Source organism: Hoplias malabaricus, chromosome 11, assembly GCF_029633855.1.
Source record: "Hoplias malabaricus isolate fHopMal1 chromosome 11, fHopMal1.hap1, whole genome shotgun sequence".
Taxonomy (NCBI): Eukaryota; Metazoa; Chordata; class Actinopteri; order Characiformes; family Erythrinidae; genus Hoplias; species Hoplias malabaricus.
In genome coordinates this window covers 23,043,418-23,185,357 of record NC_089810.1, presented here as the reverse complement: position 1 = coordinate 23,185,357, position 141,940 = coordinate 23,043,418, and the positions used below count along the sequence as shown (strand labels likewise).

Below are 141,940 nucleotides of genomic sequence, written 5' to 3'. Positions count from 1 at the left end.
AAGCTCCCTTTGTCTAGGTTTTTCTCTGTCTGTCTAGTTCCCTCAGTTTAGGTTTAGTCAGTATTTGTCTCTTTAGTCTAGGTCTCTGTTTAAGTCTTTCTGTCCAAGTCTGCCTGTCTTTGTTTTGTTTTCTTTGGTTTAAAATAAAGTATTCTGTGTTTTAGCAAATGCGTCCACCTCCGTCAGTCCGCCCAGCTAATCGTGACACTGTGATTGTTTATATCCACATGACAACACACCTGAGGCTCTTGAGATTCTCTAGGCAGGGCAGAACTGCAGAAAGAAACTCTGCCCCATGTGTACCCATTGTCATCTGAGAAAAACTTAACATGAGATAAAGAGAGAAGTATTTACTTATCAAATACAGTACATTTGAAGTTAGTGTGAAGTTGAGAAACACATATGAATACACATACTGCAGCTCCAGCAAGGAGGAGCACTTCTGGACTGTGGTCTGTAGTGAGGATAAGTTTTGCCCTTCCACTTCACAGTCATCAAATCTGGAAGTGAAAGAAAATCAATGTGCTAACAATACATCAATATAACAATAAAAAAAGAGCCTCCAGTAAAGTACTGAGAGAACAAGGGCCCATAAAAAACATCATAAAACCATAAAAAATACAACACTAATATAAAGATATAAAGATATAAAATATAAAAAGATATAAAAACTTACGTTATTGCGTGGACAGAGGACAGACAAAAATCTCCATTTTCACACAGAGCTCTGTGGAAAGCATTAGTATTTAGTAATTATAAGTATGTATTATTTGACATTAGTATATTTGTATAATTGTTTTTTGCCATACATGGACTATAGAACATTTTAAATTTACATAGTAAATTTCAGGTCTACTGCAAATATTCTACTTGTTTAGAATATGTTTTTGGACTTGCCTTGAGGAAGGGAGGCTTTCAACAGTAAAGGTAAAACTGTTTTTTTCAACTCTACAAAAAGACAGTTTATGTCATAAGAGGGCCTTGTGTAAGAGTGCACAGAATGCATGAAAGAAACATCATGGCAGTAAGGGTTTAGAAACATGAGCACGTCTGAAAACAAACACAAAGTGGTTTTATTTTCTGCCTAATTTCTGATGTGGTACTGTGTGCTATTTCATGTAACCTAAATGTAACCTGTTTGAGAGCTACCCATCTCTCTCAGATGTACAGATAAGTGCATCTAAATGTGTAACCCATTTATGTTTAACACACTTATAACTTTGGATGTCACATACATTGCGTATGTGAAATATGGTTGTGTTAAATATGGTAAGTATATTGCTACACTGCAAATATTACTTTGAAATGTGACCACATAAAATAAGAACTTTAAATAAAACTATTCTTATGATAGTTCCAGGTTATAGAAATTCCCTCAAATAATATTTAACAGCGAAATCAATCTGTATGTGAGGCACAGTCTGCTTTTAAATTTTAAATAGCTAATAATTAATATGTCTGAACATATTAATGATCCAGAACGTAAACAGAACATGTTTTATAACATAGTTATGATCACTTTATTTGTGCATTCTGCTCGAATTCACACTGATCAAAACATAATACATTTTTATTGTTACCAATTTAATCTGTAACAATACCTGATCTCCTTTGTCTGTGGGTTGAGGTCCAAACAGCAGGAAACAAGGCATACAGCAGCTTCTGCTTTTATCCAAGGCTCCTCAACCCTGACATGGGAAAAAAACAAGACCAAGGATGGTTCATGTTGGATAACTGAAGTGTGCGTATAAAGCTTTTAAAATATACTTATACCTTCCAGTGCTCACCGGATGGTTTTGTAGTCACAGGCAATACTCATCTGTTTAACCAAATGCTTAATCACCTCAACATTCAAACCATTGTTTCGTAGCCTAAAATAAAAATATGTCTCAATTAACATGACCTTTGCCAATAAAATACAGACATCAACATCCCTTATGTATGTATTATCTTACTCTAATGTTTGTATAGAAGAGGGCATGACCAAGGTACTCAGGAGGCTGCAGGGGTTTTGTGTGTGAAGGGCATTTGATGACAACCTAGAGAAAAAGAGTGCAAAACAAATACCACTGATATTTCTCTGTATTAATTCCCAATAAGCTCATGAGCTCATGAGCATTTTTCATGGATGTAGTAAATTTTACACTCACTCTAGCTTAAGTTGACTGGGGCATCCGTTGAGTATTTCCACCAGCTTCAGCCAGTGGCTTGTCTCAAAACCACATTCTCTTAGACTGCAGAATGATGTGTGAGATGTGTGTGAGAGGATGGGGAGAAACAGAAGACTGTCAGAAATACTGAGAAAATATCTGCCATGAAGTCAAAGAGACATTAAAGAAAAGAGGTTATAGAGTAGATATAGTTTAGCACTGTATATCTGTATCAACATGCCCCAAACGAATTTCACTTTCACTTTGAGACATGAATACACGCATTGTGTCGGGCAGATGGCACATCCATGTGACCAGAACTAAACACTGAAACTGGGCAACAGATAGGGTAAAGCCGACATTTTGAGAGAGCGCTCACCTGAGTGTTTTTCTCAAAACATTCTCATGCTCAAAGCGAATCAAGATCTGTTCCTCTGCCCCAAGACTAAGACAAAACACAGTAATAGACCATAAAATTATGTTGATACAACCATTTACAACTAGATACAGAAATAACTTCACAACAATAGACTCATTGTTTTGCATTAGACAACAACAGACCTGTTAACTTTAAGGTTTTACCTGATTTCCACAGCAGCCACCTTCTTACAGGTGTTCAAAGAGTTCACTAGGTCAAGCACTCCAAGCTGGGTAAGTTTGTTATTATTGAGACTGTAGAGTAGATAAATAACAGAAATAAAATATTAAAACACAAGATATTAAGTGGTCAAAAATCTGTAAAAAGGGTATTGACCATTTATACATGATTAATTGTAAATTGATACCCTATAATTTAATTCCTATTTTTAATGGAAACTTGTCTTGTCTAGTACCCAGCAAATGTGAACCCTAACCATGAGGCTCACATTATCACAGGTGAGACATTCTGCACTTAGAAAGAATAAAGGATAAATTAATATTATATATTATATATTATATTTCCTAAATGGTGCTAGGGAGGAACGGAGGCACAGTAGGTGCTCCAGTTTCCCCCCACAGTCCAAAAGCACATGTTGGTAGGTGGATTGGCAACTCAAAAGTGTCCATACTTGTGAGTGTATGAGTGAATGGGTGTGTGTGTGTCTTATACTGTATATATATTGTAACAGTGCAATGTGATCAGAACAACAGTTTATAGCTTATACAATGTCCATTGTAAAACTGCAGTTTAGCTCTGTTTTTAAAAACACCAGTAGGAACGATATTGCTTTTACCTCAAAGAGTTGGAGATCTGCAGTCTTGGCAGAAGGCCCAGAAGCTTCGTAATGCCCTCATCCCTGAGCAAGTTACTGGACAAACTTTAAGAAGGAAAAAAATGGGTTAGATATTTAGATATATCAACCATCACTTGTGATCAGTATACATAAACAGACAAAGGCAAAACCACATTCAAAATAAATAAAGGCTGGGAACGTATTTGCAACAGACAGACACTTACTCTAGATCAGCTAAATGCTGACAGTGCATCAGTATCCCTGAGAGTTTCTCCATATTTTCACAGTTCAGCTTATACTGAGTAAACCTGTTGGCCATCAATGGGAAGCATTTATTAGTTAAACCAAAGCAAGCCAAAAAAAGAGCACCTAAATATTACTATTTGAACTTTATCATAAAGGCACTGTATACAATTTAGATTCATAACAATCCGGTAAAAAAAAAAAAAGGTCAGTGAATGCAGCCACAGCTCTGCAAATGTGAAACAAAGGGATTTGGCCAAAGTAACAGAACAGAAAATAAGGCTTCTGAAGGAGCAATGAAGGGAGGGGAATGTCTGCCCCACTGTCAAGTTCAAACATCAACAGTCATTCTTTAGAATCATATACAGCATCTTTAAAAAACATTGTTATACTTTACCCAAATTAACTCACTTGCAAGTTGCTGCCTCTGCCCTAACTTCAAGAAACTTAATGAATGCTTCTCCCTGTGGTCTGAAAACCAGAAGATCTTAAGTAATGTTTAACAGCAGCATCACTCTGAAACAATTAACAGGTTGTAAAGTAACCCCTGAAGGTATTTAGATTCTTAAAACTTTGATAAACTTCAATGAAGTCTTGAATATTTGTTCAGAAAAACACTTCCAGTTTTATTTCAGATGTATGTCTCTTTGTGTGGAGAGGGCATGGAGAAGAATTTCTAGCAAATGTTCTATATTGAAAGGTACTATTCTAATAATTCTAAAAATGTTTGAAATAAACCTGGAGAAGTCTGGAATGAACTTGCTCACATGTTAAAGTCCCATTGTTTACCATTTTGATTCCTAACACAATAAACTTCGTACATATTCAACTATGTCATGAATGTCCAAATAATTCTGGGGGCACAGTATAGGCAATGTTATAACATCAGCTACCTCAGATCCACAGCTGTGGCGCGCTGGCAAACATTAAGCACCTTCACCAATAACAGAGAACCATCTGTGGACATCTGGACATGGCATAAACTGGAACAGATAACAGGAGCACAGTTAAACAGCAATAGAGTGACTGTAAAGCTTTGTCTATGGGAAAACTAAGTTTCAGGTCTTACTTTAGTAACACTAGACACTTGATGTCTGGAAGAAAAATCAGGAGCTCCTCAATAGATTCATCTTTTAAGGATCCATGCGAGAAACTATAACACGAAGCAGTAAAATGATTTATGTTCACATAATAATTTTAAAAAAGCTGGAAAAATTAAAAGCTAACATTAAGGGGCCAACTATTTCTGTAGACCAAGAAAATAATTGTTAACTCACTCCAGTTCCAGCAGATGCTGGCACTTGGCCAGATTCTTGCACAGCCTTTTCATGACAGTAGGCTGGACATCACTATGGGTTAAACTATAGCAACACGAAAACCACTTATGAACAATATTTTCTGTAAATTGCTTAAAATATTTTAAATATCTTTTTACTAGTAATACTATTACAACAAAAATGATTATTACTACTATTAAAAATACATTACATAATTATATGGTGATAGTTCTGTTTTACCTGAATTTCTTGTGCAGGTGTAAATCAGACCCATCCGTGCTTAACTGTCTTAATGAATCTCTGTAGACAAAACATAAAGACTTAAAACCTTATGCCTCACTGCAATATTTCAGATATATCTTCAAGCCAAAAAAATTTTAAAAAAACCTTGCGCTGCTGGTAAACTTCAAGATCAGTTTCTGCTCCCCATTGTGGCTGGTGAAAACAAGAATGTTGTCACTCGAAACACTGCAGATGAATTATGCATAAACATACAACATATTTGAAATACAAGCAGTTGCATTAGAATTACCTCGCTTCGATTTCCCTGAGGTTTTTCTGGGTGCAGAGAGAAGCTGATAGAAGCACAAGTCCTTCCATATCCACTCCATTGTAACTGACACTAAATAAAGGACAGAAATTCAGAGTCACAGACATAAAATCAAAGCACAGTGCAATAATGTGAAATCAAACATAAAGTATAATAAATATCTGAGAATAGTAAAACACACTCGATTTCCTGAATGGTCCCAATCTTAGACAGCTGAAGCAGCTTCTTCAGACTTGTGTTACCCAGGGAATTGTGGGACAAACTGAAAAAAGGCAAATAAAATATTAGAGCTTAAGGAAGTAAATTGTCAGTATTAATGTTAAATAAAGCAGATTCCTGGCTTTCTACTAGTTCCAAGAATTCAGAAGGCTTCAGTTGGGAGAAGAGCTAATTCGTACACCACCCCTTACTTTGGAATAATTTTCCAGTTAATGTCTCAGAGACAGTCTTTCTCTGAGCCTAGGCTAAAATCATACTTCCCACCGTTCACATTCAGATTGGATGCCGAAGCAAGGGGACGTTTTGGAGTGCTCTTATGTCTGTGACACGTACTAGTTCAATTCTTTCACTTAGTTAGACCTGCCAGAGTCGTTAGCCATTCTTGACAATGTTCCTCTATATACACCATTCAAAATGAATGCCATCTCTCGAATTTTTTCAGAGTTAATGACTGCCTTCTTGTTCAGCCCAACTCTGATGGAAGACTGACCTACTTTGAGATCACTTACCTCCTCTCTATATTTCTATGAAAATATGACTGAACTAATTGAGCACAAACCTTTGCTAAAGACCTTCAGTTCCTATCCAGACACTGAAGCTGCTCATGTACAGTTTTAAACTAAAGGCCTGATGAGTATGGGCCCTCCCTTGTGGGTTCTCCCAAGGTTTTGTCCTCCAGCTTCAAGTGAGTATTTCCCTAGCTACAGTCACCTCTGACTTGCTCACATATGATTATTAATTTGGTTTTTAGTTTAAATATGGATGTCTGTAAAGCTGCTTTTGTGAAAACAGATTGTAAAAAGCTCAGAATAAATCAATTTAACTCGACTGAATTTAAGAAACTTACAGATAAAACATTAAAATTAGCTCAGAGATAAAATTCTCTTTCAATACACAAACATGATCAAACCTAAAACCATCTCATTTCATGTATTCATTCAGTCATTCATTGTCTGTAACCACTTATCCAGTTGAGGGACATGGTGGGTCAGGAGCCTCCCCAAAATCACAGGGCACAAGATAGTAACACACCCTGGAGAGGGCGACACACACTCACATACTGACACCTATGGACACTTTGCATATCCAATCCACTTAACAATGTGTTTTCTTGGACCGTGGGAGGAAACTGAAGTACCCGTAGGAAACTCACACAGACACAGGGAGAACACACCAAACTCCCCACAGGGCCTTGTGAGGAGTTTGGTGTGTATTGCATCATATTTTAGCAGACAATCTTATAAAACTCTAACAAAATCTTAACAAGCCAATAACAGCCTTTAAATAAGTAATATGATGCTACAGGAGCTTATCTACAAACTTTATATCCAACTAAAATAAAGCATGGGTACTCTTAAAAATATACATTCTGCAATTCTGCATTTTATTTTCCAGTAATAACTGTCCCCAGACACCAACACATAACCTGGTGGCAACGTAACCCAAAACAAAACCTAAAACAGAAGATCTTACTTTAGAATGGTCAAGGACGAGCAGCTTCTAAGTTTACTGTGTAGACTGGTCAAGTGAGTCAGTTTGAGATCATAGCTGTTCAAGCTAAACACACACACAAACACACACACACACACACACACACACACACACACACATACACACAAAATAATTAAATAAAATAACGAAGAGTTAGATATTACATATTTTTATATTTCCATCATTCAAAGGGACACCAGGTAAGATTTTGTATTTTTGCTCATGGGCTCTCCCTATAGTTGCAGAGTGTCATTCATTTTTACAGCACTGTACTGAAATCAGGGGAGGAGGTGGGGTGAGTGGTTTTCTAACCTCATCCAAAAGTTACATAGTGCCATTTCTGCAGTGTAAAAAGACTGCCTAACCTTAATTTAATAAGGGAACATATATATTTTTAAAAAATCGCTAAATGACACTTTATTTAAAATAAACGTACAACATCCCCATTGCTAACCATTTTCATTCATGTAGCCAAAACGAAGAACTAATTGCAAATTAAAATTGTTTTATTTTACTGAAATTTCTTACATTTTGACATGATTTTCTGAAAATTCAATGCCAATGTCTTCTGTTGAGCCTTATTTTAACTGACATTATAAACAAAATAAGGTGTTTCTGGCACATTTCTGCCAAAAGTGCATAAAGAAAAGCATTCAATAACAGTATGGTGCTGAGGAATATTTCACATACATTAGCTCCTTCGAGGTATCAGTTTCACTCAGCACGTCTGTGCTCATGCTGTCAATAAACAGAAAGAAGCAGAGGATTTTACACTTGTAAATAGTTATGAAAAGAATTTTACAAATACATAAAGAAATAAAAAATATTGTAGCAGAAATGCGTAATTCATGTTATGTAAAATTTCTGTTTTATTCTTCTATTCCATTTCTATCAAAAGATGTTCATGCATGTTTTATTTCTGGCAAAATCCTCTCACTGTAACTGAAAGCAAACAGCAAACCAAGCACTAAACTAAGACTAAATCGACATATCTGACACTAAATGAGAAGTAACAGCACAGCAAGTCTTTATTTTATGGTTAAACAGTGGCTAATTTGCACAGGTCAACTACATTGTATTTTAAATCTAATGCAATAAAAGACTTCTTCTCAAAAATGTTTCATAAAAAAGGGTATTGCTTCATGAATAAAACATGATGGGCATGCATAAACATAAGACAAAAAGAAGAAAATGATAATAAAAGAAAACAAATTAATAATTTTCTTTTAGCAGTTTTTAATTGTGTAATTACATATGTTTTCATTTTATGGCATTTTTCCTTGTGTGATAGTTTATTGAAAAGAACTAGAATCAGAGTCACAAAAAATACACAGAGGTCCCAAAAAAAAAAAAATTTACACATAGGGCCCAACTTATAATCTTCATAAATTTTTACAGTGGTCATAAGGTAGACAACACTTCCTTCATCTAAATTAATTCCACCACACCACCGGAGGGCTCAACAGTGGGGTCTGGTGTCCTAGACCTGCCAACCCCCCTCCAAGCTCAGTTTAAAGGCCTATCATTTGATCAGCCTCTAATGTAGATCCACATTGGTATCCCTGCTGCAAAATGCTGTACCTAGCCCCACTGGTACTATTAATAATGCATGTGGAGTGCCACAAGTTCCATGTGTACATTTACATCCGCATATGTTAAATGTTCCCTGTATTTACACACCTGCGCAATCAATCACTTACTGCATTTTCCCAAAAAACCTGCACCCTTCTTATTGATTGTTTTTAGCTATAAAATCAATATATATTATTACACTGTTTAATTAAGAACAAATTATGAAAAATGCAAACCTAGAAGTATAATCTGTTTCTTTGTTATGTGACAATAATACAGTCTGGACATTTTAGTGGTGGGGATCACATTGAGTCAGGGTGTGAAAGGTACACACTTTAGTGTTCATTTATCACTATATTAAGATAAAAAAATTTTTGTTTCTTAAATATATAGATCTCAATCTTATTAAACTCACCTTGGTGTATGGGAATTTGAAGAGAAGAAAATAGAGATTTCCTTTTTTCCCCTGTAATAGAGGGTTCATTTGGTCAGGATCACTTCAAGAATCATGCTCTTGTTCCAAAGTATAGACAGATTCTTTAACATTTATTTTACAGATATTTAAGTGGGTAATAATAAGGTAAGATTAAGGTAATTATATTGTTCCAGTGCTGCAAAATACTCATTTATTGTTTCTAAGATTGTTTGTTTCTGAGCATTTTTGTCAGGTACAGTGTGATGTACAGAGTTACTGCATCAAACATTAACTGATCGCATCCGTTATCTCTGCTTATCTAAATTAGGAACTAAGTTCCCCATCAATCAAACTTCAGATCTCTGCTTTATCAGAGCATGGAATCAAACCTAGTCAACAGCTCTTAAATATTTGTGCTTAGGCAGAGTAAGAAATCAATTCTTAGTAATCAGTTTTTACATACTGTTTATGTACTTTTCCCAAGCAGTGAATCATACCCAAGCCATTCTAGACTTCTGCATAGAAGGAAGCAACTTTACGTGCTAACACTTACCACAAAGTAACCCAGCTACAGACATTATTTATAGAACTCGTTTTATTGCTGAATGTGAGGTGCACTACTCTAACTGTACTACTCTATTACTCTAATACTAACTGGGAAATAATATAAGTAATGTATTTTCCAGCTCTAATACCATGTAATTTTACTGTAATTTCAGCATGTAATTGTATCTTTACATTACACTGTACCTCACCATTTAAAGACATGACAGGTCAGAAACTAATAGAAAACAGAACTAACAGAACTAATTAGAAAATACTGAGAGCACTTACATGACATGAATTTTCTTAATATTGATACTGGACATTTTTTCGACCAGTATGAAGATTCCATCTCTGGAAATGTTGTTTTTCCCCAACCTGAGAAAAAAACAAGGGCTAAATATATCACTGCCACAAAGCACAATAACACCCACTTGTGGATTAAGCCTTATGTGAGTGAGTATGTGATAAATAGCATGCCTTGATGTGCAGTTCCTAACTGTTTGTGAATGTTTATGCATGTATTTATTATTAATACATACAGTGACTTAAAATGTTAATTTTTTTTTTGTTCATGGTTTATCTTATTTAATGTGATAAGGACATGTAAAATTACATTACTTACATGACAGATGTGATGCTTTCCAGTTTTGGGAATAACGAGGTAATCATCCTTACACCTTCATCTGTTAAAGAGTTATCACTCATGCTGTGAAGAAGAGCATTTTAAAGAATGAAATGATTTAGTACTTGGAACTAATTCCAATTGTCACGTCATAGATTTGTAATACCACATTGTATGTAGTACGACCATAATTGTACAGTATCTTACTTGAGATGTGTGATTTGTGCACATTGCTGTAAAGCCTGGAAAACTTTCTCAGCTCCTATATCAGTGAGGCCTCCACTGATAAAGCTGTTGAGACAGTTGCAAAATATATAAGCCATAGTAGACAATGAGCTGAGTCACTTTATGAAAAAAATTGCTGGTTCAAAATGTACACTCACTGTAACTGCTTTAAATTCTGAAGTTTTGGCAGAATACTGGATAAAGCTTCTGCAAATTTGTCATCATACTTCCGACTACGAAAACTGAAATGAAAAAGAATATCAAAAATAATTTGATAAATAACATTTAATTTTTAATGCTAACAAACACACAGTATTATATAGGTAAATAAAGAAACATGTGCATGCATAAAACCATTGATGTTGTTCAGTTGGATGCAGACTGGGCAATAGTAAGATTGTCTTTATCTCAAAGGATCAAATCCCATATTTAAAAGAAAATTTCTATCAAAGGCTCTCAATTTCTCTACATACTCTTCAATATATTTATCTAAGGATTCTTCATTTTAGCCCATTTGTTTTCCAAATATCATAGTTGAAATCCCTTCTTTTTGTGTACTGGAACAAAGCACTGAGTACTGAGCAGCTTCTAACAAAAGCTTTTGATCAGAAATGGCTTGGATTCACTCCTAAAATAAATACATTTATTCAGTGCAAATTCAATGCAGCCAGTGTACAATAGGAATAACAAAGTTTCTCATTAATTCAGACCTGCACTCATTTATGTTCAACAGCTTTGCAAGGTTTGGTGTGGGTGTGGTTCCTTGAAGTGGTTTCAGGTCTGCAGTGACTGTCGATCAGATGCTATATGCTATTTTTTTTTTTTTACCTACTAACTTGCTTAGTAGGTTTCAGTTTGGGAAACACTTACCAAAATGTTTCTATACTAAGAATCCGGTCAATGACAAAACAAAAATTTCTTATGTTATGAAGAGTGAGGTCAAAAATATTTTTAACATCTTTTTAAGTTTTAAATATTATTGTCTAACAAAATTTAAATAATGCAAGAACATTAATATACATTTTAGGTGTGCAGCTGGTAGTAGTGGCTGTTCCAGTCACACCCCCTCTAGTGATCAAAACTGTATCTAGTAAATAAAATATCTTTTAATTAGAACTCAGATGTGTTCTTTTCTGCATGCAGTATCTTGTTTGTTGTTAAAATGAAACAAAATAAATAAATAAATAAGCACATTTCTACAGCCATGCATATTTACAAGAGAATCAGCTTCACTTAACCCAATAGTTCACTTCTGCCTTTAGGAGTTCTGTGGTGCTGCCCAATCCCACCTCCCCAACCTAATTTCACTTCCACTGCTTTTGAGCTTCCTTGGGGGGTGAAATCAGAATGGGGAGGTGAGATTGAGCACTGGGCAACACACCTTGGCTCTGTCACTGTATCGTGTTTTTCCTGACACAACACAAAAACCATGTTGCCCTGAATGGCATGGCATGGCACTGTGGCTGATGGGAGACTGTTCCTGACTTTATTTGACTCTGTAACTTACGCGGGTTACAGTAGCCTGAAATGGGCAAAAAAATGTGTACTTGTTTTTGTTTTCTGTCATAATTTTTAGGAATTTTTATGCCATTATCTATAGCTTTCCTTTAAAAGCAACTGATACTTTTATTTGTAGTTCTATTTATATGGTGACCCAGGTGTGGTAAACAAACACACCTGTTAGCTCCAATCTAAAGTGAATGGGTTTATAAGAAATGTTTTATATAATCTGTCTTTGCATTTGTATGACTCTCTATATTGCAGTGTTGGAATCTTTAAACCCATGCATAAATATCTCTTTGATATATATAGACATATACACACACACACACATATACATGCACCTGGAATTGCAATCATATTTTAAGGCAACTTTTCACTGCATTTTAATTAAATAAAGTTTCATAGAGATATTTTCCGTTGCTTCTAATAATGCAAAGTGAACTTTAAACTCACATGAGATGTTCCAGGTTCTTGCAGTCTGGAATGATGCTCAGACATTCTAATTCAATGGAACAGCCCCCAAAGTCCAGGCAGACCATCTGATCTGCAGCTGAAGTTACAAAGGCCAGGGCATCCATGTCTACAGTACTGAGCCTGATATTCCGCATCTCAAACCGGGTTCTTGACCCAACAGCCTTGGCCAAACTGATGTCTTGTGTTTCGTGAGCACAACGGCACAGCTCAATAATCTTAGGGCCTGTTTGGGCTGCAGTGCCTACAAAGCTCCTCAAAATTTTAAGGATTGTTGACTGCCGCTTTTTCACCACAGCCCAAGCATCCTCACTGCCTTCCAGCAGGGCAAGGCTTGATGTGCAGGCTTTTGCAGCAAGTCCACACATAAAAAGGTGAAGTGAATCTGTGAACACAGTTTTGGGATCTGACTTGGCAGTCCAACGACTTTTCAGGTTGAGTTTCCTCTTGAGCTGTGCCTCAGTGATGTCAGGGCTTGACATAAGGTGCAAAGCACTCAGAAACTCTTGCATGGTGAGGTGCATGAAGGCACAGCCCAGACTTCGGAATCCATTTGCAAATATGAGATCCACACGGGACAGAATTCCAGCATTGGCACCAAAATTCATGAGCTCTGTAGACAGGTCTTCTGTAAGGAACACTATGCGACTCTTCTCCAGACCATTCATTGCATGTCTGCTCAGCTCAGCAATCTGACATCTGTACTTCCTCAGTAAAGGAATGGTATTTTCAGAGCCCACTTTATCTTGGCTGCGACTAAGGTAGGCAGAGAGGATTTGGAGGTAGATTTGTGTTAATGTCACAGGAAGCTCCACAGGTGACTTAGATGTGTCTTTGGAGAGAATGTGATCCAAGCAGACACAACAGACATGGCATAAAGCTGGAATGTGAGACATGGAAAGCAGATGACGATTGCCTGTAAGCAGACTGACTGCCTTTTCTTTCAGTTCACTTCCCTTTTCATGAAAGTACTCTTCGGTGTACTCCTTCAGGCGTTGCTGACTGAATCCAAGCAATTCTGCAACAAAGTAACCAAAAGTCCCAAAAGTATCAATCACATCCCGTGGCCTGCATGTGACGAGGACAGTGCACTTGGGCAGAATCTTATAGCTACAGATCCCAGAGAGGAGATCAGCCACTGGCAGCTGTTGGCGAGGGCCTAAATGATTGGGAAGTTTCTCTGGATCTGTAAACTTTGCCCCAAACTCATCATATCCATCAAATATGAAACAGATCTTCTCTGGGTTGGAGAGGATGTAATTGAAAATTGCCTCACTTTGCTCATCCCCTCCTTCGGGCTGAAGAAAAAAGCGAAACAACAGTTCCATTAGGGACAATGGCTGCAACACGAGGTTGAGCTGGCGGAACTCCAGCAGGAAAAGTAGTTTAATGGAAGGGTAGGAGCCTTGGGCCCAATTGTGAGCCAAGCAGTGCATCAGCAGAGTTTTGCCAGAACCAGCCTGACCCAACAATACTACCAACCGGCCAGTAGTTTTCAAGAGAGACTCAACTGACTCTTTATGCTCTGAAAGTTCTTCCCTATCCTGAACTGGTGCAGATTTGTCTCTCATACGAGAGGAATTTCTTTGCTTCAAACACAGCCATGTCTTGTCCAGGGAAACTTTCTTCACTATATCCTTTGTCACCTTCTCAAATTTCTGCTGCAGTAGAAGCTTAACAGAATTTGTGTAACTCTCCACATGGTCTGAATAAAAAAAATATATATATGTATATATATATTAATATTAGTGTCTTGTACGTAATGAATTATATTAGCTGTGGCAGATGATGTAGTATGGAGGACTAGAACAAATAAAAGTCAGAATACCTATGCATGCCCGTTTTGCATTGCGTGGTCGAGGAGAGTTTTCAACATCTGGGACATAGCTTTTGTTTAATACTGCACCTTCACAACACATGAAAAACCACAAAGCATATTTTAGGTGAATTCCAGCCAAATACAATGAACAACACCCAAAATATCACTATTATTCTTTTACAACAATTCTTTCACTTTCTCTTCCTTTCCCCTTGTATGACCTGTAGTAGATCAGAGAAAGCGTTTTTTTATAGCTACATTATTAGGCTACATTTCATATCATATAACAAAACAAAATTAATATAATTCAATCTAACACAAATATATGTAGGCCTATAACTTTATTAGCTCGTGTCTCTCACAATAAGAGTACCACTGGTTATATTCTGTTATGGGTATACATGATACGGCAGTGCTACATGCTAACACGTATTTTATACACTAAATGGCTGTGTTTAATTATATTATATCAACTAAAACATTTACCAGTCACGTGAATTACTTAATTTACTAAAGTTTAAACAAGATTAATCCTAGTTGAGGTTTTATTACACTATACTATCCTTAAAAAGTGACAACGTCATTTGAAACTCACCATTTGAAGCTCCTACTACTGACAACACCTTTGTTTCTAGGTCCATGGGAATATTCTGACAAAACATCCACATAGTGTAAAGAAATTGGCCACATTTTTGAGAACCTAAGTCCTTGAAGTATTCCACAATACCCACAGCCCTTTCCTTAGGGCAGGGGAGGCTCTGAAGCTTGTCCCGGGTTCTTTGTTCCACCAGGCCATAGATCTGCTCCAGAACATTATTCCTCTCTCTGGACAGAACGTCCACTATTACCAGTGCCTCCTCAGCCACAACATTCACAATATCCTCCTCCAAGTTTAGATCCCCCATCTTCATCCATTTGCTGTAAACAAACCTGAAATCAAATTCACAGTGAGATTATGAATTGATTTCGAATTGAAGATGTGATCACAGCAGACAACCAAAACAGGCTTTTAATACAAAACTGAAAATGTCCTTATTTCAGTGTCACATTCAAGTATATATATTATCATTTAAAAAACAAAGCATGTTCAATTATGCCTACATATAATTTACCATCATTTACAATGAAGTGTCAGTGAAAATAATAATAATAATAATAATAATAAGAAGAAGAAGAAGAAGAAGAAGAACCAACAACTTGATCAGTTCACTGAGATCTAAAACATAGATATAAAATATAAATGCAGACAATATAGGCGCCAAATAATAGCCCGCGAATTTCTTTGTTGTTTGATCATAACTCGTGCTGTGGTGGGAAGGAATGGGGGTGAGCCCCATGCGCACAACGCACCACATCTCAGGATTAAAATCAGCCCTCGGATGATGGCAAACTACAAAATACAAATTAAACCCAATAAATGGTCCCTCTGAGGGGATTTCTGGAGAATACAGGGTATAAGGTGTATGAAATTTCTCACCGCCGTTTCCATCAGGTCTCATCTCTCTCGCTCCCTGTCTCTGCTGCGTGGATCAGAAAACGAAAGTAAATCAGCAGTTTGGTTTCGATTTATTCAATTTGGAGTTAATAAAAAACTCCTTGCTGCGCCACTGAGCTCCAACTCGCAGCTCCTTAAAGTGAAACACCGCGGTGCTGACACTACTACTGATACTATTTAAGCTTAATTCCTTGCGTCATTTAAAAAGTTTGGGCGTGGTTTTACACTTAAACAAACTTACGGAATATTTTTAACCACATAAAACGCATTATTGTGGGCACTCCAGCTTCATCCATTAGAAGCTGTTTCGGGCTTTATTTCTACACAGAGACATAAGATATAGATATTGAAAGACTGGGTACTTTTTTAAATTAGACTATTTCTGAATGCTACTATGTAATTTCAGCATCCGCAGAATCGCGCTATTACCAAGCAGGAGGTCATTTCAGGACGTGTTTACATTTTCTCATGCAGTACACACTACAGCACCACCGTGCGGACAGATATCGCTATCCATGGAGCAAATACTGATCAGTGGAACAGCACGCAGTCGTTTTTTCCACCAACTGTAGAAATTAGTATTTTTGAAAGAGGTTATTTAACGTATTTATTACTCTGAAGCATTTCTGTGAATAAAAAAACACTTTAAATTTTATCCCGCTGATAAATGAGTAAATACAGAGACATCATTAGAAAAATGAGCTAAAATTATGACGAGTTTATGCAAGTGACTTACTCTCATTTTTTTATAAACAAGGAATGCGTGCAGCTACAATTTTGAATTCACTGTAGTTCTGAATGTAATTATAAATCCTTTAAAATTATTCACAGTTCACATACAGGAAAGGACATGGTCGGCTACTTTCATTACAGGCACTAACTTTGTTTCAAGGTGCTTTGTACTCATTAGGTTCAGGACGTAATTTACTACAATAATCATCATCACATACTTCAGAATTTTTTTACACTTCTTTGCCTATATGTATTGAGCTATGAATATGTACATAGCTGACTAATGATTAATTCACTGCGTTCAGATGCATTATTTATAACATAATAAATGAGAGTTATAATCAATTGCATGAACTGTCATACTTTTAATTCAGTTTTGTAATCTATAATTATGCTTAGACGTCCAGAACGTAGTTACGTGCCTTATTTGTAAAATGTTTGTAAGATTACCCAGTAATAACCAAATTTTACTAGTAACATACTCTTTACTTATACAGTACTTGTTTTATCTTATGGCTTACTTAAGCATGTGGATGTGGGCCACGTTATCAAAGATGCAGTAATTCTGGCCAATTTTCAGTATGTCAGACTGCATGTGAACCAAAAGTAGACCATATTAAAAACACTAATTTAGCCCATGTGCCACAGAACAGATATGACTGAGGTATATTTATCAGACGGCCTCATAAGACAGTATTAAGAAATGTTCAGTGTGTTTTTATGCTCAGCCATATGAACATAAGTATGTGCGTTACAGAGAGGGATGTTTAGGATAAGCTGTCAGTGAGGCAGGACACTATTAATTTTACACCCTCCCTTAAGTGCATGCAAATGTAAACTATTCTCTATGTTTGCCTTATTTGGAAAGGAGAGAACAATATAGGCGAAAGGATCCGAGCCAGCGGGAGAGAGATGATCGGAGCGCTCAATTGAACACTACTCTCTCACGGGACCCTTAAGAACCCGTAAGACACTGTTTTGGTAAATAAAGATGTATTTACACTTTTAACCGTGTCTGCGGAGATTCTTTTCCATCACCTGTCTTCACAACACAGCAAAAGTTAACAACAAAGTTTGGCGACGAGGATGGGATATGAGCTGTGACCTGTTTGCTTCAGATGACCCCTGCATCCGAACTACCGCTTAAAAGCCGGCAAATAGAAGGTGAGATTTTCACAAATTTGAGCGCTGGTTGGGTGTTTGGGCTGTCTGATGCAGAAAGGGTTGCACTCATAAATAGACTCAATAGTGTATGTAGTGTTGTGTTGATGGTGTTGGATAAAGTTCTCCGTTCTAAATTTTTAACTATAGTCATTGTAATAAAGAAAGGAAATAAAAGGAATAATTAATAAGAGTAAAAAGGAAAAATAAAAGGAAAGGAAATGTTGAAGTATAAGTGTAGAATAGCTTAATTAGTAACGATAAGGTGAGCTGATGATGACATGCACGTTTGGGTAAACAGGGCCCTATTTTTGCTTGAAACTGTAAGACATGAATCACAGTCATTGCGTGAAAGTAAGCTTTGAGTTATTGTGGAATTGGATTATATTGAAATAGTGAGAAGCCCTGGGCCCAGTGGCATTTGGTTAAAATTTATTTAAGGTTAAATGGTATTTAAGGTTTTAAGGATAACGAGAAGGAATAAAAGAGAAATATATGGAAAATAGAGGAAAAGAGACTTAAATAAAGAAAGGAAGCCGCTGATTTGAATAAGCCCTCTTTTTAGAGGCGGGAATAGCCCGGCCGCAAATCCTGAAAAATTCACTAGGCGATTTTTTGGGTCAGTTTGATGAGAAACTGGAGGTGTGATGCAGAGATTTAATTAGGGGTGCCCACTCGAAACACTGTTGACGAACACTGTATTGATGCTGCCTCTTTTTGAATTATTACACCTCATAAGGTAGCATAAATTAAAAATAAGGAATAAAGGAATAAGGAAATAAGGTAAGGGCGGCAATAAAAAGCATGCTGTTAATGTGTGAATGGGTCGACTATGAGAAATTGTGTTGAAAATGATGAGTGTGTGTAAGCGCTGTTTGGAGGATGTTGGAGTATGTGTGTGTGCCTAGTGAGTTAAGAAAAAAAGAGTGTCTTGCTGTGCATGTGTGTGTGTGCCTCACCCCCTCCCTTTTCCCTTTTCAACGTTGTCCCTTATAAGTAACTATGTGTGTGTGTGTGTCAGCTGAAATAATTTTTTGGGAGAAAAAGGGGGAGTGATCAACCCCCTCCCTTCTGTGGTTGCATATTGAGTGTGTGAGGGGGAGAACTGGTTTCTCCCTTGCGCTGTAAAAAAAAAAAAGCCATGAATTTTCTGTGGGAGTGTTTTTAGAAAAAGGGGGAATGTGATAAAGAACGAGAGATTTAGAAATTAATAGGGAAGAAAATTTGTAATGGTAAAAATTATGAGCTTCGTTCAAGGACAGTTATTTAAATGAATATGAACCTCAATAAAATGAGGGGTTTGTTTATTTATGACAATGAGCCTGAACGGAAGACGTTTTTAAAGTAAAAATATATAAAGTAAAAATAAATGAGCTTTCTGGGAGACAGTAAATTAAAGAAAACAGTAGAAAATGAGCTCCAGAAAGACGTTTTTAGATGCTGAGAATAGGAGAAAGGAGAGCAAGGTGTAAAGCTGAGTAATTAATAGAGTACATTGGAGAAACTGTAAGGTTTAATCATGGGAATTAAAGGGAAAATTGTTATTGGGGAAAGGAGAAAAAATTTTTTTGAAATCTCCATATGATGGCTTTTTATTGAGAAAAAAAAAAAAAAAAGGGATCATGGGTCTAGTTCCTCTCATTTTATTGAATTTTATTGAAATCTTATGCTTTGCAAGGGGGGTCTCTTTCTGCAAGTGTGTAAGGCCTAAAATTCACTCTTGAAAAAGGAGAGAAATGTCAGGACTTTGATTTGTGACATACTGATAAAAGCCACGTTGATTTGATTTAAATAGAAACTAATATTTATTGGGCAAATCAGAAAATATTGATGTATAGTGCTGTGCAGGGGTTTGGAGCTCCTGAGATTGGGTGCGTTTGAATTGAATTTTTTCTATGGGTGTGGTGCTTGTGTTGTGCTTATGATCTAAAATAAAAGGGAATAGAGGATTAATTTAACATAGTGGGTGAGAGTGAATTGGGGGAGCAGTAATTTGTTTGTGTTCTCTTTGAATGCAATAGTTTGATGAAATTGAAATACATTGAATGGGGTAATTGTTTTAGGCCAGTGGAACTGAGGAATGGCCTTATATGGAGAGAGCTGCTACAAGATGGAAATTAGAATTGAATTAATAAAGTGTGTTGGAATGGTGTTATTTCAGTTGCTCAGAAAAAGGGGGTGAATTTTATAGTCTATGGTGTTGAGATCTCTGTGAAGCACTGTTACTTTATATGAGAAAAATAATAATTTTTAGCTGCCAACTGATAATTGAAAAATACTGCCAATGTGTGAATATTGGAAAACTCTGAGTGTTTGACATTGGTGCTTTCTGGGGTTTAAACATACCACTGCAATGTTTATATGTGAAGAGTACAACATAGTACATTAATCTTATCTTAGTATATAAGTTTGAAGAACCAAGATGCAGGGTTGGAAATTTACTATCATGTGGTCATAGAATAGTATGTGAAATGTTTATGTTAAACTGGTTAAGCCGAACCAGATGTTAAAGGGAGCTGCATTAAGGATGAACTTATTGCCATCAATCACTTTAGACCCTTTTTAGGGGGGTTGAGATTAAGGTCGTTTGGGCTTCAAGCCAATGAAGAGATTTGTTGGAGGTGTTTACAATATTGAATGAAGGGTAAAAATGTTATGAATGAACTAAATGTTGGTAAATAAAATACAAATAAGCATATTGAATGTTTAATTACTAAGAAGTAAGCTGAATGTATTAAATTTCTATTTGTCTTTTTATCCTGTGGGGTGTGTGTGTGTGAGTTCTCAAATTTTAAAGGAGACGGTGAGAAGAGGACCGAGAGGAAAAAAGGGGGGTCAAATTTGCCCAGAGCAGAGCAGACTGCACAAAGGCTAGTCGTTTTATCCACAAACTTCTTTCACAAACACCTGCATTGATACATTTAGATTAAATCATTAATAAGTCTCATTATTAAAAAGTAATAATTGGAAATTCATTGATTTGTTTATCTATTTGCATTTAGTTCATTAGAGGTGCTATAGTACATGACATAGACTTCTTCAAAGAAAGCTTGGCAACAGGTTGTTCACTTTTAAGGTAATAATTGGATTATAAAGAATTAACAACGTGGTTTATGAAGAAAAATTATTATTTGAAAAGAGATTTCTGATCTAAGCTTTGCTATAAGTGTATGGGGTTGCAAATATTTAGTGGTAATCATATTTAGAAGTGCTTGTTGAGTCTTATATAAGTTTTATTCTTTAATTACAAGGTAGTTACTGAATGTTTAATAAATCTAGGTTTATGGTGCACTTAGTAGTTATATCACTTAGTAAAGGGGATTTAGTGGTGTGAATTGTATTGCATATTAAGGTTTGATTTCTCTGAAGTTGGCAAATTCAATTGGGGATTGATTTTTATTAATTGTGGTAATATAGTGGCATATAAACAGAAAAAAAAAAAAAAAAAAAGTGTAAGTTGGGAACATATTTAGTCATTATTATGCCAAAAATGGGCACTAATGTTTCAAAAGGGGTTACTCCTGTTGATATAGTTAAGAAAAATAATCCTCTAATAAAAGGCATTGCAAGAATATCAGAAAAATTTTATAAGCGATGGCCTGACATAGACCAACCATGGCCGGTAGAGGGGACACTTAACCCAGATGTAATTAAAACAATAGAGGTACTTGTAGCAACATATAAAGCAGGACAGAAGAAAGGGCGTCAAGGAGAAAAGCGAAAGGAAAAAAGAGAAATAGAGCTTGGCATTCTCCAGTTATTTGAACAAGAGAGTCAGAAACTGATGAAGGCAGCGAAGGACAAGAGGGAGAAGAGTGTAGACGCGATTAACCAACTTACGAAAAAAAACCGAAAGACAAATGGCCGAAGTTAATGTGTCTTTTTCACATGTGGACTCAGTTAAGACACCACCACCTTATGAGAAGGAAGTGAAAAGTGAAAAAGCCTATCCTCAGCTTCCAGTGATTAGTCAAGGAGGAAATTATCATATTGAAGATGAAGATGAATGCATCATTGAAACAGGACAAGCAGAGACAACGATAAAGCTGTATCCGAGTTCCAAAAGCAAGAAGAAAACTCGACGTCTGCAGACTAGAGGTGAACTGAGAATGAGAAGGAGGACCATTGGAGATGAGGATCTGAGTGACCAGGAGGAGGCCATGGGTGGATACGACCCAGCCATCAGACGAATGCTGGCTAAAGCAGAAAAAAGAGGAGATGTGAGTAGAAGGAAAGAGGACTCAAGAGATGGAAGTTCTGATGAAACAGAGAATGAAGAAAGTGATGATGGATGGAAGAGTAAGGGATCTTTCTCTGAAAGAGGACTATTTCCTGAAACATCCAGCACAAAAGGAGAAGACAGACGAAGAACTTTGAGAGAAGTAGAAAAAAGTATAGACCAATGTTTATTGAACTTAGATAATGCTTCTAGCTCACTGGAGACACAACTGAAAGAGTTGCAGACATATGAGGAGGATCTGAAAAATGAAGACACTAAAAAATCTGAAAGACAATACACTTTACGTCCAAGGAAAGGGAAATCACTTGAAAAGATATGTCCAGTGATAGTCCGAGGACGGAATTTGGAATACAAGCCTTGGCAAAATACAGATATGTCAGATATCATGGAAAAGTTGCCTACTTTGCAAGAAGGAGCACATCCTTGGATTTCAAAATTGGAAGAGCTTCTGGTGGGAACGCAGCCAGCAATAGGTGACATAAAGAGGCTTTTGGCAAATCTCCTGGGAGTTCCAGCCATGGAAGAAATTCTACAGAAAGCGGGCCTAGAACGATATGTAAGAACCGCTGTTAATGATCCAGAGCTGTTTGCTGCAATCAGAGGTCGAATGTGGAGAGCATTGAAAGATTCATTTCCAACCAATGTGCATCCTGACAATATCCTGATTGAGCCTTTGGGAGAAGATGAGAACCCGAGAGCCTATGTGTCAAGAGTCCATCAGGTATGGAGAAATGTCACAGGAAATGATCCAGATTTAAATCAGATGGAGCAGTCAATTTTGCGAGCCAAATTACAGAAGGGACTACCCTTACCAGTGAGAAGTAAACTGGCAGAAGTAGTGGGTCTTGGAAGCATGGCAAAGAGTGTCTATACAGATCATATAGCCCATCAAGTGGAGCTATATAGAAAGAAGGAACATGATCAGAAAATACAAGATGAGGAGACCCTCAGAAAGCTGAACCAAATACAACTGGTGGACAACAAGAAAAAAGAAAAGAAACAAGCTGTAGTCATACAAAGTCAGCCTCCTAATCAGCCAGGACCGCATCTGGATCAGACTCAACCTCAAGTGAGCCAGTCAGCATCAGTTGCTCCAGTGACTCCCTGGCCACAGCCAGTGTTTGGTCAGGTGCAGACATGGAGAGGAAGAAGTCAGGGAAATCTAGGAAGAGGAAGACCAGGAAGATTCAGTCTGAACTTTCAACAGCCTCCTGAAGTGTGCTATAATTGTGGACAGTTTGGTCATTTTGCTCGTGAATGCAACCGGCCAGGAGGAAACTTCAGGGGATACTTTAGAGGAGGATTCAGAGGAGGATTCAGAGGACAACCAAGGTCAATCAAGGGACCTGTGAACCCTTATAGGGGCCCGGAACCAGGATTCTAGGGATGCCCGGAGAACTCGTGTGGGAGGTGTCAGCTGGTAGCAATAGGGCCGGAGAGAGATCCAACAATAGAGGTGAAAATAAATAATCGACCATTGATAATGATGGCAGATAGTGGAGCTGCTTTCACCTGTATTCGGCCTGAAGATGCTATACACCTCCCCAGGTCTGGTCAGATGATTCGGACAATCGGGTTTGAGGGAGTAAAACAGCTGATTCCTCTCACAGAACCAATTGAGCTCTGCTATAAACATCTGAAGACTACAATACCCATACTGGTATCAGAACATACACCTATTGCACTTTTGGGAAGAGATGCTTTGTGCAGACTGAACTGTACAATAAAATGCACACCGGACGGCTGCCTGGTGGAAGTGCCGAGTGAAATGATTGATCAACTGATGATGAAAACAGAGACTGATGCTTCTTCAGTATTTTGGATTGGAAATCTTAGCGAAGAATTCTTGGAACCAGCCAAGATGTGGGAGAAGTTTATTGTAGCAAACATGCCTGATGCAAAGACTCCAGAGTATCCATTTCATTGTACACTGAAATACTTTAAGGATGCTGAACAATCAGATGGAGAACAATGGCTGAATCATCAACCAAAGCAAGTTGAATTACGTTCATGTTGCATAATTTTAGGACCACAAGGAGCTGCTATGAAGATAGACAAAAATGATTACTTGCATAAAGAGTTTGAGATGGGAAAAAGTGTACCACATGTGACTTTACTGGTGTCTGAAGATTGTGAGCAGAAACAAATAGGTGAAATGATGGCAGAAGCAGAAGAAGTTGTCTTTAAACCGCTTAAAGAGAATCTTTCCATCTGGAGGAGTGAAGATCAGCGATTTATTAAGATTATGATTACTGCTCAAGGACAAGGACAGCCACAAGTCATCAGGATGACACATGAATCACTTTACAATGAGAAGATGGATTCAAACTCTTTGAAAGAGGAAATGCTGCGATGTGTTCCAAAATGTTTATGGTCACAACATAGCACTGACATTGGATTTGTGAAGTCAGCTCAACCAGTGAAAGTTGAACTCCGACCAGGAACAAAACCTCCGTGGAAGCCTCAGTATCCTTTGAATGAAGAAGCAATCAAAGGGATCGAACCACAAATTGAAGGTCTTGTGAAGGCAGATGTTCTGAAGATAACACAGAATCCGCAGAGTAATACACCTTTGTTGCCTGTGAAGAAGCCAGATAACTCTTATCGTTTAGTACATGATTTGAGAGCAGTAAATGAAGTAGTAGCAGACTTTCCAGCAGAGGTGCCAGATCCACATGTTTTGTTGGCCCAAATTCCTCCGGATGCAAAGTATTTCACAGTATTAGATTTATGTGGTGCATTTTTTAGCGTTCCACTAAGTGTAGAAAGTCAGGGTTTATTTGGGTTTACTTACAAGGGACAATTCTATGAGTATAAGAGATTACCACAGGGATATAAACATAGTCCTCACATTTTCAATAAAGTATTGAAAGATGATTTAGTTGGGGTAGATCAGAAGTTAAAAAGTACTGTCATTCAATACATGGATGATATTCTTCTTAGTGCATCAGGTGAGGAAATAGGTCATAAACTAAGTGTAAGGATGCACAAACGATTGCCAAGTTTTTGTGTAGAGAAGTCATAAGCAGGTGGGGACTTCCAGATCGAATATCCTCAGATAATGGGAAAGAGTTTGTGGATAAAACGGTGAATATAAATTTTGCAAAGAGGTTGAAAATAACATGCAAGAAACAAATCAGAGTAGATCTCCTGAAGAGGAGATTGTCCCTGGTTTGGATGATGCTGATGACTCTGTGTATATTTCTGATGATGCCAGACATGACACAGCAGATTGTAAACAAGACAAAAAGTTTGGAGAAATTGAATTTCAATATGTCCCAGAAACAGCAGGTCCCATTCCAGAAAGCAGTAATTCCATTTCAAAACAGTTCAGAGACTTGGATCAAGAGAAGAGTCCAAGACCAGTTCGGAAAAAGGTTAGACCTAAACGGTATGAGAACTAAAGAGAATGAAACTTTAAAGAATTTTACTTTTTCAGTGTCGAAAGTTAGTGAGGGGGTAAATGGATCACATCTAACTACACTAATGCCTTTGATAATTTCAACAACATCATCACCTTTCAAGACAGTGGTTAAAGCTAAATTAGGTAAAGCAGTTCATCTTCCCTGTAAATGTGGAAGATTTAATACAGGGGGTAATAGTCCTCCTGAGTGGAAAAATAGTCGTGGTGAAAAAGTGGTGTTAACAGGACCTGAAGTTGATCATTTGCCTCATGACCAGAGAAAGTATCTTTTGTTTAATGCCTTTAGGTGGTTCAGAGTTAGAGATGATTGTTCAATTCTTTTACGTAATGTTACATGGGAAGATCAAGGGGAATACACTTGTACTTATTTGGAACCAGAGCTTAAGTTTGTGCCATTTCAAAATGTGTGGAGAGAAGGGTACATAACTCGTACAGTGATAGTGATGATAAAGGACCAGAGTCCTATTGAAGTTTTTACATCTATTAAAAGAGTTCAGGACCAAACCACTATGGCAATGACTTTGAAGGTTACTAAAGAACAAATTAAGCCAATTACTTTAGCTCCAGAAATAAGTAAAGGAAATAATGTAACTAATCGGTATACTACTTTAGATATGCCATTAAAGAAGATGAATAGCACTACACTGCCAATGATGACTTCTGCTTCGGGTACATCTGAATCTAGCACAACTGTTGAAAATGGAAAAATAACAAGATCACATAATGTTGTAAAAGTAACCCAGACTCCAGAACTAATGTCCTTTCCATTGCAGAAGGAAGTAAACATAACACAGGGTCCAGAGTTAAATATGGAGCATGAAGTGAATATCAGTCAAGTGACTTTTGAAGCTAGAAACCCAATGGAAGACATGGATTCAAAGGGTTTAGTAACCACTGAGAAAATCATTTTAGAAGGGCAGAGAGAGTTTTTTGATTCTGACTGGACATCTGAAGAAATGACTGACCATTACCATGCATTACAGAAAAGAGAAGCAAAATGGAAAGCATATGGATTTGATTCTTCAGTGTTACAAATCACAGACCCATGGGCATCTAGAAATTTATGGTTTCAGCAAATAACCCATTCCGTAAGAATGAGTACGATGTTGACTGGTCCATGTGTGGTGAAAGTTCCATCACCAAGCACATGGCCATCAATTTTAGAGACAATACCAGAACCACTGCATGCTATGTGTCAATCTTATGCTTTATCGTGGTTAATATATCAGCAAAACTCTGAAGAAGATATAATAATGGCTTTATCAGTGCATTTGTTTAGACCTAGATTAAATTGTACTTGGTTGATGAAGTTACCATATGTGAATTTCCTTAATCAGCATGAAAATATACTGACAGCACGGCCTGATGCGATGGAAGTAAAATCTGTGAAGACTAAAGACTGTTTTTGTTCCAATGATACTCACAATGGACAGGGGATGTTTATGGGAATATCTGATTGTGCTCGTTATAAGATGAATTTTAAAGAGCCTAAACCTAAGGACGTTTTGTTTAAAGTGAATTTTCATACACCAGATAGCAAACAGAGTAGAACATTAATGGTGCAGTATGACATTTTGCCTGTAAATGTGACTATAGGAAATTTTAAGGATATTTGGTGGGTTTGTGGAGATAAAGCATACATATTTCTACCATATGGATGGACAGGCTGTTGTTATATGGCAACATTAAAGCTTCCTTATGAGGTTTATACTCTCCAAAAAAAGTTGAAGCAACTGATGAAGGGAATTCTGAAGGTAATTCTGTGAGAAGAAACAAAAGGGAAATGGCTCAGTTTCATAACTTGGAAGCATATCATTGGAGAATCAGTATAGGAGAAAAATGGGGTATAGGATTATTCCCATGGTATGGTGTGACATTTTTAGCAGATCATATAGATAATATTACGTACACTTTACAAGGGTTTGCTAATGAAACAATAAGAGGGTTTCAGTTTTTGTCAAATACTCAAAAAAGTCACAGATTAACATTGTTGAAACATGACATGGCTCTGGATTACATTTTAGCTAAACAAGGAGGTTTATGTGTAGCTTTGAATCTAACAGGGGATGCCTGTTATACTTTGATTCCAGATAATTCTGATAATATGACTAGTGTTATAGAAGCATTGAAGCATATAAGGGAGGCGTTTGGTCCATCAAAAGGAGCTGGATGGTCTGTGAATGCTTGGTTATTGGAGAAATTAGGACCACTAGGAGCAATGTTGGCTCAAGTTTTTGGAGCAGCTCTTTTAGCAGTGTGTATAATGTTTTGTTTTTGTACACTGTTGTTAACTTGTGCAAAAGCTATGATTTTGAAATGGGTTGGAGTTGTAATGCCTGGAAATCAAGTACAGATGCCATTATTAAGTAGAACCGACTCAGACAAACATGAGGAGGAAATGTTGGAAAACAACCTGGTAGAAAGATATCCATTTTGAATATCCACTATTATATATTTTTCATTCACTTATGATATTATCTTTTATTTTGTTAGGTTTATTATTTAGTAATCAATTATAAAGATTGTAGGATGAAGTATACACTGTAGCTTATAAAACGTATTAATCCATTAATGTTACTATTATTAAAGTTTAATTTGATGTTTATTTGCATATGTCATTTTTGCAAAAGATACTGGCTGTTGTTTCTTTCTTCCAGAAAGAAAAAGGGGGGAAGATCACTGTAAGGGAGGATGGTTGTTCGAGATTCCTGAAATGCTACAGGGATCCAAAAACTCAAAAGAGGACAATAAAACAGAAGGACTTTGAAAAAGAATTGTGAAGACTTGCTGAAGCTCAATATGTCATCAACATCACATCAGAAGACAAAAGTTGCTGAAAAGACAATATTATGTCATATGTTTCTATTGAATTGTTTATTATTAGTAATCTTTGATAGTGATAAACCATTATATGAGTGATATTAAAAATTGTAACAACTGTTTATTATGAAGATTTATAGACTGATGAAATGTAATCTGTGTAAGTGTATTGAAATCTCAGAGTTTTTGTTTGTTTTATCGATGTTAGGGCCAAAGGGGTGTGTCAGGTAGGGAAAGGTCCACTGGAAGGTCCGATGGGTCGACCAGCCTGAATTTGGACATTGGTTTGATTTTATTTTCTGAGATTTTTATATACATTTACTTAAGTCAACTCCCTACACATATAGAATAAATTTAATTGGATTGAAGTACAATTTTATGATCGCCTAGGAGAGGGATCGTTGAGGGAATTTTTCCTGTCTAAAATGTTTGAAGGATTTTCAAGAAAGATTGCTGCCGGGCAGGTTTTTTCGCCCTCACACTCCATGAAATTTTGTTACATCATAATGCAAGTGATGTTAAAATTGTGTGTAGGAAGGTATCACTTATTTGTTATGACATTTACATGTATGGGTTGCTTAAATTTTTACGAGACTTTAACAGTCTCGAAGGGAGGAAATTATGAGGTATATTTATCAGACGGCCTCATAAGACAGTATTAAGAAATGTTCAGTGTGTTTTTATGCTCAGCCATATGAACATAAGTATGTGCGTTACAGAGAGGGATGTTTAGGATAAGCTGTCAGTGAGGCAGGACACTATTAATTTTACACCCTCCCTTAAGTGCATGCAAATGTAAACTATTCTCTATGTTTGCCTTATTTGGAAAGGAGAGAACAATATAGGCGAAAGGATCCGAGCCAGCGGGAGAGAGATGATCGGAGCGCTCAATTGAACACTACTCTCTCACGGGACCCTTAAGAACCCGTAAGACACTGTTTTGGTAAATAAAGATGTATTTACACTTTTAACCGTGTCTGCGGAGATTCTTTTCCATCACCTGTCTTCACAACACAGCAAAAGTTAACAACATGACCAACTTCTAGCACCACTCACACATAATACAGAGAGCATGATTAATTCCATCCACCTCCGAGGTGCACATATATGCAAAGAATATTAACAAAATAACCTCAAATGGTGCATGGGCAAGCCTTGAGGCAATGAGGCAATGGTGCTCCCACCACAGCTCCAGCATGTCCAGGCCTGTCCCCACTTCGCGGCTGATGCCACAATATAGAGTGCTATGTTAATGTTTTAAACACATGAGAATTTAGATTTTAATGCTGGTTATCCAGGCAGTAAGCATTTATGTATTTATAAACTGACTAGTTTTTTATTATTGTTAAACGGTTAAATACAGAGAGCACTAAAAATATGTTTGTTTCCAGACCATTTCCAACCTCTCTTCAAAAAGCACCTGTATTAAATGTAATGTCTTTTCTGCCCCCACTTTATATATATATATATATATATATATATGATCCCAGAAGGTCAGGGCTGGAGTTCGAGGTGGCTTGGAAGCGTGCACGTGGATTGTCTGTTGTCGCAACATCCAGCTGAACACTGCTAGTTGGGGTCTTATATTTGGAGTTGTAGAGAAGCACTGTGGAAATATAACTATCCTTTATTCATATTCCCCTTTGATTTGGTCTGTTCCTCATGAGTTGTAGTTGAGTGGTTCTAGAGGAGGGACAAACTGCTCCTGTTTTGTAAATTGTGCCACTGACATGAACTGAGTGGTTCCAGCAGTTTGTTATCTCACACTGTGATAACATTATGAAGTGTGGTTTTGGGTGCAGACCCAAGCAGAGGAGATGAGTAGGTCTCTGTGGTTAAAACCTGCAAATGCAGGCAAACCAACTACTTGGTTTAGCTTCCACAAATAACTTTGTCATGAAAACAAAATCAACTTAAATAAATAAAGTTATTACTAGATACATTTGTGTCTGGATCAGCCAAAGCATGTGTTTACTGTGTGTCAATATAAACTGAGCAGACACAGATATTCCTTGTAATTATTTAGCAGATTTTGTGACCTTCCCCTTATTCAACTCCATGCCATTGCTGAAGGCATACAGGAAACCAAGGCCCAAACTGTGCTTTTCTATTCAACTCATAGGAACAACTTGATTTACTACACGAACAAAATAAAAAATTAATACATCATTGTTAGTTTTTTACTAATGTTTTAATATTTCTTAGTATTTTACAAGCAAAATCACTTCAAATGTATATCATAAATAGTGTTAAGAAAAATCTATATACTATGCACTTTTCTATTAAAGTAAAGTAAAGCAGCATGGCACTTTATACTCAAAATATATGCAGAACTGCCATTATATTAAAATAAACCTGTTTTACACTCATTGTCCATTCCATTGTATCAACTCTGGTGCACTTTATAGTTATACAATTACAGATTGTTGTCCACCTGTTGCTCTGCATATGCCTTTCATCCTGTTCTTCAATGATCAGGATCCCCATAACACCACCGTAAAGTAGGTATTATTATATTTGGGTTCTGGATAATCCTGAAACACAGCTCCAGGGTCCCAGAGTTGTGGGTTTGAGCCCCACTCCAGGTGACTGTGAGGAGTTTGGTGTGTTCTCCCCATGTCGGTGTGGGTTTCCTCTGGGTGCTCCAATGTCCTCCCACAATCCAAAAACACACATTAGAAAGTGGACAGGCTGCTTCAGAGTGTCAATAGGTGGGAGTGAATGTGCGAGTTCTTAACCTGCGCCCCTGGGTAGGCTCTGGACCCACAGTGTCCCTGAATTGTATAAGTGGTTACAGCCAATGAATGAATGAGCAGTGAACCTGGAGTTTTATGCACTTCAGTGTCACTGCTGGACCCACCAAATATATGCAGCCAACAGTGTTCTGTCTTCACGGATGAAGGACGGATGAGCTATTGTCTCTACACGTGCATCAAAACAAAGTGTTTCTAATAAAGTGTACAGTGAGTGGGCAGAGTGTGTACAGACATGCCACCATCACCTCAATATCACTCAAGTGCTGAGAATGATCCATCATCCAAATAATACCTGCTCTGTTGTGGTCTTTTACTAGTGAAGATCATGGTGAAAGGAAACTATCATTGCATGCAGAGCTACAGTCAATGATTCTAGAACTATAAAATGCATCTATATGATCAGTGAAGCTGAGGAAAAATAGACAATGAGTGTACATGATATACAATGTAAATAAGGACATATAGACATTGTGTAGGTCATTCCAAAGTCTTCCTGAGGAACTCCACCAGCAAATGTTGAGGAAAGCCAAAGTCCATTTGTATTATAACATAACCCTGCACCGGCAGAATATTTTAAATTAGAATAAAATGCATTTCTTATCTATTAATAATACATTTTCATTCCATTTTAATTATTTAATGATACAATAATTATTTATTATAAAATTAATATTATATCATACATTATACATCTGCAAGGAATCACACTGATTTATCACCTTGTGTTTAATGTGCCAATATTAATGTGGAAATATTAAAGTAATAGATTTTTATTCTCACATTTTGAGGTATTACTTCAGGGTTAATGAGGTCAAAGAGATGGAGCCCTTGCCGGTTCATCAAAGTAGTTAATCCTGGCTCCAGGTCTGTGGAGCAGATACATCAAATATGTTAAAAAAAAAGAAGAAAAAAAATCATACAACACATACATATAGACACAAACTCACACATGAAACACTCACAGGATGTGACTGTGGGGATGCCAATCCTTTTGACAGCCCCAATAAGGTAAGATGTTAAGCTCTTAAAGAACCAGAAAACATTCATAGTATCAGTTGAAGCAAAGGAAAAAAGACACATCATATTAATGATTAATTTTTACATCCAGTCCTTACTTCAGAAACGGTTTGTGTGGGAGATACATCTGATATGGAAACACTGTAACACACAGAATGAAATATATTAGCAGTATATAAATAAGACAGTTAAGTATGGAGAGGTATTCACACTCACTGCACTGATGTGGTATTCAGGATGAGATTCTTATCAATGTATGACACTCTCACAAGGACCTCCACCTCCTAAAAGGATACAAGTCAATGGAAAGTATATACCAGAGGAAGATTAAACAATGGATGTTAGTTTTCTGGAAACCCTCTGAACATAATGTAATCACTTCAATAGAAATTCTAAGTTCATTAGTTACATGAATATTCTCTTTAGTTTAGTCTTGGGTAAATTCACTATATAATTTAGACTCCCCTAATCAATCACGCCATCAAACTGAAACTGCCATCAAACAGAGTTTCATCATAAAAAAAAAAACCCTTCTCGATCTGACACTAACACAGTCACTGAGCAGTTCAGAAAGGGCTAAAACATTGGCACAGTAATATCTGGGAGAAATTGGTTAGTTGGAAGTGTTGTACTCACTGACCGCCACAAAGTGAAGTGTAGGAGTGTCCTGATTGGCTGAGTAGAGCTCTACAACAGCCATTCCTTTAACTGAGGTTCCCTGAGTGGTTGTCCAAAGAGTGGGTAATGATGCACTCCATGTTTTCAACAGCGGGTCCTTGGAGGACAGCCACTGAAAACATCACAAACATACCCATGTCCAAATCAGTCATTCTCCAATGTTTCTTCTTCACATTATTAAATATCAGTTACACTGGCACCCAATGACCTGGATATATCAGAGATTTTACACAACCCAATTTAAACTTCTCCAACTGGGTCACCTGACTGAGTACTGAGCATCGGTTGGTTCAGTCAGGGACTATAAAACAATTCAATTCTTCATCTCATGTCAGTTGCATTACTGCTTTCTGTTGTAAATATGACATACTGATCCTTTACAAATTAAACATGGAAAACACCAAACAGTTGCTAAACCAGGCTGACTGGTTACATGCATAAACTGATGTTATCAGCAGCTTAGCTTGTGGATGGACTGCTGCAAACAACAGCTACGTTAATAGCAGGGTTTCATATTTCCATGGACACAACCACAAGCTATGAGTCATATTTTTTTTCATAATCAATGAGACCACAGTACCTCATTGAATAACTTAGGCCTGGTTGTGGCTTGCTCTTCTGGAAACAGGTCCTGAAAACAAAGACAATACAGATTTCTCAGTTATGAATGCAGATGATATTTTAGTTGTAAATAAAATGTGTAACATTTTAATGAAGAATGGCCCAATAGGATTACTTCAAAATAAATTGGAATATAACCCATTTGCCTGAACTTACATAAAAAGTGAACAAAGGTTTTGCTTTCTCTTTCAAAGCTGCCAGTTACAACTGTTAATACAGTCATGCTTGTTATGTCCCAAAATAGGGCTTTGTTAAATATGAGGTGTCCACAAACTTTTGCCTATATACTCTGAGACTTTGTGAAGTATGACATGTAAACAATATGCTCACAAAACTATTTGGCAGTTTCAGAACAGCAGAGTTCAACAATCAGTTCATCCCTTGGGAACATCTCTTTGCAGTTCCATCTCAGTTTTTAAATGTGATTTACAACACTTTGAAGTCGAGGACATTTATTATGTTTAATTTCCATACACTGGTGTAAATGGCTTCACATACCATAAGCTCTTTTCCAGAAATATTCCGGAACAGACGTCCATCGTTGTGGGCCGCGGTCATTAAAGGGCTCATTACGTCATCAGAGATCCAAAAGTAAAGGCTGCGGTTCTGTGTGAGCTGACTTGGGTTGAACACAGATGCAAGGATCACTGAGGTTGACTCCTTATAGACGACTAGGCCCTTTCAATCACAAACATATTGTAGGGCAGTGATTATACAACAAACTAAAAAACACATTATGTTCCACAGGCTGTTTGTGTGAGAATAGTGCAAATTTCACTAATTATATGAAGTAAGCATAATCAGCCTTGACCTTGAAATAATATACTTTATACACTAATACACTACATCAGTGTCATTGCAGTACTGAGATATAATACCTGCTCCTCGCTTCCAAACTCCTGTGCTCTCACACTGAACTCATACTCATTTGAAGTGAACTGTTTAGGCAGGGGGAAGATGCTGTTTGATCCTTGTAGTATTTTGACCAAAGCAAATCAAAAATTTTGTTTGATAAAGACCCCAGAACCGTGTTCTCTTCTGAAAAATGGTAAATAATTCCTCAAGTAATGTACCCAAATATATTAGTCTACTTTTTACTGGGTTGCATTTTAGGCATTGCCAACATCCTCTGTGCTGGCTCATCTGATCTGACTGATCAGAGCACAGACTTTGGAAGCCATTTTATTTTAAAACCAGAGCGAATCAAAAAAAGAAGAACAGGGCGGCACTCTCGTCAGTTCCTGTGCTGATAGATGAACATAAGTTCTTTAGTCATTGTTTGAGCAACTACTTTTGTACTTCTACTCACACTGCTTATAGCTCGTCACTTTCTGGTTTTTGTCTGGCATTTTGGTCAAGTAACAATAATTTTTAGGAGTATTTAGGCTACTCTATTCATTTCTATGCTAGAAGTCTGTAGTTGTAGTTAATAACTGTAACATGATGACAGCTCTGTGAAGCTGGAGACTGTGGTTTACCTTATGATATGACTCTACATAATTGGAGGTGATGATTGGGGCAGAGTTCACACCAACGTCCATATGAATGTCTCCATCGCTCAGAAACTGCCCTGCTCATTCAAAAGGAAATAAAAAAGATATATTATGGGTGTGTGTGTCTCTGTGTCCCACACAAATAAACACACACCTACACAACCAGCAGTCAAATTCCATGCAAATATCTTTGAAGGTCTACCTGCTGTTTCTTGTATAAAGTCTGCCAGTATGTTTGCCACTTTGTTGATTTCCTTACAAATCTGTAATTAACACAGAGAGAATTCAGTAACATAGAGTGAAGAGCAGGTTAGTCAGCAATGGAGGTAAATAACTGATTGCATGTGCATTGGAGGGTAGCAGCAAATGGTTAAATATTACTTTATGAAATTCTACAATGAATAAAAGATAATAGGGGATGGCTGAGGTTCACTATATATTTACTCAAAGAGACAAAATTTTATTACATACTCATTTATTCGTTCATTGTCTGTAACCACTTCAGACAACTGTAACCATTGTCCAGTCCAGTTCAGGGTCACGGTAGGTCCGGAGCCTACCCGGAATCAGTGAACGCAAGGCAGGACACACCCTGGAGGGATCGCCTGTCCCACAGGGCAACACACACTCACTCATTCACTCACACATTGACACCTATGGACACTTTTGAGTAGCACATCCACCTATCAATGTGTGTTTTTGGACCATGGGAGCGCTCGGAGGAAACCCACATGTACACAGGGAGAAAACATCAAACGCCTCACAGACAGTTGCTCAGAGCAGGACTCTAACCCACAACCCCAGGACCCCTGGACCCCTGAAGCTGTGTGAGGGTGACACCACCTGTTGGGCCACCATGCTGCCCATTCAATAAATTAATGATGTAATGCATGTATGGAGAGGCACTGAAAGAAGTTTCGCTGTCACATAGTTCCAGGGTCCTTCGGTTGTGGGTTCAAGTCCTGCTCCGGGTGATTGTCTGTGAGGAGTTTGGTGTGTTCTCCCCATGTCTGCGTGGGTTTACTCCGGGTGCTCCTGTTTCCTTCCATGGTTCAAAAACACACTTTGGTAGGTGGATTGTCTACTCTAAAGTGTCCATAGGTTTGAGTGTGTTGCCCAGTGAAGGACTCTAGCTGCTGCTCTAAAAGACCACCAGAAGCCAGCAAAAGAAACTGTAATGCAGCTCACTTACTTGTCCTTTCACAACCAGCTTCATTGTGAAGGTGATGAAATTTGTTAACACATTCTTTATGAAGCCTGGCCTAGAAACAACCAGAAAGGGGAGTGGTTTAAAAATAACATGGTCTACTTTTGGTTTCATTTCACCATAGGCCAAAATGATGAAGGAAATAATTAAGAATTTCTAAACACTCAAAACCAAGAAACAGGAACATCTTGCCAGTATTTTGTCACATCTAATAGACATCTACTTTCAGACCATAAACTGTCTATGTTACATATGCAAAGATACACTGATCAGTCTTTACAATACTGCCACTTCGACTCATTGTCCATATTATCATCTCCACTGACCATAGAGTTGCATGTTGTAGTTCTACAGTTACAGACTATAGTTCACATGGTGCTCTGCATAATCTGTTAGCCCCTTTCACCCTCTTAAATAGTCAGGACCACCACAAATCAGGTATTTTTTTTTAGAACTGAAGTGACACTGGTGTTGTGTTTGCGTATTCGTGTGCATTGCTGTGGTATGAGTGATTCAGAGAGTGTAGAACAAGGATGTAGTTTTAATTTAGTGGCTGATTGGTGTAGGCCAAACACTGATGTAGTCCATCTGTTGCAGAGCAACTTTTGTTCAGCACCACAGCACCACTACAGAGCAGGTATGATCTGAATGGTGGATCATTCTCAGTGCTGCAGTGACAATGATGTGGTGGTGACATGTTAATTACTGTTGAGCTGGTATGACTGGATGGGCTAGCTAGCATTTTTAATGAACAGGAATTAAATATATTAAATAAAACAACAGAGATGTTAAACTTTAGCCCACTGCAATATAATCATTGGCCACGTAATACTTCATGGGGTTGTTTCCCAGACAGGGATTAATCCTAGTCATTAACTATAGCCTCCTTTCAATTAAAAAAATTCAATTCAGAATGTTGTGTAGTCCAGGATCTGGCTACATCCCTGTCTGGGAAACCACCCACATGTCGCTAACCGATAATCACTTGTGGAGTTACAGTGCCACCCACTGGATAAAGAGGTCAGAACCAGAGCTCAAAAACAGTCATATTCTACTAAACAGCCGTGGATTGTGTCTAAGCTTTGTATTTTAGACTCACTCTCGGTCACCCTGCAGTAGAAGCTTTAGCTTGTGGAAGGTGAGGGAACAATCTGAAGTGTCGGCAGCCACTCGGCCATTTCCACAATCTAAAATATATAAATAAATGAATAAAATATAAAGTGAGAATACACTTACATCGAATTCACATTTTATAAATAACTAATTTAAGTAGTATTTTGACTTTGTGATTTTAATCATAGACCTGTGAATATTAATATTTTACATTTGCACACATCAAACAGAGTAAAAAAACAAAAAGGGCAGTGAAAACTTACACAGTTTGGAATTGATGACCAAATCAATCTGGGACTCAATTTCGAAATCAAGAGACTGGCTCGTTGAGAAGCTGGACATCAGAGAACACAGTGTTAAAGCCTTGCTTTGACTTAAAGCAGGTCTCCATAATCCTAAGTTTCAGGTAAATGTGTAAGTATTTATTTGTGTGGTTGATGTTTATGCAGACTACAACAAAGCTTTTCAATGGTACAGGGAAGCAATTCTTGTTTTGCTACTGTAATATTGGCCTCCAAGGGTATAATTTGAGCAAGAACCACTGATCAATGCTTTACCATACACTTCTAAAATTGAGGAATAACTCAATTACTTAGGCCTGTTTGTATTACAATTTGTATGAATGTCTGAGATGTAGGTCTACAGGCAGCTGAAATGATGACTGGTCTGTGGTAGAGCGATGGAATGAGGAAGGTGTGGAAACATTCATAGCATACCACCTTATCATAAACTTTTAAAGTGGTGGCATGGACATGTATGCCTACCTGTGGAACCTGCTGGCTTATTTTTACTGATTTTAGAAGCTTCAAGCACATGCAGGAACTACAAGTAAATGAATTATAGACAGCAGGGTTGATCATTCACACTTAGTAGGTATACATACCCTCTTATTAAAGATTACATTATGTATTTCAATACAAGTTCATTGCAAAACATTGTGCTAATGTAAAACAATAAAAAAAAATTGCTAATAAGCCCATTTAAGGCCTTTTTTATGATATGATAGATTTAGGTTATGACAGATTACCCACAGAGCACTTCCATAGGTGTACTGGAGGGTTCCCTTGAAAACTGCTGAAACATTGGAGATGTCAATTTTTATGCCTTCGTTCTCCAGCATCTCAACTTCACTCTTGCTAATCGACAGGTTGTGGATTTCTAAACTAGAAATCAGAAGACTGGCATGAAAACACATTACAAAGCACTCATATCAAGCATCAACTAATATCACTGGTTCATTCATTGTCTTTAACCACTTATCCAATTCAGGGTTGCGGTGGGCCCAGAGCCTACACAGAATCACTGGGCACAAGACAGGGCACCAGTCTTTCGCAGTGACACACACACACACACACACACATTCAACACCTATGGACAATTTTGAGTAGTCCTCTGGAGTGCCTGGAGGAAACACACACCACACTCCTCAATCACCCGGAACAGGGCTCTAACTCACAACCCCAGGTTCCTGGAGCTATGTGACAGCTACACTACCTGTTGCGCCACCATGCCACCCGATTTAAATGTGAAAGAAAACACTAATAATAATAATAATAATAATAATAATAATATTTTTTAATACAGTACAGTATAAAAATACATCATGAGAATATTTCATTTAAAACAAAATGTGTCATGGTTTTAAAGATGAAACATATATGCAGGTAAATTAAGATTAAGAAATGTAAGATAGAAGTATGCACAACAAACCTGATGTGTACAGAGACAATGTGTACCCGCAGAGTTGTTTCACTTACTTGTGCAACCCGTACTGCAGTTTGCCTATGAAGGACATGGACTTCTCACCCACAATACTGGGATATTTGGCATGCTGGAAAGCAGCTTTGATTACTTCTGTAGTCTTCTCATTCACTGTACAGTTGAAACGTGTTATTAGGCAATAGTTCTTAGTAACTAGTTAAACGACACTATTGGGACTCTAACAGAAGTACACAGAGGTCATAAAAGTGTGGTGTAAGTCAGTCTGGAATATAATATGAAGTGAACATGGCTGTCAGGAGAATTGAGGGAGAGTGGAGGGGTTACTTTTTCAGTGCTAATATTTTACTGCACAGTTAGGTTTTTATTGCTGCTGTTTTGGCTTGTTCCCCAGTAGAGCTGTAAAAATATATGGATTGAAATGTTTAGTTGATTTGCAATTTCATGCATGACAATGGGAAATTTCTTGATTCTACAGAGCTCTTATAACACATTTCATGGATTACTCATTTTTATATATTCTCTCTCTCTTTATATATATATATATATATATATATATATATATATATATATATATATATATATATATACAGCTTAAAGCACTACTATCACTTCATTGGTCCATCTGACCTGTTCTTAACGGCTATCCGCAGTTAAAATAAAAGTCCCAAACTCTAGACGTCACTAGGTGCTGTATTGTGCGGCTCTCCGCAGTTAAAAGGTCTAGGGGTGTTGAGACTTTTATTTTAACTGCGAAGAGCCGTCTAAGAGTTTGGGACATGTATTTTAACTGCGGATAACCGCTAAAGAATAGATCATCGCTGAGACGGACCAATGAAGTGAAAGTGGTGCTTTAAGCCCGCCCGCACTTCCCAATCAAAATAATGAACCGTATATTCGATTTGGAGACAGAAAAGACGTCTTCGTGTGTTCAAATGGAAGACGTTTTTTCGTTTTTCTCTCATTCTACATTCAGTTTAAGAACTAATAAAATGTACACGGACCATCAGCGTTCATTATGGTCCGTGTACATTACAATATACGGTACATTATTATTTTATATATATATATAATTATTATTTATTTATTTTTAATTGATCAAGTTTTTCGAACTAGCTATCAGCTAAGATTTCCATGAAATGAAAGAATTAAGTGATGAACATTAGTCACCAAACTGAGTTTTCCATTTTCAGATTTTTGGTTTTAAAATACAATACTAAATTATTTCCTTTACAGTTTTATCATAAGTTATGATTTTATCACAGAGCACATAACTAATATACCTGAAAAAAAAAAGATCTATTAAAAGCTGATAAAAGAACTGAAGCTTTGTTATTACATTGGCCTACCATAGCCTACTCCACAGACCCTGAATATTTAGTCTAGAATTAATTGACAAGTAGAAATAAAGGAAGATCTGAATGCCAGATAATATATTAACAACGCTACTCACAGGTAATGGCAGCAGGGTAAGTAAGTCTACACACAGCTCCGGTGAACCTGTAAGCTAAAGCTGGGTCCACACAGGATTGCCCCACTCCAGCCAGAGTGAAGAGCAGGAGCAGACTTAAGCCATGTGTTGCCATGTTCTTATCCGTCTCAACAATGCTCAAGAATACAGTCCCTGCACTGTTTTTCTGCTGTAACTGATACTGGCTTTCTGTCTAACCCCCCGCCCAAACCATTGAAAACCTCTGTTTTGAGAGAATCAAATGGAGGAGAAGGGATTAGGGCATACCCACAAAGAGAAGGGGTGGTTGAGGTCTTTAGGGGCTGATTTTAACACAATGTTCTCCTGCAGGCTTCAAAACAAGTTGAAGTACAAGGGTGAACTGACATTTCGACCAGAGTCCACCAAAAGCAAAAAAGGCAGGGCTTACTGGGTATAAAGAGGCCATTCGCCTCTACAACACAAATACAAACCCTCATCGACCTAAAGAATGAACCAAGGTATGGCAAGCAGAGGCACGTCACTGCTAAAGGGTGTGGGGGGAGGGGGTTCACACTGTTACAACCAATTCAAGCCAGTATATTTTGTGATGATTTATCAGCCATTGCTTTGGCTGAAATTAAAGAACAAATACAAAAAATAAATAAATAAATACTGTGTGCATTTAGTCATCTTTATCACAAAGAAGCCACAACGTTTGTTTTTTTTTAAAAGACGTTTATTACTTTACGTCTTTGTACAAAGTTAAATAGCATATCTTTATAGCATTAGCCAAGCTGATTCTTTCTGAAAGGAAATGAAATGAGAAGGGAACATACTAATACCAGACCAAAACCTTCATTATTATTTGTTGTCCTGAAATCACTTGTCACTGAACCTCATTTGTTTTCAAGTCCCTGCTGAATTCTTTTACATGGCAGCATGGAGTAGCTTTTTGTAAATAAGCTGCAGGATTCAAATTTTTCCTACTTTGTTTGATCCAGAGTTCAACATTAGCTCCTCTCTGCTCGGTAAACCACTTATTGTGCTACTAATATATTGATCCTTATTTATACAGCTTCTGCTCCTTATATTCATACATCACTTTTAGTTCAAAGATAGAGAATACAGGACAATAACATTACTTAATATAATTAATTCCAAAAAAGGAAAATAAAGCAAGCATAATCCTCTGAAACTTATACTGCCAAAGTGCCAGACATGGACATTCACAGTCACAAAAGGAATTTGTACGCATAGAAGTGATGAATGGCCTTCATTGTCAATCATGCTTGGGTGAAGATGAGATAAGCCATGGTCCAATCACAGGTTTAATCCCTGGATCACTCGTCTTAGAGCACTCCAGGAAAATTAAGCCCTGATGACATGAGTCCTGCATGTGTGTCCAACAGAGGGACCAATGCTGCCATAGTGAGAATATAAAGTGCTGTGCAAAACTGTACACAGAAATATATACATCTGTATCCAGCACTCATTTACATTATGTACACAACTGTTTGGCAAAGGAAAGAAATTCGTTTTTTGGTCACAGCGCCAAACTGTTTGAAAGTGCTGAATGAGTGACTCTGGAGCTTCAGCAAGAAGAGTGAAGCCTTAACCAGTTATCACAATATGTTTACAATGTTCCATCGAAATCGTGACCATGCTCGGACAGTCTATATCCATCAAGACATAAGAAAATGCAGGGTGGGTGTCCTCTGTTTGGGTGTAACTCTTGTCGTATCTGTCCATCTACTTCAGTTTGCCAAACCCTGAGGAATCTCTGGGACGAGAGAGGCAAAGAAGGCTTTAAAGAAGATCCAAGCTGTCCAAAGAATGGGTGGCCTGACTGGAGCCACAGGAACAGCTGTCACGGAAGGTGGAACAGTCTCTCCACCCGCCTCATTGACTGCAGCTTCAGCAGGGGCTGCCACCTGCAGAAGAGACAAATGTATTGTATGATGTATGCAAACACATACACATTTAAACAACTAAAACCATGCTGCTAGAGTTGCATTAGGATAAACAGGACACATTAATACTGGCATCACTTCACCAAGGACATATATCCTGTATTTGTTGCTTATTCAGTTACCTTCAAATTAGTTTGATCTAAACGTTAACCTTGAAATGTCAGGCACATGACGGTGATTCCCCTTTTTCAGGGCCACATCACAGAACCCTATGCTATAACTTTAACCTCACACAAGGCAGTGCACGTCCAGGATTTAACATCATAAAAAGTTCTTGGACTTTTTATGATGTTAAATCATAAAAAGTTAACTGGGGCTATAATAAAATTAATTAACTATATATATAATAAAGTTAATTTTCTCCCCATGTCTATGGCATCAATCAAATGGATAGTATAGGAATATATTTTATTCATTCATTCATTCATTCATTATCTGTAACCGCTTATCCAGTTCAGGGTCGCGATGGGTTCAGAGCACATTCACTCACACCTATGGACACTTTTGAGTCACCAATCCACCTACTAATGTGTGTTTTTGGACTGTGGGAGGAAACTGGAGCACCCGGAGGAAACCGGAGCACCCGGAGGAAACCCCCTCACAGACAGTCACCTGGAGCGGGACTTGAACCCACAACCTCCAGGTCCCTGGAGCTGTGTGACTGCGACTCTACCTGCTGCACCACCGTGCCGCCCTATAGAAATCTAATTTTATTATTAAAATAAGCAGTTAGGAGAGTGCCTGCTTTAATTTTTCTCCATACATATATCTACACAGATATATTTTCCCTACATTAAAACAGTCCTCCTCAACGCCTTGTGCTTATGATGTTATTAACCACCTACGTAATTTGCCAGGCTTTGTGAAGCTGAAATGTGAAGCTGAGCTTGCTTTGTGAGACCAACCCCAAGAACTGCAATTTACAGTTAACTTGTAAGCTCTAAACCAAATGACAACATTTCTACTATGTGCCATAATCATTGACAATTGCTCATTCACCCCAAATGAGATTTTGATTGATTAAAGCAGGCATATTAACTAAAGGACAAATCATTTTGATCAAAACACATAATGGCCGTTCTTTAATTAAGTTCTTTAAGCTTACTGAGACACAAATGTAGAATCCCTCACCAGCTCTGGTTGCCCATCCTGGTCCTGATTCAGCTGATTCTGAACGACCTCTGGTGCCGGCAGATTTGGAGCCCGAACCTGAGCTCTATGTCTGAATGGGAACCAGCCTGCAGTGTGCCTAAAAATGAGAGTAAAGGGAAACCATCAGGCTGCTATCTGAAAAAATAAAAATAAAAAATAGTACACATAGGCATGCACAGTGAACTCAGTGCCTGTGATAAGACACTGATGTTGCTAAAATAGTTCCAGACTCTGTGTTTAGCCTGATGCTACTTTTCACAGCTAGACTATGTATCTTCTAACTTGGCTAACTTGCTTCTACAGCAACACGTCTCTAAATAGCCACAGAGACAGTTTATGCCACAAGGTCAGGTTTACAGACAGTATGAGAAGGTCAGCTTTACTTTGTGCACTTTCAGAACAGGCTAATCATTGCCTGAAAGCAAGGGCTATGGAAAAGCCTGCAATCCGCAGTGCCACGTCTACATAGATAGGGTTTATCTGAAGCTGCCGCAGTGGGTCCTTGAGCTGACACACAGTCCTAATCTGCCTGGTACAGCTGGAGAATGAAGGAGCAATCCCAGCCTGTGCATTCCTGCTCACACTGCAGTTACTGGGAAAGCCACTGTTGAACAATTGCATGCAGACAAAGCACAGTGACCATAATGACTAGACGAGAGGCTCTGGGTGTGCTGTTTTGACAATGGATTCCTCATTCTCTTTGTTTTCAACTCCCCTCATGAGATGGGAGAATGCTGAGTCGGCATCCATAGGTATACAGAACTTTGGTGAATGACAGAAGGCACAGAAGACATCTCATTCTGTATTATAAACACAAGCTCGTGGCGTCATTTGTCTCTGTATAGCTTGATAAACTTAACATAACACTGTGCTTGGCAGGTGAGGTGTCATTGTTCTGGCGACCAGGAATAATGAATGGCTGTGTCCCAACTGTGCACTTAAGGGCTAATTCTAACTAGTGTTTGAGTATGTAGCATAGTTACAAGTGTTCATTATTTCCTGTTAGTAAGAAATTGTGTAGTTTGTTAATTCGCTGTGTACTAGCCTGCCAAACTCACACTATGAAGAATAGTTCATAGTATATTCTCTATAGTATTAGTGTGTAATACACCTTTGCCAATGACAGGACTGCAAAAATTAGGTTGTCACCCTGACACCTGCATGTACAACCTTCATTTACACCAGAAGCCAGACAGTACACACTTTTCTGTGACACTCACAGGTACATGAGGAGCAGGCTGCTCATCACCAGGATGAATCGACTCAAGTTGGAATAGAAGTAAACAATACTCAGGAACACAGCGAAACGGGAAGCAGTGTACACCCAATCAAGCCAATCACGTTCCATATCCTCCTCATCCTCCATTACAGGTCCACCCTGAGCATTCATCCGCAGATTCTGATTGGCCCCTTCTGGGTTGATGAAAGCAGGGTCTGGGGCATTCTGATTGGCTGGCAGGTTGTTGATTGGGTCCTGATTAGGCAGAGCAGCCTGTGGAGCAACCGGAAGTGAAGAAGCTGCAGCTGGGGTTATGGGTGTCGAGGTTGCAGCAGCCATTGCAGCGTGGCTGGAAAGTAAAATAACAGTAATCTTTTTATGGCAAGGATGCAAAACAATATACACAAAATAAATAAATAAATAAATATTAAGAAAAAAAAAAACTACATGACTAGGCGAGGGGTATCAAAACTACAGGTTTGATGAACATAATGGTTTTATGGGATGAGGACTAAGAAATAAAACAATATATAAATGAAGAAGGCCAAGGAGTTACAAATATGAGGTTTTAAGTTCATTACACAACATTCAACTATATTGTGATGTTTTTTTAATTTATATGTAGTATTAATACGTTTGCTATTGAAGAAAAAAAAGAAGCACAAAAGAAGCAGTTGCTCACTGTATATTTCTGCATCAAAAATTACAAATTTGGCCTTGGAGCAAACTATCATTTAACTATACATTTACCCTGTTCTAGTAAAATGTTCATAATCATCCCACGTAGATAATCCCTATATCTTGCACTAATTATTCATCCAAATGGCCCCCTTTAGGGAAAGAAAAGAAAAACTACTCACTACTGCATGTAGTACTGACGGGCATACATGTGCTGCAACCACAGGAGCTGCTGTGGACTGTAGAGGGAGTAAGTAGGGAAAGCTGGATTATTCATCTCTCCTGGTCTTGGCCTGGAAACAGAAAGCAAATATTTAAAATACTCATCTGAAAGGGTTCATGCAGATGTCCTGAGTGAATGCTGAGTTGAGGCTGCTATTTATTAAACTGAAAGTGAAAAACATCCCTGTTTTTTGCAGGCAGAGGCAGAGAGTTGATATTTAATTTAAGATGTATTAAATAGCTGTCTAAAAACAGTCATTCCAGTGACCTGAGTGAAAACGGGTTTAGACTGTTATTTTGTAAATACTAAACTAGAGCAGACTAAAAAGTTTTCTGCTCCATATATTGTAGCACATTTCAACCCCAGAGCTTATACCAACCACTGTTTGCCATTATCCTGATTCTAATGGGTAGACAGACAAACGGCAGGAACTCACATGGATGTGCTTGTGCCAGTGCTTGTGGCAGGCCATGCAGCATTTGGCACAGCAGTAGTGTGACCCCGCTGTCTGGGGCTGCTGGTGGAGGGCACAGTAGGCACAGATGGCGCTAGATCAGCAGCGCTTGTGCTCTGTCGAGCCGGATCCGGAGAAGGCTGCTGCTCTGCTGTTTTGACCTGCACCAAAAGTGAGGGACAAAGTTTAGTTCAATGCAGCAAATGAAAGGTACAAAAGATTGACACTAAACTCATACTGAAACTTTGAAAGCTGAAAATAACTGGTGGTTCTAGGCTGATGCAAAATCGTGTTCTCCAGGGGATTATAATGAGTGCAGCTGTGTGTTCGCTGCCACCCACTGAGCTAGTATTGCTTTCCCCAGACAAGCTCTAGCTCTTACTGATGCACAGCACGCTGCGAGGCTTAGAGGAACCACGCTGATTCTGTCAATGAGACAGAAGCTTCTGAGAATGTGAGAAATGCCCGTTTCTTTGTGGACTCAAAAACTTCAGTTCCCTATTTTGACTATACATTACAGTCCAAAGACTCTGTTAATAGACTTCTGTCTGGGTTATATGTTTTAGACATTTACATGGGCTTTGATCTGTTCATTTACAGAGAGGCATACCTTGGGTCTGGCCCCTTGCTGAAAACCAGGCTGGGGTTTGGAAGCACACACAAGGTGAATAACAGGGACGGTGTCTGTCTGTATACAAAAACAAAAATGTAAAACATTTTAAAGCTTGTGACTTTAAGATGGCAAAATTCTGCTGAGATTATTACAGCAAGCACTATTCAAACAGGCAAAAATAAACCTCATTAATTTGCAAGTGCATAATGTGTCACAAAAATTAGAGCTGATGTAACTGATATGAAGTGGGCAGGATAATGTTCAAGGCAGGAAAAAATACCATTATCTACCTATTATTTAACTATTTAGTTTAAAAGACAATAAAAATATTTGTACAGAAGTGCCTTTATCAGTAGACAGAGTTCTGATCTCTGAAACCATGTGTTTACCACATCAAAGCATAAGAATTTTTCACACGTGTGTTTTGCCTGAGGGCCCACAGAGAGGAAATTTAGTGTCTCTGTGCAACAGCTAGAAAAGCCAGGGTTTATGTTCATCTTGGGCCTCTGAACATAAAAGAGGAAGTGGTTGTTGTCAGGACACACACAATACTGATTCAGAGATGCTTCCTTTATCATTTTAACGCACATGTTCTCTGGCCTGTTACGAGTATTTAGTAATACAACTCAGGGATAAGCTGCTTATGCCAGTGTGAAGAATCTTAATTACATGTCATTTCCTCCTTAATTATTGTACTTTGTTACTGTTAATATTTCAAAATATTTTATTTTACCAATAGAACCACCATAGTTAAGGAAAACTGCAGCAGCCAAGTTCATTTAAACACCTGACCAGTCATAGATGATAAAAAATACATAAAGAATATGTGAGCAAATACACAAAAAAAAAATCTCTACATCCATTTGTAACAATATAGGACACAAAAATCCTGTAGGAAAATAATTATATGTGTCTATAAAAATAGCTATAATACCTAAGAAAAAGTTGTTTTATTATTGTTTTTTTTTTTCTTAAAATCAGTCTTAAATGTAGTCTGCTTAACTTCTAAACTACGCAAACTATATACATGACTTAAATCATGAATTATGATAAAAGTGGAGCACAAGATTAAAACCTTAAACAGATGGTGAAGACCCCTTACCTTCCTGAAAATATCTCTGATATACAGGTGGTCTGGAAGCAGCTTGCCTGAATAGATGAGTCTCTGCTCTGTCTCAGCCTAAAACAAACAAACTGGAAATGTCAGTAAAAAGCTGAGAAAGTCCCACGAATTCCGCCAAAGAAACACAGGCTCAGTAGAGACACTATTGCGTAAGACAGTCTTTGTGTTTCTGGGTTGTTATAACTTGACCTGTGGCTGCTGAGGGATGTTCACGGAAGGTATTTTTTAAATGTTTCCGAGTGAAAACATATGAAGTCGGGCGCGACTAGCTGAAGAAATTAGTTAAAAGTTATTTAGCTAAAAGGCTGCTGCGGCTAACGGAGATCAGCTGATTACAACGAAAAACCCACACAGGTCTCTGCGCGGAGTGCGGAGGAATGCGAGGCCGAATCAGCACAAGATTTTAGCTCGGTATTATCTACAAAAAATAATTCCGGATCAAACCTGGTGGCAAAAACACAGTTAGCGTTTAAGATAAATAACGAATTATTCCGGTTGGTAAAATTAAACCGCAACGTTATCAACAGCCATATCAAACTCAATAGCAGAAAGCTAGAGTCCATAACATTTTGTTCCACCTTAAATGGGTAGCAGTCCTACTCTGTCGCTGAAACAGTTGTATTTGCAGTTATCAAACGCAGCTCGATTTAAGGTGGAATGGACAATTTAAAGTAAGAAGAAAATAGGAAGTAACTTCAACCTCTTGACAGCTAGCTGACGTTAAGAAGCGGCTACTGACATTAGCTTCGGTTTTAAAGAATACAACAATAAACCAGTAACTCACCGGTTTGGATGGATAAACCTTCGACAAGTGACTTTTTAGATCCTTCACAGTCCAGTCAATGTTTATTCCCTCTATCACCTGATCGCCAAGAATTTGATTGGGCGTCTTTACTACAAGAGAAATCGACCTTTTCTCCTGCACGTTAGAGTCTTCCATTTTTTCACTCAGATAGTAGTAAAGTACACAACAGACGTTAACGTACAAAAAAGCAGGCGTTAATCAATAAGGCCCCAGCCAGAGTTAAACAGCAGCTCTTAAGGCAGCAGAGATCCGTCGTGTCGGCCCCGGTTGGTCGCTCTGCTGAAGGTGGAGATGTAAAGGGTGAAATCCACGGGCGTGTTGTTTCCAAAACACAGAGAACAGTGTGGCCGCCCCTGATTGGTCGAAAGCAGCTCCTGTTCCGACGTGGAACCAGTGTGAACAGCAGAGCACTGCGCATGCTCAGTATTACTAACTAACTAACTAACTAACTAACACATACACACGGAAACTTCTCGGGCAGGAAAGTTCTACCGAGCTTAACTCAGCAGGCGGAGGATGATGAAAGAATGTGATTACAGCTCTAAGACCTTGACAGCGTGTTCAGTTGTAATATTCAATATGAAACAACAAATATCCATTAATAAAATAAATTTGAACAGCCCTCGGATACTCAGAGCTCTTCACAGGAGCCCTCTGTCCTTTTGTGTTTTGTCAAATAAGTAAATATCTTTAATGTTAAGCTGATTTTTCTATTTAAACTCAGCAATTCTTGTAGTAACACTCTCACTTCAAAAATCACTTGGAAGCAAAACAGTTAAAAAAAAAAAAATCAGGGTAAGATATGCTCAGTCCTGATAAAATACTTGGGACAGAAGTATGTTTTCCTTCTTATTTCACCTTGATTGTAACTATTAATTATTCAGGGACTGGGGAAAATTCATATAACTTTAAAGCAGAACTGTCATTTTTGCATAAATGCATGGGGTTTGCTGTAATTTTATAGAAGTGTTTTGGACATTATTGGTATGTGGACATTAACGATGCTAAGCATATTAAGCATTTCAGGCATACAGCAACAAAGTGTGGATAATATGAACATTTTTCCCCACTTAAGATATATTTTTGAAAAATGTACAGTGCTCTTATTCTTACACTGCCCATGTCTCAATTGTTTTTTGCAATGGGTTGGGAGCATTAAGCATTAAGAACAAGCTAATAAGATACACATAAAATATATTGATTTTGAATTACTTCTATACATACATATCAAAGTGGACTAAGAAATCACAGGATTTTATTTTCTTCTTGTTTTGAATTCCATTTCACTGTTCAAATTGTTTTCTTTTTTTGGGGGAGGGGGTTGTGTTTATACATCTTTTATTTATTTATTATATACATGTATGTCATTTAGGGCGGCACGGTGGCGCAGCAGGTAGTGTCGCAGTCACACAGCTCCAGGGGCCTGGAGGTTGAGGGTTCGATTCCCGCTCCGGGTGACTGTCTGTGAGGAGTTGGTGTGTTCTCCCCGTGTCCGCGTGGGTTTCCTCCAGGTACTCCGGTTTCCTCCCACAGTCCAAAAACACACGTTGCAGGTGGATTGGCGACTCGAAAGTGTCCGTAGGTGTGAATGTGTCTGTGTTGCCCTGTGAAGGACTGGCGTCCCCTCCAGGGTGTATTCCCACCTTGTGCACGATGATTCCAGGTAGGCTCTGGACCCCCCGCGACCCTAAATTGGATAAGTGGTTACAGATAATGGATGGATGTATGTCATTTTCTTTTATTTATAAAATACAAGGAAAAATGTGCATAATATATGTCATAAATATACAGATTTAGGCATTGGCAGACTGGTTAAAGCCTAAGTTGTTACTTGATTAATTAAATCACTTCAATTATGGAACAACAACAAAAAAAATGCTTAATTTATTGTTTCCACAGATAGTGAACAATCAGCAGCTGATACAGGAGATAGGCTAACTCAAACTGAGAATGAATATTCACTATCCACTTTATTAGTAGCAGCCCCCCAGTACTATATATTTTGGCAATTGGTCAAAAGCACACTAGATATTCTATAGTTTTCAGGAGAGGTGATGACAAAAATGTCCATCATTTTAACAGTTCTTTCCAATTTTTTTGTTCACCCTTTAAACTGTTTTTTCTATTGTCTATTTTAACAAAGCTGTGACACGAGGGTTATGTTAGTGTGTGTGTGTGTGACATTGGTACAAGTGTTTTATTGGCAAAGGCTGTTATTTGTTGTTGTGGTTGCTGTCCAGTTAAAACATGTATCTGCCAAAATCTGCCGATTTACCTTCTTAACTTTCAATGGAAGTCAATGTAAAAATATTTTTTTCAAGGTAATTTTGAAGCATTTCTGTTGGTCCATTCATCATTGCATTTTCACAAAGTGTTCCAATGGTGTAAACTAAAAATCCACACAAATGGAGATACATGTTTTTATTGGACAGCAACTAGATTGAGAATTAAAATGTCCCACCAAAAGTTGCTCTGTGTTCAGAAATAAGCCACTGATAAACGTCTACAAAGGGGAAAACACAAATTGTTCTTTGTAACAAATGAGCTATAGAGTTTAACTGTTCACCAATGAAGTGTAGCCCTAATGTAAGAGTTTCTAATAATGTGGTTTGTGAGGGTGTATTATAATATTGATTTTTCAAAAATACAAAATAAACAAGTATTAGTCAAACAAAACAATTCACTCAACAAAATGGGGTTATATCCTAGGTCTTATAAAGGTTATGAACAAAATCATAGCGCTCAAATAAAATTACATGGAATGGATCAGTCAGAGAATGACTTCAGCATTTCAGTATTGGAGGTGCAGTGTTTTAAAATCGAAAAATTCAAGTGCTAATGTATGAACCCAGGCTTATTTTACAGCATTCTAGTACAGATGACCTCCAGTGTCCTACATCTCACTACTGTGACTGATGAAATTTGTGTGCTCATATAGTATTGATTACTGGCAGTAGAATGTGAGCACGCTTTCTTGGTTTCCCCTGACCAGTAAGATTGGAGGTCGAAGGTCACGGCCAAGAGTCTCCAACCAAGCCATGTAAAGAGAACTGGGACACGTTCCTCTCCGGCCTATGGGCATGGTCCTGTAGAGCATAAAACCAAGATTCTCCTCAGAAGACAGTCCATAAGACTGTATGTTAACATGTCATTCGTTTACTTATTGTACTAAGAAAATAGAACGACAATCTGATAGAGACTTACACAATAATCAAAGCAGCATCCCTTGAGTAGTCTTTTAAAATTTCATTCATGCGGATCTGTCTAAAGGACTACACAAACATTGGACAAAGAGAGATGTTGGAATTCATATAAACATCAGTAATCAATGGGAAAAATGATATAAAGCTAGATTCCTGTACAAGGATTAATCCTAGCCCTGGGTTACATATTCCTTTCAAAGAAGAATCTCCTTTCAGGATGCTTTGTAGTCCAGGTTAAGGCTTAGTCCCTCTCCAAGAAACTTATACTATTTTATTTGCACATTTGGTTTATACTAATTATAGTAAGATATTCCTGTACAGCATCTCAGCCAGTGGTACTTCTCTGTATTTATTCACATGTTTACCTTTGCCAAATTCTTTTCAAGCTCTTCATCAGACACCATCCATGGACAGTCATTAATGGTCCGAGCACCTCTTTCCCCATTCTTTTGGAGAGCATGTACCCTATAAGGCCCTAGCATGTCTTCAAACTTCTTAACACTGTAAAATGTAAGAAAAGCAAGCAGCTGTTACCCTATGCAAATTCCCTCAGATTAAATAAACAGGGTGTGTCAAAAGTTGCAGGAAACCCTTTTAAATGAATACCCCAGCAAGTAATGGGTGAGGAGGCCTATCTTTGTCCAGAATATGGCCGCCATTTTGAAAGCTGGCATATTGGAGCAAAGGCAAGTTTTTCCAGTGGGAAAGTGGTCATATAGCATATCAAACAAATAAAAGGGTGTCCTGTGACATTTGACACTCTCTCTCTCTCTCTCTCTCTATACACACACACACACAAACAAAATATAAGCATTACCAAATATATATTTATGTTACTAATTATGTAGGAATATGAACAGAGTGAATTAAAAAATATAAATAAAAAGGTGCTTCACTGTTCAGGCTGAGGTTTCTCGTTGATGTCAGGAAGGATCTGTATCTCATGGAAGCCGAGACGAAACTTGCTGATGAGAGCTGTGAGGCTGGAGGGAAAGCAGTCAGAGGGTTCTATTAAAGGTTCTACTACTCTAAGATCTGCAGGAAGAGATCTGAGTAAAAACTGGTGTATTGCTATGATTTAAGGATTGGTCATCAGGCAACGAGTAGTGAAGTCCAAACAAGTGTTATTGAGCTTCATCTGTCTGGTATATATCTGATTGATTTGATATCCTTTTTTTACACTTCTGTGTTGTCAGGAATCATGGGAACTATATTAGAATCAATGTTTGAGTGACTAAACATTGCATGTCTCATTTCCTGTAAATGAACAAAGCTGTAAACAGTAAGTTATGGTTTTAGCTGAACTCACTCTTGTTTTTGTTCCTCAGCGTGCTGTATATCTCCTCCCACAAATACTCTCACTTTACACCTGCCCCAGCGCTTCTTACGCTTCAGCAGATATGGCAGCAACAGCGTCAGACCTGACAGCACACAGCATCAGCCACTATTGCATCAGATATTGGAGCACATAGACTACTGTAACAATCAGATTCCAGTAGTCTGCAGGCTTCAGTAACTGTTGCAATATTCATTTAAAATGAATGCATTTAATCCCATATATCTAACATGTTTAATACCAAATGTATTGCATTATATTAATTTGACACATCTGTCCCTGAACATGCCATAATAAAACTCAATTTGCTAACAAATGAATTTATTCCAAAACTGTCTACTTTTAATCACTATTTAAATTTCTACATTTGAAGAGATTTTACATTTATTGCAGTAAGTGATACAATTTGTCTACACTCACCTCCATCATCAGACAGCCAATACACATCAATAGTTTTCTTCTCCTGCTTGGTTTGAAATATCGTGGTGGGCTGTGGAAGGTTCGTGAGTGAGTCAGGGTCCACTGCAATAGAGACACTTTTAATGTTTGATCATTTTCTGAATAGTCCAAAACAAGCTATTTAATTTGTAAAGGACTGCTGGTAATATTGTAACAGGAAAACCAATGGCCCTCAGTTTAACTGAATGCAGCCTGCAAGACATTTCCTAGATTTTTATTGGTGATATTTTTTTGTTTTATCCAATAGCCATTGGTTATTACTCAAATAAAATGAGCACTTTTCAAATGATCCAACAGACAAGAGTACCTTACTCAATGAATGGATTATAAAACAATGACCACTGGTGTGTGCACAAATTGCTAATTGTTCTCACCATTATTAAAGTGTTTTTATATATATATATATATGTTATATCCTTTTGTGTCTTTCTGTATGGATGATGTGCATGGCCTCCTATTGGGCAAAATATGTCACTAAAATATCTTTCCAGCTGTATCCAGCTTTATTCTCAACACTGACAATGTCGGGTTTGGATGCATACTTGATATGCTGATATTTCTGCCATCAAGCCCTGGCTCAGTGGCTGACTCAAAGCCTGGGTTTACTGCAGTGAAATAGAATTCAGATTAGGATACGTTTTTACATAGGGGTAAAATCATTTTTTTCACATTTTTTTACTTAAGAAATCTGTTTTTAAAATTTTTATTTTTTTATTTATTGTTCGCTGTTACCATGTGCTTGCATCTGATGAGACAAATCAAGACCTTCCTTCATCCGCAGGATGCACACACCATATTGCAGGTCAAAAGCATCACTACAAAATATAGAGAAATGTATGAGGTATTGTTCCTTCACACTCATAATATATAAGACCTCTTTAAGTGGCGGGATTAAATAATAATAGATAAGACCCACTGTAAAATGCCTATGTAGTTTTCTATGCTAGTTGGTGGACATTTGTTCCAGTTCTTCTTAAATCCCAACACCAAGATGTTTGGACGGATCCGACCTAAGCCTGCTCCCTATAGGGACACACAGAATCAGCTATAGAAGAATGGCACTGTCAGATGTCAAAGCTGAAAAACTTTGAACGGATTTATGTTTCTCCTTATGCTGAATGTGTTGAAATATATTGATGACCTGAAGCAATATCTGTACTCCAGTGCGCAGGTCATCAGCCACCACTCCTTGATAGAAGGATTTAATGCGTCGCTTGTTGAGCCATGTTATGTGACTGCTATTGTTAGCTGCATCCACAGCCTCAGGTGATGGTCCTCCCTTTAAAAAAATACACCACATACACTTAACATCGGAAACTTTTGGCAACCCTCCTTATGCAACATTTCTTCCGAAATGTTGCCTTATCCATTGCTGCAGTAAAGCACTGTTTTTTCATTGGTATTTCATTGTATACTGGTACAGACACATACCATCATTGCCTATAATAGCGGGGCATTAAGGCACGTAACCCCCAACTGCATGCGCTAAGGGCACTGTGAAGGTTGGGTGTGCTTACTGCACCTAGTACACTGATGTTTGTGAGTGTTTACTGCCATGGTTTGAGTTAAATGCTGAGGTACAATTTCGCTGTTGTGCAATGGCAATATAAGCACCTTTATATTTATATACAGTGGTTATTACTGTTAAAAGCTGCTTTTATCATGAAACCTTTAATACCTCTTTGAAACCTCTCATACAGTGTTATTTTCTGTGGTGTAACTGCCAGCAATGCACCATGGCCTATCGAATAGAGCAAGCTGGAGCCTATGGTGACCAAGTCGCACTAATGTCTTCACTGAACCCATTATACAGCTCCTAATGCAAATTAACACCCATAAAGCATGGGTAGCTACAATGGCATTATAAAGTGTTTCAAACCATTAGCTTACTTAGAGCACAATTTACATTTAAGATCCTAGTTCTGCAACTTCTTGTGTGATCACTTACAATGATGATATTTCCACACATCATCAGACTCTGGTTTTTGGTGAAGGTCCCAACAAAATCCACCAGAGCTGGTCGCAAACTGGGTGGGCCAGTGAGAACCAGACACTGAGGTCTAACAGAGGGGGAAAGCAAGTATAAACATGAGTCAAAGGGAGCTTTACTAAGGAAAATATAGATAAGCAGAAGAAATAGAAAGACACTGTGGGTAGGAGTATATATTGTGGGTAGGAGTAAACATTGTAGGTAGTAGTAAATATGTGGCAATATGAAAAGACCTGTAAAAATGTATATTAATGTGGAATTGTATACTATTTATATGCATTACCTATAATTCTTTATGTGGTCTTCTACCTGGTTGAGACCCACACATTGGGACAGTGCCATGCTATACGAACTTGCTTGCACTGAGGAGCCCCAGTTTACAGCTAAAAGAAAAAGGTGAAGAGTTTCACACTCTGAACATTCCACAATGGATGGACCAACAGCAAAATTCCAATTTGCTTGGAATACTGTCTTTATATATTAACTTTAATTTAAAGCTATTAAACTAATTTAATTTCTTGGGTACCATCACCATTTTGAATAACAATTAACATTTTTGTCCAATAGTGACAATAGGCCATGCTTTTTATTGTGTATATAAGATTGTGTGTGGTGGTCTTACAGGGCTTCTTGTAGAGTACATATCCCAGCAGAAATAGCACTATCCCAATGGCTATGAGAGCAGCCCACCAAGTGAGCAGGAACATGATGATCACAGAAACCACAGCACCCACCAGAGATGCCCACTTACTATAGAAACGGAATGAGGGACGCCAGCCTGCGTGTACATGGATTGGACAAACAGTTGGTTCATGACATGGTTGCATCTATTTATAATCTGTGGTAATAGAATCTAGTATGTTATTCATTCTAAAACCAACACGTGGGGTGTGATTTTGAACACATTTCTATGCACACAGTGTCCCCTTATGCATGCTGATATGTTGCAGTGAAACTGCAATGAAGTCACACTTTGCTAGATAATCACACCAGTATCCAATTTTCTTCCCTGATATTTTGTTTTCCTGAAACAGTTTTGAGGTTAGAAAAGTGCTTATGCTGATCAGTCATAGTATTGAAATGACTTTCCTGATATAATTGCCATCCATTTTATTATCTTCACTGACCATATAAGTACAATTTGTAATTGCATGATTACACACTGGGCGGCACGGTGGCGCAGCCACACAGCTCCAGGGGCCTGGAGGTTGTGGGTTCGATTCCTGCTCCGGGTGACTGTCTGTGAGGAGTTGGTGTGTTCTCCCAGTGTCCGCGTGGGTTTCCTCCCACAGTCCAAAAACACACGTTGGATTGGCGACTCGAAAGTGTCCGTAGGTGTGAATGTGTGTGTGTCTGTGTTGCCCTGTGAAGGACTGGTGCCCCCTCCAGGGTGTATTCCCGCCTTGCGCCCAATGATTCCAGGTAGGCTCTGGACCCCCCGCGACCCTAAATTGGATAAGCGGTTACAGATAATGGATGGATGATTACACACTGTAGTCCATTTGTCTCTTTGCATACTTTGATAGCACTATTTCCATAATGTTTTTCAATGATCAGGACTGCCACAAAACCACCACTGGGTATTATTTGAATAGTGGATCATTCTCAGTGCTGCGGTGACAGTGATGTGTGGTGTGTTAGTGTGTATTGTGCTTGTCTGAGTCGATCAAACACAGCAGTGTTATTAGAGTTTCCAAAAACTGTCCACTCATTTACACACATCCACGTTGCATGTCCATCTTGTAGATGTAATGTCAGAAACAGTGGTTCATCTGTGGATTATTCTCACTGACAGGTGTTTTAAAGTGTTAAGTCAGTGTCACCGCAGAGCTGAAAAGTATCCACCAGGTAAATAATACCTGCTTTGTTCTTGAACCAATGAATTTGGTTCTTTTAAATGTCTACTCATCTTCTAAAGTAGGCCTACTTATAGTATGTTAAGAATGCTTTACATGTTTACTGGTTCATACAATTTTATAATCATATTTTCTGGTACTGGTGTGGAGCTCACCAGGAGAATTGGTGATGGAGGCATGAAAACAGCTAAAGTTGATGAGAGCATAGGAGCACAGGAAGAAGTTGGAGATGATGGGAGCAATGGTGTTCAGTTCAGCTGAAATGCAACAAGGCAAATGTTTCTATTAAGAGTCCTGCAGTGTCATTCATTTTTTTAAAATATTTGAATATGTACGCGCATATAAACTAACATTCTTTTTCAAAGGTTTGAGTATTTTGCCTACCAATGAGAATGAAGCAAACAGCAATGATGTAGGTTAATAGGTAAGCCCTGTATGGCTCATCATTCTTGCCATAGCCCTTCCCAAAAAAGCCAATTACTGGATACAGCATGTCTTTGCAAAGGCACTGTGGGAAAGGTCAGATAAAACAGTAGTGAATTATTTCCAGTCTGTTTTAGTTTGAGAGTAGAGCATTTATATTTTGCTAAACATCTGTAGCCATTTTGAGCATTATGCTAAACTGAAGATGTCTGGTGACGCATCTATTACCTGAAAGACTTTAGGTGCTGAAACCAGGCAGGCCAGTGCAGAGGAAAGAGTAGCTCCAAATATACCAGCTGCAATCAGAGGTGCAAATCCAGATACCATGCTCATAGTCTAAAGAAAGGGATGTAAGAAATGAAGATGTATAACAAATCACTTTCCTGTCACTCCACTGATCCCATGAACCAACAGCAACAAAGTGATGGCAGAAGGCTTTTCTGAAATAGTGTGTGCTCAGGGAGTGCATGGTACCTGGTAATTATTACTAAGGCCATAAAGGCAGGTTTTGTTAGCGATGCATTCACTGAAGTTCCAGCCATAGCCGCAGGCTGACCCCAGGCAGTCTCCAGCAGCAGATCCAGTCATTATTGTGTCATTAAGATTACCAGAGGCATCACGCAACACACATGAACCTAATACACAAAGTCTATTAGAGCCATAAACAAAGAAATCACACATTTACAACCAAAAACCAATAAACAACTTTTATAAGATGTGTTGTCATTATTTTTTCTTTTGTAATAATGTGAACATATGGGACACATACGCACACCGATACGTTTTAACATTAAGTGCATTTTTATGGTGTAGAAGCCATAATTGAGACACATGCTGTGTCTTAAATTGTGCCCTATTCACAATATTTGAGGGTCCTGCCATTTTGTAGTTGTGTCCAGCAATGTAATGAGCAATTTTTAGTGCACTCAAGCAATCCCACAATGCACTACAATTAGTAGTGTACAAACAATGTACCCTTGCAGGTAGCTGATACTCATGTGTTGTTTTGTGAAAACCCACATGAAGTAGTGTCCAAAATCATCGACTACCCTCCTAAATTCAGTGAACTATAAAATGAGAAATAAAAGGAATAGTGAGTAGGGAGCCATTTTGAACACATCGACTGCCTGCATGTCACAGCCAGTGCTGGTAGGAGATGATAGCTGTAAGCACATCTCTATAGGCAAAAAATTATGCATGAAATCTGGGCTGACTGTTCACATTAAAGTTCATTGTGCTTGAATCCGACATATATCCAGTCTATGTCCTGAATTGAAAAGTTTGAATTTGACATGTCCACACAGCCCTGAAAAAAATCTGTGTCACATTAATGCAAAAAATTAGGGGCATTTCATCCAGGTAATGTGAACATAGCCTTAATGACAGTTTCATAAGTAGAATCACTAAAGTCAGATTCAATTTGTATTACAAACACTCACCAATAGTAGCAGATATGATGAGATATGAAATGGTGGTCCAGAAAATGGCGAGCATTGTGCCCCGGGGTATAGCCACATTGGGATCCTGTGAGCATATGTGCAATTATTAAGTTACTTGGAAAGGACTTCTACAGAGTAGAGAAGCCTAAATCTGTCCTCAATTTCCTGTAGGTCACTATTCATAAGGCTATCTGGTACCTACAGAAGACTTTTTTTTTTACAACTGACTTAAACCTACACTAATATTTATAAACGCTCAGTACAACAAGTGTTAGTTTTCATGAAGGTTTTTTCAGTCAGTATAATTGACTCAAAGAAGTCAAGAAAAAAAAAGCACAATGGCTCCCCTTTGTGGAAGGGTATTAATCAAGCATGTCAAAAAACTTTCAGAGATTTGATTGCATTCCACCTCAAGAGCATTCATGAGGTAAAGTACTGATTTGGGATAATGAGTACTGGATCACAAATACACTCCAAGAGGAATCTAATGGAACTCCTTTACTCCTGAGAACACAGTGCTTGTGGGCTTTTTAGCCCAAGCTTGGCATTGGGCACAGGGACCCTAGTCTTATGTGCAGCTGCTTTTTATGTAGGCATGCACAATTGTATATAACTGTCCACAATGAATTCACCTTAAAATAGCTGATCAGGGCATATCTCCAAATTGATTCCATAAAAGTTTTCCAGATGTTGCATGGAATGCTAAACCAAGCATTTGCAAATTCAAACAAATTGATGTGAAATGTAAGAGAGACAGGAGGAAAGCTAAACTAAACTTGCCTTCAGGTCTCCAGAGATATTGGCTCCTGCAAGAATGCCGGTGGCTGAGGGGAAGAAGATGGAGAACATGCCAAAGAAGCTGCCCCCTGGCCCACGCCAGTTGGGCACAAAGTTCTCTGCAAAAATGTCCGCTGTTGGGCACAAAAAAGAATCACATTGTGTAGCCAGGAGCTTATGTAAAGTGATGAGAGAAAACATATGGTACTCAGTTCTGCTTAGAAACCCAAAGCATTACAGTGAAACTGAAAGATAATGAACATTTTCTGGAACTGTAAATATTCTGGGAAACATTGGACAGCACAGATTTCTGACCTCTATAGCTGAAGAAGCCCTTTGATTGTTTTTGTGGAGAGGCAGGGATGATGGTACCCACAATGTAGTTTGCAAAGGAGACCATGATAACCATGAAGAACAACACCTGGGCCTGATGGATACATAAAAACACAAACCTCATAATTTCAGAGCATGTTTTTAAATTATTTGGAAAAAAAAGGCATTATAAATAGTTAACCACCAAAGCTCTTTTTTTTTTGCATTTACATCTAACAGCTGATTACTCAGAAATGGTATAAACATAAATGCAATGTGACTTATTATTAATATATTATACATTTTTAAATGTCCTCTGGTGAGTATTTTGTCTTGTATCATCCTGTATGTAACAATGCACAAGGAATCAATTACAAATATGTTTAAGGCTTAAATTTGTTCTAAAAGCTAACATAAAACAATATTTAAAGCATTACACTATATATTCATAATTATGCCATGTAGTAGCTTAATGAAATCAATGTGGGATTAATCTGAGGTCTAGTTCCTATCACCCCTACTGTGAACAATTCAGAATCAACAGGTTTCTCTGTAAAGAGGCATTTCCCATTAAACAACTTGGTGGAATTTTTTACATCCTAAGCAATTAAATTTGCAGAATACACTTCCCCTTTAATATGTTACAACACATACCTTTGACTCCCACTCCATACCAGCAAGTGAGATAGCCAGCAGACAGGTCACAGTGATTACACCAATGATTCGAATGTCATTGATGGGGTCAACCATTTTTGTGCCGCTCTCCTATTATTGAATAAAGAAAAAAAAGAGTTAAAAAAATGGAAATACACAAATATTAATTCAGTAAAAACACCTAAATGTGAAGGTACCATATTTTTGTTGACATACATTAATTATAATTATTCATTCATTCATTGTCTGTAACCACATATCAGTCAGGGTCACAGTGGGTCCGGAAACTACCCAGAATCACTGGGCTCAAGGCTCCATTATAATAAGTGATCCCATATATGGTAAAAATTACATGGGCTTTTGATATCCATAATGTATTTATGCCCATAACGCACATCCAGGCACCAAATACCTCACAAGCATTCATTGTCTGTAAGCACTTATCCAGTTCATGTTCGCGGTGGGTCCGGAGCCTACCCGGAATCACTGGGCACAAGGCAGGAACACCCCCCAGAGAGGGCTTGTCCATAAACATATATATGTAAAATTTACAACTATATGTATATAGTTCAGAGAGATAGAGAGAGGTAGACCACATTGCTTACCTCCATGAGTGCTTGTACAGTCTCAGCAAATCCGACAGTGTGCATAGCCACGGCCACTGCATTAGCAAATGCAAAGATGAGCCCAATGGAGCCCCCCAGCTCTGGGCCCAGACTGCGGGAGATCAGGAAGTATGTCCCACCTGAAGTAGAATTAGGTTGGGGTTGGTTACGAAGTCTCAGAATTAGTATCAGACTAAATGTGTGTCAGGTGCTGTAGTGATGAAGTCATGCTTGATCTATTCAGAACACAAATGAGCTTTTTAGATTATAAATGAGTAACTGTCCTACCTCCTTTGACTTTGCCGTTGGTGGCAATGGCTGAGGTGGAGAGGCCTGTGATTCCAGTGATGCAGGAGGACAAAAGGATTATAATCCATGTTAAACCTGCGAAGCAAGAGGGAAACAATATATGTGCGTTTTGTAATTCTATTATTTCAGACTATAGTCCTCACAGGACCACCACAGAGCAGATATGATTTGGGTGGTGGATCATTCCCAATGCAGCAATGATACTGACATGGTGGTGGTGTGTTAGTGTGTGTGTTTGTGTGTGGGAATGTATTGCATCCTTCAGAACCAAAAGCTGCAATCATGAGAGACAACCATTAGCTCATCAGAGGCAGTGCACAAACCAGGTTTGCTCAGTTAGCTGAACATGTTTCTCCCTGGAGTTTTAAACTTTCAAAATGATTACAAAAAATCAAACTGTATTTCTAAAAAGTGAGAAAAATGTTATAGTTGGGCAGGGAGTAATTTATTGGAATATCATTTGTCATTCCATTGCCATTGCAATTTCACTGGATGATCAAAAGTGGGTGTGTTAAAGTGATATTGTTATTGGTAAATTTAAGTTTGCCAAGACTTACAAGATCTTGCCTATGTAAGTATGTATCATAATGTTTTACAGGAAGAACAATCCCTAAATGTTATATAATGAGTATGATGGAAAAACGAAGGATACTGTATTTTAAATGATACGTCTCAACAAATTTTACACTACAAGAAATTTATTACGTATTTTAAATTTGGATTTTATTTCAAAGTGATTTCTGTTATTTGACCAGATAGCAGATCAAATCAGTTCTTCACAGTGACCAAGCTCTTGAGGAATTAAAAAGAAAAAACACACCAATCCCAGCTTGAGCTGTGATCCAGGGAAGCCGCAGGTACAGAATCACTCCCCAGATGTTCAGCATACAGCGAACCTGTATGAGACGGTGCCAACAGTCATTAGCTGAAGGGTAATTCAAATTTTGTACATAATCTAATATATATATTATATAATTTAATTAATTATATGTCTGATGTCTGAAGTTATGAAACATTCCATCAATTTTTCAATATTTATGAATAATTAATTTGTTGAATTGTAAACATTGCCTTCCAGATTGGTCTGATAAATGGTATATTGTAAAAAAAATCACTGAATGACAATGTGGCCAAGACCTACATGTGTCATTGTAGTTTTGTCAGGTTAAAAATCAAGCTTGAACCTCTCTGTCATGTAAAGCTTTGTTTAAAAATTAAAAAAATTAATTATTAATAATTATTGAAAAATTTATGGAATCTTGCATGACTTCCGACATCCCTAAAGAGCTGTATTTATAATACACTTTTAATAAACATCTGTATGTCCAAAACTATCCAAACCACTCCTCAAATAAATTCAGCTACTTAAACCTCCCTCCACTGTTGCAAATTAAGTCTAAAGTCTCCATAATTTTGGAATGAGATGATGGTGTTTAACTAACCATCCATCATCTTTGCCTAATATCACTAATAATCTTGTGGGAATATACAATCAAATAATCACAGCAGTGTTCCAATATTTAATAAAGCATTCTCAAAAGAATTGAAGCTTCATCAAATAAGAACAAATCCTATATTAAAACTCTTGATTTCTCAAGTAATGTTGGTTGAGTAGGTGTCTACAAATTCCTGCACATGAATATATTTATCATCACTTGATTTGAATGAGTATTAATGGTTTTTACCATGACTCCCTGAACCCAGCCGAAGCGAGTGGGCTCTGGTGGAGGTTCACCAAGTTCATCCTCTGGGCTCTCTTTGTTTCCACTGGTCTCCTCATACAGGGGAGGTGGGGAGGAATCATCCTACAACAGAGGTTCACTTAAGGTTCAACTTCAAATGTCACAGCTAGGATGCAAATGAAGAACTAGACATACACAACCTAAATATTCATGATTGCATAAAAACATTATTATTATTACATATCAATGAAGGCCTTACATATGTAGTCACCACTGTCCTTCCTACCTCAGGATTAGAGTGAAGCTGGAACAGTGATGGCCTTATTTTCCGTGTTCTCCCGAATACCTCTGTGTTAGCATAGAAATCATAACTGGGCGGTGTATCCAGAGTATCATATCCAGAGAGTACAACAGAGCTTCGTGAGGCCACTCCGTTCACATCATAACCTCCATTCTCCTCCACACCGTATCTACGACCGTCTCCCCCATTGTGGGTTGGAGAGACGGAATACTGGCCTCTGAATGTAGCGAGGTTGATCACCTCGTTAGACTGTGGAGTCTCCTCCATGAGTGAGTGGATGGCAATGTGAACAGAGACTGGACTGAGTTGTATGGTTATATTGCACTTCAACCGGAAGGAACTGCTTTTAGCTTTTGGCGTATATGATCACCAGGGCCATTTGGGATTTTTTTTTTCTTTTAACGGTCACTAACTTTTTAAAAAGTCACCTGAGGGCCATTCGGCTTGTACAGGAGCGTGTAAACACAATTAGAACATGGGGATAGAGATCAACAGCAGGATAACCTTCACACAGCCTCTGAAGGACAACTTTGCTTCTTCAAAGAATAACCATTATGCTTGGAGTGTCTGTGGAGGCACACAGCTACAAAGACTGGTCATTAACATAAAGGAGTGGAGTGGATAATTGAAAGAAGCGTTAATCTGATGAAGGCTGATGATAAAAGATTAAAGACAAGAGAATTGAATGGTTTCTTCAAAAGCCACCAACTGAATCTAAGATAAGTGGGAAAAACGAAGAAAAAAAAACTAAAGATAAACACCAAAGAGAGTTGTAGCTTTTTAATTTCATCCATGGTGACCTTCACCTCAACTTGTTAAAACACCATGTAAAACACAATGACAAACTATTATGTAGTTTCAGCTGAAAGACTTTCCCCTGCGGCAATGACTGATCATTCCTTTAGTTCCTCATTAACTCACACACTCCACTCCACAAATACATGTGACCCAGGGTGCAGCTCTGGGTTAAGTAATTATTTCTACAGAGATTGCTCTGGACACCCCACTGCTGGGGCCTTTACTGTGTAATTAGAGCAGATCTCACAAAATCTGTCCACAGGTGCTCCCCTGATGGCTGTCTTCCTTTCAGCTTTCTGATTAATTTTCTATAATTAGGCACACAAAAGAGACCAAGTGGAAGGGTTCTGCTAACTGGTCACTTCACGGCTCCTGTTTGATAGTTTCACAGTTGTCCGAAGCTTTGAAAGGCAAGTGTCTCTAAGTATGTGGCATTAATACCGCTACTTTTCTCCACAGAGCAGATAGAGCTCACAAGGAGAGAAAATAAAAAGAACCAGAAAGTCATTTGCTTTATAGAAAACATACGAAAGACACAATTTCACATGTTTTCCAAGTATTCATTTCAGATTTATTCATTTTTATTAAAAGAAGAAAAAAGTTACAGCAAGGTCTTGAAGCCTTATGCAAATGGAGGACATCTGAGGTAGCTCTTCGTCACGGTGTTGATGGTAGCGGTGTGGGGCCACCCTGGTGTTGTGAAATAGCCGGGTTATCGCGGATGTGTGGCATCGGCCTGATTCACAACACCAGCTGCAGCACACACACCTCACACACACACACGTGCATGTCCCCTTGACTCAGTGGCGTCTTGCTTGAGGGTCGTATGATGGTCAGGCTGACAATAAGAATTTAACAGAGGATTAAAACAGCCATTCCTAAACGGACAGAGGAGTTGTCTTAATTAACCTTGCTTTTATTTAAAAATGAATCCAAAAAGTGCCAAAGGTGATACAGAAACCTTCTGACACAAAGATATTTGCACATGAAGACATTTTAAAGTTTCAGAGAACCGTTGCATGATATAAATTGTTGCTTTCCAATGTAACAGTTCTTCTAGAGGCCTTTCATTCTGTGGAGGTTTAATAATTAAATACAAAAAAATATATATACCACAAAAAAAGTCATTGTTTCTTAAGTGAACTAGAAATGGATCTTCCACAGTTTTATCCAAGGGTGTCTCCAAATTTGGAGCAAGTGTCCAGGTACAGTCTATAGGAAAATGCAAGGTAATATAGTGCACTTTATTATGAAAGTGGTGAACAGTAAAGCAAGTGTATCGGCTCCAGATGCTAGCGTTAAAAATGCAAAGCAAAGCTGGATGTGATCAAGGGACTGAGACAATGTAGCCCAGCGAGGCAAAGCCAACATGTCCATCTGTGTACGCTACAGGCGTTTTCTCCATAACTCACCATCTGCTGAGAGAATCAATGTCACACACTGAATACCTTCTTCCTAGGCAAGCCCAAGCACAATTCAGTTTAGACAATATAGCACCTCTTAGTGCTACAAAGCCACGAGGCCATGCACCTTTATACAACTGGCTTGTGGTCAACCACCTGTGTTTTGTTAAACACAATGAATGGTTTTGTGGCAAAGATCAAACATAATAGCAATATTTAGTGGAATGTTTCAGGGTGGAGGGTATTTGTTTCTAGTCATATGATTAATTTCTGGGTGGCATCAGATGCTTAAAACAGTGCAACATCAAATAGAAGTCTTCATGTCGAAACAAAGAAAAAATAGAATGGATTTAAGATGACAGAACATAAAAGTCTTAAAATGGTGGGGGTTTAGTGTGAGAACAAAATGAAAACAGAAACAAATGGAAAAATCAAGTTTGGGTTTTTTATTATTTCAAAATTATGAAAAAAAATACAAATATAAATTCAAACAGGGTATGGAGCATGGACAAACAAAAAGCTTATGGGGCATGCTTGGGAGTTGGGAGTTGTAGGAGAGAAAGCATAAAGCCTGACAGTGCAGTCTTTCTCTCTCTGTTGCTCAGTTCATCAGGACCTCCATCTGGACTAGCCTGGCGTTTGTGTCTCCTGCCATGCGGTATGGGATCATCCCAGCAAAGGTGATCAGTGCCCGGGCCTGGCTGCGAAGGAGCTGTGCATATAAATGTAGAACACATTGGGTGATGACAGTGTTATGAATTGCTGCATAGATCACTGCACCGGAGCATAAGGTAATATTTCTATGACAATTTCTCAGATATTCTTCTATGATCATTACCTTACATCAGCGAAAAAGATGCAGGACATAATATTTTAAAAAATATATCATCTGGCTTTTCGCTGAGTAATTCAATATAAGATTCAGTTTACGAACAAATGTTTAATGGCTATCAAGCTCTATTGCAGCTCTACTTTAATTTGCTATGATAGAAATGTTCCTCACCGAGTCCCGATCCTCCAGTGGTCGCTGCTGTCTGCCTGGTGTACCTGCTGTCGCCCCCTTCAGGCGCTTATACTGTGTGAACAAAATGTTCATGGTGGCAAGTAGCACCTCTGATAAATTGTGTCTAACCTGTAAAGAGATGAAATTCGACTGAGATCGAGCATTAGGACGACGCAACTGGCAACTGACATAAACCATTCATTATCCTCAACCGCTTATCAAGTTCAGTGGATAACATGTAGTCTTCTGAAGAACGCTCTTCAGTAAAGTGACTCCCAAATTCCTATGTGGATGATAGCTCATCATTACCTCATCACTGAAGTTCCTGAATGCTGCCACTCTCTCTTCGACACTGTCTTGGCTCAAAGGAACTAACTTCAGTCGCTCAATCACCTGAGAAAAGGAGACCAACACAGGATAACCATAAATAATCTCAACCAGTTCAGCTAAGCAAAACTTAAAAAGTTGTCAAAACACACCCAGACTTACGTCATAGGCAAGGTCAATGTGGCTGGCGTGGTATTCATCAAAGAAGGTCATGAGGTCCAAGAGCAGATAGAAGGTGCTGTCCACAGACTTCTCTCCAGCTACACCGTTAGTGCGGTACCTGAGGGCACAGAAACCTTTAGCTGTAGAATCCCACTCAAGTGTCTGGAGGAGACTTAAGCAGAGGCTTGAGCATTTGATGCTTTAGAAAGATACAATTTATTCTTCAGAACGCAGATGCACTGTGTCAAAATGGAAAAATCCTTACCGTTCAGCGATGCCCAGTGCCATGTTCTTGAGTCGCTCTTTGTTGGACTGTGGTGCACTGACCTGGGCAATAACTGGACTCAGCAACCTGTTCATCAACTCCAGCACTTTATCAGGGTTCTATAACAAACAAGACAAGAAATAATCTCATACAGAAATTTACAAACCACTTTCTGCTTTAAATGTGCAACCAGGTCAAACTCCTGTGTCATGGCTCTGCTCACCTTGGCTAACTCATACAGTCTGACAGCTTCCTCAAACAAGCCTTTGTTTTCTGCCTCCAAGGCCACTTTAGTGATGATGGCCCGCGTGTCTCCGGCAAACTTGTCAATCACGCCAGGCTGAAAGGAGTCACACAATCCGTTTTTTTTAGAGGCTGGCAGCATTTCAGAGCGCACGTTTGTATTTTAAGACTTCGGCCACCAAAAGAACAAAAGGAACACTGTACTTTGTGAAGGCTGAAACAATGGCACATTTTTAAATGCTGTGTAGGACTGAATGGGTACAATAATGAATGTGAGTGAGCACAATGAGTAGAAATAAAGCTATGGGGGAAGCTTTGAATAGAGGCATGATTACTGTTGTTCCAGCTTCTCTGCAAGTTAGATAATGCCGCATGAAAAAGCACAAAAGCCAAAGGCATACCTTTCTGCTTCCGTCTTTTTCCAGCCTTCCCAGAAGCATGTCAAACTGTAAAAGGAAACGGTAAGTTAGGGATTCGAAGAAACAGTGTAATAAACAGCAACGGTTAAAGGACCAAATGTCTGAGCATGCTCAGTTGCTCCACACCCTACCTCACGACTCTCGATGACCAGCTCACTGACACAGCGCATGAACATGTTCTCACCTTGATGATCTTTCTCATTCCTGCAATCAACCAGCGTAAAGAACACACACACAGCATTAGTAAGAAGGTGTTTAATCTAATAAACCTACTGATGGAACTATTCTTCTAAGCCAACATACAAACAAAAGATGATTATTGTATTTGTAAAAGAACCAAACAAAATGGGTCTGGACACTTGACCAGGTTGCACAGATCCTGCTGTGTGAAAATGGTTTAATTATTCACGGACATCATCAAAAATCAGAGTGCATTCTGAAAAGTCTCTCATAAATTATTCAACACTTCTCAGAGCAAAAAGCAGTTTTCGCAGAGAAGGCAAAATGACTTCCAGTTAAACCACTGGCCCTTAACAAGAAAAAGCTCAAACCAAAAGTTGGTCTAAGGTCAGGTTCACAGGGTCTTTATTAGGCTGAATGGGGTGTACGTACCGGAGGAAGTAAAAGTACTGCAAAGCCTCTCGCGGGTCTGTGGCCTCAAATTTCCGTGTGTAGAGCATGAGGAGCCGGATGAAGTTCAACCGCCGAACCATGGGGGGATCTCCTGGTTCCTGACTCACTGAGAGAGCAGCGGAAAGAGAAGTAAAGGAGACTGAAGACTAATGACAAGGCAAACCCTTGGGAAATCAAAAAATTTATAATGATTTTTAAAACAGCAATTGGATGAACTAAACCCAAGCCCTGTTTTCAAGAGAAAAACGAATCATCCTTGCACACATTTTCTATGCTCTTTAGTATAAATTTGGGTACATGTCAAATATACAGAGGACATACTGCCAAGTGAAAATCTATGAATGTGTGCATAGGCTGGTATAGAGGGCGGTATAACTAGAGGAATCTGACCCCCCACTTACATAGCTGAGCACTTTGTCCAGATGACTTGAGCAGCAATTTGAGCTCGTAGAGGACGAGGGCAACGTGCACAGCATGACTGCGCAGACGCTCGACACGGAAGAGGAATGCCACGGCTGCTTCAAACTGCGCAGTCAGGAACAGCACCTGGAAGTACAGGAAGGGCTGCTGGCTGGCTGAGAAATGAGACTCACCTGTGGAAGATGATTAGAACAGCAATTAAACCTTCAACACCTACTGAGAACAACATGCACATGGATAGATTTCTATGACTGGTTAGCACCAGTGTAAGAGGCAGCAAATCACCCTTACTGGGCCCAAATGCAAATTTCTTGAAGGATTCACCCTTTCAGTCTATCTTCTATAATTAAAAGATATAGAATATCTATATTGAGGAATATAACGAAAAATGATTTAGAAAAAAAAAAATTGGGGGGAAAAATTGCTCACCACTAATGTCAACTCAAACATTACAAAGATGAAAAACTATGAAATGTACAACATATACATGTAAATCCAGTGAGGTGAGGATTTGCACCTTGAGGAAATTCAAATGCTTCTTCTTTAAGCGAGTAATAGGTTCTGGTGAAAACCTCCTCTGCTGTAAAGAGCTTAAATGGGCTGCTTTCTTTTCATTTGCATGAGCTGAAATAATCTCCTCTCATTTAGGCTGCACTTCATGCTGCCGTCTTTAAAAAGACTCGTGAAAAGAGCTGCAGCTGGGAGTGCAGTGGCCCTTATCAGCGAGAGAGGGTCTTTAATGTGGCCTAGTGAAGGAGCAGCAGAGATAAGCCTGACTCATCAGGCAGGTGGAGAAGAACAGAGTGCAACGCATTTTAAAATACAGTGAGAGGAAGTTTTAAAGCCAAAGAAAGAGAAAAAAGAGGGCTAGCAAGAGCGAGAGAGAGAGAGAGAGAGAGAGAGAGAGAGAGAGAGAGAGAGAGAGAGAGGCACAAAGAGACTTTTTATCTGGGACAGGCAAACTGGTGGAGAATTTCCTACGGAATTGCTTCTTCTGAGCAGGGACTCAAGCAAGCCATCAACTGATAATTTATGGCCTTGATGGCTTGTTTTGACCCAAGTGTGTAACAGTTACAGACACTGTACTACTCAAGAGCTGGGCTCTGACATACTAAATTTACAGTTACTGGTTAATGAAAGGAGGCCGAGAAATCAATTAATCAGTCTCACCATAGTCCTCCAGAAGTTGTTTCTGTAGCTGGGCCAGAGTTAGTCTGTCCTGTGGAGCACTGCTGCCATCATCATCAAAACACACCTGGTTTAACTAAAGAGGACAGAATAAAGTTTAATGCAAGACAATCATCATCACCAACCTACTTCCTATTCAATCCTTTACCTTATGCATCATTCAACAATATAAAAGTACAATCTCTAATTAACCTAACTTCCAAAGCACTAGCCAAGTCTGGAGAGTTAATGGAGTCTTACTTTGAGCCATAGGTAATCCTCCGTCTTATCAGCGACTTCTCCATGGTTGTCAGCGATGTCACACTTGCCGATGAGGCAGTAAACAGCGCGCTTGTAAGGATCTGCACTGTTCCGTAGTACACGCCGGTAATGCAGACGTAGTTTATTTTCTGTAGCTGGAGCCAGACTGTTTGACAAGAGACAAACCTTAATTCCTCTTCACACATTATATAAGTGCAATGAAGCTGTCATAATATTGAGCTAAACATTTGTCAAACAATGTCAAATATGCAATGACATCAAACATTTTTTAACAATTTTAAAATGTTGTTTAAAAACATTGGGTTTTGTGCATCTGCACCTTTTGTTGATTTTCTACATTAAATCTTTTAGTATAGACTTCAATACATTTTAAAACATCTTTACTTTTATATGCTGAATTAAACAAGCTAGCGAGAAAATATACCAAAAAGGTGTTTATGTAAAAGTTAAGGGAAATTAACATTTTGTCTTGTTACATATGTGTTTTCTCAATGTTAAAAGCAGCTTAGCATTAAAACTGTGCCTAAAGATAGCAATCATATTTAATTTCCTTCATCATAAATATTAGCACAAATGTTGTTATTTAATCCACTGACACCCAAGCCTTTGAATTACTTTGTATAAAATGATTTTAATGTGATTCATCTGAACTGTACATCTGCAACAAAGTAGGTTTTATACTAATAAGTGTAGGACAAGTAAGAAAAACACACAAGTTTTCTCACCGGCGGTCAGGGCTGTTCATGTACTCTTGGAACCAGATCTTGAAGTCTCCCAGCTGGTGCTGCGCCCGATTCACCACCTGCATGGCTGCAGACAGGTCTCCACATCGCAGGCAGTAATAGATCAGAGCCCACACAGGGTGCCCCTCCACCTCCCCATCCTGTTCCTCCAAAAACACAAACAGCAGGGTTCATCTTTTGGTCTTACTACGTTCAGTTGCCCTCTTTTCTCACCAACGCATCAGAACTAAGAAGCTTATTCACTCATGCTGGGAGAATCCGTTGCCACCTTATCTAGAATGTGCATGAGCACACTCAAAAGTGTATAGTTTACTGTAGGGTCCTGCTTCTGTGGAGCTGGACTGAGTTGTGTGCCGATGCAGTATTGGAAAAGCTAAATTCCGCTGTGCTGCGCAGTACCTGCATGCCTGGCAGTGGGCCGGGCAGTTTGATGTTTAGGAAGCTGTGCACCAGCTGATAAGTGCCAGGCACTCCACCCAGCTGAGCCTGGTGCAGGTTCCCAAACACAGTCACCATAGTGTAGTTCTTATAGCTGCAAAAAATAAATAAATAATAATAATACAAAAAAAAAAAAAAACAACAATGATAAGAGTTACATTTATCTAAGCCTTATAAAATTAACAGTAATGTTTATAAGGAATATGTGTTTTCCCTGTAATAAATCTACTAATATCTATTCTGTTCCCGCATTCTTCTCTGACTAACCTGTTCTCCAAGAAGGTCAGAGCTTGCCGGACAAAGGCCATCTGCATCTCTACAGCAACACGACTTTTTAGTGTGTCTTTGGCAGGCACTAGCAGCACATCTGTCATCTGCTTCACCATCAGCCACATGTCAGACACATTCTATACCCACACACACACACATAATCATAACATTACACAAACGGCTAATAAAATATTAACTGTAACACTGACCACAAGGTGAATTTGAATTAGAGAAATATATGATCTTTGAGTCTTACCTTATCATCCAGGCTGTTGGCCACTGACGCACACAGATCCCCCAGGTTGGGCTGAACGTGACCGTTTACAATTTTCTCATTGAAGATGTAGATCTGAAGGAGAGAAGGGACAGCTCACATAAACATTTTCACACTAAGGGCTAAAGACCGGAGTAGGCTAAGACCTGGCAGTGAAGTGGTGGATGACGAAAAATAAAACAAAAAGGATGAAAATATTTAGAAGGTCATCGAAAAAGACAACAAAGATGAGGAACAGGATCCCGCAGGCAATATGACGGCACATGTTGACTGTGTGAAATAAACAAAATGACTGAAAAAAAAACCCCAAAGGAAATAAAAAAACGAAGAGGGAGGGAGAGAAATATTGCCTTTTCTCTTTGTGAACGGTTGGAAAGATTACCCATAATGCCCCTTGTCAAGCAATCAATCTTTTGGATCAATCACTGTGCTTGGCTTGCATAACATGACCTGATTTTGCCAGGCCAAATGATATATATCAACGGTTAGCGGAAAACAGCTCAGAGCCAGCTGAGCTCACCTCACCAGGAATATTCAACATGAGGTAGTCTCTATACACACCTGCTAAGATTAATGTCATAATGTAGGACATACATTTTAACATCCAAGTGTGTTTTCTAAAGGCCATCTAAAAGGTTCTGAGCCACTGACAATTTGTTCCTTTGTTCCTTTTAAAAATTCCTTTTAATAAAACAGAGCAGGTGATTTTTTTATATTATATCCACCAATAACCACAAAACAGCTACTTTTCCACAAACCTAACTGCAGGTTGCTAATATATGGTTTTACTGCCAGTTGCACCATTGGTTAAAAAATCATGACTACAAAGTAAAATAAATAAATAAATTTAGAAAATATAGAACATTCAAAGTTCTAAGAATAAAAATGTATTTCAGCTGAGTTGTTCTGCTGCATATATTAGTTTCCATGGCATGCAGACACCACAAATTCAAGTTTTACTGCAAGAAACTTCACAACCATAGCTACAGATTCTGTTAGGACACTGAACTTCAGTGACATTAATAAAAATATGCAGGAAAGTTTGACCAAAGCCTGAAACATTGTGGTAGATCAAATGAGATAAATTACAATATTGAATTTTAAGTTAACTTTAGTATAAATCAAAGATTACTCCACATTATTCCCTAAATTGAAAAAAATAATAAACAAGGAAATAGCTTCACTGATGCAAAGCCCTGAATAGCAATGCTTTGTGAAGTATTTCTGAGAAAAAAAATGAGTGTGTGAGTTACAAGCCACAATAAAAAAATTTTTTTTGAGTCTGCTCACCTGTCTGCCATAGGCCACCTCCACACTGTCCAGAGCACTGCGTCCAGGAGCCCCTACTTCACTTACAAAACTTGGCTGCATAAAAAACAAATTAGGAGTCTGTTTAATTCACTCATATGTAGGATTATACAATGACGTGAATCTGTGCATATGTATGCAAGATTGTGTGTGTGTGTGGGAGGGGGCTTGACAAGTGCAGGAGCCTGTGTTGTTATCTCCAATTTGTTTTAATCTAAACGCAGCAACCAATGTTGCATGAAAGCCATTGTGGAGAACATAACCCACGCTTGACTGCACATTATTCAATAGTGAGAGTACGTGTACACAAACACACCTCAGGCCAAATGAGAATTTATTTCTTTAAAAGGAGAAAAATCAGGTTTTTTCTCTGGTGAAAAGCTACGATATGCAATAAGTAGAATAATCACCATTAAATGCAATGAGTCTTCAGAAAATCAAAGATGCTTATTAATGTATATGTAGAAGGAAGACAACAGTAATAATGTGACTTGTGAGCAGAAAGAAAAGAAGAGGAACAGACTGGAAACTGGGATAGATGATGATCCTGTCACAGGAAGTGAACAGCAGGTCACACATAGAAAATTTAACTGCTACATAATAATTAAAGGACCAGGAAAACAAAATACACACACACTGAAACGTCTGTCCCTCACAGTGAAATAAACAGGCAAACATATTGAATGTTTAACAGTATTTTCTTTGTCTGTCTCTGACCATTTAGAAAAGAATGGCAGCCATTTTGCGTGTTCACAATAGGTTACATTTTCAAGCACACTGACATACTGTTGCTTTTCAAAGAAAAACATGCATCTCCATTCTTGTCCATTTTATTTTTACTATCATTTGAACACCTCATCTGTCTTTCACATTGTGTGCAAATTTCATGAGGAATGGACCAATAGAAATGCTCCAAGATTACTCTGAATATCACCTAACTTTGTCTTCCAAAGTGAAATTTAACAAGGTTCTTTCATTCTCCTGTAAAGTTGTTATTTTGGAGACAGTGAAGATATGTTCTAAACATTAAGAATAATAAGTAACAGTAAAATGTATTATAGCAGCTCAAGTAAAAATGCAGCACTAGGTGGATTCGCCTTCTGTATCCTTCCACACGCAAAACAAACACTGGCTTAAGTGACGGACATGGGATTCCATCAGAGATTTTTAAAAACAGAAGAAAATGTCACACAACACAGTCAAAAAAACATCAGGCAACCATAATTGGCATTTTGCCTAACTTAACCCACCAAGCTTTAGGCATTTTTGCAAGAAATTACTTACAGGCTGCAAAACCAATTATACCCAACCACACACAACACAGCTTAGCAAGAAAAAATACGTATGATTCTATTTTCATGTTTAAGCAGCCTCCTCTGTGGCATTACCACAGTTGGTGTTGTGATGAAATGGGTAAGTGGAGAGAGCCTCGAATCTCTGCAAAAAGGCTCCTCCATCTGTATACAAAGAGCAGCCTTTTAGACAATATTCATGACACCTTTCTGATATGCAAACTAAAAACTTGCTTATTTATTCATTTTTGGAAAAAGGCCCTTGCTTACTATCGTCAATCACCAAATGCTAGAGGGTGCAAACGGAAGATGATGTATTGCACACTATGTCACAAGCCTAAGTTACACTCAATGTATTGAACCACACAATGCACTCGAGCACTAACCTCATGAGTCATATAGAGGGAAAAATTATTTATTGAAAGCTCAGCCTCTTTCTTAAAGTTTTCTCACCAACCAAGAACAGTGATTTTCATTATTAAAGTCATCTGTAAGTTCCATTTAGCAGGAAGCTTTAGTTTATACATACTGAATCAGCATCAGAAAATGTGCTTTCTCTAATGAATTATGAGAGAGAGCATGTGATGGAGTCTATGTGATGACAGATATATTATCATATATTTCTATAGGAAGGGGTCATTTAGAGTGAGCATGTCCTTAATTTCATAATCTTGTTCTAATGTAGTGCACATGCAGGCCACACACAGCTAGAGGCTGCCTGCATAATACCCGGCCATATACTCTATTCTATGAGTGCGAGTACATATACATAAATGAGACATAACATTAAAATGATCTCGTTTCTAGACTTATCATCCATTTTATCAGCTCAAACCTGTGTTGCTTTGCGTACATTGTCTACACGAAGATTTGAGAGAGCAGTGTTATTTGAGCCTTTAAATACTGTGCCCAATCATTGGCCACCCTATTAGACTCACCTTGTAGATGTAAAGTCTCAGACTGTAGCTCATATGTTGTTGCACAGTTTGTGTTGGTCTTCCTCTAGTCCTTTTATGAGTGGTCAAAGGATGCTGTCCACTGAATATTTTTGGTTTATGGGTTATTTTCATTTTAGCAGTGACACCAAAGTTTTTAAAAACTCCAGCAATACTGCTGTGTCTGATCCACCTGTACCAGTGTACCATACAATCCCACCACCACCAGGTCAGTGTCACTGCTGAGCATTGAATGAACTAACACCCAAAACATACCTGATCCCATGGGGGCCCTGACCACTAAAAAAAGAGGGTGAAAGGGGCTAATAACGTAATTAGCAAAAAAACAGACTGTAGTTTTAGAACTATAAAGTGCACCAATATGGTAAGCCATGCTGATAAAATGCACAAGGAGCGCAGAAAAATGGAGGTAAATTTAATGTAATAGCTGAATAGTGTATGTATAAAATTTATCTCCACATTTTTTTTAAATGTATTTAACAGTTTGAAAACCCAGCAGTTCTTAACATTTCATGAAAATTACATATCGAACCATTCAAAAAAGCCCAAAATTAACCATATTTCATCACAGCTCCTGTAACATGTTGGAGTATGATGCTGTGTAGCTGTATACACAGTTTGGTTAATGTAAATGTGTATGTGTATATGTGAGATGCATGCTAGTTCGTGTGTGCATGAGTTTTCACACCTCCACATCCTGGCTGAAGTCCAATGCATCCTCCCCTGCTCCCAGCAGGGTGTGCAGCACTCTCTGCTTCACCTGCTCCCACTGCACCAACATAGACTCACGGTGGTACTCTTCTGCCAGCAGGAATGTCTGAAAGATGAAGGGAGGTGGGAGGGATGGAAAGTGAAAAAGAAAGGAAGAAGAACAGTATGAAAGAGACTCAAAAGCACCATTGAATAAATAGGTTATTCACCATGTGACGCATTAAAAATAACTGGCAGAGTGAGATGGGAGCGGCCTGGACCTGAAAGGTTGCAGTACACTAACATTAACGGCTATTACATCGCAATCTTCCAGGCCATGTCTTCCAGGGTTAGGCCACAGAAAGAAAAAAAAAACTGGCCTAGAGCATCAAACTGGGTCTGGTCCTCTGAAGCCTAACTGTGAAAGCCTGTCTAAGGGAAGTGTGCCACTAACTGGGTCTGCCTTCACGCCTGCTACGGATTTAGCCCAGACCCTGATTGAATCCTAAGACCTTTTGTCTATTTTACTTGCTCCCAAAGGATCTATGTGTGATAATTGTGAGCGTTCTAATTAAACCTGCTTCTGAACTGCGAAGCAAATTATTTTAGAGTGAGATGGGGAAGAGATAACATCAGCACAGTGATGAGTTACCACCATATTAAGAAAGGATGCAAGTAGGCTATGAAATGCAAGCAAGGATTTCTTTAAGTAAAACTGCAGGCATGTATACTACCAATGAGGCACTATTTAATATTATACACTAAAATTATATACTGCCAAGTCTAAATCTTCAGCCATTCTGTGCCATTTCCAATATTACGAGACAACCGTTCTGAAGGATGCAGGTTTTGCTTCCAGCTTCCAGCTCATAACTCTCTAAAGAGCCACACTGCCACAAAGCGCTTATGTTTTACACTGAGGTATATGATTGCCTTCTACCTTCTGTTTTCATTTGGCTGTGCCGCTACAGCTCCAAAGTCAAAGGACAGCATAGATTAAGTGGGGATATTGACCTGGCAGAGGTCCACTCTCTGACTCTGAGTGGGGGCTAATGACAAGTAGGCACTTCCTATTTTTATAGATGCTCAGGAGCACATATGGGTAGAATCAGGTGGGACATAAAGCCTTCTCTAGCCCAGGATTCTATCATTAACATTGTGCTTTAACGGCGATGAACTCTTTCTGCATCTATGTTTTTGGCGAAAAATAACCGACCTGACAGTTATGTCAGCGTAGTGTAGGTGGACAAATCATCTGACCATGAAGTGAAGCTAGGGACTTACCCTGCGTCGAGACTCCTCGATGGCGGACAGTAGTGCATTGTCTCTCTCGTTTTTCAGAAAGCCCTGGAACAAGAGAAACGGCCTGGAGGTTAAATGCACTGCAACCTACTTTTCCCCTTTCCGCATGCAGAGCACACGCCCTCTCTCTTTCTCTCTCTCTCTCTCTCTATCTCTCTCCCTCTCCATCCTCCAGGGTGTGAGTGTGAACGCCACAGGCCAGGCCAGGGATGGAGAATTGCCATCATTATCACAATCACTGGTAAAAAACGTGCTTCGTATCGACCCTGCGCCAAACCGTAATTCCATTTCTCAAAAAAATGGTTGCACCAGACTAGCTTTGGCTGCATCAAAACAGCTTCAGTTATATTCCAGAAGGTTCTGGAAAGATCTGCGCACTTTGACAACCTACAATTATGCAAAAATACACATTAGCAGACTGTAAGCTCCCTAAGTAATATATAAATAATATCCACCAAAGATTTCTCTCCATAAACTCTTTACCTAACCTCTGTCTATTACCAGTGAAGACATTATGTATAAGAATGCCAAAGAACATTAATTTATGAAATAAATTAATTTTGTGTCTACGTGACTCATCATATCTTTTCCACAGACAGAAAATCCACATATTTTAATATGAGATTTGTTATACAAAAAAAAAAACTTTTCACTTCCTAAAAGACTTGGCTGCATGTTGATTTGATTTTCATTTTAGGGCTGAAAGTAGGAAGGTCTCACAAAAGATTGATTCATCAGAGGAAACTACAACAGATGGGCACAATAAGATTTGTCAAATTTGACGGCGAAGAAGAAAGTGTGGCTTCAACATAAACACATACACTGAATATACCAACGCAGGCGGGCGAACATACGTGCAGTCGCACGCTTGCTCATTTCGACGGAGCAGTGAAAACCCGTCTGCTGTGCCTGAAGATAGAAAAACCATTTTTGCAGACAAAATGAGCACATTCACTCTCAGAGCGGAGCCGCACACTGGCACAAGACAGCCATCTGCACTACGCACAGTGGGAGCTGGGGGAAGGCAATGGTACACATATTTGAGGGCAATTGGCAGTGGTCAGCCTTGAGGTTACAATAAAGAGAGTCAGAACGCAGATGGGTGGGGTTGAATGATGAAGCGTTCAAATACAGTCTCACCATACGCTTACTGGAAATCTTACCAAGCCTCCAAGTAGGCATCTACATACCAGCTGCACTGAAGCCGAGGATGAAGGATACTACCCACGATCATGTGCCATCCGTTGGTCTGACTCATTCAGAGACCTGTCTTCTTACCAAGTACCACACCCCTTTCCGCTCTCCTTATCATTATTGTCAACTATGACTTTTTTCTTAAAGCATTTACTCATACGCATTTTCTACGATTGAAATATTACAAAATCTTTCAACACCAAATTTGATGAATGTATCAATCCATCCATTCATTCTTGCTCCTTCCTTATCTTTCAGACCACTCTGGAGCCTATTCCACCCCTCCCCCCATTCCCCACTGCAATACTTCTCCTTCCACCAGCCCCCTCCCCCCCTGGGCTGAAAACCTCAGTCACCCATGGCCGGTCTGTGTCTCAAATACCCCTGTGATTGACAGCTGCAAATGAGGATTGATTTATTGTGACTTGAGGAACGCAGCATCTAAATGACATGTGTGAATGAAGAAGTAGGGCTGATAAAGAGAGGGGCTGGGTGGAGTACATGGCTGCTTAGAGTCATCTCAGGGGCCACAACTGCAAGCAATTCCTCCATAGTCCCACACTCCAAAAGAAAAGTGGAAATAATTTAAAAATGACCCAGTGCTCTTTTTCTGTCCAGCTAATTTCTTGCTCAGTCATTGTGGCCCTATTCTCCAAGCAGGGCCATGGAATACACTAGCGCCATCCACTGGCCATGAGTCTCCTCAATATAGAACAGGTTCTACCCAGTCTGAATGCCTGCAATTCACAATGGAGCATTTTGTTATACATTTATACAGCTGCTTTGGTCATGCATCAGCTGAGAAAGGAACTGCAAGATCTAGACATATTTCATTTGCTACTCTCACTAGCAGCATCACGTTAATAAGGTTTTCTGTCTTACAAAAGTCTGATCGTATTATAGGACTGTATTCTATTACAACATTATAAAATCTATTTGGTTGTACATAATTAAATATACATTCATTTACATAAAAATATAGAATCATTTATTGTAAAAAAAAATCTATGTGGCACACAAAGAGAGCAGTTCACACCCAGGCAGCCATGGACTCTTTCAGAGCACGGCACGTAGGTGGAAAAAGGGTGTAGTAATCCATATGAGAAGCTGCTGACATTTTGTAGAATGGTATATGAACACACATTTTGGTTAAAATTCCCTTTACGCACTCTAATCCCTAAGAGTTGGGTAATAGTAGGATACAGAGTGTGCATACATGTTCCATACAGCTGACACTCTATACGCAGGCTACACAGTGCACAGACCACAGCACATACTAAATGCGTAGACTGTCTCACAAAATAGCAACTTCAGATTATCAACCTACATTTATTTAAAAAAAAAACAAAAAAAAAAACTATTAAACAGATATAATATTTATAATATTTACTGTCGAACACAGCAAAACTATGGAAAAATACCAATACACAGGCAGCTTGCTGGAGTGCCATTTAAAATAAATACTCATCCATACAATCATGGTCTTTAACTGCGCTTATGCAATTTGATGAGTTACCTGAGGAAAATAATCTGACCATTAATTCTCCGCTTTCACTTCTGAACAATAAATAAGAGAGGAACCCCACCCTAACGCCACCACTTCCTGTGTGGCAAAAGGACCTTCATCCTCATGATCATGAACATTTTGCTCTTTGAGTATAAAAGATAAGAGAACTGACAAAAACTACCTTTCTGACTCTATAAAACATGTGTGTGTAGATACGCTACAAATTGTATGTGCAAATATCTATGAATGTGTAGGTGATACTTACTCATGCTGTGGCTCAACCTGTCGGTGGAAGAGTGCAGGTAGCCAGCAGCGGTGTGTGTGGCTGCTGCCAGCACCCTCCTCTCCCTTCGCTCAGGAAGTGGGCCAGCGCCATTCGAGGGCGTTTTCTGACCTCGCTCGCCACCGGCCCGGACTCTACTCTGCCACACATTCCCTCCCACCCCACGCCGGCCCAGTGGTCTGAACCCAGATATGTGCCACGAGCAGGGCTCCTGTGGGCTGCTTTATTGTCGGAGGTGGAGCGTACCAAGTAGGTACTTACACAAGGGGGGGAAAACCAGGGAGGAGCGATTATTCAGCCTCCGCCGTCTGCCGCTATCCATCACCCATCCACCCCCTCCCTCTTCCCTCCAGCATCCCTGCCATCCTCCTCTTTCAGTCTCACTCATTTCTTCCTTTTTTATACATCTCTGCATCCTTCCATCTCTCCCCCACCCTCCCCTAGCGCAATGCAATTATGGTAATGGATTTTTTTTTCTCTCTCTCCTGATGGCTTCCGACATCCTGTCCAGAAATTGGGCTAATAATCCTCTTAAGAGTCATGTTTAGTTAATGAGAAGAGTGCAGTGGCTTCGGAGGAGCAGGGCTGGCCAGGGCATACACAAGCACATGTACAGCTATTTCACCCTCCGATCTGGAGCGGCTACATTTATCACTGAGTGTAACCAGACAACAGGGGCTGCTCTCAGGGAGTGCGAGAGAGACACAGAGATAGGAAGACACACACACACAGAGACAGAGACAAAGATAGAGAAAGAAAGAGCGAGAGAGAAAGAGAGATGGGGGGGGGGGGGTCAGAACGCAAGAGAGATGAGAAAACACAGTAAAACAGAAAAAAATAAAGATTCCGCCATCTTGACGCTATAGTGAGATGCTTCACAATACATTGACTGTTCGCTTATGTGCATCATACCAATGTCCATTCTTCTGTCCTTCTTAACCTTTCCTTTGCCCCAAATTGACTCAGGTTTCCCTCTTTAAATCCACCCTTTGTCTACAGCACCAATTACACATCATTACACAATGCTTAAATCCATATAACCAAATATCAAATACAGGTCTTCTCTTATATAAAAACAATATAAGCTACACATCGAATTTACCAGAATGCACATATGCGTGCATGCACACACTCAGAAAGACAAGAGCGGCTACGCCTCATCAGCAGTGTGCATTTTCTTTGTCTTCCGACAAGCAGCTCAGCAGCCTTAGAGAGCAGCACACAGCACAATAACCTAACATACATACACACATACCTCAAAACATCTTTTCAACAGACTTACTTACTAAACAAACACATCAGTCTTTTAAGAACAACTCCTCTATGTTTTACATCTATTCTGTTTCAAAGGTGAAAGGGAAGGGTTTCCATTCTAAATGTATTAAAAATGTCCTTGACAGAGCCACTTGAGATGCAAAGAGGTGAACTACCTTATTAATTTATAAATGAAATCAAAAGTGATTAAACTAGTGATATACCAAAGACAGTCCATCTTCACAAAAAATAACTGAGGGAAGAGCATGAGAGAGAATTAGAGATGGAGATAGAGTGAGAGCAAGAGTGTGAGAAACAGAATGTGTGTGAGAGAGAGAGAGATAAAGAGATACACAGAGAGAGTGTGTGAGAGAGAGAGAGAGAGAGAGAGAGAGAGAGAGAGAGAGAGAGAGAGAGAGAGCTTCACTGCCAGGCACTAAGTGCACTTCCAGTAAGAGGCACACTCTGGCAGGCCCTACCACAGAAATATCTAGGCTGAGGCAGAGGGTGGTGTAGGCTTGAGAGGGAGGTAGGCAGTGAAACTTCAGGACACAATACAAAAACATCAGGGGATCAATAAGCTAATCTGATGAATCAACAAAATACAGGTCTTTGGTTACACATTTATAAAAATGCATAACTAGAACAAAACTGAGCAAAGCTATCAATGATCCTGTCTGAAACAATGAGACGCTTCACTATGTAACATTTAGGGGGAAAAAATAAGATAAAATCCAAGCAGTGCAGCTGCTTGGTGCTGAGCAGGACACAGCCTTAAAGAAAGCATGTATGACATAGACACAGAGGCTAATCTTTCATACGGTACAGTTATACAGATTAAATATTCCATATTGAAATCTCTCATCCTGTGTCTGGGTTTAAGTCTTAAGAAAGAGCCGCACCACTAGCTCTACTTCCAGACCCTCACTCTAAGCTTAGCCATTGCACGCAAGATGAACAGGATTGGGAGAAGACTGACACTTTGAAAATTGTCTAGATGTAATTATTCATACACTTGTGATGTGCTTAAACAGGTGAGATTGAAATCTAGGCCAGACACAACACAAAACACTAGTATACATTCACATTAGTTCCTTGGGTACTGACTGCAGAGAATGCAGCACAGAAAGAAAAAAGTAATAGGTTGCACATCGAACGTATTAGAACAAACAGTCAGATGCATGACTTCATACCCTCTGTGGTCACTATTGTGTCATAGCATGACTAGCCTTGATTTCCCAGTAACAGGCATATTATCTGTACTCATCCACTACATCACTGCAAGAGACTTTCTCTTTTAACTGAAGCCTGTGATTTTCCTCTTCAGATCAAAACGGTCCAGACGTGATGTACAAAAACAGCACAGTCAAACAGGAATTTTCCAGACATGTGTGGAATATTACATTACCATAACTGGCTGGGATAATAGCCAAATTCACACTGAATAACCAGTAATATCGACTGTTATAGCTTCTTAATATTTGCAGATATTATATTATTTATTAATCCTTATTCTTAATCCTTATATTAACTAAAGGTGTTTCCATCAACTCAGGTACTGCCAGACAGCACACAAGGCCCACCTTGGTACTGTATCCCATAATGGCTTCTTGTGCAGGTGAGAGGATAAACATTATATTAGAACACTATGGTGTGAAATAAAGATGGCACATATAATTAAGCGATAATAAACTTGAAGTTTGTGCAATAACGTGAGATTGGCAATGATGTGCTGCTGTCACCAGTGTCAATATCTCACATTATAAGATGACCTGATGTCCTTGAATGTATTATTGCAATTATACCACAGTTCGTTATTGCCATTTATTGTTAGGGCTTTAAATAAAGAAGACAAAAAAATGTATTTCAACAATTCTACGAGTAAAACAGTTCCCTTCCTTCTTTCCTTTTTGCCCTTTTCAATGGACTCCGGATCTTGAACTGGTTCCACTCAGGATTCTTGAATCTTGGTGCTTGCCAGCAAAACTGTCCATAATTCAAGTTTTGACAGGAACCAAGGCTGCTCTTCAGAGCTGCTCTCGGTTTAAATCAGGCCAGCGCCAGAGCAAGAGATAAATGGATAAAGTCAGTATATGTCATTGTTTATCCCTTGTTTACAGTGGGTTCAAATCTTAATGATATATGCTTAGGTATGTGGAGTATGGCTTCAGAGCTGTCCTGCTGATGCACCTCAACTCTCGCAGCACTGAACACATTCACCGAATCCACAGACGTAGCATTTTCCTGTTTTTATTTCCTTGCCATTTCAAATCGGAAAGTGGAAAATATGTCCATGGCTACATAACTCTGTTCAAAATATGGTGCAAGAAAGGAAACAACCAGTTTTATGTTGGTTGAAAAGTCTAGGCATTCCACCACTGGTTTGTAAGCACTGGCGTTGTTGCTATGTTACATGTACACAAGGCAGAGTCATACGTGAAGTGCTTCAGTCAGTGTGCCCTTAACATGTAATATTGGCACACTTAGAACATCTCTCAGCCAATCACATGGCAGGGTTGGAGCTAACTGTGTTATAATAGAAGATAGTTATCAATTATATACTGATGAGAATTAAGGACTACAGTGTCAGGGCCTCCAACTAAAAGAAAGGTACATTTCGGCATTTCTAGTGATGTAAGCCAATCAGGCATGTCTGGGAGCCCATCAGAAAAGCACTGAGCAATCACAGCTTTTCTTCAAGTTTTCATCTTTCCTATGAAATTACTCAAATATACTATGAGAAAGGTTTTACGGAGGATTCCATGTAAACCCAGACTCTGCATGTTTGAATCACAGGTGATTGTGCTGCATGTGAAAAACCAACTGGTGAGCAGTTCTGTGTCCAGGGTTTCCAGTCATTTAATTTTATTTGTTTAAAAAACTATGCATCTGACTATGCTAAGAAAATGTGAAATTTAATGGCAATTAAAATAACAACACACACTGAAAGAGATATTTAAGCCAGGTCTGATATAATCCAGTCCAATCCTACTCTAAAAGCTGTTTTTTAGTTCTCTCTATTTGCTTTGTAACAGAAGTGCCTCTGAAGAAACATAATTGGCACTCAAAGGTAGGTGAAGTGGCAAGGATAAAAGGAATTAAGGGGCTGCAGCCAGTCTGCTTTTTCCACTTCCACTTTTTTAGCCCTTTTTAGACACCCAACATTACAATCTTTGGAACATTAGGGAGTCACCTCAACCAAAACCAATGTGAATGATGTAACAGCAGCCAATCCACGCTGGCATGCTCACCACACATCAGCTGTTTGAAAGAAGACAACATCACAAGGCAGAATACACATCCTGGAGAGGACAGCACACCTATGCAGGGCAGTACAAACCAAGTCTGTCACCACACACACACCAAACCTGTCATCAATTTTGCACAGCCAGTCCACCTGCTGATATTTTTTGGACTGTGGGAGGAAACCAATGCAAACACAGCGCAAACTCCTGAAAGTGACATTAGGCAATGACTGAACTCAGGACCTCAAAACCCTGGAACTTTGAGGAAGTATAGACCAACCAATGCTGTTCATTCCACGGTTTTAGCTGCACCATAGAAAGATTGTCTTCATGATCATTAAGATTTTTAAATGTCAATGTTCTCTTACTGCCCGGCAACAGAAGACGCTTTGTTGAATCATTAGGGGTTTTAGTTTGTTGGGAATGAACTACTATAATAGTAAGTGTGTACAAAGCTGATATCACTGAAACTGTTTTTTCTCAGCATTTACATTTGACTGTCTTAATTATAATCAAAACATAGGATGTAAAAACCACAGATGCTGTGTTTTTCTTTGGTATCAGCTGCTCGAGTCTCTTGGTCGGTCTCTGGGTTTAGGTTGCTTCCATGTGGTAGGTAGGAGCAGAATAATGTGACTACAGCTTGGTAGCGTGGTTTTAAAGGGACAGCACATGAACACAGTGGGGACATAACAGAAAAAAAAAAGCAAACTGTTAAAAAATTGATATAATCAATATAGACGAAATTGTTGAATAGAAGTCCTGAATGTTGATTTCAATTAATGTTTTATTAGTTGCCCAGCCCTATTCTGAAAATAAACAAACAGCTAAACATGACTTTTTCCCTTGAACAATTTAAGATATTTCTTTGTTGATTGTTTGTCCAAACTACAGTCTAAGTAATAGATATGCCTGTTCCTGAACTTGAATTAATGTTAGTTATTTGCATGTATCGTGTCTTTTACACTGGGCAGCTTTAGCCTTGAGCTTGCTCGTAGTGTTGTTATAGATGTGTGTAGAGATTGGAGTTTGGAGCTACACTGTTTTCAAACGGTACTGAATTGTGAAGAACTTAACTTGGTCTTACTTCAATGCAAAGGAATACAACATTCTGTACCTGTATAAGTCAAAATATATATTTGTTTTATTCATCTCACACAAAGTGCAGTGGAATTTATTCCCGTGGAAAAGAAATCAGACAAACCGGAAATATCCTGATACCCACAGTCTTGTCTGTAGGACTAGCAAATTCTGACATTTTCACTTAAACCATTAATAATGACAAAAGCCATTGATTCGTCAGACAGCAAAGGCAAAGAATCCCTACTTAAACAAAGAGATATCAATTTTTAAAAACTAACCGAGAACATTTCTGGAGGCTTAAAACTTGCATCTATGTACTTTTCACAGATATAAAGTTCAATTCTGCTCTCCATTTTTAGCCCTAACAAGATTTTGGAGTGTGTCCGGAGGAATATTAGCACACTCCATTCAGAAGAACATTTATGAGGCCAGATGCTAATGTTAGTCGAGAGGGTCTCTCTCGAATGTCAGTTCCTCCCAAAGCTGTTTGATGATGTTGAGGTTAGAGGTGAAGGTTTAGGTTGGGTTTAGGATGAGGTTTAGAACTTTGCTTTGTGGCTATGTTAGTTTAGCTCTTAAAGGCATACACTTTTCAATAATATCACTCTCAATTCATAGTGGTATATCTAGAACCAAATACATTTTGCAAATTCTCTTGTAGAAACACTGGCATCGTAATAGAAAACCACGCTCAAATTCAGTGAGTTCTTTTATAAGAAACATTCTTTCATGAGGTTCAAAAGTTTGAAAAGGCAGACTAATGGCAACTGTACAGAATGAAACACTTGAATTCATTGACTTGGAGGTATGTCCCAATACTTTTGTCCATATCAGGGTCTCAGAAAGCAACAAGAACAAACTCAGGCCCAATAGGGCTTCTTTGACCCAATATCACAAGTCTACAAAACTATGTAGGTTGCGACATTTAATGTCACAAATGCAAGCATCAGCAGCTGTAAGTTAAAGTTAGAGAAGTGGGTTTGGGACAGAAATGTCCCTTGTATGATTTACTATATCTGCCAAAAAAAAAGTAGGTCTGGGATAGCTGAGGAACAGTGCTTTCTCCTTCTTCAACACCCATGGCTGGTTTGCCCTTGAGCAAGGCACTCAACTTCCAAATGCTCCCTAGGCACAAGGAGGCTTGCCTGCTGTTAAAGGTTTGAATGTTCTGACCCTAATCACCAGTGTGTGTGTGACATTTGTTAAAAGTGCTTTACACTCAAAATCTCAGGCAAGCGAATACTAAGAATTCAGGTTTTCCAATATTACTAAACTCTCTGTTATTCTACATCAATCCTCATCCCTCACCTGAATATCTGCGTCCTTCACCGGTTCCAGTGGCTCAAAAGTTGTGGCTGCACTCAAACTCTCCAGGCGCTGTGAGATATGAAAAATGTCCAAACCCCTGGAGCCCAGAAGAATAGAGCTGGAGGGAGAAGATAACATCAGTATATTAATACCTTATTACAACCAAGTTAGTGTTATTCAAGGTAAAATCCCACAAGGAGAAATCTGTGAAGTGTTTTCAAGTCCTGGAAAGGAAAAATGGGAATATCAAGCTTTCCCAGGAAAAAACAGAAACTGTCATAAAATGAAATATAGCGGTTTTGCACAGCACCAGTGACAGAATCTGAAACGCTTTATCAGGAAATCAGTATCATAAATCGAACAGTGCTATATATAAAAACGCTGATCAGGCCTGGTTTGGCTCAGGATGGCAAGAGAACAATATTTAAGTACATTTTGGAAGAAAATTCATCCCTCATAAAGACTGTTCAACTGACTAGTGTTTCAACAGGAAATAATTAATGTGACAACTACATTTATATATGGGAAAGACATCAGTAAAAGGGGTTATTTATAAGGACAAATAGAGGAGTAACTATTCTTTGGGGATGAAAAATGTCAACACAGAATATCATCATACTGTATCAGCATGAACCGCTTGTCCATAAAAACACACTTTTATATTTTATCAGGGCTGCAGTGCAAAAATCTTTTCTTATAAAAAGATGAACGCATTTATTAAAGCTGAGTGGAGCAAAACCATTCACCACCAAGATGTGGGAAAAGGGTAATAATATCAAAATACTTTAACAGAAATGGACAGATTTAAAATAATTCTAATGTAATAAAAGCAGAAACATCACCAAGGTGCAACGCTCAATCTTTCTTAATTGGACTTTCACAATTTTTGCTGCCATTGTCTTGTAGACGAGCCATACATCAACGTATTTTCAACAAATAGGTGAGTGTATGCAGGAGAATGAAAAATGCATGAACAGATACCCCCTGTTCTTGGGGGCAGCTAGGGTTTCTAACAATATGTGGGTTCACAAATAAATCTAGGATCAATGAACCCTAAAGTGGTTCTGCTGACTCATGGTGGCCTAATTCCACCTTAACATATTTTATTTATATATATTTTATTCTTTATCACTTGTCTGGGCATAAAAGAGCAAGTCACTCAAAGTCATAAGCACGCTGTGAAGGTGGACACAAATGAGAACTCACGCTTTGACATCAGCCGTGTCCTGAGAGGTGCGTGTAAGGGTGCGAGAGCGGAGTCTCTCTCCGGCCTGCTGAAGCTCCTGAAGGTTTCGTTCAACATGAGGCAGTTCTGACACAGCCTCTGTCTCTGCTGCAAGTTGCTCTGCTTGCTGCAGGAGCTCCCCGAAGCCCTCTGCATCCATCTACAGCACCTGATAACATACAAAACAATGATGACATAACTTTTTAACAAAGTGTGCTTCAAAATTTTGAACTGTACGACCCAAATGCTCTTGGATCCCTCAGCTGCAAACTTTACGCCGTCAATAATCAAAATTATGTATAGGTATTCCCCCTGTAAGTAAAGGGAAGACATGACAGGCACACAGGTCAAAGATATTATATAAAAGAAGATATTTAAAATATAATTTCGTATTAGTCAACATTGTGTATCATTGTGCAGCCAAGCCAGCCGACTATCTGCATTCAACGTTATTAAGAGACACGGTTAGGACAATATTAATAAAGGTCAGTTGGCAGCATGTTTAAAACCAATTTGAATTATTTTAACCAGTCTGGTATGGTTAATACTTCAGCTTATTTTTTAATTCAGCTAAGTAGTTCAGGGGTTTACTAGGATGACCATACTTTCCCCAGACCTTTTTTGGAACCTAAAAAACACGTCTGACCAGGACTTCTAAATCGCCAAAAATGCCTGGGATTTAGTTTTTGCAGTCTGCAGTCTTCCCCCTGTCCCCGAAAGACATAAGGGCTGAAATGTTCAAGGGGTCAGAGCTAACACCTTTCCTGAAACTGTCCCTACATCATGCATAGCAGAGTGCAGTTTAGGGTTAAGTCCAATAGACTCTCAAAGTATGTGTTTAAAATTGTTAAGGTAATGTATCATAAATTATTCTTTATGTCTGGAAATGTTGCTGAGACTCTTGAACCTCTGCTCTAATGTTACATTTTACAAAATCTAAAGTCTGTCCCTATTACAACACAAATACACCTCTGAGTAGTCCTGATTTTTGTTGTTTATTTACTGTATTGTGAAGACAGGTGATGGAAAAAAATCTCCGCAGACACGATTAAAGGTGTAAATACATCTATATTTACAGAAACAGTGTCCTACGGGTTCTTAAGGATCCCGCGAGATTCGGTGCGCTGTTCTCTCTCCCCGACTCTTGACTAGCACTTCAATATATATGATTCTTTACCTTTCCAAATATAGGAATATGAATTTGGTTTACATTTGCACATTGAAGGGACTGAGAGAGAAAAAAGAATTATAGTCTCCTATCCTTTCTGACAGCTTATCCTCAACATTTCCCTCTTTGGAGCACAGACACAGAACAAACGTATAAACTCACAGAAAGGTGAACATCTCTTAATGCTGCACTTAAGACCATAGAGTTCATCTGCACAGCTTTTTATATAATTTAAACCCAGAAAACGAGATTAATTAATAACGAGCCTGTGAATCACATCACATGGGGCAGAGTCTTATCAGACGACTATTTAAGTATACTTAAAATATGCCGTTTCTTTATCAAGTATATTTACCTCTGGTTGATCAAAGGTAAAGGTGCTTCTTCTTAGAAAATGTATCCTTGTTGGTTCAGTCAAGATGAGCTGTCTGGTGTAAACGAGTTGCTTTAATGTTTTTTCAACCCAATGATTCTGTTAGGTGCGGTAAGGACAGAAAATATCCGCTCTGGTTATACACTGTCAGGAACCGATAAGCTAAATTATTTATATTGATTGTTCTTATGTGTTATAGTTTATATGTTATTTAGAGCCACACACTGAATGGAAAGGTATAATATCTGTACACAAAAACATTTGTTATTTGTCTTTTTAATATTTATGTCTGTTATTGTATTAAATGTTCAGCACCACGTCTCCTCCTCCTCCTCCTCGGCAGTAAGTTTGTTAGATGGCGAGTTACTCAGTTATTTAGGCAAATATATTTTCATTATATAGTACATTAAATGGTTCGAGTTAGTTAACCAGATAAGTCGATAATTAACGAGTTTGTTAGTTCATAATTTCGACGGTACTTTATTTAATATTTATCAACTAATGTACTCGCTAGCTTTGGGGTTTTAACGTTATGGACACCTGACTACAGCTGGTGAACGGTGTCTGAGAAAAACGCAGAGCTGAACCGGCGGCTCCTGTCTCCACACACCGCGCACGAGCAGCCGCCGCTAACGAAGAGCACATGATTCACTTCACAGATAAAACACACACTGCCACTGAGCTCACAACCAGTTCTATCTCGATAATAATCACCGAACGTTTTCGCTTACCTCTTTAATATCCCTGGTCCAAAATCTCACTATTTATTCTTGTGTGTGTTCCTAACAGTGTTTCAGTCACAGTTCCCGCGGCGCTGGTCTCTGCTCTCAATTTCCCTACTCAATTTGACGCCCTACTCCCTACTTAGTGCACTACGTGTATCATAAAAATAGACCCAAAAGAACCACACATAATCTTTTAAAATCAGACATTTACTCTATTCTCTAAATGTAAACAATGCCGTCTTGGACATAACGTGATATTTTTTGTGTATAATCCAAATTCACCTAGCTCACAGTGCGCACTATTTAGGGAGTAGAGAGCTATTTGAGATAGAGCCTTTCTCTGACTCTCTTTCACTCCCGGTTTATTCACCGGCAGCGCTGATTGGCTCAGAATTCTACACAACGCGCACGCGCACTCAATAACTTTATTGAAAAACCTACGAATGACAAAACATAACAGTTCACTACACGTGCTATTTCTGACCCACTATTTCAGATGTGCTATGTAGTTTTGTTTTCGTATTTAGGGGTCCAAGCACTGCAAGTGCTGGAGCCCGATTGTTTTTGTTCCGTTTCCTCTTCTTCTACGCGATGGGCAGCCCAAACCGTAGGTCCTACAGACTTGCCGTTTGGTCAAATGGTAGTAAACCCTTCCGCTACTCCGGCGGGATTTTGAGCCTACTTAGATTTTGAGCTAATTTGCATCATAGGCGCGAACTAGTCCCTGGAAATGTACCCAACATGGACATATGTGGTATCAGCAGAGTCCTAAGAACTTGAAACTTAATAATTATAAAAAAAAAAAAGTTAAAATTTCATCACTTCTCGGCTTCCAGACTCCGCCCAATTACAGGGGTGGAGCTTCCGTTCCAAAAATCAGACAAATGCAGCTATTACTCGCAAACGCTTTGCCTGAATGTTACAATACTTCACATGCTTGATCCCTACAAGGGATGGAAGACATGAGTACTTGGTTGTATAACTGCAAGCCTAGGGGGGCGCTATAACAACAACAAAAAATCTGTTACGCTTCACAGGATTGTTCGATTAACATACCGATTTGTATGCATGTAGTGGGTGATGTCCTGAAAGAGATTCAATGAGGATGATGTCATATTCGAAAAAACATGGCCGCCATCGGCCAATAAAATGTCAGCATCTGTTTCACGACCTTAACAAGGTCCTATCATCATGAGACTTGCATGGTATGTCCATGGCAGCACTTCCTAAGCACATAAAAAAATTCATAACGAAAGCCACTAGGGGGCGCAAATCAAATTTTCAACATGGAAATATGGAATATCTCAGCAAAAATTAAACATATCAACAAGCAGTTTGCTTTACTGAATACTCTGCATAGCGTCTTACAACTTTGCAATTACAACTATTGCCAAGAAATGCATAGTTTTTCCACAGTAGTGAGGTATGTGAAAATGGACCTTTTCGAAGTCCTCCCTGGAAATTTGTCTTATCAATAAACAACTGGTATTTTGATACCTGTCTAGACTGTAGGTAAAGAATTATCAAAAAAGTTGGGACGTTTGACACACTGTTGCAGCAGTTATTTAACAAATAAGCATGGGCGGGGCTCCATGCACTCTTTGAGCAATAACTACAACGAATTTCACCCAAATAAAACAAAACTTGCTACACTTGTGTAATTCATTACTCTGAAGTAGTGAGATAAATGTGACCACATTGCACAGAAAGAGGGAACTACTACTACAGCAACTGGTTGCATAGTTTATTAATTGATTACACCGCCACCTGGAGATGCAGTACCAACAAGATGAGATAGATATATTCTGAACACCATGGGAAAGTAGCTTGAGCATTTTCGTAAATTATGACTAAAGCATTTTTGAGTTACAGCTATTTTTAATACGATATTTCGAAGGCAAGTTGCACATCTCTTTTTAAGCAGAGGCTGCAATCACACAGTAATGAAAGTTCCACATTTGTTTTGATAATTATTACACTTCAGGTTCTTATGATTCACATGATACCACATATGTCCATATTGGGTTCTTATCCAGGGACTAGTTCTTGATCAAATATATGTAGGTTACATCTCATCTATGCCTGCAGACATCTGTCTGTTATGCAGAATCCCCCCCTCCTCCTCACACACAGACTGTCACCTCTCCCCCTCCCCTCCCCCCTGCCAGTGACAGAGGGCCAGAGGACACATGAAAGTAGATCTACACCAATCAATCCAAACATTATGACCACCTCCTTATTTCTACATTCAGTGTCCATGTTTTCAGCTAAACGTCCACTTTCATTGCTCCTTTTCACATGTTCTTCAATGGTCAGGATGCCCACACAGCAGGTATGCTGAGAATGTATGAGCTACTGTTTCTGCCTTTATATCAATAATGTGGACCAACAGAGTAGGTGTGTGTAACACTGTGGGCAGTGAGTGGAAAAAGGTGTTTTATTCTCCAGCTGAACTGTTGTGTCTGATCCACTCATAAGAGCGCCACAGATACTGCCATATAACCACAATGTCAGTGTCACTGCAATACTGAGTATGATCCACCACCCAAGTCTTATCTGCTTTGTGGGGGTCCTGAACATTGGGTCAGAATCCAGGGTGAAATTCCAGAATGAGTTCTGTGCTGTGTGCTCTCTTTGTAACCCTCACCTGTCTGCAGACCAGAAATTCACACACTCATCCACTACACCTCCCTCTTACAATCCAGCTCCGCTGGGGCAGCAGAACACCAAGGATCGCATTTAAAAGCGCTACAGAATCCATGCTAAAGTGTGGCTCCAGTATCAGGAAATGTCATATGCTAACCTCTTGCTCTGCAAAGATTTCTCGCTTTCACCTTGGTCTTCAATGGTCAGGACACCCATGTAGCAGGTATGACTCAGGTGTTGGAGTTTTATATCCCTCAGTATCACTGCTGGACTGAGAATAGTCCACAATCAACACATCCAGCAGACAGTGTCCTGTGTACACTGATGACGGTTTAGGGGTCCAGAATTACGGTGAGAAACCAGGGTGCAATTCCAGAGTGACTTCAGTGCTCTATGCTGTCTGTCATCCACTACTCCATCTCCACAGACATGCCAAAATACCATGGACCAACTTCAATGCATTAAACAAACTTACCCAAAAATCCCCTTCTATTTCAGGAAAGCTCATAGGCTGGCACGTTGTTCTTCTACCAGCAAATACAAGCTTGGACCCCAGGAATTGCCGCTTGAGGCTATATTTTTCATTGTGTCTACGTGATATTACAAAAAGCAGAGTCTTCCTCAATTAGCCAGGTAACGTGAGCCAAAAATAAATGAAATAGGAATACACCAAAATTCTGGGCTCAGTGTATAGACAATTCAATAGTGATGGGAATTTCGGCTCTTTATGGGGAGCCGGCTCTTTTGGCTCGGCTCTTCATAAACAGCCGGCTCTTTCGGCTCCTAAATGGCTCTTTGTTTTACCACTTATTTCCACTGGTACAGAACAATATTACCTACATTTTACATGACTATATGGACAAAATATTATTGTTCAATATTAAAAATAATAAATAGTGTTGCAATGGCCAATTGTTTTTATGGCTGTCTTGTAATAACTTACTGATTGCACTCACACATTCAATTGTATAAATAACTGGATTTTATATAACTGGAAATAACTTAATAAAATATCACTTGTAAACTCTGAAATATAGCCAATGGAACCCAAAAGGTAGGTATTACAAAATAGCTTATTAAATTAAATAATCATCCATTACTGATTAATTAAATAAACAAATACAGTGGAACCTCTACTTACAGATGCCTATACTAACGAACTTTCCAAGATACGAACTAGGCATTTGAATATTTTTTGCCTCCACCAACGAACCGTGACTCTAGAAACGAACCCGAGCCTCTGCCGAGCCGGCGGCTGGAAATGGCCACTGACCCCAACAGGCGAGTCTCCCAGCGCACCCAGACATGAGTCATTGACCCGTTTTCTCTTTTTCTTGACCCTAGAGATTTTAAGATAAGCAAATTGTAGTTTTAGCAATTTAGCATTAGTGTAAATGGCAGACATCGAAATTCGTGCTAAGTTAAGCCGTATCTACGCTTCGTCTCCCCACATTCACTCGCCTACTCTCCGTTATTCCACCCAGCCCCCACCTCCCGTCATACAGCCAGAGCCTGTGTTACTCCTCCAGCCAGTCGTTTATTACTGTTACTACTGTATTTTTTTTTATTTTTAGTAACGCTACATGTATTTTTTTTAATTAGAGAGTTTTGTAAACATATATCAGTGCAAAAAGGGTGACTTTTGGGGTGGGCTGGAAAAAAGAATGCTTTTCCATTATTTTAATGGGGAAAATTTACTCGAGAAACTAACTTTTCTACTTACGAACTGGGTCACGGAACGGATCGAGTTCGTAAGTAGAGGTTCCACTGTATTCTGCAAAGTGCAAAACAGCAGCATTCAATGGTAGTGATTAAAACAACCATAACTGTCAACAAACATTTAATTATTTTTTGGAAGGCAGATTGGCATTCAGGAAAACCAAGTGTCTCAGCTTTGCTTGTTGTTCTCTGATTGGTTGAATGACAAGCCTTAGAAAAAAATGGCTCGGTCTTAGACGGGAACCGGCTCTCATCGTTCACTTACAAGAGCCGGCTCTTTAAACCGATTCGCTCGCGACCGACACATCACTACAATTCAAATCCTGGGAGGTTTTACACAAGGCAAGATGTCTCAGTTTAGACAAATTAACCATCAATACTGATGTGTGATACAGATTAGTAAAATATCTAGGTAGCTAGACGTCTGAAGCCTTAAACAGATGCTACAGGAGAAGAGACACATTCCTCTTGGTAGGTTCTTAGCTTTTGCCTTGTGTTACCTGTGAAAAACCCCTGGATCTAGTTTAGCACCACAAGTCATTAAATGGGCAAACTCACAGATCCAAGAGCAGTTTTTTTTAATAAACTACAAAAATGTCACTGGACACAAATTACAGCATGGATTAGATATTTATTGGTATTTCCCTTAAAATGGCAAACATCAGTATAAACAAAACGCTTCATTAGCAGTACAAAATACGTTTACATCTTGATTGGCAGCAAGTGTTGCCTTCACTGACAGCAGTTGGCATCACAGCAATCACCTTTGCACACACATCCAGAAGCACATTTGCTGCAGTCAGAGGGACAGCAACTGCAGCAACCTGTGATGAGAGAATGGAGATGAAGTTAGTTGTGAAAGAGATTAAGACATGTCTTAAACTACACCCAACTATAACTCGTTTACAGACATGACCAAGAAATACGCATCAAGTTGGAGGATAAGTAGATGTTTAATTTAACAAACGAAACAAAGTTACCTAGATACTCAAAAAATAAAAAAGTAATAAACTTACTTTTCTTGCAGCAGGATTTACACTGGCAGTTTGTACATTTGCAGCTTGTACCACAGTTGCAGGTTCCAGCTAAATTAGAGACAGAGCTCATTAGCGTTAATTACCGTCAGAACGTTCTCGTAGTCAACCAAACCGAAATCAACTAACACTCTCAAAAGTAACAGCATACACTTAAAATCTCATTCAGGATTTAGTGAACTTACTCTTGGCGCATTCACAGGGATCCATTTTTCTCAAACGTTGGTCTCGGTTGTAGAAATATCTCTGAAGTATCTTTCTTCACGAGCTGAATAACTTCTGGTGAATGAATGGGCGAATTTATAGGGCGCTGAAACCGCTCAGAACGAGTGCAAAACCCCCGCCCCGCCTCTTTCCCCTCCTCTCCTCGCCTGCACACGGTTTACCTCATTGACGGAAAAATACGACACCAAGACTGGGTGCAAATCGGACAATGATTAAGACTCCCCGGTCTTGAACGAATGGGATATAATAAAGTTTTTGTGTCTATAATGAGCTGAAGGAAGGTTATGGGATTCAACACTAAAGACCATTTCAAAGCATTTTTTTATAATGACCCTATTGTTTTCTGGTAACCTCACTAAAAAGTTTATAACATTTTATGTTTCATTACTTCTGTATTTAGTTTCCTTGATGTATGTCTGATCTGATAGTTTTTACTGTATAGCATTTTATAACTGAGAGTTGTGGATGTTGTGCATTCCCACGCTAATAATTGTTCTGTTGTGTGTTATATTATCGGAAGATGTGTAAGTTGGGCTTGTTTGTAATTCAGTGTTGTGTTGTGGCGGTGGTCACACGCTGCACACGGCACTTCCTTCACTTTGCTCGCGCCCTCGGGAACAGAGCGGAGTGACGCATGCGCTCTGAGGCCGTGTGCACCAGGCACCGTGTGCGCGCGAGAGCTGAGAGTAAACAAACCACAACAATAGTTTTGCACTCGTCGAATAACGGAGACGTAATGTACATTCACTCAGAGACGAGAGCAAAGAGTCTCTGCACTGAAAACCATTCGCTTCTCAGAGAAATTAAATGACTTAGGCTTTTCCCTCTAAGTTCCCATTGTCTCAAGCCAAAAATATTAAACATCCTTTAAATGAAGCCAGAATTAGTCGCTTTGTTCAGCCGCGGTATCGGATCAGCCTAGCATTTGGTTCCATGAAATAACTTACTATGGCCCTTTCCAAAAAAAAAAAAGATACATTTTTGTTACAGGTGCAGAGAGACGCTGACACAGGACAATCATTAGTTATTGATGTGTTTAGAAATTCTGATAGAAAAATATAGTCAGCAGTAAAAGAATCACGCGAAACACGGGAAGTGTCCCCTCTTTGAAACAAGGACAATAAGTCTGCACAAGTTATATACGGACTAATTTTCTTTTTAATATTTTAATCTGGAATCAGCCTGAAACGGCTTTAGTTGAGTTTACTTAATTTTATTATGATGTTTAAATTTTTAATTTGATATTTTTATTTATCAATTGTATTATTATTATTATTATTATTATTTATTGTTGTATCACGATTTTACTATCTTTTAGTTACATTTTATTTACTGCTTATTAATATGCTTATATTCTTGTTTCAGGTGTCATTTTTACTGTTGTAACTGTATTTATGTATTTCTGATTTGCTTGATGTTTATACAAATTAATATGATTATCAAACTCCATTGAACTGATAAGCATTAAAAATTAAATGTTTTTCTTACTGGTTCTACTTTGCTTTTTTTCAACCCCTGATTTCCCATAGGCTTAACTACATTGTAAATGAGGGTTAATCTCACTCCAACTTAAAATAAAGGCTGATTAATTATCATTTTTTATTTTTATTCATTTATTTTTTGTATTTGTGTTTGTGTGTGTGTTTTATAGAATGTGTCAAATAATTTTATTAGAACAGCTGAGAGAGGCTCAATTCCTTTCACAAAATGAGCATGATATTGCATTTCATTTTCAACCAGTGAGAACCTAAAATGGAACCAGCAATGAGTGATTCAGATCATGTGAACAACCGAAATATTACTAAACATATAAAGAAACAATGATCAAGAGGCCTCTTATAAAAGGCAACATGAGAATATATAATATATGCATAAAATTGGGTTGTATAATACTTATTTTTTAATATAAACTTTAATGTTCCTCCACTCTTTTTTTGTATCACTTCCTTAAGAGTACTCCTTGTCTTAGGCAACATTTTAAGCTGTCTTCACTTACTATCGGTTGTTGGTCATAAGAATCCTTAAAATATAATTATGCCTGTAGATTATGCCAGTAAGTATAATTTAATCGCTGAACCACATAAGGTCAAAGTTTTCAGATGTGAAATAGTACATGCGTTTTATATATATGTTGTTCATCAATATTGCTCATAAAAGCTACATCACTGAAAATTATTAAAAGCTTATGGCATTATTCTTTTGCAATAGTTAAAAAAATTAAATAATAATAACAGGACCTTGCATCAGCACTTTGTAATTTTATAATTACGAATTATTATTATTAATTACAGACCTGTTGCAAGGTATAATTTATTTTCCCACTTTTATCCTGTTCTTCAATGGTCAGGACCCCCAGAGGACCACCACAGAGCAGATATAGTTTGGGTGGTGGATCATTCTAAGTGCAGCAGTGACACTGAATTGTTGATGTTTTAATGTGTTCTGTCCTGTACCTGTGGATCAGCAGTGATTCTGGGGTTTTTAAAACTGTGCCCACTTACTGATCACTCTAAATGACACTACTTATTGGTCCACCTTGTTGATGCAAGTGAGACAGTACCTCAGCTGTTATTTGTATTAGTCATGAACTTGTCCTAAATCAGTGGTCAGTAATGCTGCCTAAAGGAACATGTTGGTTGGCTATTTTGGTTGGTGGGCAATCCAGAAGTGACACTGAGTGGTTAAAAACTCCAGCAGCAGTGGTGTGTCTGATCCACTCTTAACAGTGTGATACACAATTCCACTCCATTAGTGTAATTCTAGAGCTGAGATACCTATTTGTAGTGGTCCTGATCATCAAGGAACAGGGTGAAAAAGAGGTCATTAACAAGTTCACAGAGCAAAGGATGTTTATAAAGTCAGTGTACGTATTTAAAACATTGAGTTATCCAAGTATGGGTAAATTAACATTGGCTGTAGTTTCTGAAAAGGAACGTTATTCTGCATGTTCAGTGCTGATATTAGTCCTACCTCTATTAGTCAGTCTGTACCCGTTTGTAATATGTTCTGCAGATATTTATCAGGGCATAAAGCAAGGCGTTAATGTTCTTTTTTAAAAAAGCGAAATGAAAGGTGAGCACGGGATTAGAAAAGAGAGATAGCAAGAAAGAGAGAGAGAGAAGTACTGTAATTAGGGAGAGGGATGCAAGCACATAAACACACAATAAGCACATGACTGTCTTTTCTGTAGTACTTTTATTTATTATTTATTGCTGAATAATAACCAGGCAGTAAGCTGTCTGACAGCAGGCACTCGGGGACCCAACACGACTGGAGACGCGCTGCTCGTGGGCTCCCAAACAAATCTGCTAGCTTACGATGTACATGACAATGCTGATATATTCTACAGAGAGGTGAGTGTAGATGTTTGTAATTGTTAAATAAACCAAATATTTATGACATCTTCCAAGCTTTGAACCTGGCATATATAGCAGACTTATAAACTAAATGCATCCTTTTTATTTTGTATATTATATATATATTATATAAGATATTTCATGAAAAAAACAATTTCTACAGGTCACAGATGGAGCCAATGCCATTGTTCTGGGAAATTTGGGAAAATTGCACACCCCACTTTTCAGTTTTTAATTTGTTAAAAAACTTTGACACATCCAATAAATTTCATTCCACTTCACGATTGTGTCCCACTTGTTGTTGATTCTTCCCAAAAAATGTAAAATTTATATCTTTATGTTTGAAGCCTGAAATGTGGCAAAAGGTTGAAAAGGTCAAGTGGGCCAAATACTTTCGCAAGGCACTGTATCATTTCCTGTCATTGTCTAGATTGATGCTCGCAGTGACCGTACTGGAGAGGTGATCTTCAAGGATAACTTCTCCTCCTCCGTGGCTGGTGTGGTGGAAGGAGACTACAGAATGGATGGACAGATCCAGCTTATTTGCACTTCAGTAGAAGGGGAAGGTAAAGTGTTATGACCACTAGAGTATTTCATAATATTTCAGTATTTTGTAATGGCTTGATGAAAAGAAACATCGGTACTAAATGAGGGTTTGTACACACAAAAAACAAGTAATAATGTATTATCATTTTATTAATAAGAATTGTATTAAGTAACTTGTTAAATCAATATACATTTATTTATTAATCTGTTAGATGGCACTGTTTTCAAATGGTGCTCGAAAGATATTTCATTGAGATATTAAAGTTACATTCACTTACCATTAATTCTATTGGAAAAATGCTGCTGCCTACTTCACAAATGTAAGTAGATATATTTTATATCTACTAATTATATTTATATATGAATGTGTGAGTGTATGCGAGTTGCCCTGTGAAGGACTGGCGCCCCTCCAGAGTGTATTCCTGCCTTGCTTCCAATGATTTCATGTAGGCTCTGGATCCACCGCAACCCTGAACTGGATAAGCGGTGTGTGTTCTGACCCTAATCACCAGTGTATGGGTGATATTTGTTAAAAGCGCTTTACACTCAAAATCTCAGGCAAGCGAATACTAAGAATTCAGGTTTTCCAATATTACTAAACTCTCTGTTATTCTATATCAATCCTCATCCCTCACCTGAATAACTGCGTCATTCACTGGTTCCAGTGGCTCAAAAGTTGTGGCTGCACACAAACTCTCCAGGTGCTGTGAGATATGAAATATGTCCAAACCCCTGGAGCCCAGAAGAATAGAGCTGGAGGGAGAAGATAACATCAGTAAATTAATACCTTATTACAACCAAGTTAGTGTTATTCAAGGTAAAATCACACAAGGAGGAAAAGATACTTGAATCTGTAAAGCGTTTTCAAGTCCCGGAAAGGAAAAATGGGAATAGCAAGCTCTCCCAGGAAAAAATAGATAGGAAAGAATAACAATACATGGGTCCACAAATAGGGTAGCACAATGGCGCAGCAGGTAGTGTCGCAGTCACACAGCTCCAGGGACCTGGAGGTTGTGGGTTCGATTCCTGCGCCGGGTGACTGTCTGTGAGGAGTTGGTGTGTTCTCCCTGTGTCCGCATGGGTTTTCTCCGTGTGCTCCGGTTTCCTCCCACAGTCCAAAAACACACGTTGGTAGGTGGATTGGCGACTCAAAAGTGACCGTAGGTGTGAACGTGTGAGTGTGTGTGTTGCCCTGTGAAGGACTGGTGTCCCCTCCAGGGTGTATACCCAATGATTCTAGGTAGGCTCTGGACCCACCGTGACCCTGATTTGGATAAGTGGTTACAGATAATGGATGGATGGGTCCACAAATAAATCTATGATCAATGATATGGTCAATGAACCCTAAAGTGGTTCTGCTGACTCATGGTGGCCTAATTCCACCTTAACATATTATATTTATATATATATTTTATTCTTTATCACTTGTCTGGGCATAAAAGAGCAAGTCACTCAAAGTCATAAGCACGCTGTGAAGGTGGACACAAATGAGAACTCATGCTTTGACATCAGCCGTGTCCTGAGAGGTGCGTGTAAGGGTGCGAGAGCGGAGTCTCTCTCCGGCCTGCTGAAGCTCCTGAAGGTTTCTTTCAACATGAGGCAGTTCTGACACAGCCTCTGTCTCTGCTGCCAGCTGCTCTTTTTGCTGCAAGAGCTCCCCGAAGCCCTCTGCATCCATCTACAGCACCTGATAAAAACTTATGTCATCATTGATTTGTATGTTAAGAAAGTGTGCCTCCAAATTTTAAAATGTACGACCCAAATGCTCTTGGATCCTTCAGCTGTAAACTTTATGCCGTCAATAATCAAAATTATGTATAGGTATTCCCCAAATTCTGCCAAAAATGTCTGGGATTTAGTTTTTGCAGTCTGCAGTCTTCCCCCTGTCCCCGAAAGACATAAGGGCTGAAGTGTTCAAGGGGTCAGAGCTAACACCTTTCCTGAAACTGTCCCTACATCATGCATAGCAGAGTGCAGTTTAGGGTTAAGTCCAATAGACTCTCAAAGTATGTGTTTAAAATTGTTAAGGTAATGTATCATAAATTATTCTTTATGTCTGGAAATGTTGCTGAGACTCTTGAACCTCTGCTCTAATGTTACATTTTACAAAATCTAAAGTCTGTCCCTATTACAACACAACTACACCTCTGAGTAGTCCTGATTTTTGTTGTTTATTTACTGTATTGTGAAGACAGGTGATGGAAAAAAATCTCCGCAGACACGATTAAAGGTGTAAATACATCTATATTTACAGAAACAGTGTCCTACGGGTTCTTAAGGATCCCGCGAGATTCGGTGCGCTGTTCTCTCTCCCCGACTCTTGACTAGCACTTCAATATATATGATTCTTTACCTTTCCAAATATAGGAATATGAATTTGGTTTACATTTGCACATTGAAGGGACTGAGAGAGAAAAAAGAATTATAGTCTCCTATCCTTACTGACAGCTTATCCTCAACATTTCCCTCTTTGGAGCACAGACACAGAACAAACGTATAAACTCACAGAAAGGTGAACATCTCTTAATGCTGCACTTAAGACCATAGAGTTCATCTGCACAGCTTTTTATATAATTTAAACCCAGAAAACGAGATTAATTAATAACGAGCCTGTGAATCACATCACATGGGGCAGAGTCTTATCAGACGACTATTTAAGTATACTTAAAATATGCCGTTTCTTTATCAAGTATATTTACCTCTGGTTGATCAAAGGTAAAGGTGCTTCTTCTTAGAAAATGTATCCTTGTTGGTTCAGTCAAGATGAGCTGTCTGGTGTAAACGAGTTGCTTTAATGTTTTTTCAACCCAATGATTCTGTTAGGTGCGGTAAGGACAGAAAATATCCGCTCTGGTTATACACTGTCAGGAACCGATAAGCTAAATTATTTATATTGATTGTTCTTATGTGTTATAGTTTATATGTTATTTAGGGCCACACACTGAATGGAAAGGTATAATATCTGTACACAAAAACATTTGTTATTTGTCTTTTTAATATTTATGTCTGTTATTGCATTAAATGTTCAGCACCACGTCTCCTCCTCCTCCTCCTCGGCAGTAAGTTTGTTAGATGGCGAGTTACTCAGTTATTTAGGCAAATATATTTTCATTATATAGTACATTAAATGGTTCGAGTTAGTTAACCAGATAAGTCGATAATTAACGAGTTTGTTAGTTCATAATTTCGTCGGTACTTTATTTAATATTTATCAACTAATGTACTCGCTAGCTTTGGGGTTTTAACGTTATGGACACCTGACTACAGCTGGTGAACGGTGTCTGAGAAAAACGCAGAGCTGAACCGGCGGCTCCTGTCTCCACACACCGCGCACGAGCAGCCGCCGCTAACGAAGAGCACATGATTCACTTCACAGATAAAACACACACTGCCACTGAGCTCACAACCAGTTCTATCTCGGTAATAATCACCGAACGTTTTCGCTTACCTCTTTAATATCCCTGGTCCAAAATCTCACTATTTATTCTTGTGTGTGTTCCTAACAGTGTTTCAGTCACAGTTCCCGCGGCGCTGGTCTCTGCTCTCAATTTCCCTACTCAATTTGACGCCCTACTCCCTACTTAGTGCACTACGTGTATCTTATAAAAATAGACCCAAAAGAACCACACAATCTTCTAAGATCAGACATTTACTCTATTCTCTAAATGTAAACAATGCCGTCTTGGACATAACGTAAATTTTTTGTGTATAATCCAAATTCACCTAGCTCACAGTGCGCACTATTTAGGGAGTAGAGAGCTATTTGAGTTAGAGCCTTTCTCTGACTCTCTTTCACTCCCCGTTTGTTCACCGGCAGCGCTGATTGGTTCAGAATTCTACACAACGCGCACTCAATAACTTTATTGAAAAACATAACAGTTCACTACACGTGCTATTTCTGACCCACTATTTCAGATGTGGTATGTAGTTTTGTTTTCATATTTTTCTTTGAGTCTTCGATTAGCTAGGTAACGCGAGCCAAAAATAAATAAAATAGGAGTACACCTAAATTCTCGGCTCAGTGTATAGCCAATTCAAGTCCTGGGAGGTTTTACACAAGGTAAGATGTCTCCGTTTAGACATAAATTAACCATCAGGCTGGACGTCTGAAGCCTTAAATGAATGCAACAGGAGAAGAGACATTCCTCTTGGTAGGTGCTTAGATTTTGCCTTGTGTTACCTGGCAAGCCACGCTCTGTGGAATACCCCTGGATCTAGTTTAGCACCACAAGTCATAAAATGGGCAAACTCACAAACTCAAACTTAAGTGTTTGAGACATTGAGCCCACTATAAAAACACTTAGGCTTGGAAATACATAAACAGCCCTGTATATGCATAAAAATTCTCAGTTAAGCCTGTTTTTTTATTTCAGTCCTGGTGGGCCTTAGCATTTTTTGTTTTAGTTCCCCTCGCTCCATTATACCAAATGCTGAAGGTGTCTGGGAACACCACACTATGCAACGGTGCACTAACACATTCAAATATTGTCATTTGTAGCTTAGACATCAAGTTAACCTTAGACTATGAGCGCAATTTCTTTTTTTAAATAAACTAGAAAAAAAACTTCTGGACACAAATTACAGCATGGATTAGATATTTATTGGTATTTCCATTAAAATGGCAAACATCAGTATAAACAAAACGCTTCATTAGCAGTACAAAATACGTTTACATCTTGATTGGCAGCAAGTGTTGCCTTCACTGACAGCAGTTGGCATCACAGCAATCACCTTTGCACACACATCCAGAAGCACATTTGCTGCAGTCAGAGGGACAGCAACTGCAGCAACCTGTGATGAGAGAATGGAGATGAAGTTAGTTGTGAAAGAGATTAAGACATGTCTTAAACTACACCCAACTATAACTCGTTTACAGACATGACCAAGAAATACGCATCAAGTTGGAGGATAAGTAGATGTTTAATTTAAAAAACGAAACAAAGTTACCTAGATACTCAAAAAATAAAAAAGTAATAAACTTACTTTTCTTGCAGCAGGATTTACACTGGCAGTTTGTACATTTGCAGCTTGTACCACAGTTGCAGGTTCCAGCTAAATTAGAGACAGAGCTCATTAGCGTTAATTACCGTCAGAACGTTCTCGTAGTCAACCAAACCGAAATCAACTAACACTCTCAAAAGTAACAGCATACACTTAAAATCTCATTCAGGATTTAGTGAACTTACTCTTGGCGCATTCACAGGGATCCATTTTTCTCAAACGTTGGTCTCGGTTGTAGAAATATCTCTGAAGTATCTTTCTTCACGAGCTGAATAACTTCTGGTGAATGAATGGGCGAATTTATAGGGCGCTGAAACCGCTCAGAACGAGTGCAAAACCCCCGCCCCGCCTCTTTCCCCTCCTCTCCTCGCCTGCACACGGTTTACCTCATTGACGGAAAAATACGACACCAAGACTGGGTGCAAATCGGACAATGATTAAGACTCCCCGGTCTTGAACGAATGGGATATAATAAAGTTTTTGTGTCTATAATGAGCTGAAGGAAGGTTATGGGATTCAACACTAAAGACCATTTCAAAGCATTTTTTTATAATGACCCTATTGTTTTCTGGTAACCTCACTAAAAAGTTTATAACATTTTATGTTTCATTACTTCTGTATTTAGTTTCCTTGATGTATGTCTGATCTGATAGTTTTTACTGTATAGCATTTTATAACTGAGAGTTGTGGATGTTGTGCATTCCCACGCTAATAATTGTTCTGTTGTGTGTTATATTATCGGAAGATGTGTAAGTTGGGCTTGTTTGTAATTCAGTGTTGTGTTGTGGCGGTGGTCACACGCTGCACACGGCACTTCCTTCACTTTGCTCGCGCCCTCGGGAGCAGAGCGGAGTGACGCATGCGCTCTGAGGCCGTGTGCACCAGGCACCGTGTGCGCGCGAGAGCTGAGAGTAAACAAACCACAACAATAGTTTTGCACTCGTCGAATAACGGAGACGTAATGTACATTCACTCAGAGACGAGAGCAAAGAGTCTCTGCACTGAAAACCATTCGCTTCTCAGAGAAATTAAATGACTTAGGCTTTTCCCTCTAAGTTCCCATTGTCTCAAGCCAAAAATATTAAACATCCTTTAAATGAAGCCAGAATTAGTCGCTTTGTTCAGCCGCGGTATCGGATCAGCCTAGCATTTGGTTCCATGAAATAACTTACTATGGCCCTTTCCAAAAAAAAAAAAGATACATTTTTGTTACAGGTGCAGAGAGACGCTGACACAGGACAATCATTAGTTATTGATGTGTTTAGAAATTCTGATAGAAAAATATAGTCAGCAGTAAAAGAATCACGCGAAACACGGGAAGTGTCCCCTCTTTGAAACAAGGACAATAAGTCTGCACAAGTTATATACGGACTAATTTTCTTTTTAATATTTTAATCTGGAATCAGCCTGAAACGGCTTTAGTTGAGTTTACTTAATTTTATTATGATGTTTAAATTTTTAATTTGAAATTTTTATTTATCAATTGTATTATTATTATTATTATTATTATTATTATTATTATTATTATTATTATTATTATTTATTGTTGTATCACGATTTTACTATCTTTTAGTTACATTTTATTTACTGCTTATTAATATGCTTATATTCTTGTTTCAGGTGTCATTTTTACTGTTGTAACTGTATTTATGTATTTCTGATTTGCTTGATGTTTATACAAATTAATATGATTATCAAACTCCATTGAACTGATAAGCATTAAAAATTAAATGTTTGTAAATGTTTTTCTTACTTGTTCTACTTTGCTTTTTTTCAACCCCTGATTTCCCATAGGCTTAACTACATTGTAAATGAGGGTTAATCACACTCCAATTTAAAATAAAGGCTGATTGATTATTTATTTATTTATTTATTTATTGTAGTTGTGTGTGTGTGTGTGTGTTTTATAGAATGTGTCAAATAATTATATTAGAACAGCTGAGTGAGGCTCAATACCTTTCACAAAATGAGCATGATATTGCATTTCATTTTCAACCAGTGAGAACCTAAAATGGAACCAGCAATGAATGATTCAGATCATGTGAACTACTGAAATATTACTAAACATATAAAGAAACAATGATCAAGAGGCTTCTTATATAAGAAGCAACATGAGAATATATAATATATGCATAAAATTGGGTTGTATAATACTTATTTTTTAATATAATTTTTCTCCTACTTTGATGTTCCTCCACTCTTTTTTTGTATCTCTTCCTTAAGAGTACTCCTTGTCTTAGGCAACATTTTAAGCTGTCTTCACTTACTATCGGTTGTTTGTCATAAGAATCCTTAAAAACATAGTAACATAATTATGCCTGTATACCTTTAAAAAAGGTTAGTATAACCCAGTATAGTGCAGTATATTGGATTTTTAAATCTAAGTATAATTTAATCACTGAACAATAAAAGGTCTAAGTTTTCTGATGTGAAATAGCACATGTGTTTTATATATATATATATATATATATATATATATATATATATATATATATATATATATATATATATATATATGATGTTCATGAATATTGCTTATAAAAGCTACATCACTGAAAATTATTAAAAGATGCAAAGCTTATGGCATTATGTTTTGCAATAGTTAAAAAAATAATAATAACAGAACCACTTGCATCAGCACTTTGTAATTTTATAATTACAGACTTTAGTCCACCTGTTGCACTGTATACTTTATTTTCCCACTTTTATCCTGTTCTTCAATGGTCAGGACCCCCAGAGGACCACCACAGAGCAGATATAGTTTGGGTGGTGGATCATTCTAAGTGCAGCAGTGACACTGAATTGTTGATGTTTTAATGTGTTCTGTCCTGTACCTGTGGATCAGCAGTGATTCTGGGGTTTTTAAAACTGTGCCCACTTACTGATCACTCTAAATGACACTACTTATTGGTCCACCTTGTTGATGCAAGTGAGACAGTACCTCAGCTGTTATTTGTATTAGTCATGAACTTGTCCTAAATCAGTGGTCAGTAATGCTGCCTAAAGGAACATGTTGGTTGGCTATTTTGGTTGGTGGGCAATCCAGAAGTGACACTGAGTGGTTAAAAACTCCAGCAGCAGTGGTGTGTCTGATCCACTCTTAACAGTGTGATACACAATTCCACTCCATTAGTGTAATTCTAGAGCTGAGATACCTATTTGTAGTGGTCCTGATCATCAAGGAACAGGGTGAAAAAGAGGTCATTAACAAGTATACAGAGCAAAGGATGGACTACCGTATTTAAATCTAGAACTGCAAAGTGCAACTTTAAGATTACTTAAGCGGATATAGTGGATAAAATATTTTAAAATAAGAGGTAACTAATATTTTGGCAAAGTACTGCATAAAACAAGACTTTATTTAGTACTTATTTAGTATTTAGGTAACTTTAATCCATTCGTGTGGTGGGTGCTGCTTCGTTCACAGACGGTGAGATACACGCACGCGCAGTAAAGCTTACCTTTGACGTCAGAACTAGGGATCCTAGTTAGCTACCTAGTAGCCTACGTACTGCTAGATAGGCAGTAAGGCATTAAAGAAGCCTGCCCAGCAGCAAACAAAGCATTCGGGTAAGGTTTTGTTGCTGTAATATATAGAGAGAGGATACAAAGACGAATAAAGTCAGTGTACGTATTTAAAACATTGAGTTATCTAAGTATGGGTAAATTAACATTGGCTGTAGTTTCTGAAAAGGAACGTTATTCTGCATGTTCAGTGCTGATATTAGTCCTACCTCTATTAGTCAGTCTGTACCCGTTTGTAATATGTTCTGCAGATATTTATCAGGGCATAAAGCAAGGCGTTAACGTTGTGTTTCATTTTTTAAAAAGCGAATAGAAAGACGAGCGCGGGGATTAGATTTGTGTTAGCACGTTAGCAAAAAGCCCCCACAAGCTGACTTGTGTTGCTAGGTAACGAGAGAGAGAGAGAGAGAGAGATTGAGAGAGAGAGCGCATTGTAAGCTTTTTATTCTATTAGGGAGAGGGATGCAAGCACATAAACACACAATAAGCACATGACTCTCTGTTCTATAGTACTTTTATTTTTATGAGACATTCACACATGCTGTCACTAAATCACTGAACTGGATCAGACAACATTTTCTCTTCTTTTTTCAGACTGCACTGGTGTGCTTTCCCATTCAACCGTGCCACCATGTTGGTCCCAATCTTCACCCTCAAGCTTAACCATAAGATTAACCCACGTATGGTCACTGTAGGAAAGTTTGATGGGATTCATCCATGCCTGACTGCAGCTACACAAGCAGGCAAGGTAAAAAAAAGAGTGATGGCTATATATATATATATATATATATATATATATATTCATTTACCACATTGCTTTAGAGATATTCCAAATATTGTCCATCTGCTGCCATCCATGTGTATTAAAATTGACCCTGGTTAAGAATACCTCATTTTGTCCATGTCATTTCAAAAGTGTTGTAATGTGTCAGTTATATACGGTCACCAGACATAACACAGCAGTGTTCAATTATTCTCTAATACAAGGTTAAGCATACAGTTGCTTTAATGACCAGTCATGTACATTAACAATAACACCATTGTAGTCAATAGTGGGTTAAAATTTATAGGACCCCAAAAGACTGGTTTAATCTTTACTTAACAGAATTGATGCTATTAATTGAACACAGGAGCAAAGAACACATAAGAATGCATGCAACATTTTTGCATACATATTGTTAGTCCCATTTCTTAGAAATGCATTAAACATCAGTCCGTTTTTAATCTTTGAAACTTTACAGGTGTTCATTCATAACCCTCACACTCGAGGACAGAGGCAAACAGCTCACCGGCTGAGTCAGAGTACCCAAGACTCTGACATATCCTTGCTTAATATTAACCAGGCAGTAAGCTGTCTGACAGCAGGCACTCTGGGACCCAACACTACTGGAGACACGCTGCTGGTGGGCTCCCAAACAAATCTGCTAGCTTACGATGTACATGACAATGCTGACATATTCTACAGAGAGGTGAGTGTAATTGTTAAATAAATCAAATTTTCCAATTTTCCATCTTCCAATTTTTGAACCTGGCATATATAGTAGATTTATAAACTAAATGTATCCTTTTTAGTTTGTTTCATATATTATATAAGATAATTCATGAAAATGAAATTGCTACAGGTCACAGACGGAGCCAATGCCATTGTTCTGGGAAATTTGGGAGATATCCAGTCCCCTCTCGCCATAATTGGGGGAAACTGTGCTCTACAAGGCTTTGACTATGAGGGAAACGACCAGTTCTGGACAGTAAGACAGTCTATAGTGTCATTTTCCCAAGGATATTTTAGGAGATAACAGTGGTGAAATATTTGATTGTATTTTAAGGTGACTGGAGATAATGTGCGATCACTTGTGCTGTGTGATTTCACTGGTGATGGGAAGAATGAGGTAAGAAACCTACTTTTATTGTCTTTGACCTGTCACACAATGTAGACCATGTTGCGATACTGTTGTTTATTTTTTAAATTTTTTATTTACTTTTGTTATTTTGATGTTTTGACACTGTAAGCCTTGGCCTCTAATACTAGACTTCTGAAAAATATTCTCTAATATTGAAACATTAATCAGCAGGAACATTATGTTTTGTCTCAAATAATTTATGAAAACCTTTTTCAATGTAGCTTCTTGTGGGATCAGAAGACTTTGATATCAGGGTATTTAGAGAGGATGAGCTGGTGTCCGAGATGTCAGAGAATGAGGTAACCATGTAGGAGCTGACATGCATTAATTTTGTTTCATTTTGGTTTAACAGAACAGTGGGAAATTTCTAACCCCAAGCTTGTTGATTGATTTCTGTTCCTCTCAGACAGTGACATCGCTCTGTCACATGCATGGCAGCAGATTTGGTTATGCTTTAGCCAATGGAACAGTGGGAGTATATGACCGTACTGCCCGATACTGGAGAATCAAGGTACTTTATTGTTTAGTGGAAGCTTAGTATTCATTGCACATTTTGTAATTATGGAAAGGATAATTTAATAATAAACGTGTTGCAAGTTAATAAAGATTGATGATTCAGGTTTGTCTTTGTTCTCTCATTGTCACAGTCTAAAAATCATGCGATGAGTATTCATGCCTTTGACCTGAATGCTGATGGAGTGGTGGAGCTCATAACTGGCTGGTCCAATGGGAAGGTGAGTCCTGTTTGAACATCCACATCTGATTCATTTGCTTTTAATCACTCTTTGCAGTCTCTGTGATATCATTTCCTGTCATTGTCTAGATTGATGCTCGCAGTGACCGTACTGGAGAGGTGATCTTCAAGGATAACTTCTCCTCCTCCGTGGCTGGTGTGGTGCAAGGAGACTACAGAATGGATGGACAGATCCAGCTTATTTGCACCTCAGTAGAAGGGGAAGGTAAAGTGTTATGACCACTAGAGTATTTCATAATATTTCAGTATTTTGTAATGGCTTGATGAAAAGAAACATTGGTACTAAATGAGGGTTTGTACACACAAAAAACAAGTAATAATGTATTATCATTTTATTAATAAGAATTGTATTAAGTAACTTGTTAAATCAATATACATTTCTTTATTAATCTGTTAGATGGCACTGTTTTCATATGGTGCTAGAATGATATTTCATTGAGAGATATTAAAGTTACATTCACTTACCATTAATTCTATTGGAAAAATGCTGCTGCCTACTTCACAAATGTAAGTAGATATATTTTATATCTACTATTTATATTTATATATTTTATAAATATATAAATGGACAGCACGGTGGCGCAGCAGGTAGTGTCGCAGTGTCTGAAGGTGTGAGTGAATGTCTGAATGTATGGTGCCCCCTCCAGGGCGTATTCCCACCTTGCGTCCAATGATTCCAGGTAGGCTCTGGATCCTCCGCGACCCTGAACTGGATAACCGGTTACAGATAATGAATGAATGAATGAATGAATGAATGAATAAATATATGAATTATGATAATGATTTATGAAAGTTGGATTGAATTACGAGGAACTTCATGTAAACTTTACAACATAAAGCAGAATCTGTTTTTGAAATGACTTTTATTTCATGGTGTGATGTCTCATAGTGCGTGGCTATTTGCCAGCCAGTAAGGAGATGAAGGGGAACCTGATGGACGCGAGTGTGGAACAAGACCTCATTAGGGAGCTGAGTCAGCGCAAACAAAACTTGCTACTCGAGCTACGCAATTATGAAGAAAATTCCAAGGTCCACATTTATGCATTTGCATATATAACATTGTTATGTCAAAATTGCGTAACTCCATTCCATTAACACATTTTCCAAATGGCAACAGTCCTTCACATTGGGGAAATATTTGACAAATGAATCAATAGGAATGGTTCACAATTTTAAGTAATATTGTCACAATAACAGTAACTTTGTGTTCTATTTTCTAGACTTAACCTTTTGTAGACACATTATTTTATTATGACAGCAGTGGTACGCAGAAATACAAAAGCATGCTGTTGATCTGTTGGTGCAGATTTTAACTGGTGATGATTGTTGTAGGCTGTCCCTGGTGCCTCTGACGGGGAAACACTAATGGGTGTAATCCCAGCCAACACTCAGCTCCAGACTGCCCTCTCTGTGCGAGCACCAACTGAGAGCCAGAGAGCCCACATAGAGCTCAGCATATCAACACCAAATGGTAACATATTCCTAACACATACCATGAGACAACCTTACAACTGCATCACTTACTAAATAGTACTGTGCCACTCAGATAACCAAAGATTTTTCTGTACACAGAAATTATTCATTATTAGTCCAGGCTTTAAATAGAGTTCTCAAAAAAGCAAAATACACAAGCATACAAGCCTGATATTCTTACATGTCTTTTTGTCTTCTGTCTACTCTGTCCTAATATAGAGACCATAATTCGAGCTGTGCTCATATTCGCTGAAGGGATATTTGAAGGGGAAAGTCATGTGGTGCACCTCAGTGCTCAGAACCTGTCTGGCTGCATCTGTGTTCCCATAATTCCTCCTAAAGACATTCCTGTAGATCTACACATCAAGGCCTTTGTGGGTGGGAGGACCAGGTATTCTGCTGATATATATATACACACACTAATATAAACAGACTCTCCAGTTTATTTGCATGCTGTAAACCAGTCTGAAGTGTTTACAAAGCCACAATGTCTGTAAATGAGTGGAAAAAAACGGTATGCTAGCCTATTTTCCCTCTCTCTCTCTCTGCTCATGGCAGAGGCATTTGGAGTATTATTTCAGACAAAGGAAAGAACTCCAAATATAGAAAAGCACAAACTGAAATGAGTATATTACTTATGACTGCTCAACAGGTGGGTAATATAGACTTTTTTCTCTTTCGGATAAGTTGGAAATGTCTCAAAATTCAGGAGATGGCTAAGTGCATTATCGAAAGTGCAACAAAACTAACTGATAATTCAAACTGAATAAAACCTTACACTTAAACTTCATCCACAAAACATTTGATTTGAACTAAAATTACACTCTTGGATTTCTTTACAGTAGTTGTTATAAGAACCAGGAGTCAAAATGTCTGTGATGCAATTACATATTAAAAATAAAAACTGCATAATCTAAAATGAGCAGTGTGCGAACATGTGTCTTGCTTGTTTACGGTTCTAATAAACTCCCTGCATGTATCTCACAAACATGAATGTTGTTTAAAAAGTCCTAAACAACTTTGCTTCATCTTAATGATTAAAGGAAAATGAAATGACAAGGCAAGATAGAACTACCAGATTTTAGACAGTTTTCTCTTTCCTTCTCCTTTCAGTACACAGTTCCATGTGTTTGAGATAACTCGTCAGCTACCTCGTTTCTCCATGTATGACCTTCATGTTGACCCGTCAGCCCTGCGACCCACAGGAAGAGTCACGTTCAGTATTAATGATAGACCACAAAGGGTGAGGCACATTCATAAAAACAGGCTTTCTCTGCATATGGAAAATTCCTTATAATGGGTACTTAAATCCTTCTGAAATGTTAACTCAGTTAAGTGGTGTATAGCACTGTATTTTCCAGAGTGACCCTTTCACCCAGCTTGTGTACAGCAGATATGTTCCTCTTGGCTCCACTGTGATTTTTCTAGACAATTTCCTACTCTGTTTCCTACTTCACAAATGAGCCCACTTTGACATTACCAAGACTTTGTACTAGAAGGCTAGCAAGATATAGTACAGGTAATGTCTGCTACACACAATTCAGACATTTATGTTCGCCCATACAGTAGTGTCCGGAAAAGTTGTCAGTTACTGTGCATGTCTGAAAGAGGTTTTAGATTCAGTAGTTCTCCCTTTAAGTCACTGACTAAGCTGCACTTACACTGTTTGTGACATGATTTTAATATGCAGGTAGTCATGTGGCTGAACCAGAACTTTCTGCTACCAGAAGGCATCAACAGTCCGGATGTGACGTTCACTTCACTGCGTGGAGGAGGACTCCTGACCATCAGTATGAGCTCCAGTGGAGAGGTAACAATAAGAAATCTTTGTAAAATGTGCCATTATTATTCCCTTATGATTTTACAAGTGCTAATGTGAAGGCTTATATTACAATGAGCACAAAAATAAAGAACTTAAATAGTAACTTCTTCAAACTGACCTATACTCCCTTCTTAGATAACATTGAATACAGATGACATTGACCTGGCAGGTGATCTCATCCAGTCATTGGCTTCATTTCTCGCCATTGAGGATTTACAGGCAGAAGCTGATTTCCCCACCTACTTTGAAGAGCTTCGAGTCACACTTACTGAGGTTAGTAGTAGTATATTGTGATATGTCCATATTGGAATTCAGATAAATATATCTATGAGAAACTTTAGAGTATTTAATTTCCACAATTTTGCAAGAGCCAGGTATAATCCTTGGCAGCATCACCCATTTTGGGAGAGTAGAGCTATTGTAAATTTGCTTGGCATTTTCTTCAGAAAGCTTCCAAGACAATGTCAAATTTGCTTTACTGCGCAAATCCTAAAGGTGTGGTACAATCACATATTTTAAAAATTCCTAGTCAATAGAGAAAGGGCATACATAAATAATAAATAAATATTGGTGTTTTAATAATATTTTAAAATGTATTGTTATATTGCAAGTGGTCTCTTCCACAAATAGGTGAAATGAAAAATTAGCTTGAGGTTAACTATCTATCACTCTCAATACTGGATTATACCATCTTAGAACCTTAATTAATATGACTATTATATATTTGCTGTTGTACCAATGTAAACAATGTGAAGACAGGATGAGCAAGTGTCATGTATTCATGTTAATATGAACTATTTGGATATTAGGTGGATGAGTTCCACTCTGTGCATCAGAAATTAACAGCAGCAATGGCAGATCACTCCAACCACATCAGAAACATGCTGGTGCAGGCGGAGGATGCCAGGCTCATGGGAGACTTGTGAGTGTCTGCTCTCTACTGATCACTTCTCCACCCACATAGTAATATAATTATGTTCTCTCTTATTTCTCATCTTCTTTCTCCCACATAAATCTTTTTTCACATACTTGTTTCACAGGAAGACCATGAAGAAACGTTACATTGAGCTGTATGACCTCAACCGAGACCTGATCAATGAATACAAAATCCGTTCCAACAATCACAATGCTCTTCTGGCCTGCCTAAAGTCTGTCAATCAGGCCATCCAGCGGGCAGGCAGGCTGAGAGGTAGGTAGCAAGGTGGAGACGTTCTTGCTGGAGCTTATGTCTAACTTGTGTGTGACTGCATGCTGGAAAATTATGTGTGCTTTCATTTGCACTGAGAGAATCCAAATATAACCAGCTATTCTCTCTTTCTCACACTCTCTCTCATTCTCTCCTCTCTCTCTCTCTCTCTCTGTCTCTTTCACTCACAGTGGGGAAACCAAAGAACCAGGTCATCACTGCCTGTAGAGATGCTATTAAGAACAACAACATAAATGCACTCTTTAAGATAATGAGAGCAGGGCCTGCTTCCTCTTGAAGAAGCCCTCTAGTGGCCTCCTGCACTTTCTACAGGACAAATCAGGCAAAGTCCCCTTGAAGGGTGACTGAAAATAAAAACACTATGTGGAGAAAGAAAGTCCAGTAAGCTGATCTTACTGGGTAATGGAAAAGCCTGAAAGGAGGGAATATTTACCTCAGGCCTTATTACAGCAGCATTAATATGTAAAGGAGTAACTGGATGCTCTAGAATGATGAGCTGATGAGGCTGTCATTCTGTGTTCAGGGAACAATGGAATGTTTACTATATGTCCAAATCTATTTTTAAACACCTACTCTTCCAAAGATTCTTTCAAAATCAGCAAAAAGTTTAATCTTGGCAAGTGAGAACATCATTAAATAGGTAAATATAGCAAATATTTCTTATTGTTTTACATGTGTATATAAACGATTTTACTATTTCATTGCAGCCAAGTTAAAACACATATAAATGTGAAGTACTTTATATAGTCTCGTCATATCATTAAGCATATTTCACTTGCCAAGATGATGTTTTATCCACAACGTATTTCTCCTCTGGTTTGGAGCCTTTAAACTTCTAAGAAGGCTTCAAATTAGATGTCATCAGATTAGTTTGAGGCATTTATCTCATCAGCCACAAGTTAGTGATTGTTGCACCTGAAAATAGCTGAATTAATTTATTAAAAGGGGTGTTTGGATACTTTGGACATATACTTAGTATGAATATATTTATATTTATAGGAACTTAATGTTGACTTTGTATAAAAGGCTAGTGAATTTGATTAAATTATAAGAATAAAGTTTGGAGTTGGGTCAGATAATTCTCTGTAGACTGCAGAAATCCTGTTGTACTGCTGAACAATTATTGTATAACATCCATCCATTATCTGTAACCGCTGATCCAATTTAGGGTCGCGGGGGTTCCAGAGCCTACCTGGAATCATTGGGCGCAAGGCGGGAATACACCCTGGAGGGGACGCCAGTCCTTCACAGGGCAACACAGACACACACACATTCACTCACACACTCACACCTACGGACACTTTCGAGTTGCCAATCCACCTGCAGCGTGTGTTTTTGGACTGTGGGAGGAAACCGGAGCACCCGGAGGAAACCCACGCGGACACGGGGAGAACACTATTGTATAACAATGAAAATTATTTATGGAACCCTGTTTCCAGCATATGAAAAATATATAGCAATTTAGTAAATAAAAACATTTTTAATAATAATGACTTTCATCTGGCATCATCTCATTATTATCTGCTTTCTCTATATAATGTTGTATATGCACCAGACAAAATATTAAAATTAGTTCCTTTACCCTCATTCTTCATTTCATCAGCTCCACTAACTACATAGGCACACTTCTGCACTTAGACTAGTCTGTCTTGTATCTCTGCATGTTGTGATAGACGACATTCACACCGTTCTCCCATGGTCAGTGTCCACAGGGCCACCACAGACCAGGTGTTACTTTGGTGTGAATTGCTTGAATTTTTAAACACCTCTATCACTGTTGGACTGAGATTCTTTAATCAACTAGAACTATCCAGCGACAGCGTCCCTTGGTCAGCATCCCCTAAACACTGATTGAGGACAAGAGGATGATCAATACAAGCTGTGCAGCAACAGATGGCCTATTCTCTGACCTTACATCTACAAGGAGGACCCCCAAGGTAGGTGTCTAATAGAGTGGAAAATGGGTGGGCAATATGTTTAAAAATTTCAGGAGCACTGCTGTGTCTAATCCACGTGTACCAGCACAAAACATGCTTATATGCCGCCACCACGTCACTGTCACTGCAGCACTGAGAATTATCCATCACCCAAATCATACCTGCTCCCTGGTGGTCTCGTGAGAATCCTGATTATTGAAGAGCAGGGTTAAAGGGGGCGTGCAGAGCCAGAGATGAACTAAGGAGTACACCATGATGAGTGGAGCGGATAAAATGGCCAGTGACTATTAAAAACAATGGCTGCTTGGTGTATGCACAGTGTTGGTTTGTGTTCTGAAGTGGTTAAAATTCTGATTCTGATTCAGATGACAGCTCTAAAGTATTTGGACTCTTTCCTCCAGGCTGTGTCTCACACTGAGGTTGCTGTGTTGGCATCTGGGTCACGTGACCCCCGTAGCCTCATAAAGGCGTTCCTCCGTTTCTAAACACCCCCCGATTTTGCTTTCGCTCGTGTTTCTGAGAGAGAGCCGCACAGGGTCTAAACTTGCAGAATTGGGGAGGTGTTCTTCCTGGACGAGAACACGAATCTTCTCGGATGTTCAGGGTTAAACGCGAAAAGCAGATGGACGGACCTGGCAGCGCTGCTCCGGGGGGATTCCTGTTGTGGGTGAGTGTTGAAGATGCTGAGGGCTACTTGGTCTCTGTGCTGTTAAAGAACACCTCCGCGGTATTAAAAGTAGGGCACTAAAATAGCACGTAGAAACAGGGCATCGTTGGAGGAACCCAGGTTCTCTGAACTTAGAGGATACATTTTTTAGTGCATTTTTTTCTTCAAACGACACTTAAGCGCCTCTGACTGAAGACTCGAACAGGAAATTTAACATCTGGAGCTTCTGCCTAGAGGAAACTACTGCAGTCCTCTACGGCTTACTCACAAACTCATAAAAGTGCTTTGGAGAACAAATGTGCAGTGTTAGCAATTAAACTAGCATTTAAAACATTTCAAAGTGGTGTTCTTTATGTGACAGCCCCCCCCCCAAAAAAAATTGCACTTAGATAGGACTAATTTGCTAAACTGGAATTAGATCTACAGATTTACACTCAAACTGGATTTTATACTCCACAAACTCCTCTACATTGTTCTGCTGAGTTTAGAGCCAGTGAACATCATTAACACAACTGGTTCTCTTATTAGGATGAGAGGTACATTTGTTTTTATTGGATTAGCCTAATGCTTTATTGGACCAAGCATTTTTTAACCCTGAATCACACACACACACACACACACACACACACACATATATATATATATATCTCAAATTGCAAACTCTAAAAAAAGACTACCTGGTCAGTTTTTATTTATTATTTTTTTGTGGGCTGCCCCAGTGAGAAAACATGGGGTTCAACAAAGTGTATTATTAGAAACTGCATGTAGAAGCTTTACACAATAACAGCTGAGGTAACCTCACAGATCAAACACAACCAGAGAATTAAGTATTAAGAGAACTCAGCAAAAATGAGAGGTGAGAAAGGAGAGAGCCAGATTGTTACCAACAAAACAGTATCTGGGATGGCACTGGGGTGCATGAGATATCTGCAGATATGTGAAGGTATCATTGATGTAGAGACTTATATTGGTTTTTAGCAGAAACATGCTGCCTTCATTTTCCCAGGAACTCCATTTCAGCAGGTCAATGCCAGACCTCATTTTGCAAAAGGTACAAGGATGTGGCTTTGCAGATATACACTATGTGCATGGGCTTGGCTGACCTGGCTGCAGTCCAGATCGGCCTCCTATTGAAAATATATGGCACATCATGAAGAGGAGAATCAGACAGTGACCACAGATTGTTGAATAGCTCCAGTCTTGTATACAGCAAGAATGTGCAAAAGTCTACTTGCAAAACTGCAACAATTAGTATCTTCTTTTCCCAAACAATAAGTTTAATAAAAATAGAAGTTGATGGCTCTGTCCAAGCTTTTTTTCTCTCTCTTCTGTTAATTACAGATCTTAGTTTTATTCTAATTCTAATTAAAGACTTTAATTGTATTGCATTTTTGGAAACTGAGATTGTATAATCTATAGTTCACGCAGTTCAAATGCAGTATACAATGGCATATTGTTGTCTGATTTTTTTGTACCTTATACAAAGCTGTTTGTTTTTCTAGGTGCTGTCCTTCGGAGAATCCAAACAATAGCCATAGTTCTGCTTTTGGGAGGAATGGTCAGAGCTGAGCATTGTGTTTCAAAACTGTTATCACTTACAGCATTGGGAAGACAGTGCTCCCAGCTGGAAGCAATCGAGTTCACACTCATAGAAAGCATAAACATTACTCCAAATGGAGCCTGTCTGGATAGGAATCACTAGTAAGGAGGAAATTCTGACATTATGAGAAGATTACAACATCCATGTTTACTGAGCTTTGTATATGAGAGCCTTGTCTGACAGAATGAGGAGACTTCACCTAAAAGGAGATGTGCTCTGCACTCTAATCCTGCTGGTTATTTTCTGCATATTGCTTTATGCTTACCAGTCTTTAATGTCCATCCAGGAGACAGTGAGCATCCAGCATAGCTCTACCAGCTCCAGAGCCCTCTTAGGAGCCCCCTCGAAGGGAAGGTTGCTTCCCTCTAAACTGCCTAATTTGCCCCAGTGCAATCCAGAACCTAAAGTGCAGGCACAAGCTAAATCTAAACCTCAGAGTAAAGCTAAAAATCTGAAGAATCAGGGGAAGTCAAAACAAAAGAATAGGAAAGCCATCACACCAAAACCCAGTGTTTTGTCCACTCGCCCCCCATTTGACTTTGAGGATTACCTGCACAAGAAGGACCAGCGGGAGTTTCGCATGCGAATCGATCAACCCGAGAAGTGTTCAGGGCCTAAAGGTGCGCCCTACCTGTTGATTGCCATAAAATCAATAGCTGCAGACTTTGAGAAGCGGCAGGTAGTGCGGCGAACCTGGGGGAGAGAGGGTGTGGTTAACAACGGCATGAACATCATGACGGTTTTTCTTCTTGGAGTGCCTCAAAATGTGTCTGCTCTTCCTCTATGGGACAAGCTCTTGGAGTATGAGAGCAACACATTCAGGGACATTTTGCTCTGGGACTTTGAAGACACGTTCTTTAACCTAACCCTCAAAGAAACTCATTTCCTTCAGTGGGTCAACACAAGCTGTTCTAAAGTGAAGTTCATTTTCAAAGGTGATGCCGATGTGTACGTTAACATTGAGAACATTTTGGAGATGTTGGATGGTAAGCTGATTGACGAAGACCTTTTTGTTGGAGATATCATTCTGCACGCCAAACCAATTCGTAGGCGCAACAGTAAATATTTTGTGCCAGAATTTATCTATGGCCAAGGGGTTTACCCATCATATGCAGGCGGTGGAGGCTTTGTGATGTCTGGACACACTGCTCTGAGGCTGCACTTGGCCTGCGAGGAAGTGGAGCTCTTCCCTATAGATGACGTTTTCCTGGGAATGTGTCTGCTCAGGATTGGCCTTAAGCCCACCCGCCATGAGGGCTTCCGGACCTTTGGTATCGTGCGGCCATCTGCAGCCCCCAACCTGCAGGTATTCGATCCTTGTTTCTATAGAGAACTGATGGTAGTGCACAGTTTAACTGTGCCACAGATCTGGCTCATGTGGAATCTCCTACATGACTCCAGTGTACGCTGTCATTCCAACCAGAACCCAACTGCTCCACCCTTTAAGTGGAGAAATAAGGTTTCTACAGCGGCTAAAACAGAGTCAGACGAAGATCCTGGAAATCATGACTATGGAATGAAAGTATTTAAAAATCACTGAAAGGTTCAGGATTTATCAGCTGGTACTGTGAAATTTAGTAAAGTTTAAAGACTAGAACTGGCATTGCCTGTGCAGGAGATTAGAATGGAGAATGCTCTGTTAGATTTGCACACATTAAAACCTGAGGCGTTGGACAGCCTTGAAAGAACTGCTGTTTCTGAGTGACTGACAAAAATGTGCTTTCTTCTGACTTTCAAATGGAAATGATGCCAAAGCAACATTCTTGGCTACATGGACTATGCTATAGTGTATGAAAACAAACCTCAGAAGCCAAGACATTAAGAATTGTATCTTGTGAAGAAAGTTAGACCCATAGAAATTGAGCCTGCTCCACTTTATCAAAGATCACTGGCCGCATATGTGTACTAATGAAACTGAAGATTCTCAAAAGTGAAATATAACCACTCATCAACACTGTTATTTAGACATCTTTATGGGCTTTCAGACTTTATGTTTACATTTATTGAGCCTTTTCAAAGAAGAACCATGTATGTGAATTGTTTTATAAAATCCTCTCAAAGCCTAAAATGAGATGGTTTGGGCCATCTTTGTAAAATAAAATTCACTAAGAAATGTTCTCTTTTTTTAACTTTGTTTATCTCCACTGTTAGGACAGGACAACAAAGCAGTGCTACTGAACAGAGGAAATGGCTTTTCATTAAAAGGGCTCAGCTACCCTATCTGCTGTTTTATATATTGAGCAATCTAAACATGGCACAAAAAGTAAGTAAATATGTGTTTGGTACATTATTTCTTTGTTGTAACAATGCTTCTTGGAAATCAATCTTATACTGTTGGAAAGTCTGTTAATTTCCCTTTTAAATAGTGCCTAATTTGTAAGGAACATGTATTTGTGGGATGAGCAGTAGAGCTGAATGTGTGGGATGCGCCCATGAAAAATGTGCCAAATCCTCTCTGCCAGTGCCAAACAGATTATTCTGCCATTGACTCGTTTTGTGTTTGATGGACTGGGTGATTGAAGTTTGAAGAAACAAGACATATTGGCAATTTAACAATTTATTCATTTAACAAACAGGATCCTGAGTAGCGTGTGGAAAAACCATACACAGCCACAACAGCCTGGCACCTCCTCTTCATGCTGGTCACACACTGCTGTGGGGTGGCATCCCATTCTTCAACCAGCATTTGTCAAAAGTCCGCCAACGTGATTGTGTTGGTCACTCTGACACCAACAGCACGCCCAAGCTGATCCCACAAATGTTCATTGGGGTTGAGGTCAGGAGTTGGCAGACCGTTCCATCCTCTCCACTCCCAAATTCTGGAGGTAGTCTCTGATAAACCCCCGGTCTGTGGGGCGAGCATTGTCATCTTTGAGGATAGAGTTCGGTCCCAGACTGTGGAGATATGGGATTGCCACTGGTTACAGAATTTCATCTGTATATCTCTCTGCATTGAGCTGGCCTCCGATGATGACAAGCCTTGTTTTTCCAGTGAGGGAGATGCCACCCCACACCATCACACAAAATAAGCTGTTTGGCATTGGCAAAGAGGATTTGGCAAATTTTTCATGGGCGCAACCCACATACTCAGCTCTACTGCTCATCCCACAAATGCATGTTCCTTACAAATGTGGCACCATTTAAAAGGGAAATTAACAGGCTTTACAACGTTATAAGATTTATTATATACAACAAAGGAATACTCTACAAAACACAAATATTCTTATTTTTGTACTAAGTTTATTTTTTTTAACTTTGGAAACTCTGCTGTAATTCAGTTCTGTTGATGTTGGAAGGTGAAAACTATATTAATACCTAAACTGTCCCAAGGGAACATGTATGAAATAATGTAAGGCTTTGAAAAGAAGGAAAAGGAAAGCGCCATCATTTCCCCATATTTATTACATCCAGTCTTCCAATATTACTCTTGTTGAACACTGTAACAGAATGTTTAATCAACAGAATTCGATGCAGTTTATAAAATTGCAAATATTGTAGTTTCAGTAGACTAGACGAGAAAATAAACAAATAGTCACAGCATTTTTGCATGGGTTCAGAGGCCTTGTGCAAGCTTATAGCTGACCTTTTCAATGGATTATTCGCCACAGCTATTGTTATTGCTTTAAAAACAAATAAACAACAACAACAAAAAACCAAACCCAACAGAATATATGCCTGCTAAATACTGATTTCATGACTACATGTTCTTGGATGACAAAATGTCGAAGATACAAAACACCACATTGCAGTTAATCTGAATTCACAATTTTTAATTAAAGACCCCATTTCCAGAAATGGGTCAAACATACTAAATCCACAAAAAATAATCACTTTGTATGATAGGGAAGGGGCCGGGGGGCATACAATATATAAGGGTACAATACATAGCCTTAATATGCGCATTACACTGAATGGAAGTTGTCCATTTCTCTAAATACAATCTTAAGGACAATCATTCATTCTTTCACTCATTCCAATGCAAAAATAGGATAAAAGTCTGAAAAGGAAACTAAATAAGCCAGAACCCATGATGAAAACTAAGCATTCGCTTGCTCCTGGCATTTAAAAAGATCCACCTGAGATTGGGCTAGCAATCAGCCCATCAAACTACACTCTCCAAAGAGTATCAGTCCCTAAACGCTACTACTGCAGTGGTTGTGCTGCTTCTTTTAATCAATTCCTGGAGGACAAACCTAGGAACTTGAGGCTCCAGTTGTGCACGTGGGTCCTCTTGGGTAAGATATAACTAAGTTATACACATTAGGCCATATGTTGCCAAACCAACATACACTCAATCAATGCAAAATTATTCATAAGAATTTCACTTGTTTTTTTATTTATGTATTTTGTATGAAAGTGCAAGTTTTATTCTATAGAAACACCACAACCACCAGTATGAACGTCACATCATGGAGGGCTGTCAGTCTGGATGAATCTTCAGGGAGTTCTCCGGTGCAAAAACTGCAAACTCCACTACCCAGAACCTTGTGGCCTAACAGAAAATTAGTCGAATCTAATCAGCCCTTCATGAAAAATGTTCAGAGACCATGAAACTGTTTGTTCTCCACACACTTCCTCTGTATTTAGGAATAAATTTGGAGCAAGAAGACTGTGACTGACTATAACAGACAGTCCACCAGTTTAGCTGTACATGCTCAACCATTCACAAAGCATTTCAAACTATTTCATTTACAGAGAAAATCAAGACAGGCTCGGTGGGAGATGAGGCACAATGTTAACAGCGGTTCCGCTTTTAGGTTTTGTTATTTTGCTTGGTTTGGGACTTGGCGTGAGTGAATGATAAAAAACAAACAAAAAAATATTTTAAAACATCAACAGCAGCCTTCCAATGCAACTCATGAACGAAACAGATGCAAACAATTGACAATGCCCAAAAAGCCTGAGTCACACACTGAAGGAGCCTGGAGGAGTGATGCAGTGGCCAGTATCCATGGAGGCTGACAGATGGACACTTCGTTTTTCTGAAGGGTATAGGACAGCACAGTGCTGAAGATGAGCTTTTTAGAGGAACATATTTAGAACCTCCAGCATGTACTGTAAACATCTGAGTCATCTCCACCGTCTCAAACACACCCTGCTCCCTCCAGTCCCTTTAGGACCATGTAGGTTTGAACGCCCAGAACTCTCCTGGTTAGCAATGACAAAACATGGCATATTTAACAATACGAGAAAATTCCAGACTTCAATCTGAACCAATAGGGTACCATGAGCTTGAACGGACAAGACAGAAAAGCACGCTATTTACAGGTCTGTACATACACGAACAGAGCAGCAAAGAGCTGCGGAAAGCCTCACATTTACCTGGTACAGAAACACCACCAGACATTTTTGAAGAGCAGAAACCAGGAGTTAATAGCTCAGAATCAAAAAGCACAGAGTGGAAAATCCACTGATAAAATGCTTTTAAGAAGTAAAAGAGCATAATAAAGAAATATCTGTGCAGGGGTTAATGGAAACAAAGCAATAGGGAATGTTCTTACTTGCTCATAAGTTAAGATCATGTCTAATGCAAAATTTTTAAAATGGACAGCTCTCTGTTTTTATTTCTTTGGCTAGCATTTTGGCAATCAGATACAGAGAAAAAAAAGAATCAGAAATAGGTATGGAGAGTTAAGAGAGAAGGTTACGAGATCAAATTCCTGGCCAAGAACACCAAAATGGTGCAAGAAGAGAGTGCAGAATGTAAACAAGCAGAAAGAACAGCTGGAGATCCAGAGGGTGGCAGAAAGTCAAGGATCAATGGCTTTTCTGCCCAGTCAGAAAATCTGCCTCAAGAACACCAAAATCCACAAGATATGTTTCCTTCTGTTCCTCCACTGTCAACTCTACATCTCATGCTCAGAAATCCCAACAGTCTCAGTGGATAGAAGACGGCTGTCAAGTAAATAAGGTGTGTTTCTCTTTAGTGCAAATGTTAAAAACAACAATAATGCTTTCACAAAAATGATGATGGCTAACCTAATGTTGAGCCAAAGTTTCTATTTCATGACATGGCGATGGGTGGTTACCAGTGCTGTTGATCTGGACAAAGCATGAAAGTACTGAACATGTGTAAGTGTGTCTCAGTAAATCTTTGTCAATGTGAGATAACTCGTGCTGGGAAGCCACATTCGCAGTACTGAATCCACCAGTACAACCCCATATCGTGCAGCTGGCTTGTGCTTGTAATTTTATAGGTGACATATTCCTAACATTAAATAAAAAAAAAATCCTTAAAACAACAATTTACGCATGCGATGTATGCAAATGTCTGTGTATTTTCCAAGTGTGCCTTCTTTATGTTCTGACATTTTTATTGAAATGAATGGCTGAATGTGCAGGTGTATAAAGTGTTTGATGTGCAGAATAGGAAATGACATTGAAACAGGTGACACACAGGCCCTTTGGTGTCAGTGTCTTGTGTGGTTAAAGATTTAGAAATAGAAAGCTATTTATAACGAAAATGTTTGGTGGAGCTTATTTAAAATGGTCCATGTGTGTTTGTGTGTGTGAATGTGTGGACATGAAGAAAACAGATCACTGTGCATCCACGGTGCTATGGTGACACTGACACAGATGCTGGGTTGAAGCTGCAGCTCAAGGATGTGTGCTGGCTGGAGGGGGGTGGGGCACAGGACAAGCAGGAAATAAATGTTTGCCAGGGAGGACCATCCATGATATTAGGCAGCAGATGAATGTTGTGGGCTTCCGGTGATATCTCCCAGCTTGTGTTTCTGTAGCTCGTGTGATGGCAGCAGTGAGAAAAGGCACACTGCGCTGGTGGGCCCTCAGGGGTGGGGGGGAGAAGGGCTCAGAGAGCTCTTTAATGGGCACTGGACTCAGCACGGGGCATGTTTCCAGGGCGAGGGGCTCCATACAAGGTCACTGATGCTATGTGGTTGTTCTGCATCACCTGTGTTTAAAGACGTCAAACGAAAAATAGTTTAAAAATTTTAATTCATGTAATTTTGCATTTTTCATATCATAGCTGAATCATTTTAAGCATTATTAATGATTTAATAATGATGATTTTATAATCGTTTAATAATGATTGAATAATGAATTGCAAATGGCAATATTAATTTGAGCTTATATAAGGAACACCTTAACGTTCTTAAAAGTTAATTTATGCCGAATACAAAGAGGTTTAAAGATGCCCTATGTAACTTTTGTAGAACTAGACACTGAAAAGGTGGTACTGCATGCAGCATGTGCAAGACATTTTTGTTTGGATGGTTGTGATTTAGAGAGCAAGTTGGAAAAGTGATTTATATTGTCATCATGCCTTCATCAGTATAATGTCAACTATGCTTATATGCAGTATAATATCTCCTCATGAATCCAGCCTATCAAGCCATGTTTGCTAGTGGCCTTAATACCTAAAGTAATATGACACCGTCAGAAAACCCCCTGCTAAATCTGACCTTAGAGCTTTGATAATTTCAGGGTTTACAGAATGACTCACAGCAGCACACAGAAACTGTCCTTTTTCCTTTTGACTGTGTGATCCTACTTACTACTTACTTCTCCAGCTTGGATAAAATGCTTGATAAGTAGAACTGTGTCACATGTTTAAAAACATAAACATTTACCATTTTGCCCCATAGTAAAGTCAATCAGGTAAGACATGTTTAGTGTACAAAAGTTGATTCGTTAGTTAGTCAATGAAGCTATGAAACAATTTGTAGCTAGTAGGTAATGGAAGCTTTACTCTACCAAAACTCATCATACAAAAGCATCATCTTCAGACTGTCCCCTAGGTTTAAATAAGGTGTTTTCCACCACTGTTTGATAAACTAGCATTTAATGCTTTGGAATGGCTAGGCAGGCTGTTTTCCATAAAATAAAAACTGCTACATGAAACTATAAAATACAATGCTACTACCCTATAGCTCACAGAGTTCAACAAATTCAGCATTTTTGAGCAAACTCTAGCAGCTCTTCTACCTCAAAGATCATCCTCTGCAGCCCATAGCAGAAAGTGGATCCAAAGGGATTGGTATTATTTGCAGATGACGACCTGCAAAACACAGTGAAACGGTAATGTAGCGAATCAAACCCCCTCTGCACAACATAAAGAAATGTATGCAGCATTTACAATGACAAAATAACATTACTATTACAGTATAATAAAAAAATAATATTAATGAATGGCGTGGTGACAAAAGGAATTATCACTGTCACACAGCTCCAGGGTCTTGGGGTAGTTGGTTCAAATCTTGCCTCAGGTTACTGTTTGAGGAGTTTAGTGTGTTCTCCTGTGTCTGGTCCTCAGATTTCCTCCCACAGTTCAAAAACACACGGTGGTTGGTGGATTGACTATTCCAAACTGTCCACAAGTGAAGAGTGTGTGAGTGACTGTGTGAAAGTCTGAGGCAGTGGTGGCCTAAAGGTCAGAGGAAAAGACTAAAGACAAAAACTCTTTTGGACAGGCAGGGGAAAAAAAGTGTGTGTGTGGGGGGGGGGGTGGACTCTGAAGAAACAGCTCTTTCTCCTCCATCACCCATTGCTGAAATGTTCTTGAGCAGGGTCTTTAACCCTGTGTATGCGTGTTTCCATGGATTTGATAAATCTGGAGTTCAAACTTTGTTGTACTGCTGTAGATTATAACCCTCATTTTAATAACTTGACAGGGGCAGCCATGGTCTTGAGGTTTAAGAAGTGATCTTGAGGCTGGCGGGTTGCAGGTTCAATTCCGGGTACCGGAAAATTCATTTACAGCTGGAGTGCCCTTGAGCAAGACACCTAACCCCCAAACTGCTCCCCGGGCGCTGAGGTGGGTGGCAGCCCTCTGCTCTGTTGTGGGTTTACTACCACGGATGGGTCAAATGCAGAGCAGCAATTTTCCTCAAGGGGATCAAATAAAGGTGTATCTTCTTCTTCATAAGTACAGTCACACACCCAGAGTACATTTTGGTTCAAGATTTTATCTTTCATTTTTTTGGATACTTTCATTTTAAGCCTTTTCTTCCAAAGAAAAATATCAAATCTTACCTATGAAGCACCACTGGCTTCTCCATTGGGTGTCCCAGTAACTCCTGGATCTGATCCCACTGCATAAGAGGAAAACTATGTTCAGCATATTCCCAATAGCACATGATTCTGCTGCTCTGTCATGTGGAATTTTATTCTGCAGCACAAAATTGTGCATATGTATGAGTGAGATGCAGTCACCTTGCTGTATGTGGTAAGGATGCAGTCTTCGCCCTGAGCATCAGCTCCATCTGAAAAACAACAACAACCAGGCTGCTAATCTCAACACAGTCCAGGCAGAGCATCTGGTACAGCGAGACAATTACTAGCTATTAGTGTTAATGCTCTAAGGGATGCATAAAAATATCTTCAGAGACAGAGCTGCACATGCACAACAGACTTTGTTTTACCTACCTTTTTTAATGATGAGTGGAATCTTAAAGTCACATCGATGGTATCTGAAATTAAAAGAAGACTTTAAAAAATGTATCTGCAATTTTCTTGTAGACACATACAGAAAGAAAGAAGACTTACATTTGCATATAAAATATAGTCTATATAGCTTTGTTCAAGTATGTAAGGCTCTGACATAAATATTAAGAAGGTGAAGCTAGTGCAGCCATTAGTCCATTACTCCAAGTCCACATTTCCCACATATGGATGTGGATTTGATGGTACTGTAATATTTAGAAACAAAAGCATAGTTTCTTAGGACAAGTCCATTTGTGTTTATTGTGTCTGAAGCTGAGTATAAGATGACTTCTAATATGGAAACCTGTTGTTTCACTGCTGAAACATCCAAAAAATACATTTTCAGTAATTTTCAGACTAATCCAGCCTTTCACCCTGCTCTACTTTAACATCACTAGTCCAGGCAGATTCCTGCTCACGTAAGCAGCATGAAACCCAATTAAAAGTATGATGAAAGACACTCACATGTTAAAATTGTAATGGCCAGGGTAGTTGGTATGAAGAACAAACTTCTTTACCAGATGGGTCATGGAATCAAACAATATGTCCTGAAAACAAAAGAAGGTGGCAAAATACAATTTAGATTGTGACTGAAATGAACAGATTCCAGACAGATTCTGTTTTCTCTGTATAATCCAAAATGAATGCCAAATGCTACAGGTGCCCAATTCATTAACAGCCAACATTAGTATTATAACAGAGTTATTATTTTTAATGAGTGAATAAAAACGTCTAAACTGAAAATAACCTTCTAATACATTTCAAATCCAGAGTGCTGATTGGGATTTCATGTCAAGTTATTGCTATAAACATAAAATTTTATTTCTTTATTTTATGATATATACAATTATTATTATTACTACCATATCATAGCTTCTTTTACCAATGGAACATGAAAATTAAATGTGACATTAAAATAATAATTATATGTTACTCTGGAAAAACTTAACCTGTCTCACACTCAATTAAATACAACATTCTCTTACACTATATTTCATACATTTTTACACTGTAAACATGCATCGCAATGCAGAGAAGTACAAGTGTGTGTGTCTGGTATTGGACTCAGTCACAATAAGGTGTTATGTTTGCAGTTGGTCCTGTAATTCCATATCAATATGCCCCTTGTGTGAACTGTATTACAGTGGCTCAGGCCTCGGGGTTCTGCAGGAAAACAGCTGCTTTTTTGTCATCAGTACTTACCACTCCCAGGGTGAAGTAGTTGAAGAAGTAGTCATTACACTTGGACGGAACTTGCTTGTGAGGAGAGGGAGAGTGAATTTTCATCTGCATTGAACGACAAGGTGCAAGAAGTTAACAATTACGTCTCCACTTCTTAGGAAACATGAAGAGGAGGCTTATTAAAACTCTTAGGTTGCTCTAGCTTCAATACCTTGTCCTCAGACTTGTAGAAGACCTTGTGTGGAGAGCCCAGCGCGCTCAGTACGTCCTGACATGAATCCCCAAAGTATATGTTCCTTTCTATGACCCGCACTTTCGAATCAGCCATCACTCCTGGGCCACAACCTGATAAAAGGCAAATATGCAGTGTTGTTTATACACACTTTTTGTGACACAGTGTCTCCCAGTGGAATGGAGGAGCAAATATTATGTACACATTTCACTTATCCTGTATATTACATCTTTAACTATAAAATATATAGTATATCTACAGTATGACATAAGCTTTTTACACATTACATGAAAAACCTGAAATACATGTAATTCACTGGTACCTAATCTAATGGCTATATTTGCAACCCCTTGTTCATAACATCAAAACTTTGAATTGCTCTTTAAGAGTGAATTTGAAGATGTGAATAGCTTAAAACAACCACAAGAATCTATATATTTAAAAAAATCTCACAGTATAGTAGTAGCTGAGCAGCAGAACTACCTGCAGTGAGGAGCCGTAGTCTAAGACCTAGTGGCCCTGTCCCGTCCCTCAGAACATCCACGCATTCAGCATATACGTTCCCCAGAAAACAAGCCAGGGGCATCACTGGAGCCCTGAGGGTGAGAGTGAGTGCGAGTGAGTGAGGGTGAGAATGAGAGAGAGAAAATGTGCTTGCTGAGTGTTTGCTGTATGAAGTCAATCAGGCGTCCTAGTCATTTAAGAATTTGAAAGCAAACAGCACATCAATTCTTTCTTTTAATTAGATGGCCCCACTCAGCAACTAATGTACAATACAGAAGATATAAAAGCATTCACAGTGGCTAGATGTCTGCTTCTGATAAACTTAAAGTGAGTATAACTACTTCCTTAGATAATTTTCCAAATGCAGTGTCTTGGAACACACATCTTTTTGTCTTTTCTTATGAGGAAAAACAAAACTTGTTTTTGATCATTTTGCAAGATGAAAGCATTTACATGCAGTCAGCAATACAGAGCTGTTTAAACAAAAGGAAAAACAAACAATCGTGCTGAATCTTAAAGTGAATGAGTCTTAATATTATTCATGCCATAATGTGCAGATGTACATATAGGTGTACACAAAAATATACAAATACAAAGCCCTTACTTGGTTTCTTGAAGGTTGTTTCCAGTGTAAATATACATCCTCTTTACCGTAGCCCCATGAGGAATCTGCAGGGAGGCCAAGCCATGGGCAAAGTTAGGCTGTCAAAGCAAAACAACTAGGAGTAGATTGATGTATATGTGTAAGCAGTGTTTTATAATAAAAACCCACTGAAACATTGGCACATTTAGGAATGTCCTGATACCAAAATAGTCAGTACTAATTCCACAAAAATTCTCGATACCAATTTCGATACCACAAAAAAAAGTGCAATTTAGTTATTTATTTATTTAATTTGTTTACTCGTTTCTAACCAGTACACTACATCTTTAAATGCCGGAAGTGTTGGAAGGTGGGGCCTACACCCTGATTGTAGAGCGAGGCAACCTCCCTCACGCCCTTCCTGCATTTACATTGTCTCAGTGGGAGAAAGTCAGCTAGTGAAAGAAATCTTAGCTTTGAAGACATATTTAGTGTCTTAATTATTGTTTGTTGAGCTTGTGGCTGCCAAATAAAACCGTTTGGTTAGTCTCTTACGTTGTGTAAGTCCATTAGGTGCTGAAACCGAATGCGATCTCTTGAAGTACGTGTTTGTCCCTCCTTCTTGGTTGCGCTTCTCAATAACTTGGACCCTGATTGGTTTACAGACTTGATTTACGTGTCGTTGGAAAGCTGCGAGCCTCAGCTGCACGGGGATCATATTTACTTTTTTTTTTTTTACCTTAATTTTTTGTAAAACTTTTGCCATTACTTTTTACACATAACAGAAGATTACCAACGAACAGTTCGATCTCTGGTACCACAGGAAACAAGAACCGTATCGTTTTCAGAAATTTGGTATTGACTTATTACCGAAGTATCTGTTCTTGTGACATCTCTAGGCACATTAGCATTGTGGCAAAAAGGGAAGATAAATACAGTTTGGTATTACACAGTATTAAAATCAGTTTTTTCACCTGTCGATATATTGTGTGTATGAGAAATACTGTCAAAATTTTTTAAACAAAATTCTGAAATCAAGGGTATTTAAAGTGAACTTACAGTCCTCTTTTCCTGCACTACCAGACACTACTTTTCTAAGAGAACTACTGATGAGAAAAAGAGAACATTTCTGTAAGAATATGACAGCTACCATAGCTACACAGACTGCAGTTCCAATTCCAGTTCTCCACAACCCAATGTTAGTAAGCTTTATATCCCTCTGTCTGAAGCTTGGCACTGGACATGGTGAATCTGACTTGTGTGCCTGCTGCAGAGTGCCACACTCAACTGACAATACATTTTGATGGGGATTGTATAAGCTGTGTACATATACACAGTGTACGTGTATAAGCTTCCCCATGGACTTGATTAAATTTCCAGAGCATTAAAAACGCAATCCTTTCTGCATTAGGGAAGCCTAGAGCAGTGCTGAGAATGAGCTTTCAGTTGGCTTACCTCATACTTAGGGGCTTCACTCCATGAGTCTAGCTGGAAGGAGAACGAGAGGCCACGGAAGTTCAGATGGAAGAGCTGTTCTGCAGCATTGTAGACTGTTCGCAGTGACAAAAACAGCATAAAAACTTGCAATTATATATTTTTAAAACTTTAATGGCTTAATAAACAAAGACCAGGAGGCTTACCTCCTGGATGTGTAGCGCCAAAGGACTGATCAATCTGCTCAATTGTAGGTGCTATTGCCTGAGAGTTGAAATGTACTCCACTGTAAGATAAGAAGGAAGTGGTTACGTTTGTTCTATGCCCTACTTAGGTGACACACTCACACTCAAAGTAAAACTATCTGAGTTTTTGTCCAGCAGATGGTGCCGTAACTCTGTGCCAAAAACCACTTGTGAGATTCATACATTTTTCAAAAGGCTAGGTTAACATAAGACAAGATGCAAGCAGGTTTTGGTTCTAACATTTTACACACAAGTAGACACAGCTGTCGGTGACTTTTTTTTTTTTTTGCTTGGTGCTGCAGTTCTGAGAAATTCATTTGAGCAGCTGAGAAGTTTAAATAAAACCACTTACCAGTATTTCAGTTTCACTTTGCTCAAGTCGTACACTTCAATTACCTGAGAATATCAACAATCACACAGTTAAAACTGACTTACACAGATGTAAAAACAAATTATCAACACTTTCTCACTAACTTTCAGTCTCTGATTGCAGGCGTCAAACAGCAGTTTAATTCCATCCTGAGTCAAGCTGAGTATGAGGTCATGACTTAGTGGCATCTGAGAGGAAGAAGAGAAGGTTAGACAGGGAGATGCAAATTAGGTAAGAAAATAATAATAAAAACACTACTATCACAGACACAGAGTTATTCACAGTGAGGTGTTATTCACTTCCACTATTCATATTCACAATACAGTGGATTTCAGTGAACCAAATATGTAGGTATATTCTGGTGTTTGTCCATGATTTGTAGCTTACTTGTTCGCTGTAGAGCACCTGGACGTTCTTGATTATTCGGCAGTGCTTCTGTAAGATGGAAATGGCCTGGGCCAATGGCATCCCTTCAAAAAAGGACAGAAAGCAGAATATACTGAGTTAATTCCTAGAGTTATTTTCCGAGATTAGGTACGAATAAGGCTACCAAAATTAGGAAATAGGAAAAGTGTACAAATCTATAGCAGTGATGAAGAAAGTGGACAAAAGCAGAACAACTCAGTGCAAAGGGACATGAGGTAATTCAACCTTTGCTCTTATGGGATTTTCTGTTCCTGGACTGGGTATGAACTCACCTAATGCGAATTCCCATTGTTCATTTCCCAAAGATCGCTCAGGGACCACCTCCAGATCCAGCATTGGGTTTTCAACGAGGTTCTCGTACTGTGCCAGATCTGGACCTGTCCTCTCACTTAGACTAAAAAGAAGAATCCTCTTAAACAGCCGAGTTCAGCTGCGCGTCTCCGAGACACCACATCAACGTATGGTGGTTAAAAAAAGAGACTGTAATGTCTATAAAAGCACCCGGGACTCAAATAGAAGTTTAAACGCAGGTCGAAACCACTGAGAGAGGGCAGAAAGCTGAGCAGAAACAGCTCTTTCAAGAATTATTTTTAAACTTCTATTTCTTTACGGCGGTCGACAGTATTAGCATTTTATATGTTACCGTTAAATAAGGACGCGACCGATGTGAGAGAGTAGCGTTATTAAAACTATTCAAGCAGCTGTTTAGAAACACGTTTAAAATGCCTGAATGACGTGAATAAAATACAGACAATATCAGCTAATCATAAGAAAGAGGCAATCTGGTCACTTTACGGTACGCGCTGTGTTTGCACAGTTTACTTCAGTCAGTTAAACAGTCTTAATTAATTCGTTAGACACCTAAACATCTACACTGACGGGTGCCGAGCAGCTCTAAATTCAACGACGGCCAAAGTTGCGATAAGATATCCACACAGATGATGCAACCGAGTCTCTGAGCTGAGCACACGTCGCCGAGGTTCAGCACAAACAATAAACACTCCGCTATTCTCCAGTAAGCTCCGGCGACGCTCTCTCTCTCAGCTCACGGCTAACAGACTACGAGACAAAGGCTGGCTGTGTTTTCTCCCCGGAGTCTCAGTCTACTGCTCCGCGAAGTCTCTCTCCTCTCTTGTCCTGGCTTCCCCTCTTCGCTCGAACAGGTCTCAGATCTCCGAGCCTCGCCTGGCCCCTGTTTTTCTCTCTCCTGCTCTTTCTCTCCGCTGGGTCTCAGTGCTGAGAGCGGACACAGAGCTCCACTAACACCGCGGTGTGCTTCTCCTCATTTCCCCTGCTTCTTCACTTCTCTTTCCACAGACTCTGTCTTCCGCCGCCTGCTCGTGTCTCTTTGCCGAGGGTCTGTTCACACAATGAATAAATAATAAAGAGTGAAGAAAAGACCCCCAGCTCCCTCTCACCGCAACTCCCCTCAAAAACACCACCATCAGCTGATCCTCCAACTTCCTGCGCACGGCACTACAGCACTTCCGCCCGCACCGTTTCATACTAGCAGTCTGCGAAGGCCCCAACAACACAACAGAGTGCACACTTTTATTTTAGTCAAATAAAACACTGGCGAGCGCACGTTATAACTCATTTTTCACATAAATTCACACGGATACATTTTTTCTAAGCTCAAAATATGCAACTATAATAATTGTGTACTTGTGAAATTCTAAGAAATATACTACCTACTACCGGAGTAAACTTTTCATATATATATATTCTGCTTGAATAAAAGTATATTTCTGATTGAATTGATGTTGTTCTAAAGGTGAGTAAACTTACAGGAATACAGAAAGTGGTTGTATTTCTGCTAAGGTAAATTTAGTGCTTATATGTTAAAGAGTCCTTGAATGAAAATACTCCAGAATATGGGCATATTTTGGGGATTACTTAAAAATACACTTCAGTAAAAAATACAATAAACTCATGTATCTACATGCATAAAAGCACGCCTTAAATGTAAACTTGACTACAATTACTCTACGTATTACGGCTTGAGTAAAAGAATAGTACACTGCATTTCTCTATCTATCTATCTATCTATCTATCTATCTATCTATCTATCTATCTGTCTGTCTGTCTATCTGTCTGTCTCCACCAGATGGCAGCATTTAACAGACAGTTATAATGGAAAGCATGCAACTAAAATAACTCAAGATGTACTTGGACCAAATGGGTCATGGTAGCCACCATTTCTATAACTGGAATCAACTCCTTATGAGGACAATTTTATAATATAAACCAATATTTCCTACTTTTGAAGATGGGGAGCCACTGCAAATAAATGAAGGGTCTCAAAGGCTTGTCCTAAGGGAGCAGTGTCCAGCACAGTCTAGTGATTTCTGTGCTTTAGCAGTGCTGGCCTCTGGCCCTGCAGGACTAGACTTTGAGACTCCTGGTTAAAATCTCATATGAAAGAAAGAAAATATGTCATGAATGTCTCTGTAGATCCATTATACAACAATGAGATCATTTGGAAAGAATAAGGGAACCTGATCTGAAGCCTCTGCTACTGAGATATTTCCCCTAAGAAAAGAGCCCAGGAATCTTACATGGGTCACATAGAAATACCAAGAAAAAGACACACATTTGCTCAAATTTTCTAAACTCTTAAATCTTTTTTTTTATCTCTCGTCTATCTTAAACCACATTTTTGTCCAAAACGTGTGCTATTGTATAATGCCTGAGAAAAAAAGAGCCCAGCAATGTCTTGAGTTTTAATGCAGACCTCAGTAAAGTCATACCCTGTATTCAAATAAAAAATGTTTATTTGAAACTAAACCAAAGACAGGAACTCAATCATTTCTAATCCAACTAGAGGTTTGTCAGTTGTGATGCTGTAAGGCTTCATAAAGAATTTAGCTGCTCAGTAGTCCATGGTCCCTGTTTTCTGATTCTTATCTTTATAACAGGCCAGTCAAAACACATACAATCTCTGTCTATGAAGTCACTCTGTTGTAGCCCATTCAGGAAAAAAAATGTTGTCTTACTGGCAGCATATGTCTCTGCAAAATTCCAAGATACCATCACACATATACATTTCACTCATATTGTGAGTGCTGATTTGCACCTATTGCTGATAATAGCTTAGATAACAGCGTGGATGGTCTCTTTTGTTTTTGGAACAAAGAACTCAGCATCTTGTTTTCCCTTAAAACAAGCTGAAAAGTGGACTCATTTGATCACAGCAGAGGTTTGTAGTTGTCTTTTGAACCAGCTGAACTTAGAGTAGTCCCAGAGAACTCTGAATTTCTGCATAGAAAAGATGTAAAAATTTCTCCTTGATTTCCAGAGGATTTGTTGTATTTCTCAACACAGAGGCAGACTGTATTAAAGTGACAGTGCTTTTAAATTTACTCTCAAATTAATTTAGCTATATTTATCATGTAGTATAATAGTCTGTCTTACAATTCCATCTGAGGCTTCAAAGGTCCAGGATAATGCTAACCATACATTAGCAAACTTTGTAAATACTCTGAAAAGACTTTAGTCTTAGAAGTCTGAAACCTTCTCACATCTAAAGACAATGAGTTTTTAGTCACATACTCTGATTTAGGTAAGACTACAGATCTTGCAGGATGAGTATTTGTATGAGCCAAGGTTAAAACCTATTGAAAACATTAAGTATGATTGATATTTTGGAACATCAGTATGAGGCAATACAGACTTAAGACAGCTACCCTAACCATCCTACCCCAAATGATAATGCCACAACCCTAGCAAAAGTCTCTGATAAATTCTTTGGAATCTTTAATTGAGAATGTTTCTTTGAACTTTAAAAAATATCTCAGAGAGTGCAGCACAAAGTGATGAGTTATAACCCATCCTTGTTTGCAGAGACTGAACCGTCATTGGATTATTCTTTTATACAGTTTATATTATATTCAGCTGGTTGGTGTGGAAGATTTAAATTAAATTGTGCCAAATAAAGCTGGAACTTAAATATTCCATAAATTTTCCCTATTACTTTGCCCCTGTTCTAACCTTTATTCTGCAGGCATCAAATTATTTGCTTTTATTTACAAAATAAATTTTATTTTTTGGTACTTTTGTCAGTTAAATAATGGTACAACAGAATGAACATACCCCAGATTCAGATTAAACTTCAAAAATGTCCCAACTTTTCTGGAAACTACATCTAAACGACATCTCCAACTACATCCTCTCCAAGACATGACGGAAATCTACTTAAAGCTGATGTAAGATGTAATTCTACTGAAATACAAACACCCTTGATATTCAATCTCTAATAACAGCTTACACTAAATGATATCCTACACTATTTACAGTAATATTTACATGAGAACAGGGTAAGATCTTTCCATTTAGATCTATTCTGTATTTGAGGAATCTTCAACTGTCAATCATTGTATAACAGGAGTTTATACTATTCTCATGTATCTCAAGAACACTTATAGTTGAATATTGATGTTAATTTCCTCCTTTTCTACAAGGGATAATCAGTAATTCTTCATTAATAAAGTACTCAGAAATATCTAAAATATTATTGACAAATATTACTTACCTTTGGGAGTGCTTCATCAGTGATTAATATGTGAAAAAAAAATTAAAATATAAAATACTTGTAGCACATAAAAATATAATTCTGTAAAGAAAATACACGTGCTGGTATTAACAATTTAACTGATTTTTTTAGTGACTTGCTTTAAATTTAGTCTAATGCATGTGGTAATTTGAAAATATTGCAACTGTCTTGAATAAGTAGTTCACACTGATGATTACATCAGAATGACCTCCTTGTATCCACACTCATTTTCCAATTAATCAACTTATCATAGCTGCACTTTGTAATTCTATAATACAAGCTGTAGTCCTTTTGTTGCTCTGCATACTTTGTTAGTCCCCTTTCACTCCCTTCGTCAATGGTCAGTGCTCATATTAGAAGCAACTTCCTTGTTGGTCCACCTTGTAGATCTGTTGCTGGACAGTTTGTGTTGGTTGTCCTCTAGTCCTTTATCAGTGGTCATAGGATGCTGGATATTTCTTGATGGTGGACTATTCTCAGTCCAGCAGTGACACTGAGGTCTTTAAAGGCTTTAGCTGCACTGCTGTATCTGATCCACACCTACCAGCATAATACACACTAAAACACCACCTCAACATCAGTATCACCGCATTGTCGAGCAAATATTAACTGCCCTGTGGTAGTCCTGACCATGGAATAACAAGATTAAAGAGAGCTACAAAATATGCAGAGTGACAGCTGAACTATAGCCTGTAATTGTGGAACTTCAGAGAATTAGAATCATTTCATTGGCCTCTGGGCTTGCGCACAGAGGAATTTGGTCTCCACATTTAACCCCATACATGCAGAGAAACACACATACACACACACACACACAGGGCAGTGAGCACAGATGCCAGAGCAGAGGGCAGCCCTAGTGCCCGGAGAGCAGTTGGGGGTTAGGAGCCTTGCTCTGAGGATTGAACCGGATTAGAAGCCCAGTTCCCTTACCACCAGCCCACGGCTGCCCCAAGGCTTTGATTGCTCACCTGAACAGGGACTTGAACCCTGGACCCTTGGATTAAAAAAGTCTGATGCTCTACAGACTGAGTTATCCAGGAAAAGAGCAGCTGTATTGTCAGTGTAGCTAATCAAATGGACAATGAGTATAGAGTCAGAGGGTTTTTAATATTATGGCTGACTGCTGTATAGCTATTGTGAAACTGCCCAAGTGGGTCCGTTGACTTGTAGGATAAGGGTGGTATCAGTTACAACTGTGATCTAAAGGCAGAGAATACATAAGTGACTGCTGTCAACCAGATGGACAAGCATGGTCCCAAACCGCTGAGGTTCACTGCTGTTGGGTCTGGTATTTTGTTCTAAAACTTTATGAATCACTGTCTGTAGAGGGAAAAGTCAAACTCAGGAAAACGTCTTAGTTTATCCACTGAAACCTCCAAACACGTAATGTAATCACGGGCCAGCTGTGTGCACTTGTAAAGTTGTTATAATCCCCCTCGCTTTTATAAACAGGAAAATACATAATATAAAGCATCATGCACACATCCACAAATAATATAGTTTACCACAGTGTCCAGCCAAGTTCTCCTTTTTTGGAAATGGCTGCTGTCATAGGCTTTTGTTGACCAGATTCTTTATAAAATGTGTGTCCATTTAAAAAGCCCTTTATTATGGAAAAACAAAGCTTCTTGACTTTTCTTGTTTAAATAAATGAATGTAATGGAGTTTGTTAAAGTGAAAAAAAAAAATACTCCCCTTCCACAGTCTGTATGATATGATCTGTAAAGTTGGGGGGAATTCAGTTCAGTTTGAGTTAGATTTTTTTTTCTTTTGATATGTCACTATAAGCAAGACATTTTGGTGTGGGAAAGTGTGTAACATCTCTGAATGAACGACTGAATCCTATAAAGAAACCTGGGTTTCAAATCCTAACCTCAGTAATGACACTATGACACATCAATAGAAGTCCTCCGGCAACACATAATGTTGTCAATATCCTTTGGGATCAATGATTCATATTATTATCCTGTTCAGTCAACATTTTCCA

At 38.7% G+C, this 141,940-nt stretch overlaps 10 protein-coding genes and 1 long non-coding RNA gene across 20 annotated transcripts in view; 2 read left to right on the top strand and 9 right to left on the bottom strand.

The window, feature by feature from the left end:
• Positions 1-15,870, bottom strand: part of nlrc5 (NLR family, CARD domain containing 5) — a 25,847-nt gene extending 9,977 nt beyond the window's left edge. The window contains exons 1-31 of one of the 2 annotated variants that reach the window (XM_066684928.1): positions 15,795-15,870; positions 14,913-15,247; positions 14,327-14,404; positions 12,481-14,203; positions 10,683-10,766; positions 10,507-10,590; positions 10,300-10,383; positions 9,966-10,052; positions 9,132-9,182; positions 7,835-7,882; positions 7,127-7,210; positions 5,616-5,696; positions 5,417-5,506; positions 5,272-5,319; positions 5,125-5,184; positions 4,885-4,968; positions 4,677-4,760; positions 4,501-4,590; positions 4,019-4,078; positions 3,589-3,672; positions 3,365-3,448; positions 2,733-2,822; positions 2,530-2,595; positions 2,151-2,234; positions 1,956-2,039; positions 1,788-1,871; positions 1,602-1,688; positions 898-948; positions 677-727; positions 417-500; positions 240-323 (exon numbers count right to left, since the gene is read on the bottom strand). In XM_066684928.1, coding sequence (XP_066541025.1) covers positions 240-323; positions 417-500; positions 677-727; positions 898-948; positions 1,602-1,688; positions 1,788-1,871; positions 1,956-2,039; positions 2,151-2,234; positions 2,530-2,595; positions 2,733-2,822; positions 3,365-3,448; positions 3,589-3,672; positions 4,019-4,078; positions 4,501-4,590; positions 4,677-4,760; positions 4,885-4,968; positions 5,125-5,184; positions 5,272-5,319; positions 5,417-5,506; positions 5,616-5,696; positions 7,127-7,210; positions 7,835-7,882; positions 9,132-9,182; positions 9,966-10,052; positions 10,300-10,383; positions 10,507-10,590; positions 10,683-10,766; positions 12,481-14,203; positions 14,327-14,404; positions 14,913-15,228 — 4,169 coding nt within the window. In that variant the 5' untranslated portion in view covers positions 15,229-15,247; positions 15,795-15,870. The remainder of the gene's footprint in view (positions 1-239; positions 324-416; positions 501-676; positions 728-897; positions 949-1,601; positions 1,689-1,787; positions 1,872-1,955; positions 2,040-2,150; positions 2,235-2,529; positions 2,596-2,732; positions 2,823-3,364; positions 3,449-3,588; positions 3,673-4,018; positions 4,079-4,500; positions 4,591-4,676; positions 4,761-4,884; positions 4,969-5,124; positions 5,185-5,271; positions 5,320-5,416; positions 5,507-5,615; positions 5,697-7,126; positions 7,211-7,834; positions 7,883-9,131; positions 9,183-9,965; positions 10,053-10,299; positions 10,384-10,506; positions 10,591-10,682; positions 10,767-12,480; positions 14,204-14,326; positions 14,405-14,912; positions 15,248-15,794) is intronic. The other variant, XM_066684929.1, reaches the window with a different exon arrangement.
• A 14,525-nt stretch (positions 15,871-30,395) lies between these two features.
• cetp (cholesteryl ester transfer protein, plasma) lies at positions 30,396-40,479 on the bottom strand. The gene is made up of 16 exons (XM_066685169.1): positions 40,247-40,479; positions 38,832-38,946; positions 38,106-38,237; positions 37,338-37,408; positions 37,061-37,148; positions 35,947-36,016; positions 34,957-35,017; positions 34,740-34,831; positions 33,760-33,939; positions 33,221-33,271; positions 32,603-32,752; positions 32,179-32,246; positions 32,061-32,103; positions 31,908-31,968; positions 31,726-31,811; positions 30,396-31,500 (listed from the first exon to the last, which is right to left on the bottom strand). The coding sequence occupies exons 1-16, from the start codon at positions 40,377-40,379 to the stop codon at positions 31,423-31,425; spliced, it is 1,479 nt and encodes a 492-aa protein (XP_066541266.1). The 5' UTR covers positions 40,380-40,479; the 3' UTR covers positions 30,396-31,422.
• A 498-nt stretch (positions 40,480-40,977) lies between these two features.
• On the bottom strand, positions 40,978-48,792 carry herpud1 (homocysteine-inducible, endoplasmic reticulum stress-inducible, ubiquitin-like domain member 1). Its single transcript, XM_066685780.1, has 8 exons — positions 48,442-48,792; positions 47,637-47,714; positions 46,532-46,609; positions 45,904-46,082; positions 45,427-45,537; positions 44,568-44,915; positions 43,327-43,444; positions 40,978-42,156 (listed from the first exon to the last, which is right to left on the bottom strand). The coding sequence occupies exons 1-8, from the start codon at positions 48,595-48,597 to the stop codon at positions 41,980-41,982; spliced, it is 1,245 nt and encodes a 414-aa protein (XP_066541877.1). The 5' UTR covers positions 48,598-48,792; the 3' UTR covers positions 40,978-41,979.
• A 2,516-nt stretch (positions 48,793-51,308) lies between these two features.
• On the bottom strand, positions 51,309-64,075 carry slc12a3 (solute carrier family 12 member 3). The gene is made up of 26 exons (XM_066685779.1): positions 63,794-64,075; positions 63,511-63,630; positions 62,646-62,721; positions 61,805-61,900; positions 61,517-61,656; positions 60,912-61,022; positions 60,261-60,372; positions 59,949-60,079; positions 59,169-59,253; positions 58,204-58,364; positions 57,958-58,065; positions 57,691-57,814; positions 57,462-57,563; positions 56,073-56,228; positions 55,734-55,833; positions 55,409-55,520; positions 54,602-54,739; positions 54,377-54,483; positions 54,193-54,275; positions 54,003-54,065; positions 53,422-53,523; positions 52,975-53,086; positions 52,562-52,648; positions 52,031-52,166; positions 51,667-51,734; positions 51,309-51,548 (listed from the first exon to the last, which is right to left on the bottom strand). The coding sequence occupies exons 1-26, from the start codon at positions 64,073-64,075 to the stop codon at positions 51,407-51,409; spliced, it is 3,054 nt and encodes a 1,017-aa protein (XP_066541876.1). The 3' UTR covers positions 51,309-51,406.
• Positions 64,076-65,244: 1,169 nt separating this feature from the next.
• nup93 (nucleoporin 93) lies at positions 65,245-92,647 on the bottom strand. 4 transcript variants are annotated; one of them, XM_066684807.1, is made up of 23 exons: positions 91,575-91,835; positions 90,826-90,942; positions 89,284-89,471; positions 88,078-88,195; positions 78,186-78,248; positions 76,900-77,028; positions 73,946-74,020; positions 72,638-72,730; positions 72,379-72,518; positions 72,073-72,205; positions 71,656-71,819; positions 70,910-71,075; positions 70,652-70,745; positions 69,463-69,654; positions 69,041-69,167; positions 68,560-68,632; positions 68,411-68,455; positions 67,990-68,106; positions 67,767-67,885; positions 67,502-67,619; positions 67,322-67,405; positions 67,013-67,141; positions 65,245-66,721 (listed from the first exon to the last, which is right to left on the bottom strand). In XM_066684807.1, exons 3-23 carry the CDS (start codon positions 89,460-89,462, stop codon positions 66,611-66,613), a joined length of 2,469 nt encoding a protein of 822 aa, XP_066540904.1. In that variant the 5' UTR covers positions 89,463-89,471; positions 90,826-90,942; positions 91,575-91,835; the 3' UTR covers positions 65,245-66,610. The 4 variants fall into 4 exon arrangements, with proteins under 4 accessions (XP_066540904.1, XP_066540905.1, XP_066540906.1 ...); XM_066684808.1 differs by lacking the exons at positions 90,826-90,942; positions 91,575-91,835 and adding an exon at positions 92,625-92,647; XM_066684809.1 differs by lacking the exon at positions 90,826-90,942 and having other exon boundaries at positions 71,656-71,813; positions 91,575-91,836.
• Positions 92,648-96,535: 3,888 nt separating this feature from the next.
• mt2 (metallothionein 2) lies at positions 96,536-97,251 on the bottom strand. Its single transcript, XM_066684691.1, has 3 exons — positions 97,153-97,251; positions 96,950-97,018; positions 96,536-96,757 (listed from the first exon to the last, which is right to left on the bottom strand). Exons 1-3 carry the CDS (start codon positions 97,175-97,177, stop codon positions 96,666-96,668), a joined length of 186 nt encoding a protein of 61 aa, XP_066540788.1. The 5' UTR covers positions 97,178-97,251; the 3' UTR covers positions 96,536-96,665.
• Positions 97,252-100,374: 3,123 nt separating this feature from the next.
• Positions 100,375-104,634, bottom strand: LOC136710122 (uncharacterized). 2 transcript variants are annotated; one of them, XR_010804576.1, is made up of 3 exons: positions 104,543-104,634; positions 101,730-101,847; positions 100,375-101,096 (listed from the first exon to the last, which is right to left on the bottom strand). It is a non-coding gene; the product is annotated as an uncharacterized lncRNA (long non-coding RNA). The 2 variants fall into 2 exon arrangements; XR_010804577.1 differs by having other exon boundaries at positions 100,375-101,061.
• Positions 104,635-105,678: 1,044 nt separating this feature from the next.
• On the bottom strand, positions 105,679-106,379 carry LOC136709471 (metallothionein). The gene is made up of 3 exons (XM_066684731.1): positions 106,281-106,379; positions 106,078-106,146; positions 105,679-105,885 (listed from the first exon to the last, which is right to left on the bottom strand). Exons 1-3 carry the CDS (start codon positions 106,303-106,305, stop codon positions 105,794-105,796), a joined length of 186 nt encoding a protein of 61 aa, XP_066540828.1. The 5' UTR covers positions 106,306-106,379; the 3' UTR covers positions 105,679-105,793.
• A 3,169-nt stretch (positions 106,380-109,548) lies between these two features.
• bbs2 (Bardet-Biedl syndrome 2) lies at positions 109,549-118,199 on the top strand. Of its 4 annotated transcripts, none has more exons than XM_066685016.1 (19): positions 109,549-109,665; positions 110,215-110,368; positions 110,862-111,089; positions 111,243-111,368; positions 111,447-111,509; positions 111,743-111,820; positions 111,928-112,032; positions 112,169-112,255; positions 112,345-112,480; positions 113,165-113,304; positions 113,608-113,746; positions 113,968-114,139; positions 114,862-114,991; positions 115,177-115,267; positions 115,443-115,558; positions 115,706-115,843; positions 116,380-116,492; positions 116,611-116,759; positions 116,948-118,199. In XM_066685016.1, exons 2-19 carry the CDS (start codon positions 110,252-110,254, stop codon positions 117,052-117,054), a joined length of 2,235 nt encoding a protein of 744 aa, XP_066541113.1. In that variant the 5' UTR covers positions 109,549-109,665; positions 110,215-110,251; the 3' UTR covers positions 117,055-118,199. The 4 variants fall into 4 exon arrangements, 3 of the variants coding, with proteins under 3 accessions (XP_066541113.1, XP_066541115.1, XP_066541114.1); XM_066685017.1 differs by having other exon boundaries at positions 109,615-109,722; XM_066685018.1 differs by lacking the exon at positions 115,177-115,267 and having other exon boundaries at positions 115,439-115,558.
• A 1,051-nt stretch (positions 118,200-119,250) lies between these two features.
• Positions 119,251-122,935, top strand: b3gnt9 (UDP-GlcNAc:betaGal beta-1,3-N-acetylglucosaminyltransferase 9). Its single transcript, XM_066685560.1, has 2 exons — positions 119,251-119,381; positions 120,884-122,935. Exon 2 carries the CDS (start codon positions 121,145-121,147, stop codon positions 122,519-122,521), a length of 1,377 nt encoding a protein of 458 aa, XP_066541657.1. The 5' UTR covers positions 119,251-119,381; positions 120,884-121,144; the 3' UTR covers positions 122,522-122,935.
• A 1,415-nt stretch (positions 122,936-124,350) lies between these two features.
• On the bottom strand, positions 124,351-136,853 carry phaf1 (phagosome assembly factor 1). 2 transcript variants are annotated; one of them, XM_066685099.1, is made up of 16 exons: positions 135,674-136,853; positions 135,363-135,445; positions 135,080-135,163; positions 134,958-135,001; positions 134,567-134,646; positions 134,382-134,476; positions 132,948-133,045; positions 132,323-132,435; positions 131,819-131,952; positions 131,629-131,712; positions 130,891-130,973; positions 130,369-130,412; positions 130,156-130,205; positions 129,976-130,034; positions 128,929-129,001; positions 124,351-127,894 (listed from the first exon to the last, which is right to left on the bottom strand). In XM_066685099.1, exons 1-16 carry the CDS (start codon positions 135,735-135,737, stop codon positions 127,805-127,807), a joined length of 1,278 nt encoding a protein of 425 aa, XP_066541196.1. In that variant the 5' UTR covers positions 135,738-136,853; the 3' UTR covers positions 124,351-127,804. The 2 variants fall into 2 exon arrangements, with proteins under 2 accessions (XP_066541196.1, XP_066541197.1); XM_066685100.1 differs by having other exon boundaries at positions 132,948-133,012.
• Between the last annotated feature and the right edge of the window lie 5,087 nt (positions 136,854-141,940).

Excerpts from the sequence above, each read along its gene's own strand:
- cetp (XM_066685169.1), bottom strand. The coding sequence starts at position 40,379 with ATGGCAACACATGGCTTAAGTCTGCTCCTGCTCTTCACTCTGGCTGGA. Across the intron at positions 37,149-37,337 it reads GGTCATCAATTCCAAACTGT|ATTGTGGAAATGGCCGAGTG; the intron begins GTAAGTTTTCAC and ends TATATATTTTAG. Across the intron at positions 32,104-32,178 it reads CTGAATACCACATCAGTGCA|TGTTTCCATATCAGATGTAT; the intron begins GTGAGTGTGAAT and ends TGTGTGTTACAG.
- herpud1 (XM_066685780.1), bottom strand. The coding sequence starts at position 48,597 with ATGGAAGACTCTAACGTGCAGGAGAAAAGGTCGATTTCTCTTGTAGTA. Across the intron at positions 46,610-47,636 it reads TCAGAGATATTTTCAGGAAG|ACAGACACCGTCCCTGTTAT; the intron begins GTAAGGGGTCTT and ends TTTTGTATACAG. Across the intron at positions 45,538-45,903 it reads ACTGGCACAAGCACATCCAT|GCCAAGACCAGGAGAGATGA; the intron begins GTGAGTTCCTGC and ends TTCTGTTTCCAG.
- slc12a3 (XM_066685779.1), bottom strand. The coding sequence starts at position 64,075 with ATGGAGGAGACTCCACAGTCTAACGAGGTGATCAACCTCGCTACATTC. Across the intron at positions 62,722-63,510 it reads GCTGGGTTCAGGGAGTCATG|GTTCGCTGTATGCTGAACAT; the intron begins GTAAAAACCATT and ends CGTCTCATACAG. Across the intron at positions 53,524-54,002 it reads CAGAAATATCAGCATATCAA|TGGACCCTGACTCACTCACG; the intron begins GTATGCATCCAA and ends TCTCTATTGCAG.
- nup93 (XM_066684808.1), bottom strand. The coding sequence starts at position 89,462 with ATGGATGCAGAGGGCTTCGGGGAGCTCCTGCAGCAAGCAGAGCAACTT. Across the intron at positions 70,746-70,909 it reads AGGATTACCTATGGCTCAAA|TTAAACCAGGTGTGTTTTGA; the intron begins GTAAGACTCCAT and ends TGTCCTCTTTAG. Across the intron at positions 67,142-67,321 it reads TCAGGAACTTCAGTGATGAG|GTTAGACACAATTTATCAGA; the intron begins GTAATGATGAGC and ends ATCTCTTTACAG.
- mt2 (XM_066684691.1), bottom strand. The coding sequence starts at position 97,177 with ATGGATCCCTGTGAATGCGCCAAGA. Across the intron at positions 97,019-97,152 it reads TCCCTGTGAATGCGCCAAGA|CTGGAACCTGCAACTGTGGT; the intron begins GTAAGTTCACTA and ends TCTCTAATTTAG. Across the intron at positions 96,758-96,949 it reads TAAATCCTGCTGCAAGAAAA|GTTGCTGCAGTTGCTGTCCC; the intron begins GTAAGTTTATTA and ends CTCTCATCACAG.
- LOC136709471 (XM_066684731.1), bottom strand. The coding sequence starts at position 106,305 with ATGGATCCCTGTGAATGCGCCAAGA. Across the intron at positions 106,147-106,280 it reads TCCCTGTGAATGCGCCAAGA|CTGGAACCTGCAACTGTGGT; the intron begins GTAAGTTCACTA and ends TCTCTAATTTAG. Across the intron at positions 105,886-106,077 it reads TAAATCCTGCTGCAAGAAAA|GTTGCTGCAGTTGCTGTCCC; the intron begins GTAAGTTTATTA and ends CTCTCATCACAG.
- bbs2 (XM_066685016.1), top strand. The coding sequence starts at position 110,252 with ATGTTGGTCCCAATCTTCACCCTCAAGCTTAACCATAAGATTAACCCA. Across the intron at positions 111,369-111,446 it reads GAAACGACCAGTTCTGGACA|GTGACTGGAGATAATGTGCG; the intron begins GTAAGACAGTCT and ends TTGTATTTTAAG. Across the intron at positions 115,559-115,705 it reads GTATGAGCTCCAGTGGAGAG|ATAACATTGAATACAGATGA; the intron begins GTAACAATAAGA and ends CTCCCTTCTTAG.
- b3gnt9 (XM_066685560.1), top strand. The coding sequence starts at position 121,145 with ATGAGAGCCTTGTCTGACAGAATGAGGAGACTTCACCTAAAAGGAGAT.
- phaf1 (XM_066685099.1), bottom strand. The coding sequence starts at position 135,737 with ATGCTGGATCTGGAGGTGGTCCCTGAGCGATCTTTGGGAAATGAACAA. Across the intron at positions 130,206-130,368 it reads TCCACTCATCATTAAAAAAG|ATGGAGCTGATGCTCAGGGC; the intron begins GTAGGTAAAACA and ends GTTGTTTTTCAG. Across the intron at positions 129,002-129,975 it reads AAGCCAGTGGTGCTTCATAG|GTCGTCATCTGCAAATAATA; the intron begins GTAAGATTTGAT and ends TGTGTTTTGCAG.